Source organism: Phasianus colchicus, chromosome 1 (assembly GCF_987193195.1).
Source record: "Phasianus colchicus chromosome 1, bPhaCol1.hap1.1, whole genome shotgun sequence".
Lineage (NCBI taxonomy): Eukaryota > Metazoa > Chordata > Aves > Galliformes > Phasianidae > Phasianus > Phasianus colchicus.
The window spans coordinates 135,279,362-135,423,540 of record NC_143436.1 but is presented as its reverse complement, the minus strand read 5'-3'; the positions used below and the strand labels follow the sequence as shown (position 1 = coordinate 135,423,540).

At 39.7% G+C, this 144,179-nt stretch overlaps 3 protein-coding genes and 1 long non-coding RNA gene across 5 annotated transcripts; 2 read left to right on the top strand and 2 right to left on the bottom strand.

The window, feature by feature from the left end:
* Window positions 1-51,276: 51,276 nt before the first annotated feature.
* On the bottom strand, window positions 51,277-90,690 carry TMEM182 (transmembrane protein 182). Of its 2 annotated transcripts, none has more exons than XM_090127896.1 (5): window positions 90,607-90,690; window positions 73,502-73,601; window positions 72,406-72,504; window positions 63,259-63,396; window positions 51,277-52,685 (listed from the first exon to the last, which is right to left on the bottom strand). In XM_090127896.1, exons 1-5 carry the CDS (start codon window positions 90,643-90,645, stop codon window positions 52,462-52,464), a joined length of 600 nt encoding a protein of 199 aa, XP_089984022.1. In that variant the 5' UTR covers window positions 90,646-90,690; the 3' UTR covers window positions 51,277-52,461. The 2 variants fall into 2 exon arrangements, with proteins under 2 accessions (XP_089984022.1, XP_031461040.1); XM_031605180.2 differs by lacking the exon at window positions 90,607-90,690 and adding an exon at window positions 73,961-74,123.
* Window positions 61,069-63,275, top strand: LOC149920050 (uncharacterized). The gene is made up of 3 exons (XR_016460672.1): window positions 61,069-61,164; window positions 61,681-61,766; window positions 63,190-63,275. It is a non-coding gene; the product is annotated as an uncharacterized LOC149920050 (long non-coding RNA).
* On the top strand, window positions 81,385-93,040 carry SLC67A2 (solute carrier family 67 member 2). Its single transcript, XM_031605179.2, has 6 exons — window positions 81,385-81,544; window positions 85,275-85,362; window positions 86,669-86,712; window positions 88,072-88,201; window positions 89,445-89,654; window positions 90,159-93,040. The coding sequence occupies exons 1-6, from the start codon at window positions 81,407-81,409 to the stop codon at window positions 90,947-90,949; spliced, it is 1,401 nt and encodes a 466-aa protein (XP_031461039.2). The 5' UTR covers window positions 81,385-81,406; the 3' UTR covers window positions 90,950-93,040.
* Window positions 93,041-96,858: 3,818 nt separating this feature from the next.
* Window positions 96,859-128,416, bottom strand: LOC116236484 (sodium/hydrogen exchanger 2). Its single transcript, XM_031605130.2, has 12 exons — window positions 128,146-128,416; window positions 122,433-122,896; window positions 117,393-117,643; window positions 111,692-111,909; window positions 110,625-110,827; window positions 108,136-108,225; window positions 106,724-106,794; window positions 105,089-105,250; window positions 104,400-104,496; window positions 103,371-103,502; window positions 101,222-101,312; window positions 96,859-99,090 (listed from the first exon to the last, which is right to left on the bottom strand). The coding sequence occupies exons 1-12, from the start codon at window positions 128,414-128,416 to the stop codon at window positions 98,720-98,722; spliced, it is 2,421 nt and encodes an 806-aa protein (XP_031460990.2). The 3' UTR covers window positions 96,859-98,719.
* Window positions 128,417-144,179: the final 15,763 nt, after the last annotated feature.

Sequence of the window (144,179 nt, the reverse complement as noted above, 5' to 3'; positions counted from 1 at the left end):
CTCAGCTGCCAATATTTGCAAAAATATTAAGTACTTCACTTACTTGAAGGCATCATTTTTTGATTTTGCTTCATTCAAAAACTCAACAAGTTCAAAAATCATTAGGGGGGGAGTGGGCGGAAGGCATATAAAAGAGGAAGTACAGATGCAAAAAATATAGGAAAAAGAGGGAAACAGCATATTAGTTTGTGGAAATATGTTCACAAAAAATCAACAGCCTGAAATTGCTGGCTAGTTAGTGTCTCAAACTGGCTGGTTTCTGGCTCCTGAAGGAAGTCTAAGTTCTTTTTAATCTCCGCAGTAGTTTTGGAATCCAGGTAAAGGAGAGGCCTCCTTTTTTCTTCTGTAATTTATATTGTATTAAGTGCTGCTGAATAGGTCTATTAAAGAGAGAAGTGGAATTCCCTTTAATTCCACTTCCCTTGATTGTAAATGGTTCTTATTTAATGAAGGTCAACGTGTGGGACAAAAGCTGTCTATTTTCAGATTTTGAGGATTATGAATGAGATTGCATACCATCTTGATTTTTTGCCTTCACTTGCTGTCATAATCTTATTTTTCTCTTCTGAGCCATGGAAATGTCCCATATGTATAAAGACAGGTCTTTGTAATATAGCTTTGTATCAGCTACCTGCAAACTGGCCGTCACTGCATGGCTCACAATGGCTGTCTGTCTCCTAGAGAGTTAACCAGTGTTTGGGACCAGTCTTAGGATTATCCATGATGCTTAATTGCGAGTATGCTTTGGCACATTTTGGACCAGCTAACAGTCTCCCCAGGCAGTAGGAAGGAATTTAGCCACGTAGACATGAGTGTGCCACCCACACAGTGTTAGAGCATCCCTGGTCATTCATTCACTGTAGTGTAGACTAGTAGATAGAGCCACATAGGGTACTGTCTCAGTTACTAAAGGCATGTTATCCTGCTGCTTATACTTAACTAAATCGACTGAGTTTTCAGAAAAGCTCAAATCCAAGGTGCAATACTATCTAGAAAATTACAAATAAGCAAATAAATAAATAAATGCAGTTCTTATTTCATACCACACTTAAAACCAGTATTGAGGCATGACAATACAATGGAAAGGAGTTCCCATTCAACCAGTTATGTATACCTCCATCTTCAATAGGTATCTTCAATTTGGTTGAGCCACTCACTTCTATAGCTAAAGCAGAGCCGCAGTGCTGCCCATTTCCATGCTATCTAGAAGGGGAAGCAGGATAGCAGCAGCTGTGAACAGTGACTCTGTCTCCCTTAAGGCAAAGAAAATGTTCATCTGTCCAGATCTACCACAGTTATTGCTGCTTTGTTCCAGCAAATGGGTACAAAGGCCAAAGAGTACATCTGAATTCAAAGTCCCTCTTGTTAAGCAAATGCATAAGAGAATTCAATTAATACTGAATGTGCAGTCTTGGCCCTAGCATTCGGATGGTTCATAATTTTTAAATATAAAGATTGCCCTTTATGATAAGTGGATATCTAAGTAATGCTATGTCTCTGTATATATCTATATGTATTTTTATTCTTGGGCTGCTAAACTTTTTTTTTTACCTGGAAAATATTTTTAACAAGAAATAGACTTCATACCTAATGCGTTGATTACTGAAAAAAGAAAAGCTGAGAATTAACTTGGCTTAAAAACAATGCTTAGATTTCCTTCACTTCTTTGTGAAGTGTGTTTTGTTTTTGCTTTTAAAAGAAGAGGCATTCCACCCATCTCTTCTTTTATTATTCTGGTTGATGTCACTGACATACACGGCTTTGCATTTTTTTTATTTAAGAAAAACAAAAAAGCATGGGGAAAATCAGAGGGGGAGGGGAAGAAGAAACAATAAAATTTTGGTATTTCCCATGAAAACAAAATTAGCTCTCCAGCCAGCTGAAACAGGCACCTAGGAACATGCTGATGCTTTTTAAATTGTAGTAGATAGATGTACTTAATCACCACTTTAAGTAGAAAATGGGCACCAAGGGAATTTTTCATAGGGTGATTTAGCTATATGCAAATCTGTTGTGCACTGTTGTACCGAGACACCCAGGAGCTGAGCACTGTGTAGAGCTTATCAAGGGATTAGGTAACAATGAAAATTTAAGAGAAAGGACAAGCTAGGTGTAGGTGGGGGATAGTATCCTGATCACTATATCCACTGGTGTAGACAGATAGATAAACACGTAGATAAAACTTGCCACAGCAATGTTCAAGCAAAGTTCACCACAGGCAAGGGATTGAAGAGCAACTCCCACAAGACACTGACAGCTTCTTCCCCCCCTCTTTTCGCCCCCCCTCGTTCCTCCCCCCCCCCCCCCCCTTTTTTTTTTCTCTTTACTGAATATTTATTGTGTTAGAAGCATCATCACAAAACCTGAGGACAGAGACCACTGCAAGCCTAGACCTTTAGGGGATGTAGTTTGCAATGTTTCACATCTCTAACATGAACCCCACCGAGCTTTTCATTGCATGATAGTTAGTAGATAATTTATATGTTTGGACTAAAAGCGATAAAGAATATAAGCATAAGGAATTTTTCATAAACACATCAAAGGTTTAAATAAATTGTCATATTCATAGAGTCAGTACTATGAACTATAAAAAAGTCTACATTAAGATATAGTCTGTCATTCTCCAGGTATATGCATCAATTTCTATCATGCTCATAATGGTTCAGTTACTACCAATAAGGTATCTACAGTAAAACCATGCTAAGCCAAGCTTCCAGGATGTGATGAAATATATATTCATATTGTTGAACTCCTTTGCTTGGGGACAGGTGGCTGTTGGTAAAAGAAGGTTCCCATGTACTACCCTAGGCAGATGAGAAGTTGGTATGGTGATAGGGAATCTGGACCAACAAAACAGAACAGAAGTGCTTTACAGAAACACAATATGGCAGCCATTTCATTTGGAGCAATGAGAACTTTGAGTACAATTCAGATGAAGCAAGATAACTTTGGATATTTGATATTTAGATCAAGATTTAGCAGAGGTCTGGGACTGTGCCCTGGTTGGTCTCTCCATAGTCCCTTACCATCTACACATGCCAGAGATCTCCCATAGGGGTGCCTGAAATGGACTCACTTCAAGGGACTGCTAAGATCGGTCAGCTGGTGTGTGCTAGGCATCTGAGCATATCTGTAGTAAAAGTCATTACTAAGCTGGGAGAAACTATTCCAGAATGTGAGTCATCTTACATGGGGTAAAATGATCTCCAGAGGTACGTATCCCTCTGCATCAACTATACTGAATTGGCACATAAACGTTGATCTGGAAGTGCACGTGGAAACAAATTAAACCAATGATTCTTGTTAGGTTTTGCACCAAATGCTGAGCACTATGTATATCACTGGGTGTGAAAGCTGACCCCCAAAACCAAACGCTCAAAACTCAAGTATTTTAGTCCTCTTTTCACATTGTTTATATATTTTCCATCTCTCATCTTTCTGAAGGAAAATGCAAGCAAGTCTCTTTCTCAATTCCTCAATTTGTCATCTTAAAATCAGAATGTAATAACCTTTTTTTTTCCCCACTGTCCTTTGTCCTTCATGTGTGTCCTTTGTGAATTGTAAGTCTCTGGGATATCTTTACTATCTTGCAAAGGAGATCCTAATTAGGTGTCTATGTAATACTTGGGAATAGTAACAATTAATTCAGTTCAGTAGATTTACTTAGTTCTGTCCAGTTAGCTGATATGAAAGAGTTTATTTAAAAAATGCATTGAAGTCAAAGTTATTTTTGTCTGTGTTTTTTGATGTTACATTTGGTCATTTCTGCAATGCAGTCTGTAAGAAGGCTTGCATCTGGCTGGCTTGTGCTCAGAGCCAAAAGTCTAGACTCAAGATAGTAAGTCCTATTGAGAGTTAGGGTATCCTGATATAGGCACAGTGTAGCATTTTTATGACCACATGGTATGAGGTGCCATGAAAATCAGGAGGAGCACAGAGTCAGTTTGCACAGAATAACAAACCCAGTTGTGTGCTCAAGGAAGGATACATCCCTGAGCAGTGAGCACAGTGATACCTCTCAGTTGAGTGTTGTTTTTCATTATCCTGTAGGGATTCACTTCAAGTTACAGAATTTTTATTGAAAAGCACACAATTTACAGTGTCTGTTGGCTGAGGTGGTCAAAATGGAGGAGCACAGGAAAATTACTTAGCACTGGTCCAGACACTTTATCATTTACATATATGAATAAAATTTTTATTTTCTGCTCATACAGAATGGCAGTGAAACTGCAGATAAATACATAGAATACAGTCTGTTGCTATTGGCAAACCATTAATAATAGCATAAAGAGTACGGAATTTTACACTATACTTGTACTCATTTTCTGGTTGAAATAAATGGCAAGTGTGTGACACAATGTTGTAATATACATATATACAATATATGCATACACTGAACTTTAATACATCAAGACATATGCATTTATTGTTATAAAAAGCAGGAGAACAAACAAACAAAAAGATTCCAAGACTTTTCGGAAGGGATGTAAATTCATATGCCTCAGGTCATAGAAGAGTCTATGGATTAGAAGGAAATTTTCTCTGTGGGCAAGTTGTCTCTGTCGCAGCCTAATGCAGAGTTTCTGGCATACTCATCTGAAGCTACCCAATTTTATAAACAGTTTACTGAGGGAGGTGGACTGCTTGTCTGATCAAGTATGTCCTCTGTGTTTCTACATGAAAAATGAGAAGTCTTATATATTATTCCTGCTATGAGCAGTTTTGTCTGCTATAACTCTGCCCTCGATACTTTCCGAAATGTAAATTACACCAACCAGTGGCTAACGTTTCCCTTTCTATATTCATTCCCTTTTTCTTATTTCTCTCTCTTTTGGCTGTAAAATGCCACCTCCTTATACTGCAGGCAGGCACCGTGCTAGGGAATAACCCCCACAGCACAGCAGAGTGCCTTCATAACCTGCTGGCAGCACTATAGAAACAGAAACACTGATAGGCTGTAAATCTCTGCTAGCTCCCCTTCTAGCACTGGTTGTTACAGCTGAGGGTCCTCTTCACCTGCCTGCCTAGATTGCAGGGATTTTCTATGAAAGGAAGGTGTAAGTAATTAAAGCTCACTACCTATGTTCCATCACAGTGGATTTGAGCCACTGCCTCAGTAGAGGGCAAGCTGTATTTTTCCAACTTGCTTTGCATGGGCTTTTTAGGCAAGGGAGCCATATGCAATGCTACCATGCATGCACGTCCTCCACTGAGGCCTAGTCACACACACCTCACGCTTCCTCATCCCCAGGAGGATGAGGGAACCCAGGAACCCAGAGGAGAGGCATCCCCCAACCTTACAGGGAGGGTGGATGTTACAAAACATGAGAATCCAGGCCTCCTCTCAGAGGGATCTCTGCTGTGACAGGGGTGCTGCTCCTCCAAAGGGATGGGGGAGTGAGGTGCTGGGGATCAGCACTGCTGATGGGCATTTGGTGCTATATTTACTGCTTTGATTTCGGGCCTCTCAGTGTGAAGACAGTGAAAGCTGCAGGAACCCAGCATGTTGGAAAATCAAACCCAGCTTGTCTTAAATTGACTATCCAGAGCAAAAAGCCTCTCTGGAAAAAAGAATTGCGCCATTTCTGTATATACAGGTGTGGAGTTTTTTTTGTTTCTTTTCTTTTTTTGAAAGGCATAGGAGCACTTTCCCATCTCAATCTTTTTGTTACTTTTTTTTTTTTTTTTTTTTTTTTTGTAAATACAAAATACTATTTTTTGTATTGCTGGTTGGCATTTTCCAAATTGCCGTATTTCAGATTTTTCTGGGTTTACCTGCATGAAGGATGTGCAAAATACCCTTTCTGGGATTTTCCTACCATGCTCCATGCCACATCTCCTAATAGTTAGACTGTGGTGAGACATGTCAGTGAGGGTTAGTGTACAGCCTGCCCCAAATTCCTGAGTCCTTAAACCACAGGAGCTGAGTTGGTAATGGGTCGTCCTTGGGACCTTCACTAAGCTACAGACTCTCTTTCCTCACAACCCAGACAGCTAGAGGTACTTCTGGGCCCAGGGCAATTTCCACATCAGGACTAAATTTTGGAACACTGAGAGATGTTATCAGTGCTGTTAGTTCAGGTTTGGGAACTCCTGGATTTCAAGAGAACTAACACACAGTTTAGCAAGCTGTGGCCAAAAGGTTAAAAAGAAAAAGAAAAAAGAAAAAAGAAAAAAGAAAAAGAAAAAGAAAAAGAAAAAGAAAAAGAAAAAGAAAAAGAAAAAGAAAAAGAAAAAGAAAAAGAAAAAGAAAAAAAGGAAAAGGAAAAGGAAAAGAAAAAAGAAAGCAAAATAAAAGCATATGAGCATGTGCTAAAATCGTCCTCTGACTTGGGGCATTTCAATTTTAAGTCAGAGTGAATACTGTGGGAACTCAGAATTTTTACAGAGCAAACCCCAGTGCTTCAAACTGACCACCCCAATTCAGAAGCTGCATCTGACCTTTTTTGTTCTTATTTTTTGTATGAATTATTAAACTGTCATGAATTACCCATTCATCTTCAGGCTTCTAAACTGAATCTGAAAGACTGTACATTCTGTATGATACAGAAAATTGAGATTATGCAGATGGAAAATGCTTCCCTGCTGCAGTTTTCTCATAAGATGTCTTGCAAATGCTAAGGATCCAGCCCCTGTGTGGAATGCAGCTGGGTGTTATTCAAGCACTTCTTGAGGGATGGTACAGAGACATGTTATATGCATGGAAATAGGGAGTATATGAAGTTTCCATCGAGAAGCAATAAATCCAGGAAGCACTGCTCATAGGAAGGTGTGGTGCTCCTTTCAGCAGTAATATTAATGCTAGCCAATTTGTTTGAATGACAGTGCCTAAGCATTTCATGATTGCTCCCCCCTCACACCCCCAAGGGCTTCTATGGAGACTAATGCTTCTGTTAGGATTAGGAATATGCAGTTTAACAACTCAACACTAAAATCTTCAGGGGTCTTCCTCCGAAATTCTTGTAGCCATTTTGCTGATGACCAAAGTATGCTGAATCTGTTATTAAGTAATATCCATTAATTCAATAATTCATCAGAAATCAGGACTCTAAGCAGCTTTCTATATTAGCTCTTACAGATTTCTCTGAAACTTTATCACATGATAGCTTTCAATCTCAGCAAGATGCTCCAGGTCAGCAAGTAAAAGGCAGTAACAAAGCAGAGCAAAACATGTAACAAATTCAATGAGCATCTATTATCAGCCTGATTACACACTGCACCATACAGAGTCCTAATGATTTCACTGAGGCTCCATGCAGCATAAGGAGTCTCCCATGCAGATTAGTTTACAAGATCAGGGTCTCCATATGGAACACCTCCTCCCTCCACCCCTTCCTGTTCTGTAGAGAACAGTGTAAAACAAAGGTCTGCCTTCTTGCTTATAAGCAAGGTTTTAGTGGTCTGTAGTCACGTGTGATGATTTAAATAATAACTAAACAAAGATATCTCAGTGTTACTTCAAATCGGTTTTTCTTAGCTGGGTCACTCAGTGTAACCTACTCTGCCCAGTCACCTCTCCAGTATTCATTTTGTTGCACTCTGCCACAGTGCTCTGTATAGATGCTTAAACTCATATTGCTATGTTCCCAGGAATAGCTTCAGAGAGTGAAAGCTCTGAGTGTGTAATACTGCGTGAATAAAATCAAATGTCAGAAACTTCATATTGATACTTTGATCAGAAGCAACATGAGACTGAAAGTTTTTGAACAACAAACCATTTGAGAGTGTGTAACATGCTTGTGAAAATATTCATAGCATAATTAGATAAATAACAGATCCAGTGTCTATTTTTACTTTCCCTTGATGAGAAGCTTTGCAGGAGAGACTGCTGGTAGTTAATTCTCCCTAACAACAATCTGTGTAATCACAAACCCCAATTAGCTGTGCCTGTTCTATGCTATACAAACTATTTCCTTAGCGCTTCACATCACTACTTTGTAATTAGCTTTCATCTACACGAGCTTTGACTAAAAAAATATAAAAGAGTGTAAGTGATTGTACTGCCACTCAGTATTCTGCAAAATAATCGCTAGCGATTTCAATCAGATTAATTTTATCACCCGTATTAAGGAAAATTACCTCCCTCTTCACTCTCTACAGCTGAGGGCTATTTCATTTCCTGAGATGTTCATAAAAGCATAATATAAAGCAATCTGTAATTGTAAATATCCTTCCCTAATAACTTTGAGATATTTCCTTAATACATCTTTACATTTGGAGTTTCCGTTCCATAAAATACAGTAACAAGTGCTCTATTATGTTTTAAGTGTGTGCTGTTAAGCTGGACAACTTAGCGCTGTCCTTCCTGTTTTTACATAGGGTTATATTTAACTTGCAGATAATGGGAACAAGGTTTAAAAGTGATGGAGCGGAATAATGGCGTTACAGCAATAATATATCTTGCCTTTGTGAGGAATAGAACTTTACGGCCTATTTCAGGTCAGCCAACACCAATTCCATTTTTCACAGCCTGACAACTTTCACCTTCACCCACACTCCAGGTGGGTATTAAAAACTACTTTGCAAACAAGGCTGAGGTTTGGCTGAGTCAGTGCTCTGAAACTGGGAAAAACCCTTCTAACACTTAAATCTGAGTAAAATAAGGTAAAAAAAAAAAAATAATAAAAGTAGGCAACCTGTAATATCTGCATTCCACTGGCTTGAGTGAAGAACTTTTCAGGTACTTGTAGAACAACGCAAGATGCTCACATGGGTCTCTTTAGCAGTGTTTAATTTCTGCAGGGAAGATGCTGCATTAGCAGAGATTTAGCACCCATTTACTGGAAATATGAGGTGTATGCTACAGCAAACACAGCAGCTGATCAGCAACAAGGTTTATTAAGGTGCAGAGGCTACCAGCACTTTTTGTCCTGAATGTACCTGTGTGTTACAAATAAACAAGTAAATAAAAACAAATAAAAATAAATGAAAATTTAAAAATCCCCAAAGCCTCAATAGCTAAATTCATTCTCAGCTATCCATGTATGTGTTTGCACTTCAGGGCTTTCCCCCAGCATCCTCAGCTTCACAACAGCGATAGAGGGTGAGTGATACAGAATGCGAGCCACTCACACCAGGATCAACGCTGCCCAAGGCCGTTCGAAGCTGACCCTGCTCTTCTCAAAGCAGTCTTTAAGCCTTCGAAGGGAAGCGCATCTCCTTGCCTGAGCAGCCTCATTTATATGTGCTCTGCATTTTGTTTTAGCTGGCTTATCCCTTGGCCTGTCACACTCTCCCCTTCTTTCTGCAGCTTGAGAGCTGTCTGTACACAGGAAGCCCACCTGTCATACTGCAGAGTTGACTAAAATACGACAAAGATTGAGGTGGGGGGGGGGGAGCATCCCTATTGGAGAGGGAAAACCACTGCCTGCTGCAGAGCTGGTATTGCTTTCTAAAAGCAAAGCCCCAGGGGAAAAATGAGGTGCTGAGACCTCACGCAGAAAATCACAAGGGTTTCTCCAGCACTCTATAACACTGCATTCCTCAGCATTTTGAGACTCTGAGCTATTCATGAAATGAAGAGTAACACATCTTGAAATGTATCTTGAAATCTTGTGAATGGGGAGAGGGTCGTTAGAGAGGTGATACAGTTTTTCAGTGTCATAGTGTCAGGATATGGAGGATGTTACAGATAAGCTCACTGGAATTAAATGTATTGTACTCACCCTTCTTTCTACAGGAGCAAGATAAACTTTCCAACCTTTTGAGCAGGCAGAGGAAGAAGCTCATTCTCATCTAGAACAACACCCGGACCATTTGCAAACAGAACTCTTTGTGGATATGGACATGACACACCAGATAGGCTGCCATGGGTTCATTTCCTTTGCTTATTCACTTAAGATGGAGGACAGATATGTAACTTCCACTCTTTCCCACTATGTATGTTTCCACAATGGGTGAAATCACTGATGACCATATTTCACACTGCACTTGAGCATGACAGAGCCCTAACAACATACCATCAGACAGTGATTTTCAATTGCCTGAGGAATCCCTGTGCCTGAACCCTGCCCAAGGATAGTGCCAAGGAAGCAGCCTGGAGCTGATACATCCCCACACATCTCAGGTATTCCCAGAAGAGCTAGTCTCCACCTCCTTTCTGCTTAAGGAACGCCCATGGACAGGGCAAATCAGGCAGAAAACACTGAATCCCCTGGGCAAAATGAGACAGAATCACTGTAAGAAGAAAGGCTGCAGTTCATACGTCTCCAGAGAAACTCAAACACATGCCGAATTTTCAGTTTCTCACACTGTGAGTTTACCACTTCTGAGAAAGCTGGATAACAAACAAAGTCACCTATTACAGTTATACAGATGTTACATCCTTGTTGTTTCATAGTAAGGAAATAAAGTGAAACTAGTCGAAGTTCAGAATCCCTAGCAAATATCTGAAATTCTTTTTATGTGGAATGAGGATGCAGCTAGGGCTGAAAGAACATGTGTTTTCAGTCCCAGTGAAAATTTCACTGTCTTCACATTTGCTTTTATCCCAATTTGGAACAGAAAGTCAAACATCAACTACTGAAACTTCTGAAAATCACAAAGTTCAGAAATGTCAAAACATGCCACTTCCCTATTTCTGATCTAAAGGAAATGCTGTATATTACAAAACTGCAACACAGAATAACAGTTTTTGAACGAAACCAAAGCATTTTATTTTAGCTCAGTTCAATATCAGTGTAAGTCCCACTGAAATGATCCTGATATCTCACAAGGACTGACATTTAAATGTCTTACATTTTTCCCTACAGACAGTTTTTGTGAGTGAGCCACAAGGTACATCACCACATGAATCCCCAGGTTCACCCTATATAGGACATCCAGCTGCATCCTTTGAAATGTAACCCAGTACAGATCTTGACCATCAGGATACTAGGTACCATGACACTAAGGGTAACACAGACAACTGCTGAACAGACCTGAAACAACACATTGTTTAGTTTAGCAAGCTAGAGGGGGTTGAGTTGTGTTGATCCAGTCCCAAGCAAGACGATCTTTTCCACACTGCTAAGAGCAGGCAGTGTAATTGTTATACATGTCATGTTCATGCACAGTGGTCATTCTTAAAGATACTCTGGATTTAATTGGGGTAACATACCATTCACTGTCGAGTAGCTATACTGTGGATCTGTGTTGTGTTATCATTATAAATTAGAATACTTGGAGTTATTTTACTGAGATAAAGTTAGCTAAGATAATGACAAGTTTTCTGACCACTATAAATGCATAATGCTGTCATGTTTAAACTACCAGATAATTAATGCAGAGCCAGCTGCTACTAATATATGGCACTAAGACTTGTTAATACAAGGTTCTAATAAAGCTGTTAATACTGATAATACCATATAGCATTTAAAACTGTTGCAAAATTTTCCTTAGGATTGTCTCTTTGCTATGGAGTGTTTTGTTACATTCTGAGTTTCTTTTTATAAATAACCTCTAACAGCATACATCACGTTATCCATCACAAATAAAGTCAGACCTTGCCTCAAGGTTCCTGCAGTCTAAAAGGCAAGAACTAGTCAAGATGTGTTAGGGATGTAAACCAAGCAGGATTCGTTAATTGTCTTCTAATAGGAGCCAGAGACCCAGTCAAGCACGGGAATTCAGTGTTGTATGCACTCTACAGACAAAGAAAAGACAGTATTTGTCTAGAAGAGCTTTGTTTAAAATAATACATCTTAAGCACACCTTAGTGAAACTGTTCTTTTCTTTCTTGTAAGCTTCTCTTTTTTCTGTTGTTCACTCAAATCCTAGAAAACTTGCAGTGGGTATGGTCATTTAAAGACCCAGTCAAAATCTCTTGAAATCTGCGGAAGTTTTCAAGTCTTTTCTTAAAAACTGAAATCCAGTTACACAGTTGCCTGAGGAATATCCTACAGTAAGTGAAAGGAAGGCATTCTCTATTAATTCAGATCATCTAACAATAAAGCAAACTGAAAATGAGAATAGTTCTGATCACCAGAGTCAAAAATTGGTATTCCAACAGTTTCAGAACAGAAATTGGTTTGCCTCCATTTTACTAAATTATACTGTTCAGTAGTTAGAAACTCATTTTATAAGCAAATACATACTTACCTATTTTTTAAGGCTCTGACCCACTGCTCATCTTAATGGCTTATAACTAAGCGTGTTCCAACTGGTTGATACCATCTGTCTGAATCTACTAGACAAAAGGGTAGTGGACTAGAAATGTGGCTCTAGCTCATTTAGTTCATATTCAGGAAACTGTAACATTAGTCTTCAGTATGGAACACTATTGAAATACTATGAAAGCCAAATGGTTGTTTTTCCTTAACGGGAAAAAAAAAAAAAAAAAAAAAAGCAAAACACACCAACAACTAATTAAACAAGAATAAACATGGCAGCTTTGGATTGTGTTATTCTCTATCCCTCCCTATGGATGAGAACTGAAATAGCCTGTCTTCTAGGAATTCAAAAAAAGGCACAGAAGGGGAAAAGTAGATTTCTGAGTGCCCAAGGTTAAGGCCATCTCACTTAAAGTAAAGGCAAGAGCAAGGGGGTGTGAGTAGCTGGTTCCACTGCATTGTGTCTGTGGACCAGGTTTGCAAGGCCTGTATAGCCCTACGGTTAGTTCCCTTGTGAGTTCAAGGAATACAATCATCCCCAATAAGCATAAATGACTGTAAAAGTGATAGACAGAAAAATCCTATCTGCCGCAGGAAGTGTCAGAGGAACATACAGCACACAAGTGCTAACTGCCTTCAGGCATAAGCAAAAGGCAAGTTTGTGTCAGTGACCACCAACACACTTCCTGACATGACACTGAATATTAAGGATAAGAAAGATCAAGGCCTCATTTTATAGAACTCAAGGTTAATATTCTAGAAGACCACTTAGAGCATGGTTTTCACCCAAAGAGTTAACTTTGACTGAAACCTTTTTTAATATAAAAGGTCCAATTTACTAATGATTTGTGTCCCTGAACAAATCAACTTAATAGCACAATTTCTGGAAATATTACAAGGAGAGAGATAAGTTTCATATTCATCAAAGCAGTTTAAACCCTTTTTTTTTTTTTTTTTTAAGCATTAAAAAGATTTAGCAGTTTAAGGGGAGATCAAGGATATTTTCACACAATTATTTGAAATTATTAAAAATTCCCTCTTCTTTTTCTAAAATGTACACTGTGGTGCCAGTAGGGCAGCTCTGACGGGACTGTAGACAATGTTCTTTTTTTTCTCTCTCTCTTTTTTTTTTTTTTTTTTTTTTGACACTGTTTGGAGTTACTTTAAGGATCTACTCTGGCCATTTGAATCCACAGTTTTCTTGTTCCCTCATGAAACACATATTACTAGTACTAATTGGAAGAATAAGAAAATTATTTGTCTCGAGACACTATTAAGTATACTTACACACCAAACTTTTACCAACCAACAAGTTGTCTTTAAAAAGATGGTGTTAGCAAGATTTTTTTCTCCTCAGTAGGAGGGATGATCATAAAGTTTAGATCATGGTGAAGACTAACAAATACTTCTTTTTTTTTTTTTTTTTTCACAAGTTAATTAAACACACTCTCAGCTGCTGCATAACACAGTTTGTCTAGGTTTTGTAGTGCTTATCCCCTGGCTGCACTTGTCCCTGTGGCAGTTCTGAGCACCTTCATTGAAAGAAAGCAATATAATATTATTTTCCCCCAAATCTCACATGTCCTGATTCAGGCAACACAGTTAAACACACAAAGAACAAAGTTTCTATAAATCCTCTGTGATTCAGCCCTGCAACATCCATCAAAATTTAAATTTCTTCTCAATCCAATCTAGTTACAATTAATTAAAGGCAGTTGATTTGAACCAGCTCACCATACTGTCAACCTAATCAATTTGTCTTATTCTAGATAAAACTATTCCTGCTTGCTGAAGGTATGCACGTTCTGACTTCTTCTCTTGCCTCTGAATATTAATATACTACCCAGAAGTGAGAGGAGAACACTTTTCTTAGTCAGTACTTCAGCTTTTCATGAAAATATGCAAGTCTCTTCTTACTCTTTTTCCAGCATTTCCCCACAAATGCCCGTGCTTTCAGAATTTAAAATAGTAGCATGGTAGCTGAAAGTACTGGCCTCACCATGACATAAAGCTGAAACAGTCTTTCCAGGAACTCCTTCAGCATCTTGGGAGATACACGATCCGTGCTATATAAGAAAGTGAATCTGCAGGAAAAGAGATGGGGAAAATAATCACTGGAAGAAAGAACATGCACTGGAAATGTTTAGCTTGCACAGATAAACAATCAACATCTAATGACACCATAAATCATCAGACAAAACTTTTCTCTTCTTCCACGGCATGGACTATCAGATAATATTACAAGATAGTGATTATACATAATACATGTCTGTATATTGAATGAAATGAGTAAATTAAAAATAATAATCTGAGAAATATTTCTAGTGTACTCAAAAATGCAAGGAGGTTTCCTTCTTCTCCTGTGCTCCCAGCCCTTTATCTGTTTGCTCATATTCTCCATTTGTTTGACAAAAGACAGCTTAGCAGGTGAGATATATGCATGTATATACATGTATATACACGTGTGCACAAACATACAAACATGTTCACACACACACACACACATATCTGAACTGAACATTCATTTTAAAGGTTACCATTCAAAGTCTGATGGACTCATAACACGTATCTCCACGATAACACATGCACTCACTTTACATTTTGGAAGGGCTTTGTTTTCCTAAAAACTATTATTCTATCTTTCTCATCTTCCAAGAAACATTGTGATGAATAGGAGGGAAAAAAGAAAAAAAAAAAAAAAAAAGGCAAAACATAAAGCACAACCATGCAGCTTCTTAATAAGGCAAAATATATACCTAGCCCAGTCAGATAGAGAAGATATAAGTAAATCAAGGAAATCAGGTTCTCATCAGATTATGCTTCTTCCTGTATGGTTTTTTGTTTTTCTTTTTTTAAATATGAATTCCTCCATTAAGGATTAATCACTTTGAACATCTCACGACCAGTGCTAAATAAGTAGAATCAGTTTGCTAGCACCCTCCATTTCTACTGTAACTTTCATCAAAACATCTCAAAGGATGTTACTGTAATATAGGGCTCCTTCAGTGCCAGCCTAAGTACTACCAGATCTTTTTCTTATGATTAAAATCACAACTGTTTTTCATCAAGGACAGTAAAAGCAACCTGTTTGCTTTCCCCTCCTCACTTTCCATGTCATAAACATGTTTGTTCCCAGCTCTATAGCTTGCTCTAGTCAGAGAATTAAGTGTGCTGAAAAATTATCTCTGCTTTGGGGTCAGAGAAGAAAATGGTTCAACCAGTCTCCAGCTGTGATTCACCAAATAGCAGAACATAAGGGAACATCAGGGCTGCTGAAGGTAACACTGCCATTAAATATCTACTCGTCACTTTAAAATAATTCCGATCTATGATCCTGCCTCTTCTAGGGTTAGGATCAAAAATAAAATCTTTATTCACCTGCTCAAGGTCACAGGAAGTCAGCAGAGAGGTTACAATCCCCAAAATCTGCTTGCTGGGTCTTCATTTTTCCAATAGATACACCCTGTTTGAAAAAGCCCTTAGAAACTTTTCTCTGGCTTGCTTCTCAGGATATATAATTGCACATTTCTCATGGCATTTTAATCACTTCTGAGAGTACTGTCTGGAATTGCAAAGTTATTTGAAGACAAAGCAATCTCCAGCATTTATAGTCTAAACCAGGATGAACATAGAAGTCTGCATTGTTCACAGGCACATTAACTAGGCCCTCTCCCTCCTTCTCCCTTAAACTGGATGCCAAAAGATGTATGATCCACTTTCTGAACCAGGTCACCTTTAAGAGCACAGTGACATGCCATAGAATTACTCGCCAGTCCTCACCAGAGATGTCTGCGAGTGCAAAGCCTGTGACAAAGGACTGAAATGACAGCACTTTGACTCACTTCTACATTGTGTTTGTTTAGGAAGGTCCTAGAAATTGTATTTCACCAACCACATTCGCTATCAACACACAATTATCTGGCTTAATCATGTGGAACAGTGGCAAATTCACCTGGGGCTTAAGAACTAATGACATTCTCGTCTGAGCTGCTTTAGTGAAATGGCCTAGCACCTGAAGCAGGAACAGCAAGATTGCTCAAGAAAATTTGGTTTTCTTTTTTCATTTCACAGCATAGGGGCTCTGCTCAAATCAACAAACGCTCCTGATTAAATAGCTGTGGTAGTTGACTTATTTGCACTTGTGTGTATGGCTCTGAATGTACATTGAGAATCCCTAACCTTTACAGGAAAAGAATTGTCTGTGACTTGTTTTTAATACACTGTCCTTTTGACACAGAAAATAGTCAAATAATTTGGTATTTGATAAGTTTGCTATGATGAGATCTGTAAGTGTGGGTAACCCCAAATACAGCCCAAACTAGCACAGGAGCAATAGGGAAAATGGGTGGGGGGGGGGGGAAGAGAGAAAAATAAAAGGAAAGGTACAAAAAAATCCACACCTTTCCTCACACTGAATATATTTGTATCTATTTTTGTCTGCTGCCTGGGCAGGGCCATTTAAATTCTGCTTGCTCAACAGAAATTCAGACCCTCATGTTGGCCTTCCCCCCCTTAATATACAGGAGATGAGTTGTGTTGCTGCTGACTATGCCGCTCTATCTCAAAAGTTTACAGGCTTGTAAGACGAGAAATTGAGTGTTCAGGCTCCTGAATGCTTCAGAAAAGGAGCAAGAAGGGTTGCGGGATCACCCATTCCTTTTATTTTGACTGTGGGGAAAAAAAAGAAAAACCCACAACATGAATAAAGTCTAAAAAAAAAACAAAAAACACAACAACATCTAGAGAGATATAGCAGGTGAGAATTTCCTACTCATCTTTCAGAGTCACCTTTAGCATTTCACGCTCAAGGACTTTTTGTCCTTGAGCAAAATACCTGTAGACTTGCATAGACAACTACAAAACAAGGCAGCTCCAAAAAATCAGCTTGTTGTGACCACTTTGCTTCCTATGAAAATTAATTAGTATTAACTACAGTTCGAACATTGGCTGAGATTGATACAGAGCCAAAATTTAGTTTGTATGAATAAGCTGCACGGCCACCTACTTAAAATTAATTTGGAATTCTACTACTAATAATATTTTATCCTACTAATACAGCATCTGCACCAAGCTACATTTATTTATAGCAGAAGCCTCAATATCCTGATTACTCATGCAAGACAATGAGAAGCACTTGAGTGAGGTTGTACACAAAGCCATTCTTGCTAGGTCAGTCTATGTATCCCAAATTTTGGAAGCTCAGGGTCGTACTGTTTATCGTCTGGCCCACTGTAAAAAAGATTTGACCACAGATCTTTAGTAATTACTGAAGGAATCATTAATTCAGGATTGCAGATAGGCAGGTCATGTGCAAATATGCTTTTCCCTTTCGCTTAGTGCATGTACTGGCCAATCTGGGCATGAAAGTCTTGTTGAAAGGTACAAAAAACATGTCTAGTTTTGTAACTATAGAGCAAGAAAACAGCAATAGTTTAAAAGGCTCACAAAGAAGTTATTACTCAAATATGGCCACAGATTGAGCTTGGTTCAAGGCTAGTCTGCACAGGACCCAGCTGCTGACATGTCATACTACTTAAGAGTAAAGAGCTGGAAGTCTGCAGCAAATAGACTGAGACTGGAAAGAGCAGAGAAGCAGAGTTATTCAAACTAGCTTTAATGTAATACTCAAGCATGTCAAGAAGCAGCTACAGCTATTTCATTTAGTGTGATGCTCTAATTGCTACCCCAACATAAAACAAGGTAAAAGAGGAATTTTGGAGGCTAATGAGGGAATTCAGTTCTTTATAGCAAACAATTTGTGCTGTAGAATGCTGAGGTTTACCTGGAGAATCCTATCTGGGACAGCCATCAGAATAAGTCCAACTTCCTGACTTGAAGCACGTGCTTTTTGAATGTTTTCAGTGCTTCTATAAGACTCCACTGTGCCATGCCTTAAGACGAGAGTATCTGACGTCTCGGGGAAAAGAAAATAGTTACCAGAGTGATTGTATTTTGGTGATAGATGACAGGATAACTGCAGTTAGCATGGGTTTGTGTGGCTTCCATAACATCAGCACATCAAGGGCAATTTAGCCAATGAACTTGACAATATGAGGACACAATGAAGTCATTTTGTGTCAGCAAAGGGGTATCACTGTGATACAGGGAGAAAGTGACTTCTAAGCAGTCTTACCCTATAGTTATGAGGGCATTTTGCTGTTAAGGCTGTAGCACTGGTTAAATATGAGAAGCAGAAAATGTGAGTTTGCGTGCATTAATGCAGGTATTTATATGAATCCTATTCATGCCAGTCCCTACACAGAAGTTACTATACGTACCGTCACTTATCAGTAATGCTGGGCTTTATCAGGCATGTCTGAATCAGGAAATAATATGGTAATTTTCACAATTGCCAAGTGGAAAATATTTATGGTGCAGGAGTTTAATATATCTGTATTTTTTATTTCTAAGATTGTACCTGATGACATAATAAGAGTTCGGGTTTAAATAACAGCTGAATGAGTTCAGGAAGAAAAAAAAAAAAATCTGCACTGGTAGAAAGCATACTCCTTTATAAAAAATATTTTCCACGTTCATCGGGATTGCCAGCCTGGGGCAAGCTTAATTAAAGTCAATGGAGAAAAAAATTGAATACTTAAAAGTGCTATTTGGGGCTCACAGAGCTTGAATGACTCAAAATATGAAATATTCAATTACTAATAATTGTGAGGTTTTGTTTGGTGAGCATTTTGTCACTCACTCCACACTTCAGCTCCTTCTCCTTTCTTTCTTTGCTACACAAATGGGTTAAAAGAGAAGACAATTAGCAGCTCAGCTCTAGGGGTGAAGAAGCACCCAGGTTTCCTCAACACTTTGCTTTTTGTCTTCTTGATCTCTCTTATTGAAGCACAACAACCTCATGCTTGCTGCTTGCATGCTTCCTCCTTCCCTCTCCTACAAACACATGCTATCTCCTCTCTGTCTTGCTTTTCGCTTGTTCAGAGTGTGATCATGATTCATGAGGCGATGATCTGGCTTTGAACGTGACCTTACATTTAGCAGCTCTGTTGGCTCAGGTGCCTAGGAGAGTTTGTATTTCTTACTGACTTGGGCATGCTATTTAACAAACTCAAATGCTTTGAATGGTGATTCGGAGGAAATGATGCCAGGACTTGCTTTTCAACACAAGCTCAACAGGCCTTGTAAATAGAAAATCTGTTGGGTGAGGACAGTGAAACTTGAAACACTTTTATTTGCTGAAATGATTTTATTTACTAGAGGAAGTGAGCTCAAATTTAAATATATGCCCTGCCCAAAGGTTCATCTCATTCCAAATATTGAGTTTAATATCAAGGGAAGCACAGCTCATTGGAATTGAACCTTCAGTAAAAGAAAAATAGTGCTCTCTGAGAGGTCAAGCAATTTCCTCAACTTCAAAATTAAAAACATATCAAACCAGTGGTTGGATCAATGCGTTAAAATAGAATGCAAAAGAACAGAAGTCAACCTGCCAGAACAACGTTAAATGTGTCCTACTTTATTCCAAATATACTGCAGGTACTACAAACAAAGGACGGATTGGGATCAGTTTGGGGCAGTTCAAATATTCCAGAATTACTGGAGGAAACAGGGGTAAGTGACTGATGAGGACATGCTTTTTGAGGTAATTTTTTTTAGCACATTTTGCTTTCTTGTTGTAAAATAAAATCCTAACTTGGAGAAATAGCAAATTAATTAAAATATTCTCTGGTACTTAATGACACCTCAGTGGAAGGCAACTCTTAAAATGCGAAACCCTTGACTGTGCTAGTACAGAAAAATAAAGTACATGTCTCTCAGTGGGTACCAGGGACCTGTATTATGTCCTACTGTTGGTTACAGAATTTTCAATATTTTCTTATCCTTTTTCACTCATATGAACCGCAGCTTATAGCAATGGTAATCATTTCCTGTGTTTGAAAAAGAGATGAAAGCATTCATGGATGAAAGCAAGTTGGATTTAATCTCCTTCTCTCTCATCCAGTGCACTGTACTGATCATTTTCCAAAAAAACAAGACTTAAGCTCATTTTTGTCATGACAAAACTAGTTTCATAATAATCAGATGGCAATTCCTAGTGTACACAATTCTAATATAATTACCAGGAGGAAATGTAGAGGGAGTTGCAGGTTTGAGATAAAGAAAAGCCTGTGAATTTTGTATTAATGTCTCAGACTCTCTTATTTGTGCAAGTAATCAATCTTTCGGGGAGCAGAATAGTAATTCTTTGTGAAAAAATGACAAGAGTCTGAGGAAGAAAGGAGATAATCTGAGTTTCATTCTGTACACAGCAGGTCAGCTGTGATTGACAAAGCTCATCACAAAACTATAGCTCCCGGAATAATCCCAATAGCAGAGTTTCATTTGCAGCCGAAGCAGTGTTAATGACATGTTTAACAGCTGCTTGTTGAAGTTTGGAATCTGCATTAACCTGCAGAGCAGTGAACAGAGAAATGAGGGGAAGTATTGAAATCAAGCCTTCATTATGCTGACAGCCCAGGGTAGAGAGAGGTTTGTGGAGCAGGAGGGGTGGAGAGGCCCAGGTTTGGAAGGTTCAATTGCAGATAAGGATAGTCAAGGAGATGACAGAGTCTGATCAATAGACACAAAAGTCTGTAAAAGGGACTGATGTGCTTGACTCAAGACACTGAGGAAGGGAAGAATAAGATAACTGGAATGAACCAAAAGAGAGAGGTGGAAAATGAAGGACTGGCAGCATGAGTTGTGAAGAGGTGAACCAACAGTACTGTGCCTTGTAGGTTACCACACTCTTCAGCCAGCTCATTGTCCACTCTGTATTTGTTCATTTTTAACCAAAGACCTTTGCCTGCTCTTTAAAATGTAAGAATTTCACAGCATTCAGTCTCCTGTTGATATCCATTTCGAGATAAGAGGCTATTCCCTAGTGAAGAAACAAAGACAGGACATCGAATGCCCTTCCATGCCACACTGGTATCCAGCAACTAGAAATTCTGAAGTCCTGGCCTAATTCCAGTCGTCCTGCACCAATGTATGTGATGAGAACCAGAGAGCATTCTTCAGTTAGTTGAATTGCCCATCTTTCACACCACCCCCTTTTTTTGAGGCAATTGATATTAACATTAGTGACACACAAACAAAGGGCAAAGACCTAGAAATCTGATCTCTATACGTGTGCTTTGAAACGTTGGCAGTGCCAGCAGACCTCTCTCAATGGAAATGGAAGTTAAGAGAGACCTATGAGACATATACATATAGTACCTTCTCAGATTGGACAAAGTGCTTCATGCTGTACTTTGTTTCCCCGAGTACTGGGATCAGCTATGTCTTCCATTAAATATCATTGGAAGGCTATTCCTCACCTTAATTATGTTGACCCTTCTTGCTTGAGGGACAGCTTAGCTGACTATTTTCATTGGTTTCAGTTGTTCTTTGTTGACTCCTAGTATAAAATGGATGCATTTAAGCCTGCAGAGGAATATATAATTTAGGCCTTAAATTATACATGGATGGCACTTAGCTTTCAGCTCAGACTAGACTGTCTTCTTGATATTGCTTAAGTTTCCAGGTAAGTAAATCCAAGCACATTTCAACTTGACTAAAGAGCTCCCTAGGTGCCTGATAAAATATCTTTCTAAAGGTTGTTGCTTTAAAAAATAAGCACATTCGCAGTTAACCTAGGCCTGGATTCTTATCTATTACTATACAGCCAACCCAAGTAACTTAGCAAAGACTTTTGTCTCACAAGAATATTCAGTATTCAAAGTCCAGAAATCCAAGGTAAGCATAGGCCATGAAAAGCAAACACAAGTTTGAAGGTGTGCAAGACTTATCCAAGTATTAGGGTCACACTAATGATAAGGTCTGCCATGTAAACTGCCTATGAGTTTCCTCATGTGTCTACAGTTCCAGTGTTTTGTTTGTTACCTCTTTTCTTTCTTTCTTTCTTTCTTTTTTTAATTGTTTTTAGTTTATATTTCTTTAGTAAGGGTCAAAATATCTGCTCTGGAACAACACTGTCTGGGAACGAAGCCAAAATGCAGCTGACGCTTTCTGAAAACCAAGATAAAGCAAAGCAACATTGAGTTGGCATGGTCCAGGGGCTAGAGGAGTCAGAGACCTGCATTACATAAATACTCTCAGAGTAACTTACTGTAGGACCATGGGATGTATTTCTCAACATTCTTAGAAAGATTTTAGCCTACAGAAAAGTAAAAAGTAGGCTATGTACTGAGTGTTCCTATGGTCATTTTCTCTCCCTTGCAAGATTGCATGTGAAGGTTTGAAAGTATTTTGATAGGGAGCATTTTTGCAGACAACCTTCTGACATCTTAAAGCACATAGTAACCCACCTGTTGTAAAACTCAGCACAAGGGTAAAACTGAGATAGAAACCTATAAGTAATGCACATCCTCTGTTTCTAGAAAACCTTCTGACTCCACAGAAAATGCATGCATTTTGTCATTTTAGTCTTGTGACCTGAAAATCTTCTCATCTGCTGAAAAATGTCATTTACTCTCTGAACTGTCCTATGGACTTTAGTATTTAAAATCAGCTAGACTTCAGGATCATTTCCTTAAGTTTGGACAGCCATTTACTGCCATTGAATAATATCAGACACTGTTTTTAGTCTTCTTTATGCATACCTGCTAGCCATTACATTATCAAAAGACTTAGATAGTATTGTTAATTTGTCCCCTAAAACATACGCAGTGGATTTACGCAGATCCTGATGTTTTTGACAGTAAAATCTACTCCTGGGACAGTGTTCTTAATCCGTTTTCCCAAACAAACCTGAGGGCAAAGACTGAACGATAGCAAGCTATTGAATGTGAAAATAAATAACAAACAAAAGGAAATGAGATAAATCTATGGAACAATTTGGCAGCATGTTTAAATGCCTTTGTTTTGATTTTCACAGCTACTTTTTAAAATAAAATAGCTAGGTTAGACAGAATTTTCTCAGTGAGGGCTTAGGAAGCCATATTATTTTCAGTTCAGCCTTTAATTTTGCAATGGCCAGGGAGCTTATTATAGAGAGTACAAAGTCAGAAGCAAGGTTAGTCCTTAGATCTAAATACACAAAAATAGTCACAAGAACTAACAGCCAGTTCAGTTGCCACACCAAGCTGCTTCAAAGTATCATATTAAATCTGCTATTAATTTTTAGCACAATTTATGTTTATCTGATTTTATCAAGAACTCTATCTTCTCCTACTTGGCTTCTCTGCAATACGGTTAGTAGCTAAAACATGATATTATTACACTCGTAACAGTAAAATTTCAGTTTAACTTGGCTGTGCAGAAGTTGGAAGTCAGTGTTTAGAAACTGTTTGCCCGGAGATAAATATTTCATGATGTAAGTAAGCAGCATGTAAATCAAAACAGCAGCCAGTACAATTTTATCTGAAAATATACTTTGGGAAACAATACTATGGTAAAACGTGCTGTTAACATCTGTATCTGTGACCTTAATGTTCTTCATTAAATTATGAAGCTTTGCAAGTCCTTTAGAGAGGCAGACAATATCACAAGGAGAGCTGAACCACAAGGAGGTGTAGCTACATACCAAAGATACCTCATCAGACCAGATGCATGCTTTTTCCTTTCATTTCAATCACGCAGCTTCCATATGCACTACACTCAGTTAACTGGCTGTTGAAATAGCAAGGCATCCAGGCTTGTCCAAGTAAAACATCAGCAGCATTTTAGTAAGCTGGAATAAATATGCATAGAAATGATGATGAAGCTACTGAGATGTCCTCAAAGCTGATAGAAGTTAGATATACAAGATAATATCATATTTTTGTCTTTTTTACTGACACTGTGTATTCTTACTGAGAACATCTTTTAAATTAAGAATGTTAATCTACAGTCATATTTATGCATCGTTATGAAGAAGTCTCTCCGGACCAGTGGGATCAACTCTTTTCACAATAAGGAACTGACAAAACAGAGATTGTCTGGTAGAAATGTGCACAATCTCTTCTCTTGTGCCAAGGAAATCCTCTTACCAGGTTGTGTTAAAGGCAGGCTCTTGGCATCCTCAAAGCCTTGTGCGAAGCTCCAGTGATCTCCAGCCACAACACTGCTGAGCAGCCAAGAGGTATTTGTCTGACCAGGACTCCAGCACAGAAGCAAGAAAAGGAATTAAAGAGGTAGCGGGTATTAAATCACTCTTAAAGCTCTCTAAATCCATAACTGAACAAAGAGAAAAAGCATGGATACTTTTATGGAGATTCTTGTAAAGTGATCTTCATGACAGCAGGAAAGAAAGGAAGATACTGAGTATACCCTCAACTCTTAATTTAGAAGGAAGACAATCAAGAACATAAAAATGAGTTTGAGAATACTTTGGTTTTCATTCTGTTTTGGTGCAAAATATTGAAATTCTTGTTTGACTTTTTCACACTTGTTTCTTTTCAGATGAAGGGAGACTCAGCTTTTTACCAAACACATATTCATAACATACACATGCTACAGCCTACTTTGGTGTAAGGAAAGAAAGTGCCTGTGACATCTTGTAGTGGAAGCATATGTTATCGTAACCTTTTCATAGACATGGCCTTTTTCAAAGACAGATGAGAATGAGGTGTCAGTAGCACAAGTGAAAATCACACTCCATACCTGTCTGAACCTATTTCTTACACTAATAGGCTGAATTACAGGAGAAGATCTTGTTGCCAAATGTGCATTTTGTTCCTCTTAACCATATGGTTTTATTGCTAATCAAAGTATTTCAAGATTTCTATTTTTTTTCATCCTCAAGCTGGGACAAATGTCAGCATTTTGAAATTTTTCCCACATTGAAAATAAGGGGAAAAATGTCTCAAAGCAGTTAAAATATTTTCTTTATATCTCAGATTTTTACAGAAGTTTATAGTATTATTAATCTAGCTTACAAAAGCATCGGTTATTTTGGGCTGGAAAAAGGGATTTTTATCCAGAGAAGGTCAGAACAGAATGTGTCAAAATAATTTGTAAGTATTTTGAAAAGTGTGAATTTGAGTGAGTCAGCATATTTAACAAATAGTATTTAAGTTCAGCATTTTTCCAGTCAACTACAAATAAATGTAATGAATGCTTTGTGATTTGAAGGGAAGCCAGTAATCTTTGGTTAAGTGCACTAATTCTCTGATGCATACTGCTTTACATATACAGCCTTTCCAAGTGCATAATCTCAAGGAGAATTCAGTGAGAATGTTGAAAAGAAGGAATTGAGTTAGGGAAATGTGAGTGTGAGAGAGAGAAAAGAGACAGAAGTAGGTTTGTAAAGGGTCCACACAAGAGTTTTCAAATCATGCATGGAACTGGACACTGGAAAAAGTAAAAAAAAAGTGAGCAAATAAATAGGGAGAGCAAAGCATAAAATGCAACAAAAAGTAAAGATTAAGAAATTGGCAGAACTTTGATAAGAACTCTGATTTCAATTGTGAAAAAGGGAGGAAACATGAAGTCCTCATTTGTCACTGATGTGGTTATAATGTAAGAAATAAATGCCCCTTTTCTGAAGTTATATGAAGAAGTACTGCTGAAAGAGAGTCAAGAGACAATGCAACTCACTGCAGTACTGTTCTGTCCAATTTACAGTAAGTGGACAAACAGCCTTATATTAGGCTTTTTTTGTTTTGCTTTGTTGTTTTGTTTTGTTTTGTTGTTTTTTTTTTTGTTTTGTTTTCTTTTGTTTTCTTTTGTTTTCTTTTGTTTTTTGTTTTTTTTTTTTTTGGTAGACAATTATATTTTCCTAGGAGGAAAACAGAGCCATTTTCCATCATTGCCTGGGATGAAGTATTACTGAATGGTGACAATCCAAATGTCAACTTGTTCAAGTCATACTTGTAGTATGTGTTAAAGAATGTTGGAGTGTATACACATACCATCATGTGCTCCTTGAAATTAGAAATGTGACTTCATGTATGGTTCTGTATAAAGATAGTGACTTACTACCCAAATTTTTTTTTATTATGTTGGTAGAAGGTTAGGAATCGTGTGCCATCTTTTATTGTAATGTGTACAGATTTCATTATTTAAGAGCAAAATAATGAGGCATTAAAACCCAGCTGGCTAGGGGACTGGAATGAGTGATAAATCTACTCAATAAATGTAGCATTCTTTTTGACAAATTTACCCATTATTACAATCTCTTTTAAAGTCTATGAATTGATTTGAAACAGAGCTCTGCAAATATCTGATTTCTGATACTCCCTCTCCAGAGGACTGTGGAGACTGCAGCATGTTCTGAAAAGAGCTTAGTGCTCCTTTCCACATTGTCCAGGGAAACTACTGTTCTAGACAGATGCAAACTAGTTCTCAGTAAGAAAAAAGGTTGCAAGCGACTTTTTTGTTCCAGTTTGTGCTGTTTAGATTCTTTTCAGTCATCTTTTTGGTAGGGCTGGGTTGTCCTTCTAGCCAAATTTTGCAGGGAAATTTGAAATCCAATATTTTATTTTCTGGATGTATGTTTGTGTATTTCAAATTCACTTTCAATTAGATTTATACATGCAGTATCTGATAAGAAAATTTCTTGACATGTCATTATGCTGAAAGTGTTTTTTGGCAAACCTGCATTTGCATTTTCTCAGTCTTATATTTTGCGTCTGTACTATCATGAACTATCTCTGATTTAAGGAATAATAACTTTAAAAAGATTTGTTATCCAGCAAAACTCACTGGTTTATGCAGAGTTTGCCCAGAAACAATCCTACCAGAAGTAATAGATAATCACAAGTTGTTTTTCTGATTCTGCAATATCATGACATAAGTAGCAGTCCTCTATTTGCTCAGGCAGCCAATGTGCTTCACTAAAGCTAAAATCTTTCTTGAGGTTTGGTTATCAGAAAGAAGAAAACTTTGATTCTCTAAGTCAAGAGTAGATGAGTGCATATCATAGCAATGTTATGACCATTTAATCATTTTTCCATAAGAAAAGATTAAAATGCTTTAGTTATGCTAGATTAAATGCTCATTCAATAATTGCAATGGACAGTATGCTTTCAGTGTAAGAGAATTAAATTAAAAGAAAGACAACTACAGAAAATGTACTAGTGGTAGAATTAGACAATGTTTCATCAGTCCTCGATGTCTCTACAGTAATGAACCTGTCAAAAGATAATAATATTTTAGTGAAAGGTGTGATTGGATAAGTCACGTTATTTATTAACTGTTACCCTAAAATATCACTTTTGTCTTATTATTAAAGAATGGTTAGAGGGCAGCAGGGATGCCTGACATAAAGCATTAAAATATGGATTATGGCTATAACAGGCTGTGGAGTGTATATGTTTTACTGTAAACTCTGTAGCATAACTTGCTAATATCCAATGACTAGAAGCATTCAAGAAACCATAAACCAGCACAGATTTTATGCAACTTTGCAGAACTGATACAGCAATTTAGGAGTGTATTTAGATTGCTCCCTGGAGCTGTGTTGGTTGAAACAGCTAAATCATTGTGTCTACATCCTCAGCATCCCAACTTATTTTCAAAGCACTGCATTTAGATACTTTCTTTTTTTTTTTTTTTTGTGATGAACATAATGGTAGTAGGAAGGGATGTGATTTGGAAAAGGGATCTGTTTAGCAGCAAACACCAATAAAACATTGGTCAAAGATCACAGCAAGCTCTCTGGTATTCCTACAGCATATGCTTTTCATTGTGAGCCTCAACTGGGTCAGTTGGTAAGGAAGGGATCTTGCTGGATGAGATAATGAAGAGGGAGAAAATAAGCAGTGGCACTATGGATGAGAGCAAAGGAGCTATTATAAGGGAAGGATGTGGCTACTATAATGAGGAAGCCATACTAAAACCACAGATAATATGTACATAGAATGGGTCACTCAGATTGCTTCCTTTGTTTTTGAAAAAGCAGCAAAAATGAAAAATCAGTAAGCCAGACTTCTCAAGCACTGTCTGATGTAAAACAAACAAACAAACAAACAAACAAACAAACAAACAAAAACAGATAAAAATGTAATAAATGTCTTTTTTTTTTTTTTTGCCCCACATCTGTATTTCTTCAACTAAGGATTGAGAATTGGAAGTGGGATTCTGTTAAATCACGCTGCCCTGTAGCAATCACTGGTTACTCTGGATACTCCATCTTTCCTGTGGCTGTTAAATCGCACCACACTGATAAAATGCAATATATGGAACTGTATACAGCAGAAGCTTTTAAACAGCAGACTGTATCACCTTTAACTAATTACACGAGATTGCCTAAAATTGTTTCTCAACTTAATTCTGAAGTAAAATGTAACTTGCATTCCCATAAACTGTTTTGATTAAGAGATGAGATGAAAAGTTAACAATTATCCCCCCAAAAACTTTACTTTGTTGAAGGAACAGCTGCTTAAAGTGAACCTATTCGTTGATGCAATTACTTCTGTTAGAGGCAACTTGATCTGAAGTGCTAAACGTGTTGATTTAATCCCTTTTTCCTGTTTCTTGAAATACAAAACCTTCAGTAAGTCCGGGGCAACAGTATGCAGCTGACCTTTTCCAACTTTTCCAGGAAATCTTTTAAATGCAGTACCTCAGCGAATGACAGTGGACAACACTGAACTAGCAGAGTCCCACAGATACAACCTATATTTTCAAGCCTTGTATGAAAGGCTGCTCATGGACAAACCAAGGTATTTATAGTTGGAACCCTTGCACATAGCAGGGGGGTTGAAACTAGATGATCATTATGGTCCTTTTCAACCCAGGCCATTCTATGATTCTATGATTCTGTGATTCAGAAAGAGTGCACAATGACAATGACAGAAATGCCAGGACTGTGCATATCACCTCAGCTTTATCAGTAGCATTGCATCCCTGAGCCCATGTTCTTACAAGTCTTCAGACTGGTGCATTCATAGTACACATGCACATGTGTAGATCTCATGCTTTACTCTTAATATTGAATAAATTCCATGCATGCTATTCCATTAATTTATTTTTAACTAATTAATATTATCAAAACCACAACAGATGCTACTTAACCAAGAAAGCCCAAGTTCTAGAACTGAGGCTACACTCCTGTTTGGATAAGTATACAGATCTTGTTTCATTTTCCTTTCCATGAAAAGAAGAAAAACAACCCATTAAATCCCCAAAGACTTCCTGACCTGATTAGCATTTATCTAAATTATAGGTGAAGCAGTATTCTGGTGCCAGATTTATCCCAGACTCAGACAATCGTGAAGATATTTTTCACAGCAAACTGAGGCACCCTAAAGAAATGCTGTCAAATATTTTCTACTGTTTGATTCATTTAAGGATGATTAATGCCAATCTAATATGTGAGTGGGAATATCAGAAATATGCAGATTATACAGGTTTAAACCCTAACACAGGATTATATGAAAGCACCTGCTGTCACAGCTTTTGCCATTGACACAACTTCATTGAGATAATATAGCTGCAGCAGCCAAGGACACAACACCTACAACCACATCACAGTTTCCAAGGAGGGGAGGAGAAACAACACAGACAAAGCAAATTTGTGTTTTACTGAAAAGCTGAATTAGCCCAGCACAAAAATCATTAACTTTCAATGTGTCCTCCTAAACTGAACATCCTCCAAACACAGCTCACAGTGCAATACTCTTGACAGGAACTGAAGAGGGTGTTTTTGAGGTGATGTGTGTAGTAATAGACTGTTTATCTGGGCTTTTATGGCTGGCACTTATGCAACAGAAATAAAGCACATTTGGACATATACCTCTGTACACTTACAAGAATACGTTTTCACCAAAGAGGTCTTGTGCTATGTAGTACCCTTTGGAAAACAACTGTCCTTAATGGGACTGAAGAAACCCAAAAATAGAGGGTAAAGATTTGTTTGCAAATCACTAAATTAAATGGATAATTTTTATAAACTGGCAAAGCAAGAGTTAAACTAATTCCTTAAATCTCCTTATAAAATGACAATTCTTTGAGGAACTGCACCTACACTTATAGCTAATGATGCAAGATGCAAGGAAGTGGAGAATCAGACCCATTTGACTCTAATCCTACTGAGTAAAATACATATTTGTACATTAATCAGAGTGTGCACAGAAATACCTATATAACAATATGTAAGGAAATGAACAGATTAAAGCACAGAAAACTCCAGATGCTGGAAAAGATTTTGTGTCTTTATTTTTAGCAGTCAGCATCAGCAAGTTTGTCTTTCAAAGGAAGGAGAGAAACTGACTTCACAAAGACGCTTGCATTTCAGGTCAGCGGTACTTAGTATTTCTGATCCCAGATGGCTTCCTGAGTATATTTATAAGATGCAAGAAAGAAAATAAATGAATAAATAGATAGATAGATAGATAGATAAATAAATAAAGGACCCCTGTGAGTATTTCGCATTCTCTGCATTTTAATCTGGACATTAAAAGGAGGTGCTTCCCACTGCTTGCATAACATCCACTGACCCAGCTCACACTGCAGTGCCTGTCTGAATGAATTCTATGCCAAAAGGACCAAAGGCATTTGGCCCCCAAAGCCCTACTAGAAAATCTACCGAAACCCAAAGGATAGAACACATCACATCAGCACCAAGAATCAGGCACACGTTATTGCCAATCTCTGTTATTTACTTTTGAAATACTTTACACAAGCAACAACAATATACAATGATCTGATAAACAGTAAGGTTTTTAGTTGTTGTTTTTGTTGCTTTCCTTTCAAGGTCAGTTCCAAGAAACCTTTGCTAGAATCAGCTAATTAATTTTTGGCCTCTTTAACTACAGGGTATTTGAAGCCACATGTTATGAATCATTTTCAGTTGAGATATTAAAATCAGATTACAAGAGAAAAGCCTTGTAAATATTTGCTTTCAAATGAGGCTAAGTATAAATATATATTCAGTAATTCATCCATATTTAGCAGATATTAAAGAGACAAAGCATAGCTTTAAATTCACTTATCATTTTATACAAAGAAAGGAAATATGAAACTTGGCTTGATTAGCTTGTTTCTTCCTATGCTTTGTAATACCTTATTAAAATTTGAACTTTGAAATTGATATTATCAGTCAAATAATGTCAGTAGAAATATTTAATCTGTGGTTAGAGCTTTATTAATAGAACTTTTATTTGAAGTGTTTTATATCCAAAGGGAAAAATAATAAAAAGAAAGCCTGAAATGGACTTCGGTGGTTGATTTTACATCACTGATTTCATTTTAAAACTCTACATAACTTGCTGCTAAAGAAAACTTAATCTATCTTCTCCACACACATAAACTAGATTAATTGGTCAGGGGCTGGAACAGGCTGCAGAGGGAGATGGTGGAGTTACCAACCCTGGATATGTTCAGGGAATGTTTAGACATTGTGTTGAGGGACATGGTTTAATGAGAACTAGTGGTGACAGGCTGATGGTTGGACTGGATGATCTTGTAGATCTTTTCCAACCTTGGTGATTCTATGATTCTTTGATTTATAAGGTGACTGTGCTCTCACTGGGGAAACTGCTCTTTTTGGACTGGAAGGTATCCAGGTCTTCATGCAACTCAAGGTTCAAATGGCCAACTATAATATGCTGACAAAGACAAGGCTGTGGTGTTCACTGGGAAAGACTAATAAAAGATGTGTTCCCTTTCCTCCCCCAGTGATAACATTTTAAGAATTAAAGAATGCTTACATGGTATAGAAGTGAAACAGGATAATTGTTGATTCTTACCTGTTTTTTTTTGACAAATGAGTAGTGTTAACTGATCCAAACCCCCAAATTAAATGTAATTATTCGAAAGAAAATGAGGATGACATTTCAGAGCCTCCAAGGGTGATATTAGGAATAAAAATCACTTCAGAGTTTTGGCTATAGAGGAGCCGTATTTATGGAAATCTGAGTGACTGTCATTTGTAGTATTTCATTTTGTGCTATAGTAATGTCATTGAAAATAGATTTCAGTTTCCGCGTAAAGTATCTTTTCATCTCTACTGACACATGCACCAAATACTGCAGAGTACACCCTACAAAGAAAAACATATGAGAGAATCATGAAGTCTTGCTGTGCATTCTTGCTTTTGCAGTAAATATTCTGGTTGTCAATTCTGTCAGTTATGAATTTGCAATGATAGGATTTATCTTGAAAATAGCTGAAAGAGAGGGAAAAGAGAAGATGAGGGAAAGGAGAATGGAAAAAGGAAGAGGAAGTGGGAAGGGGAAGAAAGGAAGGAGAGATGGAAGGAAGAAAGAAGGAAAGAAGAAAAAAAGAGGAGAAATTATATACTCTCATTATAATGAGAGTGAAGGAAGAAAAATACAAACACCGATTTCACAGATAATCTGATTTTAAAAGTGTTCAATAATATTTAAGTCTTTCTAAAAAAAGCCATTGCTTCTGTTTAATAGCTTGTCATCACCAATGTAATCCTTTGGGTGGACAAAATGGAAGAAAGGCTGCATAGCATCTACATAAACACTTACTTATCAGACTTTGTCTCTTTTATTCCTCACATATGTAGGTCTGAATATTCAATACTTAAAAATGTACAGGTCAAAAATTTAAGGAGCAAAGAGGGAAAGAATGTTTGCCTGTTTTGCATTGTTATAGTCAAGCTTTCATTGTGAAACAGTGTGTTTCAGCAGGCTACTATAGAGTGATTTCTAACATATCTTATACGTTTCATTCTGAAAGTAAATGCCAAGTACAGAGTTCAAAGTCCTGTCTTTAATGCCTGCCTTCATGAACTTCTCACACTGGATGAAGCTGTAACATCTACCTATAACATGGGTTATTACCAAAGCCAGACATTCACAAATCAGCCATGAGGCAGAAATCTAAATGATATTTCAATTTTTTTTTTTTTTCATTTTAAATAAGAATGGTTCTGCCATTGTAGATATCCCCTGGTTTGAGACTCTAAGAGCCACAACTGAAGTCTGTATATAACAAAAAGAGCTAAAGAAATTGTTTTTCCAGGACTATGGAAGTGAGGATGAGAAAGGGGATGAACAGATATTATTACAAGCATGAAGTGTTAAAAGATGTGTGATAAAATCACCAAAGGTTGTAGCAGGGAAGGTTTTATTATATTGCTGGGGCCGTTTCACAGCTGGTTGGCTTGCAGGAAAGGAAAACCTCTGCAGCTATTACTCTCCCCTGGTGATGCTCCTTTTGCTCCCCCAACCCCTCTGCAGGTGCCTGCTGGGTGCAGTCCAAGGCAAGAGGACCTTGCCATCTGTGGAACACCCTCCTCAGGAGCCCCAGAAGATCCTCATAGAAATTCACTTGGATTTTTATTTCAAGCAGCATTCCCTTTTCTAAACTCCCCAGCGATTAAAAAAAAAAAAGTCTTTATTCAGGTATGGGCAAAAATAGTAACAACCAGAACCAAGGAGAATACGGTTCTTGCCAACCAGTTGCAGGGCAGAAGCTTTGGATCCATCTGCCCTTGAATTTAATGAGAGATTTTCATGCCAAACAGGAAAAAAACTAAAATATTCAGAAGTGAAGGCTTCCATTTTGTGTACCCACAGCCTCAATCTTAACTCATTTTGATTTTAGCTGGCTTTTTTGTTGTAGCATAAGCGTTGCTGAATGCATGTAGGTGTTACTGTTTGTAGCATTCAGGCTGCATGATAGCAGATAGTTTTGCTCTGCCATTATTAGTATTTGCCCCTTCTTATTAGATCTTGGCCATGTGAAATTAATGGTATGCTAAAGCAAGCTTTTGCATTTTAGTGCTTTCAGAAATGAAAAAAAGTGTTACCAGTTTTGAGATTGGTCACAATGATGAAGAAAAGAGCTGATAACTGTGGCAGGAGAAACATTCATTCCAAATGAATGTACTCCAAATATTTAGAATATTGTTTAGTTTAATTCATTTCAAATGCCAAAGAGATATTAAACAAGGTATTGGTGTTTACTTTGATATTCACAAATTTGTCCTTGGCATAGGACAATTTAAAAACAAGCGATCTTAAATGGAAGATTGCAGGAAAGAATCAGGCTAAGGATTCTGAGTGTCACTGCTCTTCAGAGGAATTTCTGTCCCAAACAGCAGTGGGAGCTTTTCAGAGTCCTGCCCCAGAGTGATGTGAAAGGCAAGTACTGCATGATTATGTCATCACTTTTTGTATTTTCTCTCCAGCACACATTATCCTGTATCATGTCAATTCTTCCATTATAATGGAGGCATAAACTAGCGTGAAAAAAATGCAAAATAACACTTAATCTTTTTTAACAGAGGGACACATTTGTGATGTTTTCTGTAGCAATGTGATCTCCTAATTAACTACAGTTGGCTTAGCAGGGTTTGTATGTGATGCTGACTCTAGTATGCATCTTTTGGGCAACTAGTTGAGAGTATCAACTAGAAGTGTGCATAGGTCTCTTGCCTGAAAATTACCTGATGTCAAAGTATCCTGTTTTCTTGGTCACACATGGCATACCAAAACATGTGTTTTCACTGGCAGAGGATAGCATCCCAACCATAAAGAGGGAAGGACCTGATCTCAAAATCACTTCTCTTCCCCTTTCACTGAATCCATGACAGGAGCCATTTAAGGCATGCAGAGGACATCAGGGAGATGGAGGTTTGGAAAGGTGTGGCAGGGAATCCTGAATGATACAGGAGAGGAGGCTGCTGATGTAGGGAGGGCAGAGGGTGGCAATTGAGCAGGCTGAGCTTCCAGTGTTTGCGAAGATTAGAGCAGGCAGAATGCATGCTGTTCCATTACACATGCCAAATGTATGATTGCTGCTGATGGAGAACAGAGTTTTAGCAAAGAAGCTGAGATCCCCATTGTAATGCAAAGGAGATGTTTCATCACTGAGGAGCTGAGAGCTCCAGCTCAGTGGGTGCGTGAACAGGAGAGAGACATCCCAAACCATCTGACATAACCCAGCTATCAAGGTAACACAGCTGTATAGGCCTAGAAAGCTGGTTTGGTGACTTCCCAAGAAACATCATACAGAATCAGTTTCTAAGGTTTTTATATTTCCAGCTTGCATTTAAGTATGCGGTGACTCCCAGAAAGAAAATATCCTATAGTTGCTCATGCAGACACAGCTATGACCTAAGCACTTGAAACAATAGCTGAAATACATTTTAAGAAAGTAAGTCGCAAAGCCACTCACTTTATTACGCAGTTCAGACAAAAATATAGAGTAGCTGGTATCTTTTTGGCTCATAATACCATCTACATGACTGCAGTGTAAATTTCACTCTGAGAAAATCATGCAGTGCTTGGACTGCAGCTGCCACTGAGAAACATTCGACCCCCCTGAGGAGACATTTTCTTTTTTGTTTAACTGGTTTAAACTCAGTACCAATTTTTCAGTTTTTCTTTCCGATGAGTGAAACCAAAAGTTGGAGCCCAGCTTTTCAGCAACTCTCACTCCTCAGGAAAACATTATTGGTAACTGCTGTGCACAGCCTTGTCCAGAAGGTGAACAGGCAACCTGCCTTGATGGTGGAGCTGGCCACAGGGAGGGCCAAGAGCTCTTCAGTTCTTGGAGCAAAGTTTGGGGGCACAGCTGAAAGCAAAAATACTGGCATCTACAGAGAAAAGAGCAAGAAATGTGAGGGAAAGACTGAATGAAAATGTTACACAGGAAGAATTTTATTTATAAGACCTGTTGTACTGAGTTTATGTGGCAAGGTTTTGGTACTGCTCTGCCCCATGTCAGATCAGAGCTGATCCAGATGCTCCAGAGGGACCCACTACTGCCAGAGCTGAGCTATGAGTGACGCTGAGTGTACTCTGGGAGAAGGGAAGTAAGGAAGGGAAATATTGCTGCTCTACAGCAACTGGGAGAGAGGGGTGAGAACTGTGAAAGAAACCACCCTGCATCCACAGAGGTCAATGCAGCAGGAGGGCAGGAGGCGTTCCAGGTACGGAGCAGCAGCTCACTGCAGCCCAGGAGAGACCCGTGGAGGAGCAGACAATCCCCCTGCAGTCCATGGGCAATGTGAGGGCTGATCTCCCCGTGAAGCCACAGAGGAGCCCACAAGGCATCAGTGGATGAGACTTGAAGGAAGCATAGCCCATGGAGAGCCCCACAGGAGCAGCCCGGACCAGTGCTGCATCCCATGGAGAGTGGCCTGTTCTGGGGCACGAGGGCAAGGGGAGCTGCCTTCTTTGGGACCCATGTGGGTCAGTGCCTGAAGGGTGGAGCACATGGTATGGAGCCACGTTAGGGCAGTGCTGGGAGAGCTGCGGCCTGTGGGAAGCCTACACAGGATCAGATCAGGAAGGATGGCGTTGTGGGAGGAACCCCCATGGAGCAGGGGCAGAGAGTGGCGTTGGAGGAGCAGCAGAGATAAAGCATTATGAGCTAATCTCAGTCCCCGTTCCCATTTCCCCTGAGGTGCTCAGGGCAGGGAGAGATTGGGAAGATGGATGTGGGAAGGTGTTTTCAGTTTGCTTTTAATTCTCATTGTTCTAATTTGTCACTGATATGACTGAGATCTGTCTGTCCATATCTCAACTCATGAGCTTTCTTCTCATTATATTTTCTCCCTTTGTCTTTCTAGGAGAGGGAATGAGAGAGTAGTATGGTGGTACTTAGCTGCCCGTCAGTGTGAAATTACCACACCTGTACTTGCAGACATATGGGCTTTGTGATGATGGAAAGGCAATTCGACCCCTGTAATACTGACCTGTAGCAGCAACCAACTACCAGCTTGTTTTGTGAATGTAACTACTTGTAACCTCACACATGCATTCATACTGTCATATCATATTAAATGAGCTATAATTGTAGTCTATTAGAGTGCAATAACCTAAAAGTGATAGTGCATGACAGCACCTGTCAACACGTCATGGAAGACTGTATGGGATGCTGAATGATACCCATTTTATACCACATTAATGAGGCAGTTCATTCTTACCCAGTCATAAATAAACAGGTTTCAATTTCTTTATACACCATGAGAAGCTTTATTTATTTATTTACTTATTTATTTATTTATTTAGTACACAGATCCACAGAAGTCATGATAACGTCTGAAAAAAGAGTATCAAGAGTGTGACTGTTAATGGCAACGATGATGTTATTTTTATCATTATTAAATGCTCTATGAATACATATTAATATGACTCCATTTTATGGAGAAGAAAATAGGGAAAAAACATAAAGAGAAACAAGACTGACCATGTTTAATAAAGATTTAATATAAAATAAATGAAGTGCCTGATTGCTTCAGCAGCACCCAATGGAAAGACCATTATGGGCAGATGCCTGCTCCTCTTCAGATCAGTGGCTGCTCTGGGGCCTAGCTTTCATTCACAATTTTTCAATCTGAAATGGATATATTAAGAGAAAAGTGGAAAATGGTGACAGAAAGAGGAAAGAGAGAGAGCAGGAGGCTTTCAAAAAAATCAAAAGAAAAGCAAGTATATCAAAGTATGTGTACAGTGTCCATTATTTTCTGTATCCTGACTGGATGAAAGTGTTTTGCTTTCAAATATCTGCCTAGGCCTCAGTCATAAATAACCACCTGTGCTCTTTTGTAGGGCCCTGTGAGAAGGGGTCAGTAGAATCCTTGGCAAGCCCACATTTCCCCTCCTGGATACTGTCAGATGTCACCCCCACCACCAGGTTGGCTACATGATGCTCGGTTTCTAATGGGCTCAGCAGCACCTTTCTTTCTTAGTTTAAGGTGAGAGGTGCCTTTAAAAGAAAGAAAATATCTCTCAGTATAAGTTAAAAAAAAGTAGAATTGGAATGCAGGAACCTGCTACTACTAAAATGATCACTAAATCCTGGGCAAAACCTGTTCCTTTGCCAAGAACTTCCTGAAAAGCCCATGCAATGGTCATCCTTCATGATCCAGTTCCTCTAGATCAACCTCTGTTCCTTCTTTAATCTTTGAACTATTACAACAAGAATAGATAATTTGAAACCACAGCCCACAAAGATACATCAGCTCCTTCCTAAGGAGTGAAAATGAGTGGTTTCAGACTTGGGATCTTCCTGCTCCATGCTGACACCTGGACAACCAGTGTGATCAAAAACAAATATTGTCTGACTTCAGCTCCATACAGAACTATGGGGTCACCCAGAAGACCCTTGTTCCATACCAATTTGCTGCAAAAATGATGACTTCATAACACCAGTGCAAATTCATAACACTTACTGAATACACTGGCACCACATGCTATTTTGTTCTGTTTTATTTCTCTGGGCTGGTAATTTATCAGCACCAGTTTTGACGTTCTGCTCAAGAATAGCTATTTTTTTCATTTATCAAGACTTATTTGGAAATTTTTATATTACCCTGAAAAAAACCTACAGAATAGCTTCATTGGAATATTCTTCTCAGTAATCTTAGTTTTTTCTTTCTTCTTCAAGAGAAGTGAGTAAAAATTTCGCATTTAAAAATCAAGTCATCATTTTCCTCAGAAGTTTTTTAAAACAGTTGTTTTAAGAAATGCATTTAACTTGTGAAAAGTTGAAGGACAACGAAGACTGAGAGTCAACATTCACTAGACAAAAAGATCAGGTGAAAATTGTTCCTAACTGGCTTCATTTGGCCAATACTTGTGACTGAAAAAAAATATTCCAGTAAAGAGAAATTATTTCCCTATTTTCACAGTATCTCAAACTTTTGTTCAAAAATGATTGTTTTTAAACTTCTTGAAATAAATCATTTAATGAGTGTTTAGATTCCTCCAACTAAATGAACTATTAACTTTGACTTCAACCCCAAGTATTTTCTATTTTTTTTCCATTTTGCCAAGAAAACCAATACAATTTTATGCTTTAGATCAACCCAAAATACATGCATATATATATATTTCAGTTTGACCTTTGAACTGAAGAAAGAATTATTCCCACAATTCCACTTTAAAATGGCTTGGATCTAATTCTGCATGTAGGCACTTATTTGCTGTATGATCTTACTACTGTTCTCCTACTTCTTGCTTTACCCTCCTAATTGCTGTTGTGCTTTATTCTAAGTCAAAACGTAGACTGTTAGGGGCAGACACTATTCCTTCCTGTATATCTGAAATGTGTGTTTAGGGCAATTGTCTTTATACCACTGACAAATATATGGAACAGAGCTGTGTTCATGACATATCCATCAGCCCTTCCAACACCTAGACACCATCTTTGTCACTATGAGTAATATTCTCAGCATGCAGGATTTGTTGCCTTCTATTTTTTCCTGCAAAGAATAATTAAATCTTCCAAACTAATCAGTTAGCCTTTCATATTGGTCCTGTCTACAGCCGTGTGAACTGGAAGCCAACTCTAGTAAAGAAACACAACAGAAACCTTGCATATTTCCATAGAAGAGGGAGAGCTAAGTGTTTGATTTCAAAACTGGAAGGCAGATGAAAGAAGCAGCAAATGGCAGAGAAGGTTGGAAGAGCCTAGTTTCTGCCTGCTCGCCAATATTGGCAAAGGAAGAATAGATAAACAAATGAATGCCTCTTGGTGTACCTATAATTACTAGATCATTCAAATACATCTTTATCTTTCACTGTCTCTTCCAGCATTTTTGTTGTTTGGTTTGTTTGCTGTTTCTTTCTTTAAAAAAAGAAAAAGAAAAAAACATGTGGTTCTGTTTTCTGGTCTCTGCTTAGACTGGTCTTAGCTTCTTTCAGTGGACTTATATCTCATTTACTGTGCAGGAACAAAGCTTTTTTGCATCGCAAAAATAATACTTTTAATAAGATGAGATGTGCTATAAAAATGTTTAATTCTTCCTCAAAATTGAACAGGTACTTCACTTTGACCCAGACAATGGCAGATCCTGCCAAATCTCACTGTAAGAAGCAGAGACAGAGTGGAAAGCAAGATTTCATTCAACAGTAGCATACAGAGTAATCCCAATCATTCATAAATAACTTCTGTGTTTTTTCGGTTTTGTTTTTTTTTTCTTAAATGACTTCTAGCATATATATAAAGTTTCATTGCATCCCTCTTCACCCTACAACTGGAAATGCAGTTGTCATGAATCTGCTTTCAAACAACATGATACCTAGTCTGAAAATCATGATTTTCTGTGAAAGGAGGCTCACAAGCAGCTTCTAAAACAGGCCTCCTCGTATTTGCAAAGAATTTTCCATACACCCTCTGTACATATAAGTCATAGCTCACTGCCTCTGAGCATGAGCAAAGGTGATGCAGAATCTCTGCATAATGTTTCAGAGCATTGAAAGAACACTGGTGGGGAAGCACATGAGCAATGGGCATGAAACTTCTACAGAAAACCAGAGCTCATGTATAAAATGGACCTCTTTCTTTTCAAAGAGCAAATGACTGTGGCTGTAGATCTTCTTTGGGATCCTAATTTGAAGCCCAAGTACCACCCACATTTGTCAGGCTGTGCTCCTGGCTTTGCAGATTCCATTAAGACCCTGGGAACAGTCAAAAAGCAATAGTAAATAGATCTAAGGGCTTTCTTTCTTTCTTTCTTTCTTTTTTTTTTTTTTTTTTTTTTTGTTACTCCTCTATGCCAGTGGAATTTGGAAAGATCACTGCAAACAATACACATTTCTGTAACACCTGACATCAATTTTAGCAACATACAAACTGTCTACAGAAGAACTTTGCAGTTTAATTAGAATTACTTACATCTAGCAACTGTTTGAAATAAACAAAAATTAGAGCATAGGAATGTTGCTATTGTTTTTTTTTTTTTCTTTCCTAATTGTAGCTCAAATAAGGAAATGAAAGAATTTAATTACACTCACACAGAGTTTGTGTTAGAAGCACACTGTCAGGTCAGCGATTGGAGGCCAAGAGGAGTCCCCACAGATTAAATTAGATGGGATGTATGTTATCCAATGTGCTACTGGGAGAAAGAAGGGATCAGTATTAGGCTGCTCACCAGAATCCTTCTTTCTGTGGTCTTAGCTCTCCATAAAGCACAGGAAATTATATGCAAAGCTTAATTTTCTTCATATGTGATTTCCTATCTTTTGAACTCTTCTTCTTGCTGAAAGTATCGTGGATAAATCGCATTAGCTTTGATCTGAGCCTTTCCTAGCACTCCATAAAACACAACTCTGTGCACGAGGGCACAAACAATGCTGTAAAATGAGGCACAAAAGGACAGGATTTTATGGATTCATCTGCCAAGCATTTCTTCACAAGAGGAGAAATACATCACAAGTCTCTGAAGATGCCAAGACTCATCAGCAAATGGTGCACTGACATCAAAACATCAGTCCAATTTGGTGCTTTCTACAAGCTATTTCCAAAATAACTGCATTGTCTCCTACACATATACACATATATTTTGCTGTGCAACCAGTTTTTCTAGTGGATGCATCCCATTCCATTCAAGAATCGTAGTGTAGGCTTTGTATCTTCCCCATGGTTTCTGATGGTAAGCTCGGCCTTTCAGCTTTCCTATCATAGCTTGACCTAGTTTCCATGATTTTGAGCTGAATCTGAAGAAATCACTGAGGCTCTGAGGAAGAACCTCAGGGAAAGGAGCATAGCAGGAAATGACCCCACAATCATGAACTTATGGAGTTATTTCAGTTGGAAGGGATGTTTGGCGGTCATCTGGTCTGACCACCTTCTCAAGACTGGACCAGCTTTGACACTAGTAAATCAGGCCTGCCATAGTGAGAGGGTTCAGTCATGGAGGAGAACATGATTTTTAGATCCCTGGCAGAACCCTGACTCCTGTCACACTGGAATAGCCAGGAGTTGCCTGAGTCCCTGATGGGAAATCAGGCAGAGACAAGCAGCCCGTGCAGTGCTCAAGGTGCCATGCAGTACTCATCAAGACTTACAATTGATTGGAATAAGTCTCTAAGAACTTGACCAGTCCCAGCATTCCCAGCAAGTGAAGCAATGTGATCTAGGCACAGTGTTTATGTCTGTAATGTGTCCAGCCCATGCTGCAGATAAGCTCCCTCTTCCTCTTCACATAGGCTGTGCTGTGTCACAGAAGACACATTGCCCAAGAGTACTGTGGGTTTGAAACGTGTGAAATTTCTCTAGATGTGTGTCCTTCCCATTGTTTCGCATTCCCACCTGTACTCTCTTCCTTCTTCCCCTGTTGCTTTTGGTGGTGTGGAGACTTCAGATATCACCTGGGAGAGACAACCATTTAACCTCTGCCTCTCCAGGCCTCCAGATACCTTCCCAGCTGCAAACACAAGGGCATGGGTGAGTGCTTTCCAGAAGGCCCAGGGCCTGGGGGAGATGCACTATTTCCACAGACAAAAGCTCCTCCTGTACACCTAGGCACCAGCACAACCTGACCACCCAAACGTTTGTGCAAAGGGAATAAAAGGAGCAGCAACGTGATCAGATAGAATCGCTAGCCAGCTTTTGCAAACATGGGCTTTAATTAATTTTTTCCTCCCATTGTTTATCCAGCTTTGTATGTAACTGAGAGCTGAACTGGGCTTATCAGTAATTACCAACAGTTCTGGAAACTTTACACGTCATTGTGCTGTGTTACTACACGAGGCAGCAATCCATGAAGAAGGGTGTCTCTCCATTCATTGCTAAGCAATATTTTATAAATATATGTATATATAAATATATATATAAAACAAACAAACGAACAAACAAACAAACAAACAAAAGACAGACAACTCCTCCAACCCACTGTTAGGGTTTTGAGAGTGGAGAGACAAACATGGGGAAAGCAGAGTGCAGCAGCACCCCGGTTTCAGATCTAATTAGGAAACTTTCCTGGCTGCAGCACCGTGGTACAAACGTGGCCCTTCGGTGGACGCGCTGCCGGCAGCCAGGCTCTGCAGCAGCTCTCACAGCCCTCGAGTTGCATTTTGCCATTCCATAGTGACACCTGCCGGGAGCAGCTGAGCCGATCGAGCTGAGACTCTCCCGCTGCTCTGCTTGGCAAGGGGCTGCGAAGTGCAAAATGAAGGGGATACAGCAATCAGGCAGATTGATTCTCCTCCCTTCCTTCCAGATTGAGCCAGGCTCTTAGCAGAGGGAAAAGGGATCTCTGTGCTTGATTACTGCTTACAAATGCCTGATGTGAGCAGCCCCAGTGGCACTGACGTAGCAGCTGATGGCTGCAGGAGAGAGGAGTGGAGACTGGGGGCTTGTTCAGATGTAGAGGGCCAAATTCAGTCCACATGAAAATGAGATAAAGGCAGAAAGGTGTCTGTCCCCTTTTCAGAAGCTGAAAAGGGACTCGAGGAAAGATCATGTCACACTTGCTGTTTGCTGATAGTTTCTCTGTAAATATTGACTGTTGTAGGAAGACAAGATCTTGGGCTCCGTATTTTTAAGTATCTTTGCTTTGATTTCATACAGCCACTCTTAGGGTAGTCTGAAGTGTGGCTTCTCTCTACTTTCTGTTCTCTTTTTCTCCTAAGGATTTCACTGCTCCCGCTCAGCATTTAGATCCTATCACGCCTGCAATGTGGGCTGCAATGCATGCAGGCAGCAACTAGGGAAATAGAAAAATCTGGCCCCTCACCCTGCACTTCCCCTTCTCTCACTCAAAGCTGAAAGGAAAAGACAACCTGGCAGGATAAGTGCCAAAATGTTTTAGACATAAACGACAGATACCAGAATCATCACACATTTTCCTAGGCGGGATAGTAATTTCTGTAATGTATTTTTAACAGTGAGGAGTGATGGGAGGGAAGCCACTTAAATCTAATGCAAACGGAGGATTTGTCTGTTACGTAGTTTGTGTAATGTCATACCTAGAAAATGTTATAAAAATGAAGGGATTATGGGGACAAGAGGCATTTCTAAAATTGGAGGCCTCCTTTTAGGGCTTTAGCCCCCTCGCTCTTCCAGATCACCGGGTATGTTTCTCACCAAGGAAGAACAAGAGCCCGTGTCAGACCCATGACAGCTTCCTGGGCTGTGTGCTACTTAAGGAGCTCTGCTCTTGCACCTAACTCTCCTAGCTTTTGCCAGCTGCTGCTTCCCCTTATTGCAGTTCTTCAGTGATCCCCAACTGTTCCAACCACAGCAGGGCATTTTCCAAATGCTTTCAGGCTGTTTTCTCCCTCCCTTCAAGGCAGTGGGAGCTTCTGTGTCCAAAAAAACTTATCTAATATGGAGGCTTCCTGCCGCTTTGGTTTTGGCTCCAGTCTTGGCTTAAAGGTGTTAGAGACAGGACTGTGCACTCGACTGATGCACAGTGACAGCAGTCTGGAAGCTCTGCATAGCAGTGGTTCAGCAGGGTTAATTGTGCTGACCTCATTTAAAAAGCACTTTGAGATCTATGAATGAATGCGATTGTTTAAGTAACAATAATAACAAAAAGATATATTGATGTTATTCATATGTATTAGCAGCCTTTCAGTATCTAAAGGGGGGGGCTATAAGAAAAAAAAGGGACAGACCCTTCAGTAACCCTTCAGTAACATTTGTTGTGTTAAGATAAGGGAAAATAGTTTCTAACTAAAGGAGGGGAGAATTAGACTAAATGTAAGGAAGTTTTTTACAGTAAGGGTAGTGAGGCACTGGCACAGGTTGCTCAGAGAAGTGGTGGATGTGGTCGGTGGAAACACTCAAGGTGAGGCTGGATGGGGCCCTGAGTGTCCTGATCCGGCTGTAGGTGTCCCTGTTCATTGCAGAGGAGTTGGACTAAATGGCCTTTAAGGATCCCTTCCAGCTCAAACAATTCTACGATTCTCTGATTACTCTCATGGCTAATTATTTAAGGAATAAATGGTTGAAATACCTGCTGGTAGTAAAAAGGAGTGCAGTACTCCAGAAAGAGGATTCTGGAGGGCTGTAAGGGCTTTTAGCAAAACGTTTGGGGCTTTCCTGCCCTAGAAGGTGTAGGGAACCTGCTTTGGCAGGGGAGTTGGACTCGATGATCTCTGGAGGTCCCTTCCAACCCCTACAATTCTGTGATTCTGTGAGAAGCAGCCTTCATTTTTATTAAGGTAACACAACACTTACGAAAAGGATAAGTTGTGCTGAAGTGCCTTTAACCTGAACGGTGTTAAGGAGGCAGAATTTAAGAACCTAGACTGAACGGGATAAACCCAGCGCTGGAAACACAGCCTCCGTGAGGGAGGGGCAGAGCCAAGCGGCCGCCGCCGCTCCTCCGTGAGAGGCAGAACGAAGCCCCCCGGTGGCCGCCGGCCGCCCTGCAGGCCCCGCCGTGCCTTCCCCGCCCTGCCCCATCCTCTCCCGGCTCCGGGAACACAGGATTTCCAGGTTACGGTTTGCAAATGGACGTTGGTTGGGTTTCCTTTCCCGCTAAGAAGAGAGTAGACGTGATGCAGGCTGCAGTTCTTTCACAAGTTTCTTTCACAAAGAAATCAGTTGGTGGCATAGACGACTTGTGAGGGGAGTGCTTGTTTGTTGGTCTTCTGTTGGAAGATCAGGTAGTTCAGGAGCTCCTGTGCTGCACATGCCCTTTTCCCACAAGCAATCAGTGAACAGGCGGTGTGTGATTGCACTGGAGCAAGGATCTGACCAAGTAACCCAAGCGCACAACTGATCGAAGAGTCTCAGATCCCAAGACATAGGACATTGGTCTCTAGCTGAGCCTTCTCCTCTGGTCTCTCCAGTTCATGAATTTCCTCCCTCTCCGAGCGCTGAAGCTTCTTATCAAATTAAGGAGCCCCTCGCTGATTCATGCGCAGTCTTCATGGGCTGTGCTCACTGCACTGGAGCAGAGATACGCACATAGATTAGCAAGGGCAAACTGAAGGATTTCACTGTCATTGAAATATGCATAGAATTTGTTGGGGTTCTTTTCTGCAGCGAAAAAAAAAAAGGCAGACATGCCTTTCTATAGCAATTAATAATTGGAATGTGATTACTTTATATTTCAAAACATCTGAATTATGAATTAAAGCCTCTTACAACAGAAAGGTTATCCAAATATTTTCCTATTGAATGAAGCACAGGTTAGAGCTATGAGAGGGTTTCATGTACTAGAACCAGCTGTCACTGACCTGTCTTTGAGTGTGTATGTCATTGCCCTGTGACACAAACTTCTACAGGGTTGTTTCTACAATAGAGTATTACTAAGGTTCTCATTAGCTTGTAGGAGCCGTTTGTTTCTGAGCAGCCTAGAGCATTCTTCCTGACAGTGATGAGAAGCAGGTACCTCCTGTGGATTGCATTCTCTGTAGACACAAAGAATCAGAAGTTCATCAGAAATATCTTCCAATGAAGTATGAAACTCTGCTTCTGTACACGTGAACCCAGCTGAAGAGTCACAACCTACCCATACATCCAGTTCTGAACCCCACCAGGCTCATTTCCACACACACAGCTGACTTTTGACAGAGAAGGGTCAGGGTGGACATCGGGAAAAGATTCTTCATCAGAGGTGGTGGAACTGGCTCCCAGAGCAGTAGTCATGGCATCAATTTCACCAGAGATCAGGAAGTGACAGAATAACGCTCTCAAATGCACAGTATGATTTTTGGGTGATCCTATGTAATGCCAAGAGTTGGACTTGATGATTCTTCTGGGTCCCATCCAACTTAGGACGTTCTATGACTCTATGACCTGGGAGAGCCTCACTTGAGCTGTGTGTTGCACAACTCCAACGCGCAGTGTTGAAAAGTGTTTGCTATAGAAAAAGCTGGAGCTACATGAATGAGAATATGATGCCAGCCCACTGTGCCTTCTTTCAGTTTTATGCACATATTTTAAGCTACATCCATATCCTCTTATTTCTCATTGCCTGTGTTGGTCCTGGCACATAGAGGGCTGTATGTATGTAGTGCTCAGAGAAACTCAATGCTTCCCTCCAGAAAGCCTGCTCCTTAGGGAAGGCTAAATGTGACACTCTTTGATTATGTGATGTTCACACTGAAGAAACAAGTTACAGAATAACCTTTGCACTAGTCCAGGAACATACATAAATACACTTTTTCTGTTGCTTTGATTAGCAGTAGAAGTTGCTATTTGAAGCTCAGGACAAAGATTTAAAGCCTGAAATTGTACAGGGAGAGAGAGGAGATGGCAGAACATCAGAAAATAAAATAATCAAATAAGGATTACATTCAAAACTCCAACTTCCTGACCAAATGGTGCTTCTGGGTATAGAACTACCCTATACTTCCTGAGATGAGTTAAATGCAAGCTGAACACCCCAGCTCCTGAACTGAATATATATCTATCAGCATCAACAGTTAGCTGGGTTTGAGATCAGTCACTTTGTTCCTATGGAAAATTCTCCTATTCTCCAATGTTGAAAGTTTTCTGCAATGTAAAATATTTATTGGTTAATTCTTCCTGGGAGCCACTCATCTTGACTTTGTTCAATGATTTGCAAAATTCAAGATTTAGGCTCATTATATTAAGAGCAGGATTCAAGTCTCTTCCAAATCTCACAATGAAATCCTCTCCTGCTGCATAGTCTCGTCCTGGGCTGGATACAGGTAGACAAAACTAGTCCTTTTCACATCATCTAAGACCGATGACCATCAAAGCATTTTACCTGGGGAAAAAAAGAAAGGCCAGATTTCAAGAGAGCACACCCGATCAGTGAGACTGGGGTGCTTGAAGCCGGTGGAATTTTTTTAAGTCATTCACAAATACTATGTCTACCCTTGACAGGTCATTTCATTCTATTTAGCAATTTTTATTCTCTGTGGTTTATAAGCTCTTAAGCAAATGTAAGAGGAGGAAAAGCTAAGGTGTCTGAGAATACACTACATCAGGCTGACAGCCTTACTGAATTTCCCCTGTGGTACTAGCAAAACACCATTCCAAAAAAAAAGTAATAATGCATACAGAAAAAAAAAAAAAAAAGAAAGAAAAAAAAAAAAGAAAAAAAAAAGGGGGGGGGGGGGGGGAAGAAAAGGGGAAAAAAAGGATCACAGAGATCATACCGTCACATTTAATTTCAGAGAACAAAACCTAAAGCTGATTTCTCTTTAGATCAGTTGTATACCAGTTGGAACATGGGTGCCTAGCACTGCGACTCAGTAATATGATCTGAGCTTTAAATAGCTGCCAAATAACCATGTGGTGGCTGGCAGCACTGAACGTGTTGCAATGAGAGTGATCTGTTTCAAAGTAAACCCACATAACAGAGGATAAGTCAATCTGATGTGATAGAGTAAAGGGGAGGGGGGGAACGTTTTTCATTATCTTTTGGGCTTCATTCTTCCTTAAAAGTGTTTCCATCTTAGATAAGGATTCATTTGAGGTCTTTTCCTTAGCCAGTTTAAAACTTGAATTGCATGCAAGTCATTTCAGAGAATGTCTCCCTCCACAGCCAAGGCACAGGCTGGGGTCAATGATGTGCCAAATGTGAAATATCAGCATCGTGATGGCACTCAGGCCATCTCATTGCTGAAAACATGTTCAAAGTCGCTGCCTTCCAGCATGAAAGTACCTTGCATGTGTACATACTCCGCTTATTGTGTACCAGATGCATCCTTGTCCATTTTTAGGAAAGGGTAAGGAACAGATCTATAGCAAATAAGCTGGGGTGACTTCTGCTCCAAGCACTCCCCTTATCCTCACAGCAAAGCACGGAGCCTGGTAGCATGCCATGAGGTCCATCTTAGGGAAATACCAGGTGCACAGTTTGGAGGTGTCAGACAGGAGGATGCTGCCAGCCCTCCTTTCCTTCTTAACTTCATGCCAAAATGCTCTTCTGATCCCTATTGTTGATGTGTTTCCTGTATAGATGACCAACATTTTGGGCTGGAAGGACAGACTAGCAAACTGAGTAAGACACACAGATGAAAAAGTGGTGCTGCCTATACTCGTGAATTCTTCATCCCTCCTGAAACTTTAGATCATAGATAACTGCTTATACATGACTGAGTTTAGCATCTCCATGGTCTTCAGCAGCAGGAATCCATGTTCTCTCTAAAAGTGAACGCAGCAGAATTTCAGCATACTTTACCTTGTCTTCCCTGCCTGGAAATCACACTGCTGGAAGTACAGATAGGAACAGGAGAGACAGAAGAAAACCCACTTGTTCCATCAGAAGGTAGATAGCTCTTTTAAGAGGTTCAGTCTGACTTCTTAGTAATTAATACAATGTATGTGGCAGACAGCTAGGATTTTATATGAATGGAGACAGCAGCATAGGAACTACTTGTGAGCACTCTACTAGCAGCTTACTAGCTCGCCCCAGAGCGCAGACCCAGCTGCAGAGACATCCTGCAGAGAAACAGATCATCCTTTATTATGCATTTCCTAAAAGGCAAATATTGATTTAGCTCCCTAACATAAACATCAACAGATGACCCCACGTTTCATCAAGATCAGCTCCAGCAAAACTTCCAGCAGCCACCCCAATGAGTATCAAGGATAAGCCAGGGGCACATCCTTTCCCGTCTGTTTGTGTCAGCGGCTGCCTTTGCCGCATCGTGTCAGCATGCCCCCCGGGAATCCACGACAGCTGCACAGCGGGCTGGCAGAGGGCAGTGCAGAGGGACGCTCAGCCTCCCTTCTTGCCCTCATCCCCTCGTTTTTGCTCTGCCCCTGCAGTGGGCAGTCACTGTCCTCACCAGATTTGCTCTGGATAATCAGATGATCAGATTGAAACTAATAAAAAAATATTTCTTACCTACCCATTCCTTTCACCATCACTTTTCCAGACATGTGACTTTAAAAAAAAAATCTCAGCTGATTTGATCACAGGCTGTTGAGCCAGCCAGGCAATTAAAAACAGCCCCCAAAACCAATAGGTTTGCAGGGAATAGAGTTCTTTGACCAATTTCACGGAATATTTTGATTGCAGTATCTAATCCCCTTTACAATCTTTTACCCAGCTTTAATCATGATAATCCCTGTATCATTGACAAGGAGTTTCTGGACAAAAAAAAAAAAAAAATCTGGAAGAGTGTCACAGAAGGGAGTCTCCCTAGCTGGTCTGTCTTCCCACAGTTCTGACAAACTCTGGGCAGCCTGGTCTAGTGGTTGACAACTCTGCACATAGCAGGGGGATTGAAACTAGATAATCATTGTGGTCCTTTTCAACCCAGACCATTCTATGATTCTATGATTCCATGACACCCATTCCTATGCACTTAGATTTTAATGAAACCAGAAGTACAAGGGTAAGAATATACTTTCAGGTAACATTTATATGGAAATGCTTTCCTACCACCCAACACCCTGGTCTATGACAGCTACTTGTCACATGCACATCAGTGTGCTCAGTGACACCCTTGTCTTGGTGTGAGCAAGCATCCTGTCTGCACCTCTCAGAAGGAACCTCTCAGCTCTACCATTAGGAGAAGAAAATGGTATCCAATTAAAGCAAATGGATAGAGCTACAGACTAGTGCCGAAAGTATAAGTCTGAGTGAAGAATTTATGAGGACTTAAGCAATTTCTACTGACGCCAGAAAGGCTCCCTGAAGTTTCTAAGAGAACTGTCAGAAACACCTTGGATGTTCAATGGCCATTACTCCCGCAGCCTGACCCAAAGATCTGCCTCTGAGAGACGGTGTCTTGCCCATAGGAGTGTAGCTAATTTAGCTGACTAATGGAGAGAGCCCTGAAGATGCACATGGGCTGAATTAAGGGCTCCACAGGAGCCTTTGGCTCATTCCTTGCAGAGTTTATTAGTTGCTGCTGCACACATGGCTAAGTTCCTGGAAGAAGTCCAGCTCTGAGGCACTTCTCAATTCCTCCAGCTTCTAAAGCTTGCAAGAAAGTGGCTCAAGCATTTTGCCTCCTGTAAGCTCTTATGTAGAAGGCCTCTCCCCTGCAGAGAACCAGCAGGCTTCGGGAGGGGTGTGCAGCCCAATGACTCCCAATTATTGAATTTACCTCCCCAATTACTGGTGAGTGTCCTAGACTGTAAAGGGGTAAATACCAACAGACTGTATTATTTGAGAAACAGTATGTGATTGTGTAATTAAAGGCAGGTGTATAACACCATATGCAGCAGAGGAAGGGTAAATTTCAGCATTTCCTGATTAACCAAAGGCATTACGGTGTAACCCTAATGTTCTCAAGATGGCTATCATTTACGTGGAGTTCATGTATAAGTTTATGAATATTTGGTTAAAATTCACCCATCATACTCTCGGATGCAGTAATTAAAAACATCATGTTAGTAGCCTATAAAAATATTTTTGTGATTTGGTAATTATTCCAAACATCAGAGTTCCATGCTCTTCTACCCCCTGCCCTTGTTTCTTCCTGTTCTATATTGTATCAAGCTAATCTTGGTGATGGAAAAATAAATAAGTAGCAGGGGAGGCTGGAAACCTTCCAATCACAAAAGCTCCTGAAATTGAAGCAATATCCAATCTAGCTTACCACATCTTCTAGGTGGGCACTCCTTTCCTGCCTTTTAGTGATGCTTTTAGTATTCAGAACAGCTGTGGAATTAAGCATTACGAATGAGAAGAAACCAACATGCAGTCTTTATTTTTCCCCATCAGTCCCATTGAGTTATTAGGTTACAAAGTGAAAATGAACACACTCTCAGATGGATTTAATTTCAGCTTGGGCCCAATGCCAGACAAACCAAGTTTCTTCATAGTTCTCCACCCCATCTTTTCTATACCACGCATACAGTCCCATCCTTGCTCCATCTTACACCCACATATACCAAGAGCGAGCTACTTCTACAGCACGGAACCAGATTCTCCTCCCTTGCTGCCTTTGCTTGTCTTGTTGCTCTCCAAGGGATGACTAGCAGCCAGGCCAGATCTGGTTTGTAATGCAGATTTTTAATATTTAAGAAAATGTTGGCTACATAAAACATACATTTTCATACTCTGGATAGTTACCATCATAATAAATCTTTCATGTTACATCACCAGGAAAATGTTTCTGGGAGGAGCCAATTATTCCATTCAAAAATAAATCAAATACTTGATTAAAATATTAAAGCTATAATTCAAAGAACAGTTTTTGGCATAACGTTAACTAGTGATTCAGATATGGTATTTTGGCTTACAAAATCATGCAACAAACATGAAAGTATACAGCATTCAAATGCATACAGAAAGGAGAAATGAAACAGAAGCAGTTAAGCTTTTACACGGACAGACTAGCACCAAATTGCTGTTCACTGCTATTGTCTTCTCTCTTGTCCTCTTCCCATGGACTCTTCATGAACAACTGCACTCTATTTTTATAGACTGCAGATGTTTGGTTGTATCAAAACTAAGGCAAGTAGTGGAAAACAGGAGAGGAGGTAGACTTAATTACTGTGTTTGACCATTTGTTTTCCCTCCATCTTGTACCATTCTCCACAAGTGGAAGCACACGATAAATACTAAAAGACAAATGTACAAAATGTTGATTTGGCCCATTTCATATTGGGCTTTTGGTTGCAGAACATTTTTGCCTTCCTCTGGTTTGCAAAACTGCAAAAATGCTGCAAATAGTACATTATGGAGAATTATGTGTGTACTTCCTATAGAATTAAAAGCAACAAGGGGTATTAAGGGTGGTTTCTTCCTGTATTGAGTTTTGTGTCCTCTACTCTTAAACAAGTAACAGAAGAAATTCCGTAAGTGTGCCTGCATACTTAGGATTGTAATAATGGTAATGATATATAAAATTGTGTCAGGAAGTTTTATTAGGACTTCTATACTCTGTTTGGCAGTGTATGACTAGTCTGAATTTAAATAAATGGCACGCCCTACCAACAAGAACAGCATTCCTGCTAATAAAGCAAAAAATACTCCTATTGGAGCCAGCATGAAAGACCAGCCATAGCGTACATAAACAGCAAAGTCTGGGCAATCCATTTTTTTCATGTTTGTGTAGTTTTCAAGATCAGCCATCGCCTGGACCCAGATGACATACATCACGACTACCAGTGAAAACAAGACACCTGGAAAAGAAACATCCAGTTTTAACAACAGTGTGAGACAAATGCTGAGTGCATTTACTGGTTACAGTAATACCTAGAAATCCATCCATGCTTGTGGCCCCTCTGCAAGAAACAGTCAGCCATTATTGGGTATTTTTTGCCCTTGCCTTCTTCTAACAAGCTTCTTTATTCCTCTGCCTTGCTTCTGATCTGCACTGAAAGTCACAATCTCGTGGCAAAGGGTACGTTTGGTTTTGGTGTGCAGACTGTGGCACAAGCATGTCTGAGGATAAAATTCACTGCTTTGGATTCAGGAGCCAGAGAAGGTGGAAGGAGAGAAGGTGGGATGGGGTGACCTGGAAAATAAATTCTACATATGCTTCCCGTATTCTGATATTGTTTCTATCACAGTCTTTTGGATGACATATGAAAAACAGTAAGGGATAGGAAACCTTTCTATTCTCATCATCTCTCTACATTTTGCCTCTTTTTTTAACGAGAAGCACTTTGTTTGGAATATTTGGAGTATTCTTATCAAGTATTATGCAGAAATATATTCAAATATATTTCACTCAAAGTCTTCCACATTACAAAAGAAATTGCTGGTATATGAACAAAACCCAATAATAATGAAGTAACCACTATGAAGCAGGCTATTAGTATCAACTTCAGAGTGAATACAAGAGTTTCCTGGAATTAATCCACTACATAATTCACAGCCTTCTCCCAGCCACTCCTCTGAAAGGCGTTTGGATTGTATACATGTGATAGCAATAGGAGCACATGTCCTTACAAATTTTGTTAATCTCTTTGGTACTATAAACCAGAAGGAGATTTAAGAAGAAAATGCTTTCCAAAGTATCAGTTGCATGCCTAATCTTTTATTTTAGTTTAGAGGAATGTGGACACTTAGGAAAGGCAAGCCTGAAGCACAGATGCTCCAGCAGAAGATTCACTGGAAAGCTGAGGGCACAAGTCCGAATTTTCTGCATGCTCCAGCCTGTACCCACTTGCTCCCTGAGCTTCAGCTGTCGTAGCACATGGAATAGGAACAGGGCTATCTATTCTAACATTAAAATATTAGGGGCACACCACCTATCTTTTCCTCTGATGACACTTATATACTTCATTACAACCATAAGGCAATGCAGTACCTCTGGGAACACTTACTGCCCAACCTAAATCTACAGGCTGAAGAGTAGCAGAGTACAAATCTAAGGTACTTGAGGTCTCTTCCCAGTCCTACTAAATACTTATTACAGTGCAGCCCTGAACAAATGTGACACTTTTGACAAACTCCAAAAATGCACTTTGTAAGTATCCACAAAGAGGCATTTGCCTCCAGATCCACTCATCCAGGTATTCTTTCATGGTTCCCTTATCCCCACCCTGGGATGCTCCCTCATCACTGCCTTTCCCTGCCATTACTATCCACTTAATGGGAAGCAATAGGAGTTGTATCAATCTCCCATTTGCTTCAGGCAAAATCAGGCAGGTTGGCTTCTACAATTGATGATGGTGATCTGTTGACATTCTTGTTGTTGCTTTATTGTCAAAATGTAATTAGTTTACATTCTGGATGTCCTGCACATTTGACAAGTGAAAGCTCACAACTCAGTGTTTATGATCACTGCCTTTTGAAGCCCATGAAAAAAATAAGCTGAAGTAGTTAACCTGAGGCATAATCAAAACATGACTGAAAATCCCAAAGGATTTGCAAGTTTTAAGAGACTGAAAGAGAAGAGAAAAACTAAAAATAAGAAGGAAGCAGGCACATTTCCTGTCTATGAAATACAGTAATATATTTCCAGGATTACATTTTTTGCACAGGCTTGAATTCTTGACAAAGTTAAAAAAATTAACAACGAAGGGAAAAACCCAACCCTCAACACTCAAAGACATACATTCAATTTTGGAAGCATTTTACCCAAGCAAAACATTATTTTGATAGTATTTTGTGCTACAGTTGTATTAAACATACAACTGTTGAAACAATCATAAGGAGGGATCACCTCAGGGTCAGATGTAAAAATAAAAAAGTAAATTAAATTGAAGACTCCAAATAAAAGTCAAATTGTGCAGAGCTCATAAACTTTGATGCAAAAAGTGAAAAGATTCTGAGCCAACTTCATAAAAGGAATTATTAGGCATGGAGTTTGTTTAATGTTTCAAAACGTCAACAACAACAAAAAATGTCCCACAAGCAATTCAGTTATTTGGAAAAATACATGGACAAGATGGAAAAACCCAATCAACCCAATCAAACATTGGAATTTATCTCTTCAGATGGCTGTGGCTGTTTCTTTTCAAATGTCCATAGTCTTCAGTTTATCTTCTACACTGGGGCAACCTTACTCCAAATGAATAATAAATACAGAAAGCAGTGATGTATATTGCCTTATTATGGTGTCAGATAAGTACAGGGCCTTGAACATCTGGAACACTTTTGACGTCCAGCACCCTGGGCAGACATGAAGATAAGCAGCCCAGTTAATATGGAAGGATCAAAACAAAAGTCTTTGAGAGGTGCTTTAATCTCAAAAAGGCCACCCCTTATTCTTCAGGCAGTCTGAAGGAACACCTCAGTGGTTAAACTAGAGCTGATTCCACATAGGTGCAAAATAGCAAGCCAGTGCTGCCAGTGGTAAAACAACTTCAGCTAAGCTGAAATCCATCAGGTGATTTCACAGCAAGCTGCTAACACCCGTCTGTGGCAAATTGCTGGGTATGGAAATTTGCTCAAGAAATGTATGTCAAGCAGAGATAAATGTCCTTTAAAAAAGAAGAAAAAGGAGTGGAGAATATGTAAACCTTCTTAGTTAATTAGGCACTGAAAGAGTATTTAAGGGCTCTCACTATCTACTAATGGAAGCTAATTAGTAGGTATATTGTTCAGTGTTTTCAAGAAATGTCTTAAGCAAAGGAATCAGGCTAAGTAAAAACTGGCCAAGTCACATTGGCTCCAATAGATTTCATTTGTTACTGCTCATCTTGTCTAATTTTCACAGATTTATGATTTCATGGCAGTTAAGCTCTTATAGAGGAGCTTGCTGAGGCTCCTCTATGTTACAAATGGTTTCCCTTGCAAAAGGAAAACAGAAACATTTTTTCACAAATAGACCCTCCGTTTTTTCAGTTTGGTTTTGTTTCCTGCGATGTTAGAGTGCATTAGAAGCAGTGGTGAGAACAGGAAAGCAGATCATGTACTTCCATTATCACTAATGCATCTGCTGAAAATGTTTGATGTTTAGGGCCAGGGGCATTGCTTCCAACTTCAGGTTGTGCTTAAATGTGCGAGTCTCTGACTTGAAGGGTTTTTCCTCCTGGCATCAACACTGATTGCATCAAAATACCCAATTCAAAGGCAAGTTGTGAGCTTAAAAACGGTTACTATAGTTTGAATATTTAGCTGGTTGTTAGATTCTAAAAGAATTATGTTTCTTTACAGAAGATATAACTTCACATCAGTTTGCTCTGTTGCATTTTAACAAAACAGATGTTAACATCAAGAAAAGTTTGAAAGAGAAGCAGTATCAAAAACATACCATAATTTGTTCAGTGGAATGGGTAGCACATAAAATTCAGATACATATAACATGAGATAGTTTTTGAAGACCATGAGACATTAATTGGGACTACACATTATGAACTGTAATAGTCATGTCAATTAGCAGTCACTACTTTATATGCTGTCTACAAAAATGCAATGAACAGGGACACCTACAGCTAGATCAGGTGCTCAGATCCCCATCCAGCCTCACCTTGAGCGACCTTGAGGATGAGGCATCCACCACCTCTCTGGGCAGCCTGTTTCAGTGCCTCACTACCCTTATTATAAAAAGCTTCTTCTTTATATCCAGTCTAAGTCTCCCCTCTTTTATTTTGAAACCATTTCCCCTTATCCTATCACAACAGACCCTGCTAAAAAGAGTCTATCCCTCTTCTTATGGCTCCCATTTAGATAATGAAAGACTGCTATCCGGTGTCTCTGGGGCCTTCTGTTCTCGAGGCTGAACAGCCTCAGCAGTCTCATCCTTTCCTCATAGAAGAGGTGTTCCATCCATTGGATCATTTTTGTGGCCCTCTTCTGGACGTAATCCCAGCTCTGTGTCTCTCTTGTACTGAGGACTGCATGAGGACACAGAATTCCAGATGAGATCCCACCACTGCAGGGTAAAGGGGCAGGATCACCTCCTTTGCCCTGCTGGCCACATTTCTTTTAATGCAGCCCAGGATAAGGTTGGCTTTCTGGGCTGGTGAATGTACATTCCACTGAAAAGTAGAATGAAAGTGAAAAGTGAAAAGTACATTCACTGGAATGTACTTAAACCAAAGGCATTGTAGTAACAACAAAATCTTTCTGAAAAATAATCTGTGGTCTGTTTAAGTATTTTAAACTAGCTCACTGGAAGATCACATAGTCATAGAATGGCTGAGGTTGAAGGCACCTCTGAAGGCCATCTGGCCCAATCCCTGATCCAGCAGGGCCACCTAGAGCAGGGTGCTCAGAGTCCAGGTGGTTCCTGGAGATCTCCAAGGAGAGGTTCCTATCACCTCTGGGCAGCCTGTGCCAGTGTTCCATTATCTGCAGAGCACAGAAGTGCTGCCTGGTATTCAGAGAGAGCCTCCTGTGTTCCAGTTTGTGCCCACCACCTCTTGCCTTGGCACTGGTCACCACTGGGAAGAGACTGGCTCAGTCGTCGCTGCATCCTCCCTTCAAGTATTTATAGACAATTATGAGATCCCTCTAAGCTTCCTCTTTCTGCCTGCCTCAATATATGTGTAGAGAATACAATATTTTTGAAGAAAAATCATGTATTGCTAAAAGTTGAAAAATAATCTATTTCTTTACATCATCCCCAACCACAAGATTTGGACTGAATATTGCTGAAATACCGGTAACTCAGAAACATCAGCCATGCCACTGCAAAACTAAGGAGGGATCAGAGTTAGACTCCTTCCTGCTGGAGAGCATTTTCTTACATAAAGTTTATGCTGCTTGTGGAGGACAACAGGGAGAAACCTTTTATTTATATTACTACTGCTATTCTGTCCTTCCTCTGTATCCACAAGTTTGCTTCACCAGCTTGTCTCTTTCCTTCGGAATATTAGTCATGCCAATAGGAGTTGAGTAAGCATCCATTTCAATTTTAATAAGGAATGCTTGCTCATTATGAAGGAGAATATGCTAAAATTAGTATATATTTATTCTGGGAAATCTATCCCTACACTTTTGCACTTGCTGTCATGTCATGAACTCTCATAGCCAAACTCTCAGGCAAAACTGCTGAAATTAAAAAAACAAGCAAACAAAAAAACCACCTCAATTTCAAAAAGCAGATATTTTTAGGAACAATGTGTACTATGATGTATTTCTACATTTTCAGCATTTAGACCTTTTCCATAGCATGCAGCTGTCCATTTGCCCTTGGCTTTTAGTGACTATAAAATAAAACAGCAGTTGCATGACTCAGGAATGATGGGGGAAATTATTCCTAGAATGTGAAGTATGTCTGAGAGAGATTAAGACAAGTAAATACTTCCCTCCTCCTCCCTTCTCTTTTTTTTCCCTCCATTTTGCATTTTTTTTAAGAACACATATGTTTGATACACAGCTCTGTGCAGTGTGATAAGACACGGACTTCTCTGAGGTCACTCATTTCAGTCTTTCGCTTTTATTCTTTTGAATTTGTTTCAAACCAATACTTTTGCATATTGCAGAAGAAAAAGAATACAGAACCTTTAGAAATGTTTATGAATTCAAGAGGCAGTTTGCTGGCCTTTACTACTCATTCTTCCCACGTAGAAATGCCTTTCACTTGTCAATGGTGAATGGCTGTTTATGGCATGAATCTTTTACTATGCAGACACGAAGACAACAGGTGCTGGAAAGAATGATGTGAGTTTTAACTTCTGCCTAGAAGTTTAGAACTCTCCTTTGAGGAAAAGTTGCACAACTATGTGTAAGTATATGTATTTCAATTAATTTTTTTGTCCCTCTCCTTATTATAGATCCACTTACTCTGGCCTTTTGTGACCTTTATTTGAAAAGTACTGTTTACATTCCACTCCAAAGTACATGCCAATGATCCCACTTTAGAGTTATGGGAGTTGGCACATATGTCTGAAGACAGATTTTGTCTTCATCTCGGAGCTAAGATTGAAGGTTTTTTTTCTCTTTTGGCAGGAAGCAGAAATTTGTAATCTTGCATCTTCACAAGGGTGTGATTCTCTAATGTTCTATGCACACCCTGAGGTCTTGCTTTCTTATCAGTACAACAGGAAAGCTCTAACCGCCATCCAGACATCTTGCAAGAACAGCCCCAGAATAATCTGGATTTTACTGAGAACTGCTCTAAGTAATAATGTTATAGCAACTTTCTCTTCTTTTCCTATGGCATTTGAAGAAACCATCGGGCTTCTTACAGTTTGCACTACTGTAGCTGCTTTTGCTTCATCCTTTGATGTTGAAGAGATGAGGTTGCAAAGAGACTGCTCGAGTCATTGACTGTGGTACTGTTGAACTAATATGTGCTTTTTTTACCACTGGCATAGCATGTCTAGTTCCATGTGCAAGCTCAGGTGAAATTTGAAAGCTTAACATGGAAACCTGCTAGTCAATAAGCTGCCACAAATACTAATAGTGTGTGCTTCTTCATTTAGTAGTTCAGAAGCACTGCTTAATAAAAGAACCTTGAAGACTTTCTTAAAAATTGAGGTGATCAAAAGGCAGCTCTGTGACTCTGCCACAGATCAGGCAGGAGAATTTCTCTTTGAGTAGTTGTTCACCTTTTCTGAAGCCTAGATCTATGACACTGGAACAAAAGCTTCTGAGACTGCTTTGTTTTGGAGTATAACCCCTTGCAGCTCATCCACATGGGAACCGGTGACTCTGGCAGTGAGACCTTCAGTCCTCAAGTATGTTCCTAGAGAGCACTGAGAGTGTGAGGTAAGTGCATGGGTGCCCAAGTGATGATGGTCTCAAACCTGCTGCTCAAAGACTTGTGCAAAACGTGGCATGCACTATGCATTGCCTCTTGCATTTGTGGCTAGTGTTGCAATCAGGGTTTCAGCTTCTGTATCTACAAGACCCATTCTCAGACATGAGGATTACTGGGGTGAGAAGAGATCCATCAGGCAACTCAGCAATCTCAGAATCTGCTATAAGGGCAACACTACCGAGTGCAAGCAATCCACGAAGTAGCTGGACTACATCAACAATGACTTTTTCAGATGTGTTTGGAACAGACAAACTAATGAAAAAAATCTGATGGACTTGTTACTCAAATAAGCAAAAGCTGATCAGGGATATGATAGATGGTGCTAGTTACGACTATAATGGCCATAAAATAGTTAAGTTTATTATCCTAGGAGAAATGCAGCAGGTAAACAGGAGATTTAGGAGCCAGAATTTTAGGGAAACTGACTTCAGCCTGTTCTGGGAATTGGTAGACAGGATCCTAATGGAGATTATTTTGAGGGGCAAAGGCTACCTTGAAGGACAGAGAACTGGCTGTTGCTCATTGGCAATTTCCTTAAAGCACAAGAATGATCCCTATTAGTGTGCAAGATTTTAAGCAAGGTCCAGCAAAAAGGAAAGTCAAGCTCATATAGAGCCACACTGAATAAAAGCACCATCAGCAGCTCTGAAAGTACTACTATTGCCCTTTACTCAGCACTTGTGACAACATACCTGGAACACTGTGTCCAGTTTGAAACTCGCCAGTGAAAGAGTGATACTGTTAAACTGATGACTGCCAAAATGGTTGTTAGAGGGATGGAGGACAAGAAGAGGCTCATCTGGCAAGTTTTAGTCTAAGGAAGAAAATGGTCTTTATCTTTCTAAATGGAGGTATAGAGAAAATAGGAGATAAAGTCTTCAGAGAATTGCACAGTGAAATAATTAGACATAATGGTTACAAGTTGTAGCAAAGAAAATGTCAAGTGCACATATGGAAAAAAATCACAAACTGGTCAAAGTAGGGCAAGTATTCAAAGGTGTTGTGGATTATCAATTAGTGGCTATTTTCAAAACTTGACTAGATAAGGCTCTGTGCTGCCTTATTTTTGAAGCCTGCCCTGCTGAGAATGGGAAATGAAATGTGATTGCCTTAAGAGATTTTTTACAACTGAAATTTATTCTATGTCATTCAGGATCTTTGCTTAGGCTATCTTCACAGGCTCTGTCAAGTGCTTTGTAAGGCAAATCATTCTTCTTTAGCAGAAATTAGGTGAATTGTCTGTACCCATTTTGTCAATTAAGATTGCAAAAGGATACAAATACCTCAGTCCAGTAGTAGCTATTAAAATTGCTTCATCTTGTAATCTTCTTTAAGGACACACAAGAGTAAGAATGTGACCATTCTTCCTATCTTCTGCTTTCAGACTTTCACAGAAAAAACTGTGGTGACTAACTTCCTTCTCAATAGCCTACTTCCAGTATAACTGCTAATTGCACTTTGGCAGCAAGATCTGGACATGTCTTAGACACCTTGGTTATGTGAGTATGCTGACTTGTGAGAAGAGCTGAGAGCATCAAACTTTTGGGTTTGGTTTTGTAGATGTTTTGAATTTTTGAATAGGATAATGATATTTACAGTAAGTACATTTCCCAAGCAGCTCTGTCCTACTGGTATAATGGAGCAGATGCAGAAGAGCTGTCAGGATCTCTATGTCCACATCCTTGAAGCTAAAATATCTTGTGCTAGCCTAATGGGCCCTGTACTCTGTTGTCATCACTTTCTTTTGGGAAATCATAGAAGAATTTTACTAAATGCTCTTGCTGTTCAACAAGAAAAACAGTAATATTTTAAATAAAACAGCTCTGCCTAGTGAAGCTAGTAAAGGAATTAGAAAACAAGACTTAAGAGGAGCAGCTGTCATCTCATTACTCTACAACTACACAAAAGGAAGTTTCAATAAGGAGGGTGTTGGTTTCTTTTCTCAGATAACAAGTGATAGAGTAAGTTATGCCAGCAGAAATTTAGATTGAACATTAAGCAAAATTTCTTCACAGGGAGTTTGGTAAAGTATTGGAACACACTGCCCAGGAGTGTGGAGTCTGCATCCTTGAAGGCATTGAAGAGATGTGTGATTGTGGCAGTAAGTGACAAGGTTTAGTGATGAGCTTAGTAGGTCAGGCTGATGATTTGACTTGGTGATCTTGAAGGTCTTTTCCAACCTAGATGATTCTATGATTCAACAGTATGTTCATCTGAGCCACCTTCAGAATACCTCAGCCCCTTCTCCCGGATGAAATTAATTGCCAGCTGGAGAACTTCCTAGCTAAAGTTTTGACTTTTAATGACTATGGTTACTGCCTTCAGCAGGCCTCTTAGGGAAGCCAAGGGTGACTAGCCTAGACTTGTGGAATCTAACTTGCCTAAATTAGGGCAGACTAACTGACCCAGAGTGGAGAAAGCACACTTCACTTCAGAAGTTTCCTTGCTAGTTCCTGGTGTCTTACCATTTCCTCCCTTATAGTCTCTAACACTTTCTAGAGACAGCAGAGATTTTCACAGATTGCAAATGTAGCAAACGAACAGGACTTACAAAAGCTTTTAATTAGCAAACCAGTGACCAAAAGTAATGAAATACCTTAGAATCTCCAACAGATTGTGAATATTTTTACATGTCTTTTAAAAGTGTGGAGGAGTAATTCCCAAAGGAGCAAATGCAAGTATTCCAGAGGTTTTTCAGCAACAATATTATAAAACACTTCACATTTCACTGAAAGTGTTTTAAGAGGAAATTATGATCTTATTAGCATGCGTATGCAGATATGCAAGATGAAGAAGGTGAGCAGGTTAGTAGGTCAATAATAGAAGTAGAAATAGAGTTCAAGCCTTTTGATCTTGGCATGAGTGTTCTGCCCCACAACACCAAGATGCATACAAACTAGGATGATGATGAGCACATACTGTCATTTATATCCTAAAAAAACTATTGTCTTATACATCTTTCCAGACTCGTCAAAGTTAACAGTGACCCAGAAAGCTGGCCGTATCAGCTCAATCCTGGGAGGATGCATCCTACAAATTATGTGTGGGTTATGAGGAAAGAGAAAATTCAGTTATTTACTGTGTTTCATTCACAGATGTTTAGAGATCCCACTTACTCATATGTGACAACTATTTTGTGTACTCCAATCACATACAAAACAATCTCCTATACTTATCATGTGAATATGCTGTGTCTTTCAGCTTCTTTACAATCTGCCATTACCATCTTCATTGCCTTTGTGTTCCTGACTAAAAAAAGCTCCTTAGCAAAAGTCCTTGAGAATCCTACAAGGCAGCATCCTTAAAGATACATGCATTTATTCCTGTTCAATAAGTACATTGAAAATGCAGTGATTCCACGAATGGTCCTGTACTTACTTTTTTATTGTAATCAAAAGGTAGCTTTCTGAATGGCTTCAGATAACAGTAGAAAGAATTGTACCCAAGGCAGATACTCCACAAGCCAAAGAACAGAGGCACAAACTTCTTTTTTTTTAACCATGATCGTATAATTTTTGTTACAGAAAATGGGGAGAAATACCTCGTCCTTTCTATTCTAATGCCTTAATTGATGGAGCTAACAATATACTCACCAGCAATAATGTAAAAGCCTCCTCCTGCCTTGTACAGAATGTGGCTGGCAAAAGGAGCTGCACAGATGATCAGGAAACTAGCCATCACAATAGTGATCACTCCCAGGAGCATAAGAACTGTCCAGAAACCTCGATAAACTGGAAAAAAGGAAGAAGAAGAATGCATATCACACTCTTTTAGAACTTAAACAAGTTACGTATTTGGCTAATAAAGATTTTTCTTTTCCACTTTTCCACTTATTGACAAACCAAACATTAATTCCACTGTGCATGTACATTATATATCATGTGGATCAAAGGAGATTCAGAACCCAGTTCCTATCTGGTGATTATGGAAAACAGGGTTTAAGTTATCTCAAATGAAGCCCACCTGCTTAACATTTAGTCAGTGACTTGAAAAACAGTAACTTGACAAAATTTATGATGTTTAGAAAATGGTGTACTGAAGTTGCAGCAAAGATTCTTTGGGAGAAATGATTGGACTGGCTGGATCTAATTGTTTTACCAAAATTGACTGGGAGAAACAGAGAACTATAACATTTTGACTTTCTCAGTGCTCAGATCCTATCACCAAAAGCAATCTGTAATTCTCTATAATTTTCAAGTATGTAATTCCTATTAGTTTATATACAACAGAAGGAAATCTAAAGCAGGAAAGAAGAGAAACTTAAAAAAAAAAAAAAAAAGGTAACTTGAAAAACAATTTATAAACCAGGCTGTTTTCGTTCTAACGTTCTTTTTATTTTATTAGAATTTGATGTTTCAGAAGTCCCTGCTAGAGAGTGCCAAGCAGTGCTTAATTAATGGATGCAGCTGGTGATAAATGAGCCGAGAGTTTTGTGACATACTCTGGCCAAAAGAGTCTTTCTAACAACTATTTTTTAGCTGCTTAATTGCACATCCATTTAACAAAGTCATCATTTTACAAATGCTACAAGACTGACATAAATTTCTCCCATGAATTTAAAAATTGGTACATTAACAGAACCCATTAGTAAAATTATGAGTTGCAAAGATCTCCATCGTCAGTTCTGAAAATCTTGAAGCACTGACAATTCAGTCAGTAAAAAACATTTCCACCCAACTGAGGGAAAGCACATAAGCCAGCTGGCACGTCAGAAAAAGTGAGTCACAAAAGAAACTGCCACTTATCGTTTGACAGCACCTACTTACTGTTACAGCAAAACACAACTAAGTAACTATTATACTGGTTCATATCCTGAAAGTTACAAATCCATCCTGCCTGCTAAAGCCAGCTATTCCAGAATAATTCAGGTTTGCTCTCATCTGAAATCTGAAGGTGAACTACATGTTATCAGCTTGTGCTTCCCATCAGTATGTTTCAAAAATCTACAGTTTTCAACTTGACCAGCTTAACTCATGTTAAAGTATACATCATCTTGCTTATCTCAGCCTTGTATATGTATGTGTTAGTTAGATCACATTCACCACATCACATTAGCCACACTTTTAAAATAACACCCTTTTTAATCCAGGCAAAGACTCAGAGACATAATTTTCTGCCACACTGATCAGCAGATTTGGGCATAGGGAAGATGAATGTGTCTGAAATTAGCTGGCAGAGGAATAAAACTGTTTTTTGGTTCATATCCAATACACGGCTTCCTTCTATGTAAACAAATAAATAAAGAAATAGTAGGTGAGAAATGAGGCTCTGGTTCAGCAAAGCAGTTAAGTGTGTGCTATGCTTTAAGTACTCAAATTCTTAGGGGATTTAGGAACCTGTTTAAAGTTAAACACATAGTTTAATGATTCACTTGATGCAAATGGACAGTGAATGGAGGCTAGAGAAAGTAAATCTCTTAAGTCCTTCAGTCTTGGGTCTTTGAAGCAATTTCATATTATTTTACTCATGGGGCTACTTTGTTAAGCTCCATTGCAGTCCCCAAGTCCATGGGACATTACTTCCTCATTTAAAACCTAATACTGCTAAATCAGCCTATAACCACCCAACTCTTTTACGTGGATGGCCCAAGGTACTTCAAAGTCATGCTACATAACAGGGCACATTGGCCAAAATGAACTTTGAAAGGGCTTACTTCAATATCATTATGGTCACTCACTGAAGTTATACAGCAGTGTTTCTAGAGATGGAAGAGGACATAAGCTTCTACAGCATAATGAAATTAGTGTGCAGTTTCATTATCTGCTCTTGACATTAGCTTTTAGTGAAATTTTATCAGAAAAGCTTGATTTGCTCAAATATTCCTGAAAAATAAACACAAAAGGAGTACAAATATAATTGATGAAAAAATGTTTAAACCTCTTTGTGACGATACAAGAGATAAGTAGTTTCTCTGCTTCAACAGAATAACTATTTTATGCATTATAAGTGAAATACTGATTTGACCTAGCTATCTTCTGGCATAACCTTCCATTGTATTCCTCTATAAATAATTATTTTCTCTAGAGAATTGTGGGGGTATTCTGACAGTCCTAACAGTTGTTTATCCAGTAACTCCATCATTAAACATCAATTAGAAAATAAAGACGATAGGTAAAAAAAACTGCAGAGTTCCCTAATCTATCTTTTTATGCAAAATCCTACCCCCACAGTCTACAAGACATTAAGATCCTTTGTGGCACAAGTCCAAGGAAACATCTTAAGAGACCCTGGAGCATGTCCAGAGAAGGGCAATGAAGCTGTGAGGTGTCTGGAGCAGAAATCTTATGGGGAGAGGCTGAGGGAACTGGAATTGTTCAGTCTGGAGAAGAGGATGCACAGGGGAGACCTTATCACTCTCTACAACTGCCTGAAAGGAAGTTGTGGTGAGGTGGGGTTGGCCTTTTCTCTCAGGTAACAGAGATAGGACAAGAAGTAATGGCCTCAAGGTGTGCCAGGGGAAGTTCAGGTGGAATGTTATGAAAAATTTCTCATCACAAAGAGTGGTGAGGCACTGAAACAGGCTGCCCAGGGAGGCAGTGGGGACACCATCCCTGGAGGTGTTTAAGGAAAGCGTAGATGTAATTATTAGGGACATGGTTTAGTGAGTAATATTGGTGGTAGGTGGATGGTTGGACTAGATGATCTGAGATATCTTTTCCAACATTAATGATTTTATGATTTACTAAAGGAGTTAAAAGGCAACCACTTTTTGCAAAGAAGACTTCACTTACTTCATATTCAGACAATTTTTGCTTAAGCAAGTTTCCCACCTGCTCTGTTTAGATGAGCAATTCCCATAGGGCTAATAATTCAAAATTACAGTATAACCCTATTGCTGTCATTAGTTTAGCTGGCATGAACAGATGAACAAAAAAGAGCTAGTTGAAATAAGCCTACCTAATAATGAACTTTCTAAGTCAAAGGCATCACTGCTCTGAGATTGAGGTGAACCATCACAGCTAAAAAGCAACAGAAAATGCTTTTTGAATTATGGTTCTTTATAGCCCCTGAAAAGGAATGATACTGTGATCCAAGCAGTCTGCTTCAATAAATAGTTGTTCAGTGCACCCATACTAGATGTTAAGAGAAGTCTGCATCATTTCAAGTATTGCTGAGGTAGTTCATAAGACTGCCCATTTTCTGGCCAGACAACAGTGAATTCACTTCTGCAAAAGGTAGTAGGCACTAAGTAAATTTACTTCACAGGTATGTCAGAATTATCTACCTCAAGTAGGTATATTATTCCAAGTATTTCCTGTAGTGGAAGAAATAAAGTATACGCATTACCACAGAGTCTGAAATAAAAATATTTGCAGTGTTAACCTTAGCTATCATTGCTCTATGTTGCAAGAGTAACTTGTCTTGGTAAGCTGTCCCTTCATCAGAGTACAACATTTGTCTTGGTAGTGACAGGCAGGCCTAAAAATAAGACAGTACTTAGAGGACAACAGGAGTACAGCTGGTATACTTGTCTTTGAGCTCTGCACCTTCAACTTATATGCTGTGGGGATAGTACAGCTGCAGTATATTCCTTCAAAATTGCATGACCTGTAATTCTGCCTTGCTAGTGCTTTTCTCCAAAAACATCCTAAGTCAGATTCTTCTGGAGACTTCGGCACCATTTGAAAAGTAGCCATAGTATTGGGTTTTGAGCAAGGGAGTGGGTTATGGAGAAACAGCTGAGTTATGAAAAAGCTCCTTTTCTTATATTGTGGATCCCAGATCCACAATAAACTCAAGCCACAGTTTCATATTTTAAGATGTTACTGGTGCATGATGTGAAAAAGAAACAATAATACATTTGAAAAATTACACAACCATGCCACCTAAAAGGCATGACAGTTTTTATGTGGTTACAATGCACACCTCAAAAGTTACATAGTCATTCAGGAACAAGCTTAGCTCATGACACCATGTGGCACACATCTACTACTAGAGACACTGATAATAACCTCACAGAAACATATCACATATTTTATTGCCCTTGCTGGCTTCAGGAGTTTCAAAATCTCAATAGTGGAAAAGACTTGATCCATACATTTTCTATGGCCAAGAACTAAATCAAAACAAAAAAATCTGCTTAATATTGAATGCACATTATTAAGCCCTACAAAGCTGAAAATCTTTTTGAAGCATGTTTGTGTGAGTACAGTGCTTCATTGCTAATAATAGTTAAAATGACTTGGAGAACTTGCCAAAAATTTTCACCAATAAATTTAACTCCTAAAGTGAACCTTTCCTGTGATTTGAGATGGAGAATTTTAGAATATGCTTACCATTTAATGTAAGAGATATCAAAATTCTTTTGACAACAGGCATCAAAATGACACCCACAGTATAAAGTACAATGAAAGTTAAGTGCCTGAGCTGCTCTAAATCAGAAGCATCTTCTCTGCAGATAAGCCATTGTAAACAACACCACATCTCCCATCAGAAGCATGAGAGGCAACACAGTAAACCTTGTAAAACTGTTCCAGTTTCACTAAGTACCCTTTACTATCCCTTAGTAGTTATAATCTTTTTTTTTTTTTTTTTTCAAATAACCTTAAGAGTAAAACAAATATAATATTTGCAGTATGAATATATTGCTTTTTTTAAAATACTTCCTGCTTCATTACTGCTTGGTGGCTGGGGAGTTCTCCCTCCATACATGTACTGTGTTACAATTTCTTATGAACAATTATATGGCCATCTTACATAACAGCATTTTTTTTCCCTAAAAATAGGCTACTTTAGCATTTCACTAGACAATTATTGTTTTCAGATTTCACTGCTGATATTTCCTAGATTACTTTAGGTTAATTTTAGCTCAGTAACAAACGTGCCAGTAAATTTGATAACACTATTATAGATGCAGGAGTTGCTGAACCTGAATTTCTCTTCAGTTCTATAAACATTCTGTATTGCACATCATATTAGGCACTACTTCAAACACTGGGAGTGTGCCCAAGACTGGACAAAATCAGATATAAAGGCAAGGGAAAATGTACTAGCAGCTACAGATCAGAGTATTAAACTAAAGTGCCAGAACACTCCATTAAATGGCTCCAAATGTAGCTTCAGGCAGCACTGAGGCAATTCAGAAAGTTAAGGAACCACTGTTTATTTCCAAATAAACTTTGGGGAAAAAAACACCCCTCAAAAATAAAATTAATGACCTGAAGAAGTGCTAGATCTTGCACCTCTTTTTCTTAGAAATTATCACACTTTAGACAAACAGGACTACTTGTATGAGTAAGGACTTCAAACATTTTTCAAAACAGTTCTAGTATTGTCTGCTAGTACAAGAGATTTTTTACAAAACTGTGAGAGCCTTGAATGTCACTGTTAAGTAAACCAGTGATGTGATACCTTTAATTAACTTAGCTTGCAATGAGTTTTTATTTAAGTACTATACTATTATGTTTTCAAAATAGCATGATGGGATAACTGATCTAATTATGATTATACATATGTGTATGTAGGTATATTTTAGAATAATATATTTCAAATACAATAAACAAAAGATCACTACTCTGGTACTTTCACTGTATGGTCTTTTTTTTATACCTAGCTTTCAGTCTGTTTCATTTATGTTTGTGAATCATCATAGAAATGAATCTCCTAGTGACACAGTGAAGTACTGTCTGTCTGCTTAATAGCTGCACACTGGCATGGCTGTCACCATAAACCATTGTAACATCACAGAAAGCCACTGGAGACAGGATTCCCCTGACTTCACTTAGATTCCTGTTTCAGGTTAAGACAAATGGCATTGCAAATTTCTTTAAGTCCATCAGCTGTAAATGATGGCTGGCACAGCTATAGATTGAAGCTTACGCTGCAGGTAGGTAAAGTACTCCTCCCTCCACCATAATACTTAACAAAACTAGATCATGAATAAAGCCATAATAATTGAGATTAAGATACAGAAAACTGCAATTTCAAATAAGTCCTTTCTAACCCTTCCAAGCGGATCACGCATCTGACAGTAACGATGAAAGGAAACCTGAGACATTAAAATATGCATTTGAATGAGACTATAACTCTTGACACGAAGAGCTCATAGTCTAAGTCTCCTCACCAGGCTGAACCAAGCCTTTTGAGTAAAGCATACTAACACTTCAGACTTTGAGGTCTTCCGTGTTTGAGTCTTTTGGGATCTGTCACATACACACCTTAAAACCACTATATGAAAGGATGTAAATAAATTAAGAGAGGATAGATTTAGCTTCTTTTTAATTAGTCTTAGAAAAAGAAAAAAAACTCAGCCAAGCTGTTTCTGATACTAAAGCCAAAGGAGTTATTGCAATAGAGAACTTGGTCCAGTCACTCCACTCAAAATTCATCCAAGATTTCATGGTTCCTCAGGAAACTTATTTTTGCTTGAGCTATTCTAACTGGATGGTAACATAGCATTCTGGCTACAAACTATGCTTCTGTTTCCACTACGGGCTTCAATTATAGCCAATTTGCTCTGATAAGGCCCCACTGCCTCTTAAGACAAACTGTCTGTAAAAGAATTCACATGCCTTTGCTTGCTGAGAAAGTTCTCTTAACAGAAGACTTGAGTTTATAAGAAAATTGTGTTGCATATACAACTTCATTTCTCTAATGAAATTTAAAGCTTTTTATTCAGCTGTTTATTTTTCAGCAAATTGAATATTTTTCTTCTTATATATTCCTAATTAAAATAAGACATGAGGGTCTCTGTAAAAACAAAGTGAAAAATCATTCTGAAGAACTAAGTGTGGTAGACTTTTTTTATCCCCAAAAGTGAACATTTGGAGAAAACTATGATCCACAAAAATGGAAATATTCTATCCAGATACAGTAGCAGAACCAAAAAAAAAAAAAAAGAAAAGAAAAGAAACAATAACCCAAATTCTTGGTAGTGCCCTTTCATTCTGTGTTTTTTATTCTTTTATTGAGATATTCTCATATCTAATATGAGAATATTAGATTCTGCCATGTGGATGTACAAGTAGTTGACAAACTATTTTTCTGCACGAAATTAAATGGAGGGTTTTCACCACTATCTTTTACAGAAAAGCATTTCCTTCACTGTGAATCAAGAAGGCAATAACTCTCAGTATTTCTTAATTCAGTAACTGTAGGTTTTAAAAAGCCAAATATAATGGACAGGCCTGTCAAAGTACACTATAAGAAAAAGGAGTGTTTGTACTAACAGAAAAGATGATATAATTTTCTTAATACAAAGTTGAGAAAGATTCTTAAACAAGTATACCTGCTCTGGTAAATAACTGTGTTTGGATGCTGAAAATGAACTGGAGGTATAAAAAAAAACCTCTCTAGTTTTAATGAGATCTAAAGCAATCCAACTGTATCTATTTATACAGCAGGACTGACTCTGAATATTCTCTACCTGTGCCAGCATCTATAGTACAGTTCTGCCTATTTTTAATCTCCTAATATGAAATATAGATAGGAAAATTATATTTGAGCAGTGTTCTTTTGGCAAATATTAACTAAAATTAATTAAACTTTTGATGATATTCCTTCTCCTTTCTTCTTCTTTGTTTGTCCACTTCTATGTAATCATGCAATATGATTTGAAGATCCTTTGTGAATGTATGAGTGCATGGTTGAATACCAACTCCTTCTAGATTGTTAGGAGCAGATGGCTCTGTCATTTTCAAATGAAAAGATAAACCGTTCTAGATGTGCTTCAACATTACAGATTAGATCTCTGACTCTGAATGGTAAGGTATGAATTCTTCCTGGACAAACAGTTCATAATTTCTAAATATTAACAGAACTGTTAGCAATATAAATTCTTTTCCTTCTCATTTTTGTAGCATAAAAAATGAATTAGAAAGACACGTCAAAGTTAGCAAAGGTATAATTACAGCTTCAGGGATCACTTAAGTCATTGAGTCAGTAGGCTCAGATACAAGCAGCATTCACACAACGCAGGTTATTTTAAAAATTATATGAAATAATCATCAGAAGCTATAGTCTTAAAAGTACATTTGCATAAAGCCCTTGATCTGACGAAATGTGAACAATTTTTTGAGCTGAATAGAAAAAACAGAGCTTTCCAGAGCTTTCCTTATGTATTCAAACACAAGGTTTTCAGTGCTCTGAATACATACAAAATACATATATGTACGTATGTATCCCTGTTACTGCACCAGAGTTTCTTGGTATTAATATCAGCTTAACATAGTAAATATTTTCAAATACTAGAATTTAATTTACAGAACAATATTTCACACTACTACAGTGTTAGTTTATATTAATCATGATATTCAGTGTCAGTGTAGAGAAGCTGGTACCTCCAGCATTCAGTGCAGTATATTTGAGTTAGTTGAATAAAATTAGACTGTAACAAGTTCCCTCTCTTCATTTTTCATAAGGTAAAAATGCAGTATATTTCCACATGTGATTATTTATTTAATAAGAAACAGTTTAATTGGAATACATGAGAAGAAGTAATTGTATGAAGCATTCCTAAAGAAGATACTCTTTATTTTGAAGAAAAAAAGCATGAAAAGGAAATATTTCTGCTATAGAAATGATTTTCATTCTGCCACTATACTTAAAGCTACGCATTCATTTAAGTGTTTTGCTAAATAGTCTTAAATATGCATGTTGTAAAAGTCTGAGAAGTACGAAACAGCAAAACTGTATTAATTAAACTGTGTGGAGAGATAATACAGTTCTGCACTGAAGCATCTGAATTGTTTTCTTGAAATTATGGGCATTGTATCCATTTGGAGCAAAAAAAAAATACTTACTGACTGCAGAGTCGTAAGAAGTTGAGTTGTGTTCATCTCGGATATGAGGAAATGGTGAGAGGTAAGCATGTGTACAAACCTTAGAAGGTGACTGATTGGCTAAAAGAAAAAGAGAGATCATTATTAATATTTTACTGCTTTGAGAATTTAATATCCTAAGACTGTTCTTCAAACTGATAAACAGAGTTTCATAGGTCAAGATTCAGTGTTCCCTCCTAGTAGCTTTACAGTGGATTTTGCTTTCGTAAGAGACAGCAGCCTTGATCTTCTGCCAGAGATATTCCTTAAAGGGCAGCTCAGATTTGTACTACAGGAACAGTAAAGCAGCCTGGTTGAAGGGAAGGATCTGGTATGCTGCACGTACATAAACTTTTACACGCATATGCTTTTTTCTGTTGCAAGGGTTAATTATTTCTTGCTCATTACAGCATATCCAAGCAATGTATTTAGCAAAATATGGGTTACTGAAGTTAAAATTGCATGAAAGCACCAGTTTTTCACTAGGTTTGTTAAAACTCAGCAATAAGGTTGGGTCAAACACATCAAGGTAAGATTTGCAACCTTTTCTTCATTTGAAATTTTGGTGGCAAATGCTATCTTCCAGAATCCTGGCACATACTGAAAGAAAACAGGTCATCAACACATTTAGTAGAGGTTGTTTTCTTTTTTTTTTTTTTTCTGAAGGAGATGTGTCCTACACCATTTTCACCTACTCATAGAACTAGCTGGAGAAACTGCAAGCAAAAACTCATGAGCCATCCTAACCATGAGGCTCTTTTCCCCTGATTTACGAAAATGAACAGACCATTAACAACATAGCAGGAGACTGTCTTGATAAAAATGGACTCTCAGTTAAGATGACAGGCTACTACTGAAAGAGTAAGCTGATAGTTAAGCATGGATAATTTTGTTCTGGGATATCCTTTAGTACAGATTTTAAAAGTGTTTGTCGCTTTTGAATTTATTTGAAGATAGATTAAGAACCTGATCACTGAAGAGATCAAATGAAATTCAGTGATTCATAAGCACTAAGAAAAGCTCCACAGTTTTGAGATCCAACTATTGTAGATAACATAAAAAGAAAGGTATTACTTACTGTACCAGAACTTCCACATGCTGGTATTATGCTCTCTCACATTTCCACTAAACCAGCACCTCCAGAAGAAACCTTCATGATGAAACGTGGCCATCTCAGTCTATGAAAAGTAAAAGTAAAAATGAAAGTCTTTATCATACTATTTTTCAAACAGCTGAAAGAATGAAGTTCAAGTGAAATTAAGATATTTAGGTAAAAAATAACACCATCACAATGACACACAGCCTGTCTGAACGTAGGTTAGCTATAGCCTGTCTATACAGTTATAGTTCCTTTGAGAGAATGTCATATTGCAAAAGTAGTATCATAAAAAATTAATGAATTTTAGACTTGATTACAGCTGTTTAGAAGAGGTTTTGAAGTAGGCTTATAAACCTCCAGAATGTCAAAATGAGTATGTTCAAAATTTCATACAAAATAAATAAATCCAAGAAATTATAAATAAAAATCCATACTAACCCCAGCATCCTCAGGTGCTTTTGAACACCTTCCTACTTCTGTAGAAAGAAGCCAATAATCAGTTCCAAACGCCACCAAAAAGAGCAAAACTCCCAGAGCTGCGAATAAACCTCCAAAAAATATCCCCACACTCAGTTTCATTATAGAACTTATCCTCAAAAAAAAAAAAAAAAACAACAACAATTTTTTTTTTCTAGTTACTTAAGAAGAAAAAGAAAATTATTAGGCAAGTGGCTAGAAAGTAGTTTGGAGAGTACGGCTTATATCTGAAGAAGTTTCTCTTTGCTTGACTTTCTGCTGTGTTTCCCAATGCCCTGTGAATTGATTTGTGTCTCCTAATTTGTGTTCCGTGTGGCTGGCTCAAGCCTGACAGATGAAAAGGGCCATCTATTTTAGGACACTGATGGCAGAGCTTCATTCTGTTTCTCTTTCTGGGCGAGGCCAGTCAGAAATAGCTGACCTTCCCCTAACTAATGAGGGATTGACTTGAAATATTATTGCAGCTGGTACATCAACTTCAGTGGAGCTGGAGCTGCAATAGCTCTGTCAGTCCATGCAAAACATGATACAGAGTGCAGAGACGCAATAAGGGCTTCTAAAATCCAGTACTGGTAGTGGAAGGTTCGCTGGCTACTAGCAGGGAATGAAACACACACATCACTTTGGAAGTTACTAGCAACCACTTTACTAAATAAAGGCTGAGATTTTGTGATGGAACTTTGAAAACATGGTAGCCAAATCACAGAGATGCCTTTGAGAAGTCCTGATCTGAATTATAAGTGCACTTAGTTTTAAGAAATTTATACCCATACCACACCTCCCCACACTTGGACAGAAACATTAATCTTTTTTCAAAAAGAAGACACTTTTCCACATTTGGCCATTTTGGAAGGTGATCGGGTGACATATATAAACTCCAAGGACTCACTGCACAAGAAAAAGGCTTTTCCAACAATTTCTTGTCATGCCAAGCAGTCCTTCCTTAGCATCTCCAGTGGACCACAGAGCAAGCTTCTGTAGAAATTCACCGAGTTTACACAATGCACTGGATCCTGCAGTCCTTACCCAGTGACATTCCACTGGCATTATCTGTCAGCAGAGTAAATAATATTCCATTATCTTCCTACACTGAGAAGTGCTGGGATCAAGAGAAAGATGAAGTCAATTCACCCTAGAAAATCTTTGCCACAGATTTTTTTGCAGCAGACTTAGCTCTCCAGACTGGTATTCCTACTGCTGATGTCTGCTTGGGCAGTGCAGCAGCGTACTGAAGGAAACTAATAAAACAGACTGATTCTACCCTCTCTAATATCCAGACAAATGAACCAGAGATGTGTCCTCAGTGCTTTTATGATACTACATCATCTGCCTAATGCCATATTTACAAGTTACAATTCACATTCTATCCAAATTTGATACTACAGTAATTTAACACTAGCGTTTCTGTAATTTTTTTTAGACACTTCTGCACTGCATAGTTTCAGTGTACACAAAACAGTAAATAAATTTCCAGTCAAACAAACTTTTTTTTTTTTTTGTTATATTTGCTTTCCCTGACAGACACTGATGTAGTACATTTTTGCTATACCTGAAGGTGGTGATCTTTGGAGAGTATGCTATTAAAGAAAAATAAATAAAAATCTATTCAGGAAAAGAAGAAAAATATGTAGAATGCCCAGGGAGGAGGTGGAGTCACTGTCCCTGGAGGTATTCAAGAAATGTGCTGATGTGGCAGTGAGGGACATGGTTAGCGGACATAGTATGGATGGGCTGCTGGTTAGACTGGATGACCTTAGTGATCTTTTCCAACCTTACTGACTCCAGGATTTTAAGAATGTGTGGGAAAATAATGCATATTTTTGAGCATGTTTTTAGAAAACAACTACATGCCGCTTAGAAAAAAAATTGTAAGAAAAAAAAAACAGAAAAAGAACAACGGAAGAGTCAGATTCAGTGCAGGACTTACCTGTCTAGATGTAAACAGTTTTGTGTGAGCTACATGTCTATCCAATATAGCTCTAGTAAATACAAACGGTGGAGCCTGGAGAGAAGCTTAGCGTGACCTAGATCCAAAGAACTCAGGTTCAATCCCTCACCTAGACACCTAGCTCCACTGATTTCTCAGAGTATCCTACTGGCTTTCAGCTGCCACTCCATAGAATCATAGAATCCTTAGAGTTGGAAGAGAACTTTGAAAGTCGTCTAGTCCAACTCCCCTGCAGTGAACAGGGACACCACAGCTAGATCAGGTTGCCCAGGGACTTATCCAGCCTCACCCTGAAAGTCTCCAGGGATGGGGCATCAACTACGTCTTTGGGTGACTTGTTCCAGTGCCTCAGCATCCTCACTGTAAAAGACAGTATGGAAGAGAATACCAACTGGACAAGGTTTTGTACAAGTACTGCAAAAGGCATGGCAGAATTTGGTGAAAATAATACAAATGCTTTTATTATGTGCTGCTATTCATAGGAAGCAACAAGGAAACCGTGGCACACAATGACAAAATACCTTTTTCAATGTTTTATCTGAAGTGAAAAGAGAACTCCAGTCTCCTGACAGCCACTGAACACAAATAATGAAAGAAATAAAATGGTTGGTTTCATCCTTACTGCACCTACCTGCCTCCAGGTGACTTCAGGTCAGACAAAAGAAAACACATCAGTGGCTCTGTGAACTCATTTCTGCATGGAAGTAACATACTTTCATGTGTAGCTTCACAGAAATCAGTCTGTATGAAGAGTTTCACTATATGTGAAATGACAGCTGAAGCTCTGACTATGTAGTAAAAGTATTTATTTTTAATATACCATACATGCATTCTGGTCTCAGCATAGAATGTTCTTCCTGAGAGGATCTATTTTAATTATTCTCTTTTATGTTTATGGCACATTCTCTGGCAGCACTACCTTCCAAATAGTCTAACACCTCCAGTACTATGCCTGACTATGGCAGGAATGAATCAGGAGACATATTCATATCTCTTATATCATCATAAAAATTCACCTTTTACACTACTTAAATGCTCACAGAAAGTCCCAGGGTGCATTTTCTTAAATTAAATTAAATTCCGAATGTTCCTCTACAGAATATAAAAACGTTCAAGGCAGTGAAAATTGGGCTAGGCTTATCAAATAAAAACAATCATTAATATGATTCTTAAACAAGTTAATTCCCCAATTCCTTCCAACACTCCTGCAGAATTTCTACAGAAAGATTGACACTTTAAAATCAAAGCCAAATTTATCCCAACCATAATGACTATGATATAATTAAATCAGTTTTAACATACAATCAATTTGGCCAATTACGCCCAACAGGCATTGATTTTGTTGATTCATAGCGTGAAGATTGAAGGCTCTCCATAATGGATATATTCCAGTCTCATTGAACAAAGCTGGCAAAAGTTTTATGATTTTATTTCTGTTTAATTTTCTTTTGCAGATAAGGCTAAACTAATTCCTAAATCTGCATATTTTTGTTTACATACGTATCTAAATGGTTCCAGCATCAATATACTATCTGAGCCCCTCCTCGTATTTAAAAATAGAAAAGAATTAAAAACAAAACAATAGCAGGCTATTTCCTCCTTTTCTATCTGAAGGAGAAAAAGCTTGATTAGTTTATGGGAGGAGGGAGCTGTTTATTTGCTTGTTTATGTTTATGTGTGATTGAGTAAATGTCATGTGTGTACATTTAGAATTGGCAAGCAGCTTCTTATCTGTGCTGGCAGATATGTCCATGATCTGAAACAGACTTTTAGAACCATCTGCATGTCTCACTACATACCAAAAAACAATTTCTCTAGCTGCCTCAGAACTGGGTCCTTCTGAAATCCTGAAGCTCATTTATTGCTGAAGAAAAACATTGTGAACATCTACAGAATATCTCTTCCATTGATTCAGATCCTTATCCTGTCCATCCTTCCCAGCTGGGTAGCACATCATACATTGCACCTACAAGATCAATTATCAGCAGTGTGCTGGGCAGACATACAGAGTATATAGAACACCTTGTCTACTAAGTCCTTGGCTGGGATTCATCTTACCTAACACTAAGCAGCTGCAGTGTACCTGCCTTCAATTAAACTTGTCACCTCAGTTTTCTTTTACAGTTATACTGGTACTTCTAGGACACAGTCCACCTGATCTATTTTTGGATGACTACTTCAATGTGCAATGCATTACACCCTAGAAGTACATTTCTTTATTTTTTTAATGACTTTTTCTCTCCACTGAATAAAAGGGGCCTGGAATTATTAGTTTGAGATGTAATCACTTCAAAATTAATACTATAGTAAATCAGGTCACTTCTCACAGAATCACAGAATGGTTGAAAAGGACCTCTGCAGGTCATTTGATCCAACCCCTTACTCAAGTATGACAATCTAGAAATGCTTGCCCAGGTCAATGTCCAGGTGGCATTTGAAGATCTCCAAGGTGGAAGACTCCACAGCCTCTCTGAGAAACCTGTGATAGTGCTTTCTCATTCTCACAGTAAGAAAGGATGCCCATTGTCTCCTGCCCTGTCACCAGGCATCACTGAACCTCTGCTCATTCATAATCTGATGCAAGCCTGAGCAGCCTCACATCGTAAGAACAAGCTTTTCCTGCTACTAAAGCTCATTTTTAGAACTACCTCCCATTATCAAACATTATCCTTCAGTTATGACACCATAACAAGTCATAACAGTGAATTAGTATTCATACCACATAATTTTGATACCACTGCAGCTTCTAGGTAATGGAAAAAAAAAAGGTAAGAAACAAGAGGACCATCTAGATGTACTTCTTATACAGTACTTCTTGGTACATCTCCATTCACAATTTCAATCTGGAGACATATCCAAAAATTCTGAATCCACATGCTGTTTTCCATTTCTGAGTATGTATTGCTTTACTGATTTAATTAAAGAACCATCCAGTAGAAAGTCAAGTATCTTACAGTGAGACAAGTATATAATATTTGCAGTATCAACCAAGTAATTCTGCCCTAAGAGATATATTAGACTGCTTCTAATAAGACAATAAATAATAATAAATAAGACAGTGATAAACAGACTTCATTATATTTCATACCTTTAATTCTTTGTTGGTTAATCTCTTGTCAGACATATCATTTTTATTTGGGAGATTTATCCTATTTTTTTTAATTGCAGAGAGAGAAAAAAAGTGGGATGTTCTGAGGTAGCAGGAACCATCTGCCTTCAGTTCAAAGGCAACAGAGATCTTTACTATGTTATTATACATTATTATACATTATATGTGTATATATGTATATTATATTACACATTATATATTATACATTTTTCTTACACATTATGCAAAAACAGACAGATGCACAACTTTTTAAATAATGTAATCAAGTTTGCCAATACAAAAGCAGTAAGAAATCCGTTAAAAGAACAGACACCTGTATGAATGTTTGTTTTGTTTTGGTTTGGTTTGGTTTTTAATTCATAACAGTTGGCACTGAAAATGTTATTGGAGCAATCAAAAACTAAGTTCTGCCTGCTTTACAAGCCATTCTGCGATGGGGTAGATGCAAATAGCAGACAAAACTAAAAATCAGTTCTTACTGACTTGAACTTTGGGGCTGCCTACAGTCCCCATTATATTAGATCATTTGAATCTTCACAGTCTGAAGAGAAAGTAGAATTACTAATTGCTTTCTAGACTTATTGCAGAGACTGACATTTACAAAGAATCTCAACTTTTTCAGCTGATCTCAGTTGGCCACAAGAATCAATCTGTCTTACAACCGAGAAACACTGTCTAAACCCTCACAACATCTTTTAATCATCCACTTTAATAGTTGACAGCCTTCAGACCATTTTCATTTCTTCTATCAGAGTTGAAGTGACCAAATTAGCATAATAGTGAGCAGATTGACAAAGTGGTGTCAATTCTCATGGTACTCCAATACTTCAATACTTCAGTGCATTTTGTTGCATTTCAGAGGAAGTGTATGTAATTGTGATCCCCAGTAATGCTATATCCAAAATTTTTAAAATGTCATTATTCTGAAAGAACGTTATTCAAAGTGAAAGAGCTAAATGGGGTAAACTCCAAATATTACAAGCACTGGGATATTAAATAGCTCAGTTATCTGGGAAATCAGTAGCACCGTTGTCCCTGTGCATACACTAGGCTATCCATTTTGGTATCTTATAAGTAAGGCATGCATCTAGGAATATTTCTTGCTTTTTTTCCTTTTAGCTTAACTATTCAGAACCATGAGGAAAATGGCGTACCCTTCTCTTCTCCTGTTTTGTGACCTAATTCTGTTAAAGACCCTCGACCTTGTGATATTTATTTCTTATTAAAACATGAGGATAGAACTGAAGTTGTCCCATTAATCAATCAACAACTGACATTCTCTAATTTTAACTGGTGCTTATGTTTAAAATGTAAACATCATCATCATTTTTCAAAAGCAGCTTCTTAGAGATAATGAAATCACTAATCACTAATCACTAATAATAGGCCCCTCACTACAAGAAAGACATTGAGGCTCTGGAGTGTGTCCAGAGAAAGCTAACAAAGATGTGAAGGATCTGGAGAAAAAGAGAGCAGCTAAGAGAACAGGGATTGTTCAGTCTGGAGAAGAGAAGGCTCAGGGGAGACCTTATTGCTCTCTACAATGACCTGAAAGGAGGTTGTGGCAAGGCGGGGGGTTGACCTCTTCTCCCATGTAATCAGTGGTGGGAGAAAATGGCCTCAAGCTGTGCCAGGGGAGGTTCATATTGGATATTTGGAAACATCTCAGAAAGAGCAGTGATGCAGTGGCACAGGCTGCCCAGGGAGGTGGTGCAGTCACCGTCCCTGGAGGTGTTCAAGAACCATGTGGATGTGGCACTGAGGGACGTGGTCAGTGGGCATGGTGGGAGTGGGCTAGATGGACTGGATGATCTGAGAGGTCTTTCCCAGCTTTAATTATTCTAATCTATGATTCTAATTATGTACATTTCAAGAAGAAAGTTGCCCATCTTCCCAGGATGTGGCAGTCAGACAGGGCTGCTTCCCAAGGAGGGAGGCAGAACCAGAAGCAGACAGGTTTAAAACCCATCTTTCTAGAGCAGCCAGGAGGGCTGCGAGGACAGCCATCACCATTCCGCTAGGTCTTATTTCTGCTTCCAAAACTCCTCCGTTTCTGCTTTCCTCGGGGCCTCGGTGACAGAGGCACAATGAGAAGCTCCCCACAAACACACAACAAGTGACAGGAAGGGCAAATTCCTACAGGTGAGCAGGGGAAGGCAAGGATTCTGAAAGTCTCTAAAAACTCGAGGGACCTTCCTCCCCCGCCTGAAGGGGAACAAACACAAATTTAGCAGCTGACACAAACATACTCGCCGACGCAAACAAAACGCCCAACTTACGAGACCACCCCGAACCCTCCCCCCCCCTCCCCCCCCCGCCGCCATGTTTCCGCCGTTCCCCGGCATTGCGCATGCCCAGCACTGCCGCTGCGAGGCGCGGGCCCGGGGCAGCCGCCGACCGGATGGAGGAGGATGGATGCCGGGAAACCGCGAGTAGCCCGGCGGCGACGAGGCGCTTCGTGCGCTGTCTGTACGCCGTGGGCTTCCTGGTAAGCGGCGAGCCGGCTGCGTGGAGTGGGCGGCCGTGATGGGCGACCGTGGAGTGAGCCGGCCGCGGCGGCCCTGTGGCTCTGGGGCCCTCTGCCGGGGCTCTCGGCGGCCGTCGGAGGAGCCGTGCTCGCGGTGGCGGCGGCGGCGGTGGTGGGGGAACGGCGCCGGGCAGCCGTTGGTTCCCTTAGAATCCGAGGTTGAGCAGAAAACGGCCTTACGGTCCGACGTGGGCTTCCCCTGGGTTCTCCCTTAGCGCTGCTGATGGAGTTACTCTGTTTTAAGGCTCTGACTGCTTTCTGGGGCTTGAATGCTTGCTGCGACAGTGTAGCGTAGCAGTTGGATTTGCCCTGTGACCTTTAGATTGGGCGGTAGAAACGCTCTGCTTGCTTTCAGTCCTTGAACTGATATCCTGGAGTGCTGCGTCCAAGTGTGCAGTCTTCAGTACAGGAGAGACACGGACCTGTTGGAGTGCATCCAGAGAAGGGCCACAGAATGGCCAGGGTTGGAAGGGACCTCAAGGATCGTGAATCACCAACCTCCCTGCCACAGTCAGGGCCACCAACCTTCACATTTAATACTAGACCAGGCTGCCCAAGGCCCCATCCAACCTGGCCCTGAACACCTCTAGGGATGGGGCATCCATAACCTCTCTGGGCAGCTGTGCCAGCACCTCACCACTTCATAGTAAAGAACTTAAATGAAAGTGAACCAAGAAATGGAATACCTCTCCTATGAGTACAGGCTGAGAGCTGGGGCTGTGCAGCCTGGAGAAGAGAAGGCCGCAAGGTGACCTGATAGCAGCCCTCAGTATCTAAAGGGGAGCTACAGGAAAGAAGGGGACAGACTCTTTAGCAGAATCTGTGGTGATAGAACAAGGGAAAGTGGTTTCAAGCTCAGGGAGGCTAGATTTAGGTTAGATGTAAGGAAAAACTCTTTTCTAATGAGGGTGGTGAGGCACTGGAACAGGTTACCTAGCGTTGTGGTTGATGCCTGATTCCTGGAAACTTTCAAGGTTCTGGATGAGGCCTGAGCAACCTGATCAAGCTGTGGATGTCTATGCGTGCTGTAAGGGAGTTGGACTAGGTGGCCGTCAGAGGTTCCTTCCAACTCAGGATTCTACTATTCTATCCTACAAAATAATATAATGGACAAAGTGCATAGTAACATCTTTTGTGTCTTCATACCTCCTCTGCGATTTCATAGAGCACGTAATACACTCTGAAAGCCAGCAAGAAATTAGTGGAATTTTAAAGGTTTAGATTGTGGTGAAATGTAATAAAGCACAACGTGTTGCCTGTTACACAATCTTCCTGTAGCCAAGCAAATGCAGTCTCATCATCGTTTGACATAAGAAATTTTAAATGAGATAACAACCTATTGCAGAAGAATGATTAATGGGTCTTGCACAACCTGCATGCCTGTGACAAGTCAAGTACCACCGGTGTGTATGTGTTCTGAGACCTGGACTTTTTAATACCTTTATCCTTGACCCGGGCAAAGTGGCAGACCCACAGTAGTCTCTTCAGGTTTTCAGATGACATTTCAGTATGGAGTGCCAGTTTAGGACAAGGGGCACCTGTGGCAAAGAAAAACGTGGCTTAGTGGGCATGGTGGGATTGGTTGATGGTTGGACAAGACAATCTGAGAGGTCTTTTCCAACCTTAATGATTCTGTGATTCTAGGCAGGCTGAATAGATGGGCTGACAATAGCCTTATGAAACTCAACATGGACAACTACCATGTCCTGCAGTCAGCAAGAAATAACCTTTTCCAAACATAGAGGGTGCCCTGATTGAAAGGCAGTTAGCAGCATCTTGAGCTGTACAAACAAGGAAATGCGCTTCCCTCACTCTGTACTTGTGAGAATGCACCTAAAATACTGTGCACAGGAAGGAGTGAGCTTTGAAGGGCCACCAGGATGCCTAGAAAGGTTGCCCTGTGAGGAGAGGCTGAGGGGGGCCTGACAGCCTTTCCTATATGGGTAAGGAGGTTACCAAGAAGATGGAGCCAGCTCCTCAGTGTGGTGCATGGCAAAGAAAAGAGGGACAAAGGTCCTGTATGCAGTCAGAACCTCTCACCGTAATTGCAAGAAAGCCTGCCTCAAAGAATCATAAAATTGTTTGAGTTGGAAGGGACCTTTAAAGCTCATCTAGTTCAACTCCCCTGCAATGAACAGGGACACTTACAGCTAGATCAGGTTGCTCAGAGCCCTGTCCAGCCTGACCTTGAATGTCTTCAGGGATGGGGCATCCACAAGCTCCCTGGCCTGTGCCCAGTGCCTCACCACCCTCACTATAAAAAACGTTTTCCTTGTATCTAGTTTAAATCTCCCCTCTTTTAGTTAGAAACTGTTTCCCCTAGTCCTATCACAGCACATGATGCTAAAGGGTCTGTGTGCCCTTCTTTCTTATAGCTCCTCTTTAGGTAATGAAAGGCTGCTATCAGATCACTGTGTAGCCTTCTCCTCTCCAGGCTGAACAGCCCTAGCTTTCAGCCTGTCCTTGTAGGCAGGTGATCTATCCCTTGAATAATTTTTGTGGCCCTCCTCTGGATGATCTCTAACAGGTCCATGTCTCTCCTATACTGAGACACAGACACATCTTTTCACATGAGGACAGCCAAGCAGTGGGAAAGGTTGCCAGAAGAGTTGTGCAGTCTCTGTCCTAGAAGATTTTTAGGACAAGACTGGATAAAGCCTTGAGGGTGTGTATTCAAAGCTTGCCCTGCTGAGAGCATGACTAGAAACCTGAGATTCCTTCATTGTGATTTATTGTTATTTTATGATTCTATATACTAGTTTATGGAGTAGCTTTCTGAGCCCTGAAGCTGTTTTACTAACAATTTTAGTAAGCCGTGTGGGCTTTTTACTTATGCTGATATATTTAATGTCCTAATTCCTTGTTTCCATCGTAAGATACTTAGTGATAGACTGTAAGAATTTAGTGTAGCGTGCATTGTTACAGTTACTCTGACTGTGGGTGTGCTATGAACAGCTAGCTAGTCTGCTGAAGCTTCAGCAGTCAGTGATGAAAGGTGATCTTGTTTCAATAGCTCTCTTCTGTAAGGTTCAGCTCTGATAAAGGACTCATGCCGGGAGCATATAGTGAAGGAACTATTGGGTTAATGTAGCTAGCTTGACAAAAGATAAAGTGTCAAAAGAACTGAGTAGAAGATTCTTCTACCTTTCAGGATGGGTAGTGTCCTTTGCCCTTATACAAAAAGTTTTCTACTTACACTTCACAATATATTCTTTTTTAATGTTTCTGTCCTTACATTTCTGAAGTTATACAGAAAGACTAACTTTGAATAGGTTCAAATCTATCTTCTTCCTCTCTTCCTCGTCCTGGTTGATAGTGAAAATACTGTAGATTTTCCTTCTACCCAAGTACAGAGTGTTTTAGGTGACTGAAATTAAAAAAATATTATTTATATATATATCTTAAGAATGTTTGTATGTGCAGGAAGGAGGAATATTAACGTTATAATTTTCGCTCCTCTGTGAGGCTGACCTTATCTTTATCTTCCTGGGTGGTTTTAATTTTGTCCATACAGGGCGCACTGTAGAGGTTGAGACATACCACATTAGCCATGAAAAATTTTCTTCGAATCTTGTACTGATACAGAAGTCATTTAAAACTTTTGGAATGCGGACTGACTGTTCTTAAAACAGTTTGCTACCATCTTTGTAGAAATCATCACTTATTAAAAATTTTCCTGTCTTCTTTTCAGGATTTATTTGGTGTGAGTATGGTTGTTCCTTTAATGAATCTTCACATCAAATCTCTAGGAGCAAGTCATACAGTTGCTGGAATAATAGGTGAGTTGCAATGATCAATTGATTTACCAAAGAATAAGATAATGAGAACTGAAATATATCTTCCTGTCAATTGAATATTATAGCATAATTCTTCCTTGCTAGTAGTATAATAAAAAGTAATGCCAAATTCCAAATAGAAACGTAAGGACAACCATGCTGTGTTTGATGCAGAGAACTATCCAAGCTCACAATCTGTTGGTTGCCAAAAGCATTCTTGGAAAGAAGAAGGAAGTCTTACAGTACTTGTACAATACTTGTACAGGTGCTTTTCCAGCTGACCTGGTTTCTTCAGCATCCAAGAATTCACATCTCAGCAACCTTGGGAGCCAGAGCTGCTGGTTTTATTTTTTACTGTTGTTTGCAGGCTTTGCAGCCAATATGTCTACAGCTGGTTCTCCTCACCTTTCCAATGCCCTTGATCGCTTCCAATTCAATTAAATTCCTTGCAGCTACCTTTTAGCAAGGATGTTTGTCATCCTTAAAGACTTATTTATCAGTAAATTCTGAAGGTTTGGATTTCTGTCTTAAAATGAGATGTTAAAATGAAGTTCCGGGGTTCTAAGGATCTTGTTTATATATTGTAGTACTGTTTATGGTTTGCTGTGTTTGAATTATGATATTCTTCTTACCTACATGTGATTGACTTGGACTTTGTTGTTTTTCTTTCTTCCTTTATTTTTATTTTGGATGGGAGCAGTTTGTAAAATAACTCTTGTTCTGCTCTGAGATGGTGGCAGTATTTTAAGTACTGATTCATCAAAAATACATTTTCATCTGCTTTGATTTAAACTTGAAAAAAAAAATAGATTTTGAGGTGTATTCTTATAAATGAAAAGGTTTGGTAGATGTTTCTATGTGCTTCTCTTTTCTGCTTCTCTTCTGTCACTGCAGCTAAACTCAGACTCCCAAATGAAAGAGTAGGGTGTGTGGTTTCTTTAGGGTTTCTGTGGTTGTAATAGGTTGAAGAGCTGAGTGGAAAGTAATTACAGCCTCCCAGTAATGAAATTCTCTTCTGATTCTGAGAAAGGAATCACAAATGCTGAGATCTCTTTTGTTTAATGCACCACCCAAAGCAACATCCTTCTATGTTATGTAGCTGTATAAGTTTTGATTAGCAGTTGCTTTATTATGGGCTTTTTTCCCATTCCTTAAACTATTTCCCTTGTTTTCTAAGCTTGATCCGTTCTTCTTCTTTTAGTAAATTATTCCCAGAATTACTTTAATGTTTTCTCATTTAAAATTTCCTGCAGTTTTCATAGAAGAAAATAGTAATTTTTACTGTTGGTATTTTACTTGTTTGTTTTAGGATCTCTCTATGGTATAATGCAACTATTTTCCAGCACGTTTGTGGTGAGTTCTAACATTGTGTTTTTAAGTACATTGTCATTTCTATGGATTTTATGGGGGGATTAAAGGGGGAAAGGAGAACTTCAATAGCAGGCATTTCTTGAAAATTTGAAAAGGTTCATGTTGTTTCTATAAGTGGTTTTGTTTGGAGGATCCTGTTTTTTAGTTTTTGTTTCCCTTATACAGAATATTCAGATCCTTCATAACATTACTAAATAGAATGCAGAATTTAGGTTAAAACTAAGATGCAGATTTGGGATCAGATATACATTGCTGAGGTAATTCTCAGTCAAACATGTTTGTCTCCTTGTTTTTTTGTTTTGTTTTGTTTTATTTTCCAACCTCCCCAGCCTGGTCTAGTATCAAATGGGGAGGTTAGTGGCCCTGCCTGTGCCTGGTGAGTTGGAGATTCATGATCCTTGTGGTCCCTTCCAACCCAGGCCATTCTGTCTCCAGTATAAATGCTAGTAAAACAGTTCTCTTAATTAAGCCCATCCAGAAAGCAATCTCATGATTCAGCTTTTTGTAAGCCTGTTATATAGAGCTTGCTTTCCCTGCTTAATAAGCAGCGTCTTGTAATCTCCCATACAGCCTAAGCTCTCATGTCATGTGTCTTTGAACTTTGTCAAGGCCAAGCATCCTGAAAGCATGCTTTACCTTTCAATACCATAGATCCCTGTATTTAACCAAGAAAACCTTTAATTTTATCCTGCTATCTCCTGTCTCTCAGGAGAGCAGATTTTGAGCATCTTGTGAAAAAGCATTTCAGAATTTGTTCTACAGGACACCTGGGATAATTTGCTTCTCTAATGTGGCATTTTCTTTGAACTGCAAGACCATTACCTACTTCTTGAAAAATCTACTTGCTGCTTGGAATCAAGCTGTTTTATAAACATACTACAGCAAGTTTGCTGTTCTCCCTTCTCATATCTACTTACTGCTCATTTGCTCTGGGATGACAAACTCCTCCTAGCTAAGACTGTTCCTTTTAGGATGCTCAGCAAGTGTCTGAGCATAGCTACCAAATATCTGTGGTTGGTTATGCTAACCTGTTCAGAGTGCTAGTAATGGTAGTATTTGAGGGTGTTTATTGCCAGGATTCTGGTTTTTAAAGGAGAAAGTATTAAAAAAAAGAATAAAAAATCCCTACATGGCATGAAATAGAGTACAGTTTCAGCAGGTGCACTGCCAGCAGGGCAGAACTCTGCTCATCACTTCCAGACTTCATACACTTAGCAAAATTGTGTAATAGGCTTATTAAGCTTCTGCTAACAGTCCTTTGAACTTCTTTCTGAGTTTAACTTAGGTTCATTGTACGTAGTTAAATGCTATAAAATGTTCTTAATTTCCTGCTTTGTGAAGGGCTGCTGGAGTGACATAGTAGGAAGACGGTACTCTCTGCTTGCTTGTATTCTTCTCAGTGCACTGGGTTACTTCCTTCTTGGAACATCCACCACTGTGTTCCTGTTTGCCCTTTCTAGAGTCCCTGTAGGTGAGTAAAGACTTGGCATTTTGCAGCTTAAATTTCATGTTGTCTCAGCTTGAGAATTGCTACTAAAGAAGTGATGGTATATAGGTACTGACATAGCATCATCCAGAAGTACCTACTGGACCCTGGTAATAGAGGCATCTCTACAGTTTAAACATTCTTATGATTTTTCTAACAATTGAAATATGTACTCAAACTGTCAAAACTTTTATACCACTTTAAGTAGCTGAATTCTGTAGGACTGGAGTGCAGCAATTCCTTGAAAGTAGCTGTTGTACTGTTAGTCATTAGAAATACGTGGTATATCTGCTGGAAATCGTGACCTGCACTCACAAGGCAGAATAGAATTATAAATGAACTGGTTCATTATTGATTTTCTCTTATGCTGATTACATATTTCAAAGTGATAACTGCAAAATCTGGCTGAAAATTTAGGTCAGCACTTCAATAGAATATGTACCAAAGCAAGTGTGTTTGCAACACTGAAACTAAGTTTGTGGCAAGGTTTGTATCAATTCTTACAGTAGCTGAATATTTATCATGTATTCTGATATAATAAGCATTACTTTTACTTGGAACACATTTACAAAAAGGTACTTTTGTGGCCTATGGTCCTGGTCTAGGAACTCTTCATACTGTTTCTTTACTTAAAGAAAAATTGCCAATAAGTGATTTGATTGGTATTTGGTTACAAGTAGAAGTAATGCTTTTTAATTCTAACAGTACTGTGCCTGTGATGGATAGCATTGCTCTGGTCAGGGTGAAGGAATATAGAAGTTTGTGTTATTGCTATTCCTACAGCACACTTGTCTGCCACACCAGTCTCTTGTAATGCCTTGTAATCCTGGAAATCTCCATACTCAGCAAAGTTGTTACAGAGCTATGCTTATAAACAAACAAGCCATTTCTACTCCACCTTTACCCACAGAATCCTATTTTAGAAGCTGTGCTATTCCTAGAGTGCTCCAGCGTGAGCTTATTTACTTATCCTTCCAGTAGGGTTGGAGGAATGTTCCCTTAAAACAAATGCCTAAATAGTTTAGATAGCTATGTCCAAATCCTTGAACAACCAGGACAGTGATTGTGGCTCAACATGCTGCATGACTCTAACACAAAGGATTTTTGGTCTGTAATATTAATTATAGGAATTATACAGTTTTAACATTGATACATCAGATAGCCTATGTGATTTTTTTTAATCTTTTGAATTAAGCAAGACACATTTGGACTTTTATTTATGTTGCAGGTATTTTCAAACACACCCTTTCCATCTCTAAAGCCCTGCTTTCCGACTTGGTTTCTGAGAGAGACCGCCCTTTAGTAATGGGACGTTTCAATGCAGCCTCTGGTGTGGGCTTCATTCTGGGGCCTGTTGTTGGGGGCTACCTTACAGAGTTGGAAGATGGCTTTTATCAAACGTCTTTCATCTGTGCCTCTATCTTCCTTCTGAATGCTGGTAGGTTTTTTGTCTTTTTTTGTTCCACTTTTGTGTATTTATGCTGTTTGTAATACCTAGAATTTGTAGTGGTTCTTATCATATTTGGCATACGTGTTTTGTATTATGAATACAGGGCTGTTGAGAAGAATAGGAATTTTGAAGCAGTTAACCTCCAGTTGCTTCTCCGTTAAATTATTTATATTGCTTTTACAGGCATGGGAATAGGAACTTAAGTGCCCAAAGATGACAAGTAAAAATCAGAATTTTGGCTTCAGCCCTTAGGTTTACATGCTGTGTGTTGTCTTAGTGCTTTCCTTCCTTGCTTTCATTGCATTTAAAGTTGAACTGTGAATAGCACTATGTGTAATCCCTGTAATTTTTTACAGTGATTTTTAAAAAGTAGTTTGATTCCTTTTTAAACTTTGTTTTTTACACTCCGTAAACTGTTACCATCAGACTAATGGGAAAACGTGTAAAAATTACGCAATTAAATGCAATCAACTAATATTTTTATCTGTATAGGTCTTGTCTGGATGTTACCCTGGAATGAAGAAAACATTGTCAATAAGAAACATGAACATGACAAAAAAAGGACAGACAGTTCCTCAGCAAAAAGAGATTGTGACTCGCACTTGAAACCAGTAACTAATGGAGCTATGGCAAATGATAGTCCTTTCCAGTCTCCTTGGGTCCAAATTACAACGGTGCTGAAGAGGATTAAAGAAATTGCATCATCTGATTTGTGGGATATATTTTTAATACGGTTACTGATGTCTGTCGCTATACTGCTGTACTATAGTAATTTTACTCTGGCTTTGGATGAGAGATTTGGGGTGAAACCCCTGTTCTCTGGATACCTAATGAGCTATAGCAGTACGCTTGGAGTTCTGGCTGGTTGTCTTCTTGGACCAATAACAAGACTGTATCAGCACAACACTTACAGACTCCTGTTGCACTCTAGCACTTTTACCTGCGTGTTGATTCTTCTGTATGCATCAGCACTTGGCATGTGGATGGTTGTTTTGTCTTCCACATTCTTAGCCTTTTCAACTACTATAGGTCGTACTTGCATCATTGACCTCGAATTGACCATTGGTGGGAATGAAGCCAGTGGTACACTCCTGGGTGTTGGACAGTCTGTGACATCAGTGGGACGTATAATTGCCCCACTCCTTTCTGGAATTGCTCAGGAATTCAGTCCCTGCGGCCCGCCAAGTCTGGGGGTTGGCTTAGCTTTAATAGCTATTCTAATAATGAACATGAACAAGCAAAAATATTGTAGTAGTGGAAATGTTAAGTTAAAAAATCAATAATAGCTGCAAATTTGGATTGCATGGATGTATTTTACAGAAGAAGCACAGTGAATCAACCAGGGTTGACACATACACCTGCCAGACCTGTACAGTAGTAACAGGATCATTTAAGAGGGCCAATTTTGTTCATGCAGAGACCAAGTGTATATATACACACATAGAAATAAATGCTGCAGGACAGTTGTCTTTCTGAACTGGGACCACTAGAATTCTTACAAGAGGGACAAGTGTTAATGTATAGTGTTGGCTGGGTTTTTTTAAGAACTTTTAACCTTGGAGGGAATAGAAGAATAACTTAAGTACACAGATCCTGTTTGTAGCTGATATTTGAAACAGAGTTTAGACTGATATCTTGTAAAAGGTGCAGACAAGTTAATTTGTGTTGTTTAATCAGAGGTGAGCTTTTATTATTTTATCAGAACTTGGAACAGGAGAACTTGGAACATAACTTACTAGGCTTAATTTCTTATGCTGTGGTCTGTTGCCATTTTCTGCTGTGACAATAGATAATTAACAAGACGTTTGTTTATATGATTTTGTTGAGTGTACATTGTCTTGAATTTATGGTAGCCATCTGGCCCTGATTACCTGTCTTTCCCAGGCAACAGATTTGGATATATGCTAATTTTGTATTAGCAAACTTAAAATGGACAATTTTGGAATGACATGGAGTCATTCAGACTGAAACTGAAACTGAACCTAAGCTTTATTGAAACTTGAACTGGTAGTTCATGTTTAGTGATAACTTCTACTGAGCAACTTTGTCATAAATTATTTTGTAATGCTTCCTGTGCAGTTTTTCTGCCTTCATTTTAAGAATAAATTTGCTTCTCAAGTCTTTTGACTGTTAAAGATGTGCTGAAGAAACTAGCAGGAGTTCAAAAGTGACTTTGAGTAAATGCATTCTCTTTCATCTCTGGAGGCACAGGTGATGTTTCAGTGACAAGACGAAAAATGTTTCTTTATTTGTATTTCAGTCTTTGTATGAACTGCTTAAATAACGACTTTACTCTCAGAGATGTAGTGAGAGTTGTAGTACTTTGCAACTTTGCTATTTATTGTTCAAGCACATATTGCAAACTAGTCACTGTTTGAATTTGTTTTGAAACATACTTTGCACTGATGATGTTCCATGCACTTTTTCTAAAACTACTTGAAACTACTGTCCACTATGTCGAATTTTTTATTAATAACCATTCAGCTGTCTCCCTAAACACATCTGTGCAAATGATGTTGCTACTTCAAGAGTCACAGGTAATGTTTTGCACTTATTTCCTTATTTTTCCAGTGCCTGAAATTGTGTAAGTCCTTGTTGAAACCTCAGTGATGCCACCATGAGAATATAGAGAGAACTCTGAGTTAATTTTATATGTTGACATAATAATAAATGTTTTATTACTGCTATGATTTCAGTAGCTATCATCAGAGATAATTCCTGTAATGATCTGTTGAATTTACTTCAGACATTTTCAAGTATGTTATCTCCTTGTTTTGCTTGGCAGATGCTTCAATCCGTTCTCACCCAACATTTCCTATCCTCTTTCCATCCATGTTTTCAAATAGTTAACTAAAACTATCCTTCTATCCTTCAGGTATTTTCTGTTTTGCAACTGTAGCAAAAGTTAAAAGGGAAGGTGGAGAATTCTTCAAAAATTAACATATTTGAAATATTTAGTAATTTTTATTATGCTTATTGGTTATACTAGGTAACAACATTTTAGTGTTGCTGCACTGTTTAAAGCTAAATTCTGTAAACACCATAAAATATAACTTTACTGTAAAACTACCAGAATATTACTTTTACTTTTCTGCTTATAAAAGCTTCAAAGCCTACACATTTAATGTTTTTGTTTGAAAAGTAGGTCTCAATATACACTGAATAAAGATGAAATTAATATTTGCATTGAGAAACCTTTAGGAGGTTATGATCTCAGGGACATTACAAGTAATGCTACAGAACAAAAGGTTCTTAATTGTAGGCCAAAATGAAAGCCTGTGCAAACATTTCTTTGGAAAGCCTCAGTTACAGAAAAGTTGCACTATTTTATTTTATTTTTTTAAGGAAAAGTAATAAAATGAAATTACAATCTACCTTTATCATTTTGTCACTGTTTTTTTTTTTTTTTTTTTTTTTCACTCTTCCTCTGCTGAAACTATGGCATGAAATACAGATGGCCAATTTAAAGAGGTGCAGTTTTTTTTTCTTTGTGGTCTAATTGTTTCTTATAATAATAAACTTTTCACATAAAAGGTGAAGAAGCCCTAGGATTCAACCAAGAAGTCACTTGATAGTGAATGGAAAAGAAGAAAGAAAAGCAAAGAATGAACTCACCAGTTTTGAGATGGGATGCTGAAAGCTAGCATTCCTAGTGTATGGAGACCATATTTAAATCCCTTGTGTTGTCTCTTGCTTGCCATGATAAAATTCAGCAAGTAAGATGAGTAAGTGACATCCCTGGAGAGAAGATGCGACTCCTCCCTTGACTTGAGGGAGGAAAAGCTGCAGCTATTTGGGGTTACACTGATTTACTCAGCAGTTTCTTGAATCTTGAAAGTTTCAACCTTGAAATAACTGCCAAATGAGATTTTTCCCTTGCTCACTCTTTCTTTGAGTTAGTTTTCTTGGATGTGTTGTTTGTTGTTTGTTTGTTTGTTTGTTTTTTTATAATTTGAAATTTTCACTGTTTTAGCACTTATCTTCATGATCAGCTGACAATGAAGAAGCTGCACATACAGTGCAATAATTTTTCTGTAAAATAACTGATAACCTATGATAGGTACTCAATTTTTTACATAAACATATTTTGCATTTTGGTTACTGTTTCATACACTCCAACAGATACTTTTTGAACACTTACACATAGCTGTGCAGGAATCTTGCAAGGCAGTTAATTGTGGCCTGAACTTTGAGAATCAACCTATTTTGAGTGGAGCTCAGATCTCTTCCCTATGGGAAATAAAATAGCCTTTTTTTAAAGGTAAGTCTTGAAAACCTCGTAGTTCAACCTACAAGGAGGAATTAAGATACATTTTTAGTTATTTTTAACTCAATATTAGCATCAAGGAGTTATTTATTGACAAAAGCTTTGGAACAGGAACTGTTCTTCTCTCAAATGTAATAAACAGAAGATTTTGGAAATGATGTAAAATAATAATGCAATAACTTGCAGTATTTAAAATGAATTTACCTTCTTGCTTCCAAAATTTACTTCTTGAAACAAAACCTTTTGCAATTAGAACGCTGGTTCAATTCACAACACACAAATGTGAAACCCAGCACATTTCAGATAAAGAAATTGAGTAACCCCATAACTGTTGTATTCCCTCCTGCATTTACTCACTGATATCCTGTTGAATATTACAAGATACAGAGGCTTCCAGAGCTTCCACAGTCCCTCCTGTGTGCCTGTACAGGAAATGCATCAGTGCTTGTCTAAGAAATGATGCTAACCCAATATCCCATTGTATTGTCCTATTAGAAGACATGCCAAGCACCTGCAGGAGGAATTCTGATGAAGGTAACTTTCAAGCAGTGCAGCACAGTATCCAAGAGAGACTTATCAACCCCAAATCTGATCAGCTCCCAAATGCTGAGGTATTTTCAAGTGTTTGCAGGAGAATCAAGCTGAAGCTGAAATATATTTTTATTAACAATTTTGATTTTTTTTTTCAAGTAGCTTCCTGTTTAATTGGCCATCTAACAAGCCAAGAGGGATATTCAACCTTTTGAGTGTCCTAAGACAGCTTCCTCATGGTGGTTCACACAATTGACAGTGTCAAGCACAGCTACAGCTTTATCTAGAAAGTACAAATTGCATCACAGTATGCTAAATCACTTTAGGACTGTTAGTCTTTTCTCTCCAGAATTAAAATAGCACCTGAATAAGGTGAGTTAGGTAGCCTATGACTTACCTCTCTATTTTTCTATTGTGTCCTACAGCAGATACTATTTCTACTGCCTGGACTTGATACCTCCTGCATTTTATTTGCCAGGCTACTCCTCCAATCTATTGTTGGCCTGGCTGGCACAGTGTATAGTAGTATTACTATACACTGTGTATAGTAATAAAACACAGCCAGTATAGCTGTGTTGTAAGCATGTTCAAAAGCACAGTCTTATAGAATCAGAGCTCTTGAAGCACAAAAAGCATTCCTCCAGCTGATTTCAAGATCTTTCATCTTCTCTTCAGAAGCTGAGAGAAGTTGGCAGAACAATTCTGAGAATGGTGACCAGCTGAAAAACTACTTGCAGTGTCAGCCTTAAAATGTTGCTGGTGTTTGGATCTGATGAACTTGGCATCTCTTGAAAATGCTGATGCACTGTGTTTACTTTCAGAGATCCTAAGGCACTATTCAGAACAGCGTGCATGTTATTTCGGCCAAATTTTCAACCTAGTTTGTTTCCCTATGTTATTTATATGAGGCTTCAACAGAGGATGTTCTCAAGTTGCTAGTTGTTAGGCAGAATGTTTATCTTATTTAACAAACTACCTATGCTTTCAGTGGACCTTGCATTACACTTTAGTACCAGGTAGCAAAGCCCTTAAAATCTGGTCTCTTACAGCAAATTATTCTTGTTTTCTTTGTCAAATATCTGCTTAAAACAGATAACTGGGTGTCTGCCTACGCTCTAGCCTTTGCTTTACCAACTTTCTTATCCTAATTACTTTCAATTTCAAATTCAGCAACCAAAGGGTAAAAAATAAACTCTCAGAAAAGACTAACACAATGTATTCTCTACTTTCTCATCCCTAAAACTGGACAGCTGGGCATTTACCAAGGCAGTAAAATATTGATACTTCAGACTTTACTGAGGAGTCCATCTGGAAACAACAAAAACACCCAATCCCTGTGGGTTTGGCAAATTTCCCAGTCACTGCTGAAGATGTGTTTTTCCAAAGCAAAAAACGTCCCCAGTCAATACATGATTTTCCCCATCAGATGGTGCTCAAGGACAGATTTATTGGGCATCTCGTTCTCTAGCAGAAAAACTTCTCTATGCTACAATGTTAAGGAAAAATCTCTTCCACAAGCTGAAGCTTGATAGGCACTTTAGGAAGAGCCAGAAGTGCTACCGAATTTGTTTTTCTTTTGCAGGGAAGTAAAAGAATAAGGAAGAGACAAACTTCAAACATGAGACTTAAATGAGAGCAAGAGCTGAATGAGATGGGCTACCTGGGACATAGCCTATATTACTTGGTATTCTCTTGCTACTGAAAATTCAAATGCCCAGGGAAGCAGCTTCTGGAGGTGACAAGCTCTGGACCAGCAGCTGCAGAAAAAAGCCTGAAAAGGGTGTGATAAGCAGCAGAGGGGGAGGGAGAGTGTACCTGGGAGGAGACCAAGTCTCAGGAGACCTATGATTCTGCTTCACAGTGTAACCATGCTGGAGATTTGCTTTACTGCACATCTTCCGTGGCTCTCAAAGTGTTTTGAAAAAGTAACAAAATACTGGTGTGTTTTAAAGCACCAAGAGCTTAGGATCCTATTACATCAAACATCCTCCAACTTCGTGCTTTTACTATGGGGAACCTAGTTTTAGCTATATGCTGTATTAATGGTCGACAAGCGAAGCTGTCAGATTCCTGAAACCCACATTCACTATTTAAAATTATGCCAACAAATCCAACAGCAATTTTTAAAATAAGACATCTTTCCCCAGACACAAGTCAATTTGTCATTAACAGCACATGAAGGAGAAGCTCTGCAGGGAACTAACTGAAGGTTGATGTGCAACATTTTGTGTTTATTTGGTCAGATTTCAGGTGTGTCTGCTATAAAACACCTAACTTAAACAGTCCAATCTGCAAAGAAGTTTCAGTAATAAAATCCAAATTCAAGGCCTCTTTCTTATTCAATCATTCTGTCAGTAACACAGTGACAAAGTACTTGCTGACAGCTTTACAGCTGAAACATATTTTCCATGTAGAAAGACAATCACATTTGATTTTAAAGCTTATTGGCTTTGTTTCAGTCCAGTTTTATTCCCAAACAGGAGGTGACGATTAAAGGGTAGATAAATAATGCTTTCCACAAAATTTTTTTGAGAATAGCCATGAACATCTGACCAAGATTCCTAGGATTGACCTAGCCATCTCTCCACAGCTTAAAGTTTGCATTTGGCGGAAATTACATACTCGGAACACAGTAAAACAATTAAAAGACATGAGCCAATAAAAGACGTTAAGCAAGTTTGGCGTTTCAAATACATACATGAAATGAATATGTTGGAAAAGCTGTGAAGTTAAGTCATTATCCCTTTTTAAGCTCATTTACCATCCCAGCCCACAAATTTTTTCAAAGAAATCTATCCTGTGATATTAAAAGCAAATTCTGATTTTTAATAGTTCTTTCAAAACAAGCTTAAATAAAAAAGTGAATCTTATTGCCCACAGATTTAGAAATGTGCTAACGAAAAAGAAGAGTTTATGATTTCACAGTGTACATTCTTAAATGAAAGTTATGAATCTTGTAACAAGAATTAAAATGATTTTTGCATTGTGCTGAAATGTGTATCTGTGCTGAAGCAAGCTCAAAACTTAGGATAAAGTGGGACAGAAAGTGCAAATTCCTGAGACCTATTAAGTTTATTTTAATGCATCCTTCCTACCCATGTGTTCTTAAGTGACTGCCATTTACGCTGGGATGAAGAAAGTCTGCGTTTCTTATGAGTGTTATTAAGGTGCACAGTGACTGCAACTGATTCCAGAGCACCTGGAGTGCTACTTTTCTGTACAAATCAGTGGGAGAGAAAGAAAAGATATCCTTCCCCTTTTATAGATGAAGAAATAAAAAGAAAATAGTTTCACTAGGATCACAAGCATGAGGGAAGGAGTTTTCTTGGGTCTCAGTGGTCCCTGACTCAAACAGGACACTGCTCACTTTTCTATGTGCAGTGCTTCACAACTATTCTACTTCATGTTTGCACTGCAAAGATGCTAAGGTGCAAAAAGCAATCTTGTACAGGAGCACTAGTTATCTACTTGAAGTTTTCTATTTTTAGGGCTTCTGCTATTCCTTTAGGTACCCTCAGCTCTTCTGACATCAGTGACAATCAAGGTCATTTAGATTTCCCTTGGTGATTTTCAGTACCATTTTAAAAGCTACATATTGGCAAAAATTCAGAAACTAAAAATTCAAGCTATTCAGGTCTTGTCTTTGTTGCAACTTCTATGAACTGCACATGCAATTCTCCTCTTACAGCTTGTTCCTTCTCTTCTTCTGTTTTCCACATCATGGCTCTTCAAACAAACTGGGCTTCAGGAATATGTTTATGCTTCTTACAAAGTCTATATGATAGGTGCATTGTGCAATTTTCAGTGTTACTCATACTAATGCTCTGGTCAAAACAAGTATCATTTGATCATAAATAAAATCTGAAATGATACAGATTTCTGTAAAGAATCCCTTCATCACTGGACTTTCAACAGTGATTTTCACTGGATAGCTGGGTATTGAGCCTGCATGATTTGGTTCCACGAGATGATGTGATAAGGCACATTTCCATCCTATTTTAATAGTGGAAATAACGTAATCAAAGCATTGCCATAAGTTATCTATAAAATAGATTTTTTTTATGTCTTCAGTTTTGCAATTGCTGCAGTATTCCTTGCACTTAGTTAATGGCATTGGCTTTACCCAAATGGAAATGCTTAGATCCACACTGAAGTTTGTCTTCTCTTTAATGGATCCCGTTGTCTGATCAGATAGTTTAGAATCTGAATTTGGTACATCCACGGTTTGATACCAACAGTTCAATCTTTGCTATGTTCAGTACGGCTGGTTCTCAGGCTTACTTCTCTGCCTTTCCCCTTGTGATGCCTGCCTAACTAATCGTGGTGGTGGCACAGGTCTTGCCAACCCATGGTCTGCAGTCAAATCTTCCCTGCTCAAAGTGCCAAATCTTGGTCTTGTCAGCAGCGGCTGCCTGAACCCAATGGACGGCTGAGGCAGGCTGCCTGGCTCCTGCTGCTCTCCTTGTCCATTCTGGCTCCCATCAACTTCGTTCTTCCACTCCATGCTAAACTCAGAGGGTGGCCGCTGCTGTCTCAGTCTCTGCTCTCTCAAGATTTTTCCTGCTCTGGGTCTTAAATTGAGCACTGTGGTAGTGGCATCCATTTCAGAGTCACTGCTGTCACCCACTGTTAATTGAAAACAAAATAAAGATTTTAGCTGTGAAATGTTTCTGTTTCAGGAATATTCATACAATAGCACACTGAGCAGCAACAGCCATAGTAAAAAGGTTAACTGTATTTCTTAAATTCACTGCTTTGAGATTAGGCCCAGCATCAAACACTTTAAGATTTGACTTACAAACATCCCTCTCCTCAAAACAGTGACATTTAGAAATCTCCCACTGTCAAAAGGTGCTATTCTTTTTAAGCTGACATTTCCCCAAGCTTTTCAGATCTGTCAGGACATGGAATAAATGGAATACACCTGACCCTGAGCCACTTGGGGTCTAGTCCTTAGTGGTGCCCAAGCAAGACAAAGAAATGATATTTTTTCATCCTCACATAACAAGCCTAATCTGAGGCACTTCCAGGGCACTGCATCTACTGGGACTTTAGAAACTGGGTTTGGAAAAGAAGCATCAATGCTTCACCAAACAAAGGAGGGCAATTGACCAGATGAAAGGAAACATCCCATCCTTAAGATGCCTGAATGTACAATATCAAAGGACAACCACCGTGCAAATCTCAGCTTGTCACAGACTCCTTCACCCACTTGCAGCAGAGTAGAAAATGGCCAAGGGAAAGCTGGCATAATCATTTAAGGAATGCAGTGATCACTATCAGGTAAACTAAGCTGGGAACAATCAGGCTGCGTAGATGTGCAATATGTTTTTGCAGCAGACTTAGAAGCACAGAATATCCCAAGTTGGAAGGGGTCCACGAGGATCATGGAGTCCAAATCCTGGTTCCACACAGGACCACCCAAAATTCAAATCCTATATCTGAGAGCAGTGTCCAAGAGCAGTGTCCAAATACTTTTTGAACTCAGGCAGCTTGGAGCTGTGACCACTGCCCTCTTCCAGTGCCCGACTACCCACTCAGTGAAGAACCTTTTCCTTCTTTTTAATTGACCAATATCTCCAACAAAACTGGCACGTTTCAGTCACTCGATAATCATGTTAAGGATTATTTATTAATGACTCAAATTTGTTCTCAGATTTAAGTCAGATATGGTATTTCAAATAAATCAAAGCAAAGAATAGCACGTTGTGCAATTGTCATAAGCACAACTTCCATTAGTAGCCTGCATATTATTTCTTTTTAAAAGGTGAGAAAGAGGTCAACAAAACATATCATCACATAGTTATCCACTCACCCAGATAATTTTATATCAAGGAAGGTCTTCATCAGATTATGTTTGCAGGCTTTTTTCCTCCTAGATATGTCAAACTGTGTATTTTTTTGACAATTGAATAATCTGGAGGCACATTTCCTCTTTAATATTTAAAGCTAGGTGACAGTAGGTGACCTCTGTAGACATAACTACAGAATAAAAGACATCCTGCACTCAGGAGAGCAAAGATGTAATTAGCAACAAAGACATGGTCTATTGCTAAATTAATTTAGAAGAGTGGGAAATTAATTGGTCTGGGGTGTGGTCAGGGAATTTTAGTGAGTGTGTAGAGATTTAATCCCACCAAGAGACCGTTCCCGTTCATGGCATAAGCGTGGTCATGCAAATGGTAACAAAAGTAATGTACAAAACTAACCAAACATTTCACATCAGATAGTTGCATTCCTCTGGATTTTTTTATTTTTATTTTTTTTTAATTTTATAATTCAAGAACTCCAAAATGAAACATTAATGAGATTAGACATAAAAAAAAAAAGACATTTAGGCTGTTAAGCACAGAATTTTGAAAAGTTCTTCATGAGATCTATATATCACTCATTACATCCTCATTTTCTTCACTGCTTTGGTTCTCAGGACACTGCCTACTCTGACCTCAGTGAGAAAAGAAACCACATAGGACATAGGGTCCTAATCGAAGAGGTAGATTTGGATATTATTCAATAAAGACACAAAGAATCAGCAATTCTGGTGCAAATGTTTTAGGCTGCTTGTTGGGGCATTTCTTCAGAGTAAAATGCCTGTTTTAGTACAAGTGCTAGAAATATTCTAGCCCTTGCAGATAAAATAGTTCATATCTTTTAGAAAATCAATATACTAACTTCTGTACATCATCCCTGGAAAAACCTTCCTTCTATGTATGCAAGATGAGTGCAGCACGCAAGGGGGCAGAAAATTTTCCATTACCTCTGGAAGACGTTTTGTTTCTCACACGTAGTTTCTCTGGGAGTTTAGTGTTTTTAGGAAGTGAAAGAAATCTTTTTGTATTTGCAGCAGCCTGTGCAAAGAATAACATAATCATTAAGACACCGCAGACTGAAGTACTTGCATAATGCATGTTGAGATACACAGCTGAGGCTTGAATAGACTTAGATAGCTCAAGGGCTCGCAAGTAGTTTGGGATTAGCTAATATGTGATCTTTTATTACACACTCAAGTTAACACTTACTGCTGGTTGAGGTCTTTGCTAACTAAGGTAAGGACTGAGTAATCTCAAGCAGTTCAATCAAAGCAAAACCTAGTGCTATGCCCTCTGAGATCAGAGTTAATAAATGTATGCTCTCAGACTCCAGCCTTACCTCTACAGGTTTTTCAGTGGAAGGCAAACATAGCTTCATTTTGTGCAGTTCTGTTTTGGAACTTTATTACTCAGCTGCAAAAATTAGACTGACACTGATGCTCGGGCACAAAAGCTAATCTGTATTCTACCCCTGCAAATGTTTTATACATACAAATGACTTTACACAGTTTATTAGTCACGCTCAGGATGATGGGGAAGCTGGGCACCAGTGTGACTGTTTACCAGCACAGGGCACAGAAGCCTTGTTTTCCCAAGTTTAAACTCTGCAGTCCCTAGGTGCAGAGTGCACCTCATGCTTCCTGGAGCATATGAGGTTCTTTCTAGGGCAGGACCATTCTTAAAAATTCAGAAATTTCTTAATGATGATCAAAGGGCTGGAGCACCTCTCCTACAAGGAAAGGTTGAAGGAGCTGGGATTGTTTAGCTTGGAGAAGAGAAGGTTCCAGGGAGATCTCATTGCAGCCTTCCAGTAATCTAAGGGAGCATATAAACAGGAAGGGGAATGGCTGTTTACGAGGGTAGATCGTGATAGGACAAGGGGAAACAGTCTTAAACTGAGACAGGGGAGGTTTAGGTTAGATATTAGGAGGAAGTTTTTCACACAGAGGGTGGTGACACACTGGAACAGGTTGCCCAAGGAGGCTGTGGATGCCCCATCCCTGGAGGCATTCAAGGCCAGGCTGGATGTGGCTCTGGGCAGCCTGGTCTGGTGGTTGGCGACCCTGCACATAGCAGGGGGGTTGAAACTGGATGATCATTTACTCAAGGACAATTATTTTAAAAATTACAGTCTGTGAGTTTGAAAAAGCTGACATACACCATCTCTCTCTCAGACCCAAAAATGCCTTACTCCTGCCAAGTCTCTTCATTACTCCCCCTAAAGAAATCAATATAAGTAACTGTGGTTGAGAAGGAAAAAAATCATTCAGAAACAGACTTATTGTTATAACTAAAGCCACCGGTAACCCAGGTAATGGTCACAAATGAGATATAACACTTATTGTAGACATCAGCAGCAGCAGCCTCAGTAGCTAAAGGACAACTGCATCAGTGAAGGTAGTAGTCACTAAGTGTTCCTGCGACTTGAAATGCATATTTATAGAGGGATTAATTTCCTTCAGACTTAAAAGGGGGGCATCGGATTAACTGTTTAATCAGTGTGCTCTTTTCAGAAATGGTCTGATATAAAAGGACTGCTTCAGAAAGTCAAATGTCACCATGACACACCATTTCTTGCATATTGTAGGGGTTTTCCTATGCTGTGTCAAAACCTGAAGCCCTGTCCGCTTTTTAAGAATCCTAAGGAGCCCACAGCATTTTTCAAATGAAGTGTTCACATTTTTTGGTGTGACCAGAAGCTCTCCTCCTTCCCACATTTTGAAGCATACTGTAAGGAATTTGTCTATCTCAAAGCCATACTCTACCTCAGTCATCGACTCTTCATCAAAATACTGATAAAGAATTCTCACCATGCCATAAAGGTACATTGGGTATGAAGCCTTCTCAGTTCCTCTGAGATAAAATCATGGCAGCAGATCCCACCTCCATATTACATTCTACAATACGGAAGCTTTTCAGAAGGGTTCATTGTAAACTAAGGGGCCTATGTGTGCATCTCAGGGTGTAAGTGCAAAATTATACTTGCAGCTGTCTTTCAAGTTGGGGATTTATTTTTCCTGCGTTTCAGAAGATTTTTTCTGCATGGCATATAGCTATGGAGAACTGTTTTCTATAAATCAACTAAAGGGCAAGTACCGGTCTTTCTCTTGACAGGCTGTTAGTTTTCCGTAGGCTCTCCCTAAAGCTGTGTCGGCGACGGATCAGAATCTCTTTGGCCTGCTTCTCATTTGCATCTGCAGCCAGGCTATGTCGGTTATATGACATGGTCTGAAATAGAAAAGCTGTGGTTACTTTCTGAAAAGCACAAGTGTGTTGATCTCTACGCACAATACAGAACAGGCCTTTTTGCTTTGTTATTTTAATAATCACCATAAATTCTTGCAAATAAAGTCACATTAAAGACAATTAAGAACAAGGGCAATAATTACGCCAGATTTTTTTTAGTCAGAGGCTTCATGAGCACCTGTCTGTTTTTTAAGCCTGCCAATATTTGTAATGAAAGAGCAGTTGGAAAAAGCTGGCTTAATACAGTGCTTACCCCCACATTGTACTTGCTCAGTCAATATGTCAATGGAGGATGCACATTTGAAAGTGATAGGGTGAGTCACCTAGGGGGAAGTCATTTTTACCTCCAGCAAGCTGAAGCAAGCTCAACTTTTGAACGTCTTCCAAGGGCACAGACATTCAAACTACTTAGCCACAGGATGGTATTTGTGAAATGTCCTTTTGCTTTTATTTCACTATTTTTCCAGCTCATCACCTCTGCTCTTAATACAAGCAACTTCACAACTGGAGGCAAATGAGAAATTTAATCGCATATTGTAAAGTGAAGAAAATACTTAATAGAAGTGGGACAAGGGTGGGTTGAATTTGCACCTATGGTCCTTTTTAAGTAATGGAAGTATACTGCAGGTAATATGCCAGAAACATTAAGCTTTATCAACAGTATTAAATGAAATAAGCTGTTTACATAAAGGAGTATGCATATGTTGCTGAAAATGTTATAATAATAGACAAATATTGATAGGCAATATAAGTAAATAACAGCATTAAATGATACATATTGCACAGTAGATACTACACTTGCCCAAAGATATTTAATAAAGGTAAGAAATATGGTCAAAGAGTAGAGAGATATTTACGTATGCAAAACTTTATTCTTACTCGATGACGTATTTGGTAGAGATTCTTTGTTAGTATTTCCCTCATGTTTTCCATCTCAGTGGGAGAGAGTGGCTTTATTTTCCCTTCATGATATTCACTGTGGAAGAATAAGACCCAGGAAGATACACAAAAAAATGAGAAAGAGAGAATATTTTTGTTTTTATGATTAGAAACTACATTTTAACTGTTTCCTTTGTATTGGATACAGCATTCTAAAACAACTGAGGAAGAGGTGAAAATATAGTGGGTGAGAACAAAACCTTGATCTCATTTGACTCAAGTGGTAAGGGTCAAAACCGACCCTCTGAAATCTGTATCGATTGCACAGAGCTGTAAATTCGACTAAGGCACTTTTCACAACATCCCTCAGGCCTCCCCTGTAGCTCCTGGCAGCAGATGTGGAGGCAATGGATCAAACCCAGCTCAGCCCCACATAGCACAGCAATGTTCCCTGGAAGCTGGGTGCAGCTGCCCCTGTAAAACTACACGCTCCGGAAGAGCAAGGCTCACTCATGCTTTGTATGTGAGCTGCTGCGAAATGATCCAGTTCCACGTCTGGTTACTGTTCATGTGATGTTAGGTCACAGAATGTCCTAAGTCAAAGCAATTATCCTGCCTACAGACCAGACTGTGAAGTACACGATGTGGCCCTGCTGTAACACTGAGTCGCGTAGGCCTCGCTGCCTTACCTGAGAGACACTGACGAAGGCACCTTGCTTATCATGCCACTCTCTGCCATCTCGATGGCATGTTTTATTTCCAGCTTCTTGTACAAAGAAACAATGCTGGATTTGGGCTGGTTCTCCCGGATGAGAAGTCTTCGCAGGTATTTATTGTCAAACTTTTTAAACCTGTGCATGAGGCAAACCAACCCAACCAGTTAATTTTTACTGGGCAGAGCTGAGGAGTGTTTCTAGACTGTTGCTAAAGCAATCATGAAGGAGTTTATTCCTCGGGAATGTGTCTGTTCGTGTTTGTAACTTACTGCTGGGTATCATAATAAAAGGTCAAATTCATCCCTGCTTCAGATAGTCTTAACCTATGTTTTGGTTAATCTGTTAAAGCACAGTGTCCCTAGCAGCAACTTTTAGCTTCTATGTACTCTGTGTTATTGCACAATATTATTTCTAATTCTCCATTTTCATGGAGACAAAGAGAACATTAAATATTTACTGTAATAACAAATAAAATGTCTACGTTTGCACCCACTGCTTTTTCTTTGAAACTTTAGCCTGCCCTTGTAAAATTTTGGAAGTTCTCCTTTTCTTTAGAGCAACTTCAGCCCTCTTGGATGCTTAGAGAAAAAATATTGATTGGAGCAGAGTGACTTTGTTTGTCAGAAAATATCCTGCACTCCAGTCATTCTGAAATTATTCTTGAAATTCAGTCAAAAATGTTTCGGAAGGTCACGAAGAGGTGGTACTCTCCTTCAGTCTGTAATCTGTTGGTTAAAGATCTCACACAAACTGGAGGAGAACCAAGCTAAGAAAAGCTGTAGCCATGTCATCCATCTGTCAGGGCAGCATCTTCAGCCATGCCCTCAAGTCATCTGGAGATGGATCCTCAGCCTCTGCTGCCGATGCTGTTCTTCTCTGTATAAAATGCTTAAATTCTTGTCAGAGCAATGACCAGAAGGTGGGTGAGCAATGCCCTTGCTTTGTGTCTGAAAGATTTGGGTGAAAAAGAATGTGCTTCTGAGAAAAGGGAGTTAGATCCAAACAAACAATGATGATGATTCAGCAGCTCAACTGCACACATAAATAATTCAGGTACAGCCACTGGTAATCCTCTTAACTGATGCTGAGTCTTAAATAATACCATCAGGAACTGTGGAGCTGCCTGCCATTAGGATCCCTCATGCACCTCATTCCAGCCAGTGCCTTGATCTTCCTAGCGGAAGTCCCAGAGCTTTTGCTTCTTTCTCACCAGCTAGGGAACTAACCCCTCACTTAACACCACGGAGATAGATAGTTTGCAGCAGAAAAGCCAGCTCAGGATCAAAAGCTCAGCAGACATGCAGGAAATGCTCTGAAACTGTCAGAAACAGTGAGATTACCCACACCCTCAGAAGGTAGAATAACCTTACCCTGGGATCAGAGGGCTGTGCTTTTTCCCAGCTAGAAATTTTGTACTTGTGGTTTAGTTAAAAAGACATTGTTTTACCACTCTCTCTTTGTAACCCACGCGTTCTAAAAACAACCATGTGCGTTCAAGAATAAAACGCTGAAAACGAAATCTGATGCCCAGCAGCTTTCGTTTGTTGCTGCAGAGCCAATTCATTCTTCCCTGTATAACAAAGAAAGAGTTTTAAATGCTGTTCTTACTTATCTCTCCAGAAGTTGTGACCCCAGTGTCCACACACATCTTCAATTCCTGTCTTCACGTGATCGAAGAACTAAATAAGAAATGTTGATTCATTACATAAACGTATGGATAAAACTTGGCTTACCATTAGACTTTATTAATTTTCAACTTACTTCAAAACAGAAAAGCAAAGGCAGAGTTCAGGACGATGCTTAAATAAATGCAGTCTAAGCAAACAAGCATGGGCCTGGCTTACAGATTTTGCCCTCACACACATGCCCAGGGAGGCACCTGGTTTCTGCTCTTTCCTGGAGCTCATAGACTCGGAAGGACAGAAGCCAATCTCCACAATGCCAAACTTGCTGAGCTCCTGCCTAAATTTGGAGTTAAGTTGTTTTTGCCATATTTTCATTTCTTTCAAGTTCCCCAGTCACTTGGAGCTAAGCCTGGAACTTCTCCAGGGACTTCCCCAGGTTTGACAGTGAGTCAGGTGTGACTTTGTGGAGAAGACAGTCCAAGTGGGCAGCCAGCACTGCCCCTTCTGGATGCACAGGACAGATCTGCCATAGCCAACATCCTGAGCTCCTGTTTCAGGGTCCAGCCTCACCTCAAAGTGTCCTGAGAAACCAGTATTAGAACCACATTCTTCCTCAGTTTTTTACCAGTTACAAAAGAGTAAATCAATTCAGCTAAGATCTCACTGGATACCCACGGCAGCTCACAGCCAACTGTGCTCTTGATTCAAGTACCATAGTAGGGATCTCTAAATTTCAGAGGGAAATCCTGCTAGATATATCGAAAGGGTAAGCTCAGAAATTACTGACTTTTTGGGTGCCTATATTCAGTTCTCTACTAGATGTGACCCTTATTATTCCTCATTTTTGGAATTTAAAATCACAGGGTTTTTGCAGCTGATTTGCTGCAAGGATAATTACATTAAGAAAACACACAGCTAATGAACCACCATCATTAGAGACACGCGTTCAAAACACTAATCTATTAAGACATTGATGATGTGAGAGTTCAGGAAATTTAAATGCATCTGTAGGAGGACTTTACATGTGTTTAATTAGACTAGCTCAACTACAATATAATGTAATTAAATTGCCAAAGGTTTCTTAATGTACTCAAGTTCTAAAATAACACAGATCTCCTATGTGAAACAAATTACAAAAAGACAATTTACTTCAACAAGTGAGCAAAACCAAGTGAAGATCTCAAATTAAAAATACCTAATAATGATAATTTTGATAATTATCAAGAGTTCAATATAAACTTTGCAGATGTTTTGCTTAAAACAGCTATAGAAAAGAAATCTTAAAGAATGCACGTTTCTCTGTAGTGCTGCGCATTAAATCCTTATCATATTGAAAGCCATTGGGAATTTCAACTCTATGAAGGTTTCATCTGTGACAGTGAAGCTACAACATACCCTGTTATAAATTTCTTCACTGACAGCAGGCTGCTTTTTATTTGACCTTTTGACATCAAGAAACTCGACCAGCGGACGAATTGTTATTCCCTGTGAAGAAAAAAGCAAATCTTTCTGTGTTTTTCCATAAATATTAAGGAAGAATAAAGCCTTTCAATCTTCTCCATCTCTGTCAGAGCAGTGAAAATGGTAGTGGATAACATTTTAGCTCCTAAAATGTTTCTTTCAGCTCCCAAAAATCCAGTCTGACAATCCTAACAACAAATTCACTCTCGTAATAAGCAAGGTGTTGCACACAGTTGCGAAGTCCTTGTCAACACACAGACTCCACTGATACAACAGAAGAAAAGTAAGTCCCACTGTCTAGAACAGAGAGGCCCAAGATGGGTAAATGACATAATGCTAATGGGATTTGTGTTGATTAACCTTCAGGTAGTCTCAACAGTAGCACAGACCAGACCCAGTACACAAAGACTTTTGGTAAATACGTGTCCATACTATACAGTTCTCAGAGAAAGAACAAAAGTTTTGGCTGCCCCGGAATGATATAATGATTTTTGAACAATTATTTGTGGAAGAATTGACATCACTGTTTATTTGTACAGGCGTACCGACAGAGGAGAGAAATCTCATTGCGTTGAGATCAGTCGCCACTATCCAAGACAATCATGCCACGTACTTGTTTTCATAAATGAATTAAGCTTTATCTCAAAAATAGTTAGGTTTCTTTGCCCCATTGCTCACATGGAACACTCCTCCTGAACCTCATTGTTCTGATAATTAGAAAGCTGCCTCTTAATTACACCATGGTCACTTTGTACCACTTTGTTCTTCTGCCAACATTGTGTTTTTAGCTTAAACAGTGCTCCTCCTTCCCTGATGTTCACCCCCTGATATAAGCAGTAATTACATTCCCACTTCTTCTTCATTTTGCCAAGACCGAGACATTCTGGTCTTCTTTCACACAACAAGTCCCATGTGATTACTCTAGAACACAACTCTGTTCTCTGCTGGAAACACCTGTTTCAGTACATCTTTCTTATGCCTGGATTGCATTGGTGGCATAAGCTCCAGCACATTATCAACCAATACACCTGTGTCTTTTTTCCTTCTTATTCTTTTTCCAAATGAAAAGTGCCCATTTATTTATTAAAGTGAAATCTATAGTTAAGAATGACCTAGAAAGAACATTTGCACATGCTGCTGTTAAAGTTCATTCTATTTCCATCATATTGGTCCCCATTTACACTCTTCTTTCTAGTTAATACCCTGTCATGTTGTCACCTTCCAAGGTCCGTCATTAAGAAACATCAGCACCAAAAAACTCCTATGTTATGGTCAGTAACAACGATATTAAACAAAACCATCCCCTGGAATCACCTTTTGAGGAATTCTGTCAACAACAACTCATCAGCCTATTATTTCATCAGGGTGCTTGAACACTGAAGCAGCTGCCGAGAGAGGCTAGGGAATCTCCATTCATGGAGATACTTAATAAAACTGGCCATCTCCCTGAGTAAGTCAATCTTGTTTTGCAGATAGCCTTGTTCTGGGCATGAGGTTGCACTAGACACCTTCAGACCCAAAGCTCCTATGTGTCTATTTCCCTTTATAGGAGAAATTGCTAGCTCCTTCCTCACTTCCTCATTCAGTTTGCAATCACCTGAAAGCCAAGTTAAACCTATGTGTTACTAACAGTTAAGCTAATAATCTGTACGGCTCCCCTGTCTTCCACTGCATCCCTAACCAAAAAAAAAAAAAAAAAAAAAAGGAAACTTTTACAATAATCTAGTTTTATGAGATCACTCTCAAATTTCTTTATCAAAGAATGATATCAGGTTTCTCTTTAGTAAACCCCAATGCATTCCCGATACATCCACATGTTTAAAGTATTCTATCCTTTGAAGTCAGTGTTCACTTCCTTCTTCTCATTCCTCCTGTCCATTCAGACCAGTTCTCCATGACAACTGTGATACCAGAGATATGTTCTTCACATTCTTCCACATCAGTAGTGCTTTTGAATAGACGTTCAGCTGATATTCAATATTACTGCTTAACACCCAGATTAAAATGTTGCAGTTCACTTTGCAGTGTCCTTAAGTGCTTTCCATTCTTCTTTCCACTCTTCTCTGCACCCAATACCCAGCTCCTTAGTAAACATAAACTTAAATATTCTAACAAGGAATTAGTACTGGGGCTTTACCCAGATTATCTTTAATCTCTACTCCAACCTCACTGGGTCCTAAATGCTTAATACTACCTAAATATTCACCTAAGTACTTAATATCTGACATAGTTTTGCTATCTGTCCGCTGACTGCATAGCTTTTTTTTTTTTTTTTTTTTTTTTAAAGTATGACCATGGAGCAATACAGAAGTATGTTACTTCAAGTACATTCCTTCCAGTAATTTAGGACATCTATTTTTCTACCCACAGCTTATTTACACCTTGCCTGAGAAAGAAAAGGTCCAGAAGAGGAAAGGCATTACCTGAATAAAAACGGTAAAAAATATCACCACAATAACAGCAGTGATGAACAATTTCTTCCTGGGGAACACAGAAGGAGGAAGCAGAAATACAAGTGAAAAGCAAATAGCTCCTCGAAGGCCTCCATAGGCAATAATAAATTGGTCCTTAAAAGTGAGAGGTATTGTCCGGAACACGTTAATGATCTGAGTCAGAACAAAAACACCTGAGAAAAAAAAAAAAAAAAGAAAATACAAGAAAGAGAAAAAAGGAAATCAAAATCACATTGAAATCCCCCACAATGCCAGTACTTGTTCTAAAACACCTGCACCTGCTTCTTACTTGCATGTTATCGAAGGAATAAAATGTTACATAGCAGCTTGAAAACACCACCAAAGAAAGATTTTAAATTCTTAATCATATTTAGTGACCTCAGGCCAGCTGGATTTAGGACCTGAAACATCTAACTGACATCCATGAGCCACTTTTAATGCTGTAGTAATTCATGTTTCAGCATGCACCAGAATCCTAAACTACTTTTTTTAATCAGACTTAAGTTACATTGGAAGACTTTGGCTCCAACAATCTGTGCTTTGAACTCTTCAAAATCCTACTCAGTCACTTAACTTTATTTCCATAGACAGGAAAGATGGAGGACTGGGGATGGAGCAAGAAGATATCAGTGCATGGTGGTGTACCAAAGGCACAGGCTGGAGAAAGGCATAAGGGCAGGGCATAAGGGAGCAAGCCTAGGTGCCAGGAGTTGAAGAGCAGTCAGGGTATTTTTCAGCATAAAGTTTGTGCAGAATAGCATATTTTTTTTAAGAAAAGTGTTTGTTTGTAAAGAAATTAGTAATTAGATACATTCACTCAGATTAACAAACTTGGTTGCCTCTGCCTTCAGATGGGCAGGATCAAGATCAAAATAATTTCTGGATTTCATTTTGGGGCAAGATGGAAGCTAACCCTGAGATCTGGGATATATTACAAACAAGATAATGGGCTCTCTAAATATTGTCATTTTCTGTTGGAAGAAAGGTAGAAAGTATCACTTGTAAATAACATGACAAACGGTCTGAGACTTGCTTACCCAGTGCCCTCCAGATTAGACAGAACAGGAGAGTGAAGCTAACGAAGGCCCAGTTCCACTCATGGTTCTTTCCAACTGTAGACACTCCCATGAAAATGAAGATCAGGGTCTCACTGACGCTGCTTAACATCTTCATGAAATATTTTATTGTTGTATAGGATTTTTGGGAAACATTTTCCTCCACATATTTATTCATGGTCATGGCACAAGCTGTAATCCTGAAAGGGAAACACAATCCTCTATTTCATTGGCTTTTCACTTTTCCATACTCCTCTTTAAGATACAAAGTATGACTTATTCCATTACCAACAAATCTCGAAATTATAGACTTAGTGAACACCCTGTTTTGGGCATGTGATTTTTTTTTTTTTCCATGGTAGGAAGTTTTCTGAGAACACATAAGTGTATGGAGAGTTTTGCCACCTTCCAAATCCACATGCGATGTTCAGGGGTCACTCAAACTATGCACTTAGAGAAAGGCAGAGCTGAGGAGAGCCAGGGAAGCCCTGGAAAACAGGAATTGCTACTTATTGCTGCTGAAGGACATCAGAAAGACATTATTCAGATACTAACAGACAGGATGGCAACTGTAAGCCCTGGGGCAGGATTGCACTTCCTTCCCATCAGTAGTTTGCCCACCCCATTTCATGGGGATCTCAGCTGATAAGTGAAAGAACAGATAGGGCTTGCTATGCCTGTATGTCCATTCTCTAGGCCTGTGTTAGTAAGCATAATTTCTCTAATCAGAGTGTTCAGAGCAGGGCCACAAAGATGATCAGAGGGCTGGAGCACCTCCCCTATGAAGACAAGCTGAGGGAGCTGGTCTTGGTCAGCCTGAAGAAAAGAAGGCTGTGGGGTGACCTCATTGCAGCCTTTCAGTATCTGAAGGGAGCCTACAAACAGGAGGGGAATCAACTCTTTGAAAGAGTAGATAACGGCAGGACAAGGGGAAATGGTTTTACACTGAAGGAGGGAAGATTTAGGTTGGATGTCAGGGGGAAGTTCTTTACTATGAGAGTGGTGAGGTGCTGAAACAGGCTCCCAGAGGGGTTGTGGATGCCCCTCCCTGGAGGTGTTCAAGGCCAGGTAGGATGGTGCTCTGGGCAGCCTGGTCTAGTGTTAAATGTGGAGGCTGGTGGCCCTGACTGTAGCAGGAGGGGGTTGGAGATTCATGATCCCTGAGGTACCTTTCAACCTAGGCCATTCTGTGGTTATGTGATTCTGTGGTGAGGCACTGGCACAGGTTGCCCAGAGAGGTGGTGGATGCCCCATCCCAGGAGACACTCAAGATGAGGATGGATGGAGCTCTGAGCAACCTGACTGAGGTCTAGGTGTCCTTGTTCATTGCAGAAGAGTTGGATTAGGTGAACTTTAGAAGTCCATTCCAACTTTCAACGATTCCATGAAAAACTTTTTTGCAAAGTAGAAAGCGGAATCTCAGAATGACCAATAGCTCCAAAAAGATCTCAAAATAGATTCCACCATAGATCCCAAATATATATATATATGCTCATACATCTCAGGAAGAAAGTGGGGAAGGATCTTGGCTATACATGGATTTTGTCCTGACATGTAATGATGATCCATCCAGGACATATATGCAAGCCTGGGAAATATTCCTGGGCTCTTCTGTTCAGCAACTTCTAAAGTACATGTGTAGAAGGGTATCATATCTCCTTATCATTTTAACCCTCCAGAACTCCATCATTGGCAAATCAGCTCTTGTCAAGCCAGAGACTGTACTGATAGGACTACAAACATGTCAGGTTATATCACGGCCAATGATAGCCCTCCCGTGAAGGCACAGCTTAACTGCACAGGTGTAACAAGTCCCGGCTACCTTCAATCAACTGCACACACAGTATAGATGGCACTGGGACAAGTGCAGGGGCAGTAAAGGCAATTTAGCAAGAAAGCAATGGGCAGGCTGCAAAACAGCCCCGTTCAGACACACGGTTGTTTCAGGGTCTCACAGCTGCAGCTCACTGTCCAAAGCATTACGGCTGTTGGGTCTGCATCAAAGACAAAACACAACAGTCAACACTATTTATTACCCTATTAAAATAAATAGTTTTCATGATTACGTCCATTTAGGAAAGCCCTGCAGCTTGGGGAGTGAGGAAGGAAGCTCTGAACACAGTTTGTTTTTGGATTCTGAGGTAATGGAGACACTGAAATAGATGTCTGATAAGAATCTGTCACCAGATTAATCTGGATCTTTACAAGCTGTAACCTAAAACACTTACCATGTTTAACTACAAGAATTTAAAGGGACTACGCTCTTATATATAGAATATCCTTTTCACTCACATTTTGCATTTATCCAATTAGTGTTGACAGCTGAGATGATTCACCAGTATAACAAATAGTGTTGTATGTTCTTTGTACTATTAAGTACTATTAAGTACTAATAAGTACTATTCCACAGCTAATCACTGTTCACTTCTAGCTTTGATTTATGTGACCTGAGGCGGTTGCCTTTATCAAGAAATGGAGGGAAAAACAGTAGTTACAATTAACTTGCAGCCTTTTATGCCGCTGAAGAGCACTCCTGTACAAACAGTAGAGTTTCTGTCAGGAGTGCAATAAACTAGGCCCCTGCGTTCAATCCTCAAGTTTCCCTGACCTACTAACTTTACAGTAGTTTCAATGTGTTTCCTTTCAGCCTGCTAAATCACTGTTGCAAAAAAAAAAAAAAAAAAAAAATAATTAATAATCTCGCAAATGAGTAAGCAGCGAATACAGCATTAGAATTAGAAATGGGATCCAGGCAGGTAAAGTTCAGATTTACATCTGTAGTTTTCGCACCCCGATCCTGATTCCAGCCCGGCTCTAGTTACAGGAGGACCTCCTTCCTCTGCTGCAGAGCACTTTTTCACAGCAGCTGGTGAGGACTGAGTCAACCCCGGAGATATTTTGGCCGAGTGACCCTGTGCATGGGCTACACATGGGTGCTTCAGGAATCATCTGTCCCCAGAGCGAGTACGCAGACTTATCAGAGGAACAAGAGAGCACCTCTCATTTCCCTCTGCTCCTTTTTGCCAATGAATTCCTGCTTGCACAGAAAAGAGGCACTCTGTGCATGTGTCTTCTTTTATATGCTATAAAACACTACATGTTCCTGCTCATGTTTTCTGCATGAAGCATGGCACTGAGTGTATGTGCAAGGCCTTGCAGTGAATATTTAAGAATCTGGATATGAAGGAAGAGGATATCAGTAGTTCAGCACATGGGGTACGGGTAAAGAAGGGAAACTGGGCATTTCTTCCTTACAGGCTGAGCTACAAAAGACCACAGAATCCTGGAATAAGCCAGGTTGAAAGGGGCACCTCAAGGTCATTTGGCCCAGCCTGACTCTGAGACCAGAACTGAGTGACTGGGACCAGGGCAGTCACTGCAGAGCATGGCATCAGGGCTCAGCACCACGCTGCACTACAACGCAGGGCAGAGTACTCCCCAGAGCTCAAAGCCTAACTAAATGCAAAGAGCACAGGGTACAGAATCATAGAATCATTAAGGCTAGAGAAGACCACTAAGACCATTTAGTCCAGCTATCAGCCAGTTCCCACCAGGCCCACTAACCATGTCCCTCAGTGCCACATCCAAATGGTTGGTTTTTCAATACCTCTAGGGACAGTGACTCCATCACCTCCCTGGGCATCCTGTTCTAGAGCCTCATCACTTTTTCAGAGAAATAATTTTTCCTAATATCTGGCCTGAAACTCTGCTGGCTCAACTTGAGGCCATCACCTCTTGTCCTATCACTGTTACCGGGGAGAAGAGGCTGACCCCTACCTCACCACAACCCCCTTTCAGGTAGCTGTAGGGAGTGATAAGGTCTCCCCTGAGCCTCTTCTCCAGACTCTCCAAGGTGATGTGGAGGTTATGGGAGCTGCCGGTGCTCAGCAGCACTGCAGGGAAGGGGCTATGCTGTATGTCCCATGGTATCAGAGTGTCTGCACCACTGCAGAGGTCCCTTCCTCCTTCCCACCATTGCCACCAAGGTATTCAGCTCCCTTAGCTGTTTTGAAGTCCACTAAGAATAAAAACATACATAGGATATTTTAAAGATAACTAATTTTCTGTCATATTGCTGGATGAAAAACAAAACAAAACAAAACAAAAAAACCTGGTGGCTTCCTTCACTGTTTTGTACCCATTCAAGGGCTGCCATTGCAAACAGAAATGAATAGCTCACTGATGCAGCATGAAGCAATGGTGTGCTGGTTCCCACTCTGCCCTTCCCATTTTATCCCGGATGCAGAATGTCCAGTTTGGTATTTTCCTGCATGCTGATACAACTTTTTCCATGTGCAGTTTAGCCACACATATTTGGCTTTGAAGCCCTTTGAGTATTTGATCATAGGATGTCAAGAACATTTGACTTAAGAAGTGGAGGAAACTAGAAACCACACAAATGCTATGAATAGAAGGTGGGGAAAGAGATGGCTCATTTATGAACTCGGTCAAAGTGGATGCATACGTTGCTTTATTTAGGCTCATATCAGAGAAAGAAACCCATGCAATCCCTAGCTCTTTACTTACATTAAAGTACTGACTCCTGTGGTTTCATGGCATATTTCTTTTTTTATCAGCTGTAAGTTTCCATGAAAATTGTTCCTCAGACCCAGAAGATCTTATACTGCCAGGACTATGATATCAAACCTATCTTCACATTCTTACAGGATAATTATCAAATCAGTAATTACTGAGTTTTAGTGACACTCAGTAGTAACATATAGGCTTTCAAGTATCTATGTTTCTTATGCCTGAATGACTCACATTTGCCATAGAACAACACAAAGCCATTAAAGAAGGTCAGCCTTTTAAAAATATTACTTGGAACCTGAGAAAACCATTTAAGCATATCAAGTGTCATAAAGGCTCTTTCTAAAGATGAAACTGTTAGAGTATAAACAGCATCAAAAAAAAAAAAAAAAAAAAAAGGCTGTGCTGTCTCTTTATTGAAGTCCAGGAGAGAAAGCCCACAGAGGGAAAATATTTTTATCTGTTAGCAGCAGGAAGAATAATATTATTTTGTACATAACAATGTATTCAGAGAGCACTGTAACACACAGGTACATGTATCAAGTTATTAAACTGAAGGTTTATATCATCATAGGACTAGATTCTGCAAATCTTACTATATTTGTAATGCAGCAGGAGTTTGCCTGGATGATACACACATTGTCTCCACTGAATGGCATTTGCTGGCTGCTCACATGACTACATGAAGATGCAGTTTCACAATATCTTGGCATCAGCAGCAAAGCCAGCTCATGAGGTTTGCAGCTACCACTGCCACTCCCTGCCTGCCATGGCTGCCCCCACATCGTTGTGTGCCACCCCTGGGCCATGCCTGTGTGACCAGTGGCAGGGTCTCGTGAGGACACGGGTCACCCAACTGATCTGTGGTAAAAATAACCCCACCAAAAATACTAGGGATTATTTTTAATTTAAAACATTTCAAAGATATGGTTTATGGTGCGATGCCACAGGCAGTTTTAGTGACACAGCTGGTGTGGTGGCAAGCTGAGACAATGGGGTGGGAGCAGAATGGGAGAAGCCACAAATCCTCAAGACAGCTCCACTGCCATTCACAGTGGAATGAGGCCATATAGCAGGGTTTGCAAAATCTGGTCCTCTCTGCAGTTCCCATTCTTATTTGGGTGCTATTATTACTGAAGTTTGGGGTACTTACGCCATGATGCCCGAGAGATGAAACATTTCAGCTGTTATGTATGACAAGTAACTGTACAGGAAGACAAAGAGTGGCTCAATCACTCGGATTTTATGGGTGAAACGGGTGGTAAAGGCTGCTACAAATCCCAAAAGGATTCCAATCAATACTCCACCGATCCCCACTATAAAGAAGTTAGCAATCCCAGCGAATATGTCAATAACCTGAATTGTGCGCATCTGGCAGAAAGACTTGAACAAATTGTACAGGACCTATGAGAAAAAGAAAGCACATTATGTTTCTGAATTCTTCTTAATTTCCTTTTGTGCCATTGCGTTTCTCTGCTTCATGGTCGGACTTTGTATTTCTCTGTCTACCTTGAACCCACTTTTGAGAAACACTGGACTGCAGCCACCCCAGAGATTACAAGAAACATGGCATCCATGAAGTGGCCTTTCTCTGATATACTAGCCATTTGGAATCCAATAGTTTAAGGACTTTCCAAACTTTACACTGTTTCTAGAGATTTGGATTTAATTCCCAAAGAAGACCTGTGTATTTGCCCAGTTTTATTTTCAAAATTCTTACAATTGCCCTCCTAAACAAATGAGGTGAATGGGATTATAACATTTTCTTGGCCAGATCTCCTTTTCTCTCTATACATAAAACAATAATATAAACTCCAAGTTCTTCTAATCAGTAGTTACCACTAAAATGACAACAATGGAATCAATCACTCTTTTAAAAAATCTTCAATGGTTTTCACAATTGCAGATATATTTGGAAGATTCAAGCATTGCCCAGTGTTACATGTGTGCTTCCAGCCTTGTGATATCACGATGGCTACATGATTCCTGTGCACAGGCCAAAATTTGGTCCTATTCCTAGCACAGAGCACACCTAAGTCAGAAGTAGAAACTGGGGTCACAGGCTTAGCCACCATGTTCATAACAAACGTCAGCTTGGGAAGCTTACAGGAGTTAAAACTCTGCTTTCTTTATGGACTTCTTAGCGAATCAAATAGGCTTCTCTATCAGAAATGCTATTTGAAAGAACAATCTTTTATCAGTACTTGCATTGTGCCAACATTGTAGGTATTTGAATACAGGGAGGGAAAGGGAATTGTCACCTTTGCAGCCTTGCTCTCTCACACTTGACAGAAAGTTAGCTTTACAGCTCTTCTTAGCCAAAATTTGAGAAGACTTACATAGGTAAAAGTCCTAGGTAAAGAGTAATTGAAGATATGGACTATTAAGGGTCCTTTGAGCTAAGTGAAAGGAAAGAACTGAAAAAGAAAAAAAAACATATTCCAGCACAAGCGTGAAAAAAAAACAAGCTTAAATCAAACTTAGCAGGGTCACCAGTAATTTCTGATTTCCACTTCAGAGCAACAAACAGGGGAAGAGCAGGAGCATGAACTGCTTGCTTCATAAGCATGATGCTCCCAGGATGAGTCCACCCGGGAGAAGTGTCATTTTTCACCTGGGCAAACCCACTCACCTTTCTGCTGCGAGGCAGACTCACAGCTTTTTTTGCCCTGTTCCTCGATATTTATGTCCCATGCACACAGGAAAGGAAATGGACAGGAAAGTAATGTCATATGCTCCACTGGTTTTCTGTTTCTGTCTTTTCAAAACCTGTTTTGATTTCTAGACCTTATGAATTTGCATGGAGAGAAGCATACCAGAATTAAGCCTCCTGACAAGGTGTGCCTTCGTTTTTCATTTTACAAAGACCCTTCATTCCACAGATTCACAGGGCTCCCTGAATCACAGGCTGAAAAAAAAAGTACTGCTGTTTTGTGTCAAGAAAGGAGAGAAGTCTCCCTGAGTCACCTCTTGGCACCTGCAATTGCCCCTGTATTGTGCTATTTTTCAAGACACCTATAGAATCTCATCTACCTTGGTATGATTTTGAAACACGATCATTTTCTTTGAGTCAAAAAGCCTTGTTTTACATTTTCAAAACTAACTATATAAGTGTATATATAAATTTATATATATGTTTGGCAAGTATCTGAAAAAGGTCACTGGCAGCTGCTTGTAGAGCATATAATTTTGACCTACTCAAGCAACAGCCTTTCCATAGCATCACCTCATCTCAACTGCAAAGAACTCAACCTGCAAACAGAATGGAGCCTGTTTTCAGCATAGAAATAAATCTAGAGTTTACTGCCACAACTTATTTGAAAGAAGAAATGCAACGTTCACGGTTGAAAACCATGCCATGCTGGAAGCAGTAGCTAGGACCATGGAATGTCAAGAAAATGATTTTAATCTCCTTATTGTTCTTTATTTGCACTACTGTACATGAGATCACAATCAGGTTCCATTCCCTTTTACTGCACAGCTAGTTCAGATTTACAGCTCTCATTAAGCTTTCAGGTGAGTTAAACAACAGTAACACCAGCCACATTTTGCAATGCACTTGGCATGCAAACTGTTTTTATTCAAGTTCAAGATTTACTCAACATCCTTTAGCTGAACTCGCTGAAGGTTACACCAAGGAGGCATCAGTCACTAATGGTTCTAATCGTGTCTCAGAGTATGCTCCTCCTAGACACTAATGACTTATTTTCATCAGTTTTCAGTTATTAGTTTTTAATTCTGAAATTACTCAAAAGCACTCTAAAATAATGTTTTTGGTAGAGGTAGAATGCAGAGCGCTGCTGTAATGTTTTTTAATACAGGAATAATATTATTGTAATGAAACTGGCTCCTTCTGTGTGATTTGAAGCCCAGAACTGGAATTTGAACCTCTAAAACTCAGCTTCAACTGTAATTTTGCCATTTAGCATCCTCATGGTAGCTGACACTGAAGCGGGTGGGTGGTAAGGCACCAATCCAAATGAGAAGCAATACAACTTACTGACAAATATTGTCCTCAACTAAATTCAAGCTTCAAAATTTCACCAGTGGGATCATCCAAATTGTGAAACCAGTTAGGCGTGAAAGCCATACGAGAAGCACAGCAGAGTTGAGATTTCTGAGAATGCACACCCCGCTTTATAGCTAAAATGAAGGTGGGATAGCAAGTTTCCTGAAAATGAAAAGCACAGATGACACTGCTTTCCTAAGAAAAGCAGCAGACCAGCAGTGCAAGCAGGTTAGCAGGAAGAAGAGCTTAGACTATTTAGGAAGCATGTTTACTGGAGTCATGCCATGCAGCACTGCCCATGGCCAGCCTGACCTCAGCACCCCTCCTGCCCGATCCTGCATCCCATCACAGGCATCTGCAGCAAGGACTGCTCCAGTAGCACCGCCATGGTGTGGGAGCAAAGTCCACCCAGGGCACTCCAGAGCAGCCTCATGAGGTGGCCTGAGTTGCATTTTCAGTTTAAGCACGATTGCAGGTGTGCAAAATCATAACAAGGAGCCGTTAACAGACAAGTGCTTAGCATGTGGAAACCACTTGGTCTCCTGCCAGGAATCACCTCTAGGCAACAGCTGGGAAGCAAGACAAAACAGACTCTAAATCCCTTTCACTCCTCATGAATACAAGTATGGCCAGTGTACCTGCTGGGTTGGCCCAACAGGCTCCTGAGAGTACCCCTCCCCATGGTGGGGCACTTGGGCAGGCACTTCATGAGAAAGGACTGTGAAGAAGGCAACAATGATGCCTACAGGAAAGCCACAAATCAGTGCCATGCCAGTGCCTAAGAAAAAGGTACCATGAAGTAACCCACCACTGGGCATTGGCATGCATACACACTTCCACCATCAAGATGAAGTGTTTTGCTAGCAAAAATTGCTAGATTAACTGCTACTCCTGTAGAAAGGCAATTGATTTTGTGATTGGAAAAAGCAATTTTGGAAGGAAAAATAAAAAAAATAAAAACCTTATATTAACATTAAAGTAGCCCTTTTTTCCTCTCGAAAAATAATATGAAAAGGATTCCCTTGCACGTGTGCTCATTAAGAGTGAATAGACACAGACACAGCCATAGCTGAACTGTTTGAAACTCAAAATTTACACCCACTGTTTTCCCCAACTGTCTTAGGTGCCAGTTCAGTTCTCAGCCAGGCAGAGGCAGCTGAAAGCTGATGAGAACAGCTAGGCTTTAAGTCAAGGCCATATGAGGGGATGCAACATAGAGTCTGGTAAAGCACAAAGCTTTATGTGTGTAGAACAGCACATCTCAGGGCACTCAAGAAATTATCAGTAGCAAGGCTCGGATTAAAAGCTTGAGACACACAGGTGTTAAGCAGGTGAGAGAATGTCCCAGAAAGGAGGAAAACTGTATCAGAATTCTGTATGGAGTGGGACAGTTGATAAGAAGCAGGAGACAGGGAAGGTGAGGACCCAGTTCATCAATCTTCCTCATCATTCTGTCTTATGAAAAAAATGGATTTCCATGTCTCATAAAACAGAAAGCATGCCATGACATAGTTAACATGGGCAAATAAGGTATAGATAAATGGGAGTAATGTTCCAGACACAGTGTCATCAGGTACAAACAAGGGGCACTGGGAGTGTTAATGGAATTTACAGATTTTTGTCCTCAGGTCAGCACCACAAACATGGTGCAGCTAGTTAATGATTAGAAACTTCAACCTCCAGGTGGTTTTCCTGGCTCATCTGTAGCCTGGGAGAATGTACGGGTGGGCTCTGGGCAGTCTGAACCAGACAGGCACATGTGAACACCTGGCATCACCTGGATCCCATGCCCATAGTAGCTCAATAACTCACCCAATCTCCCTGAGAATACACAGAACACCTCACACTGGCCCTTTTGCCTGTCACATCCAATTAGTTCTGCAGGTGAGGCAAGCCTCCAGTTTAAGATTACGGAAGTGACAGAATTTAAAGATACAGAAACTAAAGAGGTCAGGTAGTAAAATCACTTAAGCAAATATGCTACCATTACTCGTTGCTCTGCTGTAGCTAGACTACTGTAGTTCCTAAATCTAAAGTTCAAAGAATTACATAAATGCATTAGCACTTACTGATTTCCCTCTTTTAGCAAATTGCAATAACCACATATGTTCAAGCAGGCCACACAGTGGCATGCAAGCAATCGTTTATCAGTTTAATCAACTCATCATTTATCAGGTAACTTACCACAGTTATAGCATCATTCAGCAATGATTCTCCAAACACCAGGATGTAGAGCTGCTCATTGACATGGATATTTTCAAACACAGCCAGCACTGCCACAGGATCCACAGCTGAAATGAGGCTGCCAAAGAGCAAATTCTGCAGCAAGGTGATATCAGTCAAACCAAATGCACTGATTTGGCAAATTCCAAAAAGTGAAATCCCAATGCCAATGGCATTCCAGAGAGTGCCCACCACGGCATACCAGAATATAGTACCAAAGTTCTCAAAGAAAAGACGAGTTGGCATAAAATATCCAGCGTCGAGTACAATTGGTGGTAGGAGATATAAGAAAAACACATCACTGTTCATTACAGGTGGGGACTTCTCCTCTGCTCCAAAAATAATCCCTCCAAGAAGCAATCCAACCAGAATAAGGAGACAGCTTTCAGGTACTATTGAGGGCAACTTGTGATAGAGATGGAAGCCTTCAAAGGAAATTCAAACACAAGAAAATGAAAAAGTTATTTGCAAAGAATCCAAACAACTACTCTACATTCTATTATCTTAGTCTCTCTGGTAAACAAACAGCAACTGCAGGGCAGTTTCAGTTTAACTGACCAGACTGAAATGGACCACCATCACAGGCCAATGTAAACCTGTCATCCAGCACAGTTAATTCAATTAATTTGATGGAGAGGCAATTTAATAGCTAGAGTTTCCTGCTAATTGCTAGGCTAGCTAGAACAACTGGTGCCTTGTTTGTGAAACTACGTTGTCATTTTTTGTTGTTATTTTCAAGCTCTTTAGCTTGTTTCTGTTGTGGTTGTTTGTAACTTAGAATCCTACAGGAACACATTCCAAAGACTTCTTCTAAAGGGCAAGTGACACCTAGGTAGAGAAAAAAAATCAGGATAACTACCCCTTCCTCCATTCACAAAGGAACTTAAGAAACAAGGACATTCTTTTTATTTTTAGGTTTCTTGAGTCTGAAAAACAGGGGCACTAGCATATGACCTGCATCCACTCAGCCAAGACACTTTCTCAGTGACCATGGGGAAGCATCTTCAGCCACATTACTCTTTAACAGAGCCTCCAAATTGGTTTCACAGCAACAAAAAGAAATATGTTTTCTACAAAGGGACAATAAAATGCAGCTTGTATTATTATACTAATCCTTCTCTATTATATGAATTATGGTAATGCCAAGAGTCTGTCACAAAAATCTGTGCATAGTGACAAAAAAATTAAAAAAAAAAAAAAGCTCAGGATGAAGACTTAATGGTTGAGTATTCCACTGCCTACTACAGTTCTCAAAGTCATATAGTTTTGATTTAAAGATTCCAATTACTTTTAGAAGTTGATTATTGTAGGGGTGACTTTCAGTAATGAATGGCAGATGTTTGAAAGGAACTTACTTTGGCCAATCTAATGGAATGGTCAACCCTATGCACAAAGGTCACATTCCAGGTCGTGGCGATACCAATCTTTTCCATGCTCCTCCTTATCTATATTTGGCCCATATAATTATATAGAAAACTATCCACACCCACAAGATCCTACAATTCCCGCCTAAGTAAAAAGCATTAAATTATTTTAAATGAGAGCTGCGTGGAAACACTGGGTGTGGTAATAACGGGCGTCTATTTCAGTAAAACTATTTCAGTAAAATTCACACCTGTAGTCGAAACAGTTAAACTTCTGCAAACTTGGAACAGTTTGCATCCAGGTTCCCAGTCTGAGGCTTCTGTATCTTCCAGCACTTATTTTGTTAATTCTCCTTTCATCACTGTTTTTTTTTCCAGGTAAAAGAAAGCCTGACTTTACAATTATGGAAAACAAATGGTTAAACAAGAATAAGGGGGGAGTTGTTCTAATTTACAGAATTTTACTTATTTTTTCAATAACAGTTAAAGCTGTTTTTAAAAATAAGCACCTCAAGCCTCCTTTCTGTCTTCCTTCTGGATGAACAGAGTGCTTTTTAATATACGGAAACAGCCTTGTGACGCATTAGGATTGCTAAATTCACTATCATTCTTTGGAACTGGATTCACTAGGATCCAGTCTGATGTATGAGCAGAGCAGGTAATGACCCTGGGAAGATAAAAATTGCCTCTTGCACACTTGTCTCTTCACCTTTCAGACACTTCCACTTGAATATATTATGGTCTGCCTTCATTTCTGCAGTGGTGGGACATCAACATTTCTGACAGAATGATTAAGAAGATTCTCCTGAGCAAATAGTTTTTGCTAGAAGATTTAAAAGCCCTTGGAAAATATCTTAAAACATTTTCAATAAAAAAATGAATACAAGGGTATTTATACAAATGCAGCTTTTAATGAGGAAAAAAAAAAAAGCTTCCAAGCAGTTCTAATGCAAAAGCAATGAAATGTCTATTATGAACATAAAATAAAAATCTTTTTCTTGTTTTTTTTTCCTTTACAAGTCACTTTTTGGAAAGCTTATACCTTCCCAGAGCAATTGGTACTCTACCTCATTCTTGAAGGGCTCCCACTATGCAGCACATGAATGACCTTTGGCTGAACCCAAGTTCATAGCTACTTTCTCCTCTTCTGACCTTGTTCTTGGACTCCTGACTATGCAGTAGAAGCATGGAAGATGTTTACCCTCAGGCCACTGGGCATTGCCTAATGTGCAAGTTCAATATTCTTCAAGCTGAAAGGACCTTGGAGTCCTGGTTTCCTATTCTTGGGTGAAGTCCAGTGCTTTCTGTTGCTGGCAATGCCACCGAGACATGCACTTTTGATTATGCATGTGTGATCCAACTCTCAGGGTTCAGGTGCTGCACAGTTTTATTCAGGAGAACCTTTTATTAGGGAGAGAAGTGCTGGAAGGACATCATAGAATGGTTTGGGTTGGAAGGGACATCAGAGCCCACCCAGCCCCAACACCTGCAATGGGCAAAGTTGCCCCCAACCAGCTCAGGCTGCCCAGGGCCCCATCCAACCTGGCCTTGAGCACCTCCAGGGATGGGGCATCAGGTCAGTTCTGAGAGGCAGCACTTCTAATTGTGCTTGTGATTAAGCATATGAGTAATGACAATCTGCGTGAGTTAGACAATGTTTTCTAAGTTTAGGGGCACAGAAGTTCAGCAATATGTGGCAGTAAGCAGACCAGTCTCACTGCCTAGAGATTACAGCATATTTGGGGTGCACTGGATTCCACCTAATGCACCAGTGACCTCATCAGCATGTTAGCGACATACCTCATGTATGGTATCACCATACAAGATAAGTAACTAGAGGTAGACAGAAATTAGCAATTCTGCTCAAGGCAATTTCTTAGATTTCAAAAGGTGCTCTTGCTCTCTGTTGGAATATAAATACTAAGTTCCTAATTTCTACGTACTTCACCAAATTGCTTATGATCTCCCTGATAACTTTTCCTTTCTTACGCTGTCCTTTGTGCTCTTGATAATCCTAGTCTACAATCAGGGGATCTGAGAAGCCTTTCAGTTAGATATCCCTCGTAACAATGAGCATATCTTCGAACACTTCCACGTCAGTCGAACTGCACTTCTGCAAAAACATGCTTGTTCAAAAACGCAGTAAGCAAGTGTTGGGATACAGTTCTTTGGGATCCTAAGGATGTGGTGAGTGCTGTTATTAAAAGTGTCCTTATCTTCCGTGCTCCCTGCAGCTGAGCAGAACTCAGGGCTCTGTTCATTAAGCCTTGCTGCTCAACAGTGCTATAAGTAAGCACCTTGTGCCCAGCCCCAGAAAGGAATGCGTGATGCCAGATTAAGCACCCAAGTTTCTTGGGCAGTGCACGCGCCTCGAGGTGGCACGACACAGGCAGAATGCCTGCGCTGCCTGGAAGAAATGTGAGGAGAGTGATGTCCCTGAGAGCTGCCTTGCAGAAGGGGCTCAACACTCCTCTCCATCCCTTTGAACTGAGGCAAACCACCCTGTCCTACAGATTTAGGCTTGGGAGTGATGAGATCCTGCACTGGGCAGGTGTGCGCGATGCAGTCGCTGGATAAGGAGCGCAGCAGGAGCCTGGGAGCCAGAACTGGATGTTCCTAATTCCAGCCCCACAGCCGGGGCCCTTAAGGTAGGCGTGGTGGAGCCAGTGTGGCCACACCTGGGACCTGGCCCTGGTTGCTTGCAGCATGCTGCTAACAGCAGAGACAGTGCCCTACATCTGCCACATCAGCCTTCGTTTGGTGTAGCTGAAGGGATTTGACAATTATAGGCATTTCTGCTCATTTACACTCCTAGCTTATTCATTGCTCTGCAGTCAGCTTGGGAAGTAAAAATAGGCAACTCTCATTTTCTTACTTTTTAGATGCCTGTGCACTAGCAAAATGCCATGACAGTTACAACGTATACAGTCCTGCAGGTTCTATTACTGTGTATATATGTGCTGACATATTTCAGATGGATTTCCTTTAATTGTTAATGAAGCAAACGGAGTGTTAGTTGATTCAACAGTTCTTGCTGTATCTAGGCTTAGAAGCTGGAGCAAATTTTCAGCACTCGACTGGCTGAGTTCTTTCCCAAATCCCTTATGTTATGGCTATGATGGTTCACGATTTATCTGAGTGCATCACTCTGGAACTATATCCTGATTCTGCAAACACCTACATTCACCCTCAAGGCTAAGTATGCACCTTTAATGCATTCAGATGTGCAGCCTGAATGGCTGGCTGCAAGATAAAGGTATTTCTGCAGAAAGCAATGAAGCTACAGTGAGGTACAGGGGTGGAGGATCAGGCTCCCAGCTCAATGCTGGCTGTGGCTGGAGACATTTTTGCAGGAACTCAGCTACCTGACATGTAATGTGTAAATAATGTGACCCTGTTTAAATGTCAAAAGAAGTCATATCAAAGTTTTATCAAGCTGTTCTATCAAAGCATCTTTGACTGAAATCACAGAATCATAGGAAAACTGGAGTTGGAAGGGATCAACAAGGAACCTCGAGTCCAACTCCTGGCTGCCCACAGGACCACCCAGATCTGCACCAGAAAGTCAGATTCCCCATTTAAACCAAGGATGTACAGACACTTTTATTGGGTTTCCACAGCTCTATCCCTGCCACTATTTTTTAGTTGAGACAGAGTCCATCAGATGCAGTTTTACTGACTCTAACATAGTTCTCTAGTATGCATTTTCCTGACATCTTTAGATGATTCTGCTGTACCCGTTTATTCAGTCTGGGGTACAGAAAGCTCATTAGACACACGATCTGTAAACCACACTAAACTGTGAAACTATGCAATACAAATAATTTCCACATGAGGGAATAAGCGGCCTTTCTCACTCATTCAGAGCTGCACTTTCTATCTTTCTTGGGACACGAGTGAATGGTGGGGAAAGTACAACGAGGAGTCTTCCTCATAAATATTTGCTCTCCATCGATCTGTTGTTCTGTTAGGAAACTGTCATTATAGCCGGTGTTATTTTAAGAGGAAGAAAACAGAGCTCCGATGGCAGCAGAGCCATCAAGGAACACCCTGCCGTGCCCGGCTAAACTCTCGGCTTTCCAATCCTACCAGCCCGTGCTTTAGCGGGCTGCAGGTAACCGCTGCTCACCTGCACCTTCCCATCCCAAACCCTCCGAACGAGCCGGTCCCGGGGCATGACGCTGAGAAGCGGCATCGTCGACCCCGGGAGCCCCACCCCGCGCCCCCCGCCCGGTGCTTCGCTCTCCGCGCCGGGCTCCCGCGGCGATCCCGGGCTGCGGGGCACGGGAGTCCCCGTGGGCCGCGCTCACCGATCTTGGCGAGGGAGGCGAGCAGGATCCAGAGGGTGATCTCGAAGGGGATCTGCACGTGGGGGTAGTCCAAGGTGAAAACGTGCAGTCGCGTCTCCTCGAAGGCGGTGCCGCTGGGGCTCGGCGGGGTGCCGGTGCCCATCGCCGCCGCGCCGGGCGCTTGACTCCCCGCGGTGCCCCGCGCCTCCGCCGCCGCGGCCGCCAGCACCGCCAGCACCGCCAGCAGCCTCCGCGGCGCGCCACGGCGCGGGGGGCCGCCACCGCCTCCCATGGCGCCCCCGCCGCCGCCCCGCTGCCGGTCCCGCCGCCGCCCTACGGCCCCGCGCCGGCCGCCGCCACCATCCCGCCGCCAGCGCCGCGGACACCTGCCGCCGCCGCGGCCCCGCCGGCTCCGCCTCCCGCCGGTGACTGGGCGAGCCCCCGCCCGGCGCCCCGCGAGCCCCGGGGCCGCCCCCGCTGCCCCCGGCCGCCGCCCAGCCGCTGTCAGACGGCGCGGTGGTGCTGGGGCCGGACGCCGGAGTGAGCTCCGGAGGCTGAGTTAGTCGAAAGGAGTGTTGTATGTGCATGTGTGCGTACGTACGGCAGGAGGTGAGCGCGCTTCAGACGTCGATGGATGTGTACGTGCATATATATCTATATGTATGCTATATAGTACAGAATATACTATATCTAAAATATGTATAAGTGTATATATTTACTGTTATATATTATGTCTGTTTCCCATACAGTGCCAAAGTTTGAGAACACACACGCACACATGTACATGTATATATGTGTTTCTGTGAGGGCTGCTCCAGAAGTAATGCCTCCTGTGTTATGATGCTGGCCCATTACATCAGAGGCAGATGTTGGTGGGATGGCAGTACAGGTTGAACCTTCCCACCAATATTCCATTCCATTTTGTTGTCGTGTGACAGATGGCAGCAGAAGGGTGGTCTGACAGAATGGTGTCTGACAAGAAGCACGGATGGAGCAAAGGTGTGTCATTGAATTCCTCCACATGCAAAAATGGCACTCATTAACATTCATCAGCACTTACTAAACGTTTATAGACACCAAACAGTGGATGTGAGCACAGTGAGGCGGTGGGTGGTGCCTTTAGCAGTGGTGACAGTGACAGTGGGTCACCTCCACTGGTGTCGATTTTTATGAGCGTGGCATGCAGGCTCTTGTTCATTGCTGGTGAAAACGCATAGCTAACAGTGGTGACTATGTTGAAAAGTAGTGTTTGTTGAGAATTTGCTTTATCGCATACTGTTATTGTAGTTTCCGTGAAAATAAATAAAAGGCACTACTTTCGGTGCAGCCTACATACATATATGCGTATATATGTGTGCATAAATGCGTGTGCATGTGTGTGTGTGTGTGTGTTGCTGCTACTGAACATGTCACTGGCAAAATGCTGCTCGTGCTGAAGGCACCGGAAATTGGTCTCGTCTTTCAGCAGGACAGGGATTCTCTCACATTACACTGAGCATCGGCCTCCTGTATTTCCTGAAACAATGGATTTACACGTAACATCATCACTTATGAGTAATGTGGTATTCCAAAGTTCAAACTAATAAAATCTTTATTGGCACACACCACTGTGCATGACTTTATGGCAAAGTGTATCTATCTTCCTTGACCTCAAACAAACCAAAACCACTGGCACAAGCTGCCCTGGGAAGTGGTAGAGTCGTTGTTTCTGCAGGTGTTGAAGAGCTGTATGGATGTGGCACTGAAGGACATAGTTAATGGACATGGTGGGGGTGGGCTGATGGTTGGACCAAAGATCTGAGAGATCTTTTCCAACTTTAATGGTTCTATGGTTCTGTCTATGAGTTAAGGCTAAAGCTCTGACTCAAAAAGCTGAATGTCTGTGGCTGCCATGTATTTACCCCAGAACCTAAAAGCAGGGCATTAAGCCTGGGGTTCTGACAACAAATTTCAAAGCATGACACCAATAAAAGACATTTCTATTTTATATACAGGTCATTCAGGAGAACACATTTAAATTTCTAGCTGGCATACACATCATCTAAACCTGTGGCTGCATGGGGTAGCTTGACACATCCTTTTATTTGTTACATTATATTCTTTGAAATGAGGTAAACAACTGAACATTGGCACTTCTGAGGACATTCTCTTTACAGGGGCAAGAAAAATAAATAAAAATAATAATAAAAAAATACTTGGAGCAGACTGCCCATAGAACATGTGGGTTCCCCATCCCTGGTGGCACTCAAGGCCAGGTTGGATGGGGCCCTGGGCAGCCTGAGCTGGTGGGGGGCAGGCCTGCCCATGGCAGGGGGTTGGGCTGGGTGGGCTGTCAGGTCCCTTCCAACCCAAACCATTCTGTGATTCTATGAGTTTATGATACTCTTTCATTCCTGAATCACCAGATCCAGTCAAAATACTGTCCGTGAGAAGAGAAGCCTAGTCTTCAGTTAAAGGAAATAGACAGTGTTCTCTCACATGCAAACCATACTGTAAATCACAAATGGAATTCATTCTAAAATCATAAGATCCATGTCTCTTCTTATGACCTTTCCCATAAATGAAGAAAATCTTTATGGAAAATACTGCTGCGGAAATGTCAGTAACTGCTGTCCTAACTTCATTGTCAGAGAGGGTGGATTTAGGGTGGATATAAGGAAAAAATCTTTTACAGTGAGGATGGTGAGGCAGGAACATGTTATTACCTACTGTTGTGGTCGATGTCCATAAGTCTCCCTGGAGACTTATGAGGCAAGTCTGGATAAGGCTCTGGGCAACCTGATCTAGCTGTGGTGTTCCTGTTCATTGTAGGGGAGTTGGACTAGGTGGCCTTCAGAGGTCCCTTCTAACTCTAAGGATTCTATGATACTATGATTTTGTGATTCTGTGAACTAAGAGAAGTGCTACACATCCTCTCCAGTTATCTGACTTGCGCCTTAGGATATCACGGTGGACTGAGCATTACCTTCAATAATGTCAATGGAAAAGCATTGGCAAGAGCAAACTGATCAAGGCAGCGTAACTCACACTTGCCCTTTTCTCTAATAACACCTCATAACCCCCATCTGACCAACAAGCTGAGGGTTTTCAATTTGCCACAAGAGGGGAAAGAAGGCATTGGGTGGGAAGATGCTGAAGCCCACAGATGTGATGGAAGAACTCTTCTCATGGGAAACGTTTTTCATTGCTGCCCTATTTGTTCTCCTTTTATGTTTTCCTTCTCCTCATTCCTTCTCCTTTTATGTTTTCCCCCTCTCCTCTCCTCTCCTCTCCTCTCCTCTCCTCTCCTCTCCTCTCCTCTCCTCTCCTCTCCTCTCCTCTCCTCTCCTCTCCTCTCCTCTCCTCTCCTCTCCTCTCCTCTCCTCTCCTCTCCTCTCCTCTCCTCTCCTCTCCTCTCCTCTCCTCTCCTCTCCTCTCCTCTCCTCTCCTCTCCTCTCCTCTCCTCTCCTCTCCTCTCCTCTCCTCTCCTCTCCTCTCCTCTCCTCCCCTCTCCTCCCCTCCCCTCCCCTCCCCTCCCCTCCCCTCCCCTCCCCTCCCCTCCCCTCCCCTCCCCTCCCCTCCCCTCCCCTCCCCTCCCCTCCCCTCCCCTCCCCTCCCCTCCCCTCCCCTCCCCTCCCCTCCCCTCCCCTCCCCTCCCCTCCCCTCCCCTCCCCTCCCCTCCCCTCCCCTCCCCTCCCCTCCCCTCCCCTCCCCTCCCCTCCCCTCCCCTCCCCTCCCCTCCCCTCCCCTCCCCTCCCCTCCCCTCCCCTCCCCTCCCCTCCCCTCCCCTCCCCTCCCCTCCCCTCCCCTCCCCTCCCCTTCCCTTCCCTTCCCTTCCCTTCCCTTCCCTTCCCTTCCCTTCCCTTCCCTTCCCTTCCCTTCCCTTCCCTTCCCTTCCCTTCCCTTCCCTTCCCTTCCCTTCCCTTCCCTTCCCTTCCCTTCCCTTCCCTTCCTTTTTTCTTTTCTTTGATATGAAAAATGAGAAGCTGGTAAATGTGAAAAAAAAAAACCAAAATGAATGAAAAACATAATTAATCCTTATACCGGTGATTTGCACTGCAGTGATAAAAACAGAAGTAGTAAGTACATTGACACAGACCTTGATAGACAGTGAGAGTGAAGAGAATGCGGGTGGCAAGCAGTTACTAGAACTGACACCAATTATTGTTATGCCAAAATAAATTATCTATTTTATAGGTAGATTGTATGGCTGAGTTTATCTAGCACTGAGATGGGAATTACCCCTGCTGCATGACACACCATACAGCAGGGAATATTTGGCTTTCAAGCTTGTTGACATAGGTGCCGTGTAGCTGAGTGCAATATGAGATGCTGAGGGTCAGTGTCTGCAACTCATGCTGCTTTCCATCTCCACCAGTCCTGTGCAGCTGAAACTCTGTACCCTCACTGGTCCCGGAGATGTTGGGGACTCTGCTCTTGGGGGCATGGCAATATGGAGAAGAATGTTCCCAAGGCACAAAGCAGCCCATCAGAAAAGGGCCCCCCCCTTCCCCCCCCCAGCCAAGGAGATGTGCAGGTGTGTCCCCGGCGCCGCGGCGCCTCGTCATGGCTCTGCCCCTGACAGCTCAATGCATCTGCTCCTGCCTCAGAACAATTTGGTGTCGGGTCGCTCCGCACTGTTTCATGGACAGCACAAACAGAATCACGCCTGATTGCAGCTGAGCCATAAGGGCCCTTCCCACCATACACCCACCGATGCCTCATTGCCCCCACTGCGCCCTGCCATCTGCACCCGTGTGTACTTTCATCCCTTGTTCTACTCTGCATTGCCTGTTCTATCAGAGACAGCGTTGACAGTGCTTCACGTGACAGAGTTCATGCTGTTTTATACATCAAGAGAGTAACCCACATAATTTACTTTATTTACCTTTTAATCCATCTATTGATTACTGCTGTCAGTTACTACCAGAGCAAGGAACAGCCCTGGTACCCGCAGTGTGCTCGTGGGACTCACCACTACCACACGGGTTTGCAGTAGTCGGGTGTGCTTTGAACCATTATGAGTCATGGCAGTTGGGTTTTCCTTTTGCTGGGGCTTTCTCACTGTGGATATGGCTTTGAGTCATATGGTTGTACGTCAAAAGTTAATATTAATCCTGCTTTAGCTATGCTGTAGGAAAAAAAAATCTGCCTATATTGCGACTGTCAAAACTGCTTTCATAATGAAATATAAATAGACTGATTTGACAAAATGAGAATTATCACTGTATCAGAAATTAACTCTATTTCTAGGGATGAAGTCTGAAGTCTGAATCACAGAATAGTTCGAGTTGGAAGGAACACTTAGAGGCCAGCTAGTCCAACTCCCCTGCAATGAACAGGGATACCTGCAGGTTGATCAGGTTGCTCAGAGCCCCATTCAGCCTGACCTTGGATGTCTCCAGGGGCACCATCCATCACCTCTCTGGGCAACCTGTGCCAATGCCTCACCACCCTTATTGTAAAAAACTTATTCCTTATGTCCAATCTAAATCTCTTTTAATTGAAAACCATTTCTCCATGTCCTGTCACAGAAGACCCTGCTAGAGTCTATCCCCTTCCTTTTTACAGCCCCCCTTTAGATGCTGACAGGACCTGGTATTCGCAGGTCTCCCTGGAGCCTTCTCTGCTCCAGGCTGAACAGCCCCAGCTCTCTCAGCTCTTTGTTCTTATTTTCTGACCTTTGGTATCAAGAAAACATTTCTAGAAAAAGCTACTCTGACTATTTCAAAAAGTGGATCTCCTGGGAGCAATATCTTTGGTGTTCTCTAGTAAGCATGGTCAAAAAAATAAAAAATAAAAATGACTGCAGTGAAATCATAAATTTATTAATAAATGCTTGTCCATCATTTTAATTGTTGTTTTATACAGACATTTTCAGCAGATTGAAAATAGAAATAGAAAGAAAGAAAAAGACATTCTGGTGGAACTCTACAGAAATATTACAATGAATTCTGTTAGAGGATCTTTGAGATTACTCACTACTAAGATTTCTCTGACCGTCCACATTACAGTACTGTAACTCTCATAGAATCATAGAATTGTTTTGAGTTGGAAGGGACTCTTAAAGGCCATCTAGACCAACTCCCCTGCAATGAAGAGGGATACCTACAGCTACTTCAGGATGCTCAGTGCCTCGTCCAGCTTGAGCTTGAGTGTCTGTTTTCCTGGTTTAGAAGAGAGGAATAAATTTCATCCTTTTTAGCCACTTCTCTAAAACAGACAGAAAGATTTTCTCTATTTTCTCCTGAAGTGCAGTACAAGAGACTTAAACACAGGACATTTTGCTAAAATGCATTAGTACATTACTAAAATAAAGTTGTTAACAATTAAAGTATTTCCATGTGAACAAAGAAGGGGGTTTTCATGTTATCTCAAGTAAAAGGGAGATCTTTTCAACGTCCGCAGCTGCATGGGAAGGGCAGTACTGCATGGAAGAGATATATCTGTGACACATGTAACCAAAATGCTCCAAGTTAAGAGAAAACAAACACCAAGAAGGTGAGAGAGACCTTTTTACTTATACAGAAATAGCTTCAGGGGAAATCTGAGGATTATAAAACACAAACATGCTTGACTGAGAGTTGTTTTATTTGGGGAGGGGCACCAGCAACGCGCCCTCAGAATTATCTTAGCAAACATTTCTTGAAATCTCTCTTCCACTAGAGCCAAGGTTCTTTTTCCTAGGGCTGTGCCATCATGGCCTTGACCATGTAACTCTATCTCTAAATCCATTAATTAGCAGAAGTATATCTCGGCTATTAAGTGATTTATTTTGTGAAATCAATAGCCTATTGAGGATGTGTTTTTTTTCCACAGCTCTTTCCAGGGCTGCTTGGCAACTGTCCCCATAAATCGGTTCTACCAAGGTGCTGTGCCTTCCAGAGATAGTCACTTTAATGGCAGCAATTTAGGTGTGTGGGCCTGAACTTTGGTAAGCCGATTTAATGCCTTTACGACGTTAACAGTAGTTTTTCCACAACCTTGAATTTATATTGGAAGAGATTGAGAAAGGGCATGGATACCTCATTTGCCAGAGGTTGGGGAGTGAAGGCAAGAGCAGCCTGCAGAGCTGCTCCGTTTGTGGGTTCAGGGCAGAGCTAAGCTGATGTCAGGGCAATTGCGTTGCATGTGGGTGCTCTCCTAAAGAGTTCTCCCCAGGCCTTCCCCAGCCAGGATCTTCATGCTCACTGTTTCTGGTCCCTGTGAGTAAGCACCTCTGGCAGGTTCAGTCCTGGGATGGTACTTCTTGCTTTGTGACAAATAATGGAGAGGGTTTTGTGGTGCTACAGGGCGTCAGAATTAAACCTCATCTGGAAGAACATACACCGCACCCTCCGTCAACTACTGCAGGAGAGATCAGTGGTATTTCTAGAGGGATGTTATAAAGCAAGAGGGGTAATAATCTGTGAAGTTAGTTTTTTGCTTGTTCCTTGTAAGAAAAGTGTATTCAATCTGCTCATGATAACTCAGGCAAAAGTGAGGGGATTTTTGTGCAGTTTCTCCTTTCTTTCATTACTTGTGCTTTAAGTGACCTTGATATCACTGGAAAACTACATTGTTGTGCACATTTGCTGGAAACCCAAAACCAGAGATGACAGGCTGTTCTCCATCCATAGGGATTAGAACAATCTCATTGTTTAATAGCTAAGCGACAGGTTTAATCTTTAAACAGTAAATTCCCTCTTTAGCTCATTCTGCACCAGGACACTTGGTTGTTGAATGATTTCTGAGACTTGTCCCCACATCAGGTGTCAGAAATAGTCACTGCTCTCTAGCCTGGAATTGTCACTGCCATGAATACAGAAATACCAGTTTAAATGTTTAACTTCTTGGGAAACATAATTTTAAATTCTTCCCTGTGAGTTCAAGCATTGGATTTGGTGACATGGCAAGGCAAAGGCTGCCCGTGTTCTGGAGTCTGAGGGGGCTTTCTGCTAAGCTACATTTCATGCTTGCTTTTTGTTAGCAGATGGATGGCACAGGCATGTAGGACAGAAACTTCCTTCCAAAATGCAGTGTATTTTAGATGGTGTTTTTTTTTTCCCACCTAAAATAAAAATAATTATAAATGTTGTCTTGTTTATTAAGCAGTTATAAAGCAAGTAAAATTATGTCCAAGGCATGGTTTGTCTTGAATGAAACCAGCTGCCACCTTATCCCAATCTCACCCATAGTGACTGGTTCCTCTGGCTCAGGAGCTTTCCTCTGTGTGCTTGCACCCAGTTCATCAGCACAACCCGAGGTTGATCTCCACCTCCACTGCCATGAGCTCTTCTGTATAGGCATGGTGGGTTAGATGTAGGCCCTTGGTAAGTGCTTTTATTGAAGGACTGAGATCTTCAGGAAGAGTTTAGAAACTACCAGAACATCACCCTATAGTCAGAGTTGCAGGTTACTCTATAACCAAGCTCATTTCTTACCTGCCCCTTGTTTCTCCCACCCTCTTGTCTCATCCCTTTTTGCCAAGAACCTGCATGAGAAACATGGATACACTCACTCTGTGCTGGTCTAGAGCTGAACAGCACTAGTCATCACTGTGAACGAGGGGGAACCATCCTTTAGCAAGGACACACGAAAGAAATTGCTTAAATCCTCCACAACCCTAAAAGAATTAACCATCTGTATACAATACTGTATTTGCAGAGGTCAGAGGTGAGTGCATGTTATCCAGGACAAGCAGAAAGACACAGCAGGTGATATTTTGCTTATATAATCTATAGTTTTCCAGGTTCAGAAATATGCATTTCAGGAGTTGATGAAACTTACTTCTTTTCTGTGATTTAAGTTTATGCCCTGCTTATCCCCTTGATTTTCTGTTTTGTTTTTTTTTGTTGTTGTTGTTGATTTTTGTTTTGTTTTGTTTTGGTCATTGAATTTCATTAGTCAATGCTGGCAACTCTTATGTCACTATTTTCATTGCAGAGGGTTAAAAAATCCTCGCAGGATATTTCACTGTTGATCTCAGCTGATAGGTTTTATGAGCAGCAGACAGCTGTTGTTAGCACATAGGTTTTCCACATGACTTGGTGGAAGTCTGGCTTTAAATTTTGCATGGAATGTCATAGATGCCTTGTTTTCAAAAGAAATTACTGCAGTTTAGTTGTTCCCAGGTTATGTGTAAAACTAAAACCTTCACTTCCTCACACAACGTGGTCCTTGGGGAAGTTAGAACAGAACAATCAGGTCAGAAATGAATGAAAAATGCTTATTATTATTTTATTTTGCATTAGAATGTTGGCTTTAAGTTGATGATCACCCAAAGGACAGGAGGTTTGAGTTTCACTATAGGTACCATAAGCATATGTTAAATGGTGTTAAACAGTGCCTCTATCTGAAATACTCAATTGCAGTTGCTGTCTGCAGGAAAGCAGGAAAATCCTTATTTTATTCTGTTTTTTAGCAGAAAGACCTTTTGCTTGAACTCAGAGATGACAAGGCTAGACACAGTGCCTTGTAACTTTTCAAAAGAGTGCTGAGAAAATGTAAAATATTGCCATTATCAGAGTTTTCCAAATAAAAAATCAATAGTAATAGTACAATTTAGCAATATTAAGAAACTTTTCAAATAAATTTGATGATGTTTTAGGGCATAAGAGGCACATGGAAACCAAGAAGAATATAAAACATGGAAACTTGATTGGAAATCTTTCAGATGAGTGAAAATTTAGTTAACTAATTGTTGCTGGCTATTGTGGAAATGAACAGTGCACACTAGCACCATGAGGAAGATGGCAAATTTTCTTTGTATCAGTAAAATGACTTCAGTTAATCGCAATGACACTTGATAAGCCTGTAAAACGCAAGATTTGTAGCATATCACTGGAAAGATAGATCAGCCTTTTCATAGAACAAGTTTTAATTGTGCCTTCAGAGGTCAAGGTCCTTCATTCATCATCAGTATCACTTGGCTCTCATACCCCTGTACCTACCTACAGTCTGCAGTTGACTATAGGGGCATGCTGGCTGTAGTTGGGTGGAGAACAAGTTCACTGTTTCTGCATGGCCTAACACTCAGCCTCTTTTCTTTTTATGTATAGGTGTTTTATATAAATACTACAAATTTCCATGCACATGTGCGTGTAAAATTTTATTTATATCTTACATACTCTCCATGTAATTAGCTTTGATTGACACAGCTACAATTTAAAGGATTCCTCCCTTTCTTCATGAATGCTGATATAGCAATTGGAACCTGCTCCTGTATTTTTAAATCATTTAGCTCAGCGTAGAAACTTAAATGTCAAAGTTCCTGACTGACTTAATCTCAAGCATTTGCAAGTTATATTAAAAAAATAAAAAATAAAAAAAGCAGAATTTTATCCCACAATGACATATGGAGATCAGAATGTGAGTATACCTTTTAATCAGAGAAAAAGCTGTACAGCAGAAGAAAAAAAAATCTAACCACAGGCAAGAGTGGCCCCATTCTGATAGGTTGTATTGACCAAAAAAGGAGAAGCACTTTGCCACCTACGTACTTGATAATATTATACTTCAACATGAATGATTGTACTTTGGAATAATTATTTGTTTTATATATAGCTCTTAAAATATGTTTGTATATGTAATTAGGTAAAGAAAAGTATTGATTTCTTGCAGGTTTCTTGGCTGTCCTAAAGGTAATGGCAAGGGTGTGGTGGAATCTCTTGTGTTTTCACAGAGACCTCAGTCCTAGTCATTGTTACAGAAAGTAAAATAGGAGAGTTCAAAGGAATGGTAAAGTGCATCCCAATGTTTTGAACAAGTGAATGTGCTCAATGTCAAGACAGTGTTGCTTTATTGAAAAGATATTGGATAATGGATACAATCCATTTCCTTGGATTTGACCCTGGTTCTCTGCTGTCTCATGCAATAGTCTTTCTTGGAACATTTCCCTGTGGAAAAAAAGGTGGAACAATGATGTTCATGGTCACTGACTAGATTCTTAGTTGGCAATCTATATTTTTTTAACTTTTCCTGAGTGATGATCCATCTATATCTCCTGACAAAGGGCTGTACAGGGGAAAAAAAAAAAAAAGGCAAAATTCCCAGTAATAAGATTGGCCAATGGATTGACTGAATGGTTGATACAAGGAGATAAATAAACCAGCTCCTTCATTTTCAGGTGAAATGACAGAAAAATAGCAATGACAGTTCCAAGGAGAGGAGCAGAGGCTACAATCTGTCCTGTGCAATCAGCTTTGGGTTGCTTTGTGGGGACAGAAATGTGTCACATAAGTGATATGTTTCTCAGCTAGATGAGTGTAGTGGTGCTGGTCCTGTAATGGCAGCAAAGCCCATCCCACCCAGTTTAGAAATAAACCTCAGGGAGGAAAAAGAAAGCAGTCTGATCTGTGTTTTCTATTGCAGAAGTTAAAACTTAAAAGTTGAAGTTGCTTGAATTCCAATAGCAGAAAGCTAATATCTTTGATCCTCCGTGTCCTTCAGCCCTGGCAGAGGGATTCTCAGACAAACTCAGGGCAATTCACATAGGAACAAATATATTATTTGAGTAAAATAGCTGGGCTATTTTATAGGCACAGACTCCATGACACAGATGTTGATAAGGCTGCTCTGGATCTATGACACCAACAATCAATATGCTTTTAACAACACCTTACAGGTCCAGTCTTGGAATCATAGAACACGTGTTCAGATTCTGCTGCTCATGGAGACACAAAAATCTATTAAAACACCTCCAGTGCATCAGTGAAAGGTAGATATTATTTTATTTTCCACGTGGTTCATGTGCCCCTATAGCCCAGCTTGTTATCCTGGGCTCTATTTAGGACTCCTGGAAAACATCACACTATAGGGCCATCAGTGTCTGCCCCCAGTACTGACTCTTACTGCTGATCATGAAAGGAGCTCAGGGTTGACATGCCTGAAGCCAGATGTGGTGGATTTTAAACCCTTATTTTCTCCTACTGCTGTATTATAATCACTGGCCCAGATGAATATGGTGCCTCTTCCCTCATCATTCACTGCATGTACCACTTTATAACCATTCATAACTTTTTCTTACAGTTCTGGGAAGAAATTTGAGTTTTGACTGTTGCTAAGAAGAGATGTGGCTGTCCTCTCCAAGTGACAACTCACAGGAAGGAGAAAAGAGACATCATTTAGGACTTGAACTAGATGACCTCCAGAGGTCCGTTCCAACCTCAACCATTCCACATTTCTGTGATTAGAAGAGATTTTATCTATCCACTTTGCTGTGGTTGCTACTCTGGTGGCTTTTGAGGAAGCCTTCTCTCCAGGTTTGTCCCACCTGGAACATGTTGAAACAGCACAAGCAGAGAGATGAAAGTTGCCAAAATCCCAATGGTCAGAAAAAAAAAAAACAACCCAAAAACAAAAAACAAACAAACAAAAAAGGCAGGTTCAGCTGCAGTTTATGGAAACAGGCATAATTGTTAGGGTTCAGAGCTGGCACTGAGCGGAGGAGCTGACTTCCAACTCAGGAGGTCACTCAAACTCTGGGTTTGGACTGTCCAGTTTTCTCTGAGAAATCATGCCCAAATGTTTCTGTGTGGTGCCAAAACCAGAAAGTATGTATGTCTCCTCGCTGTAAAAAATCAAGCAATTATTACAGGATCTGGATAATCTCCACATGCACACAATAGGAGAAGTTTAGGGAAAGTTTTGTTGGAAAGAGGAAATTTTGTCTCATTAAATTTGGTGGCAAAAAAAATTCCAAATTCAAGCATGGTTTCACCCTGTATTATACTCTTGCCATTGTGGAGATTTTTGGTTATAGATAAGGATCAGCTAGGGTTTATAACAAAGTTTATTTTGTAGTAAGTCTGTAGCAGCAATTAAAGTTCCAAAACAGTTTTCACATACTAGTAATTTAAAGAAAAGTACATCTCTGAAGATGTAATTTTCCATTTTAATCTCCATCCAAAGATATTCTTTAACTTTGGACAAATTCCTGTCAAACAGTTTGAGTTATAATTGTATGAAAAAAGATACTTTGCCAGATGTAAGAAAAAGATGACTGCTGAATTTTTTATTTCTTTTCTACAAGATAAGCCATGAGTGCTGACCTCTGAAGAACAGTATATAAGTAATCACTCAGGAACTTCTTCATAAATGGACAAGAGAAGTAAAGTGGAAAAAAACTTACATTACTTACATTAAGCCTGAATGGTGGGTAATAAAAATAAACGGTAGAAAAATGGCAATGAGGTATTTAAATTCTTTTTGATTCTCAACCTTCTGCCTAAACCATACCTGAGACAGTAAAGAAAATACATATGGAACTGAGGCACCACATAACTATCAGAGCATGGGTTATTTAAACTTTCAGTGCAAAAATTGTGGCTAAATTCAATATCACAAATTTCTTCGAATTGCATCAATCAACTTAAAAATATATATTAATTATTCTATGTCAAGGCAAACTTGGAAGAAAGTAATTATTCTTTATATAGAATGGTTCTGAATTAAAGAATTAATTTACTCATTTACTAATAAAGAATTGGTTTACTTGTATATAAGTTGTCCCAGGAATAGAGTCCTGGGGCATCATGATAGAAGTGACTGAGTAACTGGGCACCTTAACATGTAGAGGTCTTTGTAAGATGCTCAGTGTATTGAGTGAAAGAAATCACTGATCCAAGGTTCATCCAGCTGTGTTTGCCATCCTGACTACTCATCACAAAAATTTATTGGATTTATGCAGAGCAAAAAACACAGACATAATTCCCCACACCCAGAGGTGTTTTTCAGTATGGTTAGTTATATATGGAAGATACATCAACGTTGCCTTGATGCCTTGATGCCTTGATGACAGCACAAAATCCTCAAATAAGTAGCTACAGTATTTGGTCTTATTGTGTATTTTTTATAATGTGCCATAAAATTTTCATTATCTACAATGTTTGCAAACCAGGATCAATTTTCTTACACTGGCACCGCAAGTACAACTCTAAGATCCAGTTAGTGGTATCATGGTTCACTGGTTTATTATTTCAGTTTCTGATTGATTTTATCTATATTAAAAACAAAATAAACTGAGATTTTCATTTCTCTTTACATTCGTAGAAGTAATTCTTTTTGAAGCCTGAATGAAGATAAGGTAATTAATCATCTTAGTAGTAATGTGCCATTATCAATATGCATTTGTTTTTCACGAGAAGGACATTTTAGGATTGGGGGATAGCACTAGTTTTGAAAAGCAGATTAAAATTAAAGCTTCTGATGCCCAAGTGGAGGCATTAAGAAACTAAAATCCCTGAGTTGAGGAAACCCCCAGCTTTGTGATCATGGTTACACCTTCCATCCGTAATACTAGATATAAAAGGAAAAATACAAAAGTATTGCTGTGGCTCCTGGAAATGCCAAAAGTGTGGGTACCATTATTCACTGGACAGCATGAAACCACAAAATAAATTTAACAGTTTGGAGGTCTGATCCTCCTCATTTATGTTTCTGTTTTGCGCTGTCCTTAGAAAAAGCACAAGTCTAAAAAAAGCAAAGGATATAATACCCTGATTTTCATGATCTACTTGGCCTTTGATGGAAGTCTTCTTATTGATTTCAATAACCTGAGCTGTATAGAATCAATCTTTATATGCTTTGCTTTATTGAGACTACTCCCAACCTTGAAGTTAAGCATTAAGGTTCAGATCCTTGAAGGCATTTACGTGTTTAATTATTTTCCCACATCAGAACTAGCAGATAAAGACATGTTCCAAATTCTTGGCCATAAGGGCATGACAGTTCCTAGACACTTGTCTCTGAACCAGGCAGCCTGCCAAGTGGAAGGCTCAAAACTTTGCCTCAAAACTTCAAGAATCCCGTGTGTCAGGCTGGCACAAAGAACTGGTCACTAAATTCAGATCACAGAATACATACAAGCACGATGTTTTCCTTTTGGCAATGAAAACTACTGGAATGTAATACAACATTTGAAAAAACATCTCTGCTAGTGTGCTACATTAATCCTTGTGCCAATAGTGAGAATTCCACACTAAAAGTGAACTAATTATCTAAAAAAAAAAGCAGCCATCCTCGTGAAGAATCTGACTTCAGAGAGCGTTGGGAAATACTCTTTTTCATGTGCGACCCAAAAGCCACTTCTCTTTGCACGGTTTACTTTGGCCTTCTTCAGTCCTAGCAGAGGATTAAATGTGTTGCCTACCCTTTTTGACTCTTTAAATATGTTGCTTAATTCCATCAACAGAGGTCACTGCCGCTCTTTTCCTCTTTGGTGAAAGCACACCTTTTCCAGAGATAAAACAGAACAACTAATGCTCTCTTCTAGCAGAGTTTTGGTTTAGTCTTCAGAGACTAGTTTGAGAAAATTCATGCATAATTTTGTGAGGTTAAAAACCAAATAAAAGCAATAATAATAATAATTGATAGGAAAATGTTGAAAAGAGTCTCTTTTGATCCTTGGAACTTAATGTAATTTATGCAGTTTTTATTGCAGTGATATTTTAAGCTTTGTCACTATATTTCTCTTTCTTTCATTTCCTACAACCAAGACCTGCAAATCTGGTCTTGGCACCAGCAGTCATATCTGCTCTGCAGCTCTTGGTAATTCTGGATCAAACATTTTTGCACCAGGGAAGAATAAGAGAAAAAATTATGAAAGAGCACTTTCAAATCACTAAGGCTTGGTTAACAAATTTGTCAGCAGTCATCACTTTCATCTAAATCCACGTTTGCATAATTAAGAAAATGATGAAGAAAAATTTGGCAATATCTATCATTAAGAGGAATTCAAGCCAAAAGGTCCATTTGAGCTAGCAGAAATGTGAGCCTTGCAGTTTTCTATTGCAAAATCCATTACAGTAGATTGAGCCAAAAATGCAGACAAAGATCCTTCAGAACTAAAGAGAATATAGGAGTTGTACACAGTGAGACACTGTTAAAAATATAAATTACCTTTTTATGTGTACAAGCAGAAATACTTCAGTTTATTTATCAGGAAAATAAAACTCATCTCAGAACCAAAGCAGTCATAATGTCTACTTTTGAAAAGGTGATATTCATTCATAGTTGTCAAAACTGCTTAAAGGATCAGGACAGTGGATTTCCACTTCGGACAGATGTGTTTAGATGTTCACCATGAAGATATCTAC

What these genes read in the sequence shown, in the direction of transcription:
- LOC116236484 (XM_031605130.2), bottom strand. Translation starts at nt 128,416, where the DNA reads ATGGGAGGCGGTGGCGGCCCCCCGCGCCGTGGCGCGCCGCGGAGGCTG. An exon ending in CCTTCGTCAGTGTCTCTCAG is followed by an intron (nt 104,497 to 105,088) that starts GTAAGGCAGCGA and finishes ATTCTTCCACAG; the next exon opens with TGAATATCATGAAGGGAAAA. An exon ending in GCCTGTCAAGAGAAAGACCG is followed by an intron (nt 101,313 to 103,370) that starts GTACTTGCCCTT and finishes TTCTTTGCACAG; the next exon opens with GCTGCTGCAAATACAAAAAG.
- SLC67A2 (XM_031605179.2), top strand. Translation starts at nt 81,407, where the DNA reads ATGCCCAGCACTGCCGCTGCGAGGCGCGGGCCCGGGGCAGCCGCCGAC. An exon ending in TGTACGCCGTGGGCTTCCTG is followed by an intron (nt 81,545 to 85,274) that starts GTAAGCGGCGAG and finishes TCTTCTTTTCAG; the next exon opens with GATTTATTTGGTGTGAGTAT. An exon ending in TATCTTCCTTCTGAATGCTG is followed by an intron (nt 89,655 to 90,158) that starts GTAGGTTTTTTG and finishes TTATCTGTATAG; the next exon opens with GTCTTGTCTGGATGTTACCC.
- TMEM182 (XM_031605180.2), bottom strand. Translation starts at nt 74,101, where the DNA reads ATGAAACTGAGTGTGGGGATATTTTTTGGAGGTTTATTCGCAGCTCTG. An exon ending in TTCTTACGACTCTGCAGTCA is followed by an intron (nt 63,397 to 72,405) that starts GTAAGTATTTTT and finishes CCTTTTTTCCAG; the next exon opens with TTTATCGAGGTTTCTGGACA. An exon ending in AGGCTTTTACATTATTGCTG is followed by an intron (nt 52,686 to 63,258) that starts GTGAGTATATTG and finishes TTTCTTTTCCAG; the next exon opens with GTGTCTTGTTTTCACTGGTA.